Source organism: Leptodactylus fuscus, unplaced genomic scaffold (genome assembly GCF_031893055.1).
Source record: "Leptodactylus fuscus isolate aLepFus1 unplaced genomic scaffold, aLepFus1.hap2 HAP2_SCAFFOLD_90, whole genome shotgun sequence".
NCBI lineage: Eukaryota > Metazoa > Chordata > Amphibia > Anura > Leptodactylidae > Leptodactylus > Leptodactylus fuscus.
The window spans coordinates 15,047-159,225 of record NW_027440948.1 but is presented as its reverse complement, the minus strand read 5'-3'; positions in this window follow the sequence as shown (position 1 = coordinate 159,225).

Below are 144,179 nucleotides of genomic sequence, written 5' to 3'. Positions count from 1 at the left end.
ATTATACAGTGACCCCCCATATATTATATTATACAGTGACCCCCCTTATATTATATTATACAATGACCCGCCATATATTATATTATACAGTGACCCCCATATATTATATTATACAGTGACCCCCCATATATTATATTATATTATATTATATTATATTATACAGTGACCCCCCATATATTATATTATACAGTGACCCCCCATATATTATATTATACAATGACCCCCCCATATATTATATTATACAGTGACCCCCATATATTATATTATACAGCGACTCCCATATATTATATTATATTATACAGTGACCCCCCATATATTATATTATAGAGTGACCCCCCCCATATATTATATTATACAGTGACCCCCATATATTATATTAAACAGTGACTCCCATATATTATATTACACAGAGACCCCCATATATTATATTACATTATATTATACAGTGACCCCTCATATATTATATTATACAATGACCCCCCCCATATATAATATTATACATTGACCCCATATACTATATTAAACAGTTAATGCCATATATTATATTATACAGTGACCCCATATATTAAGCAGTGACCCCCATATATTACATTATACAGTGACCCCCATATATTATTTTATACAGACCCCCATATATTATATTATATTATATTATACAGTGACCCCCGCATATATTATATTAAACAGCGACCCCCATATATTATATTATATTATACAGTGACCCCCCATATATTATATTATACAGTGACCCCCCATATATTATATTATACAGTGAACCCCATATATTATATTAAACAGTGACCCCCATATATTATATTATTCAGTGACACCCATATATTATATTATACAGTGACCCCATATATTATATTATACAGTGACCCCCATATATTATACAGTGACCCCCCATATATTATATTATACAGTGACCCCATATATTATATTATACAGTGACCCCATATATTATATTATACAGTGACCCCCATATATTATATTATACAGTGACCCCATATATTATATTATACAGTGACCCCCATATATTATACAGTGACCCCCCATATATTATATTATACAGTGACCCCATATATTATATTATACAGTGACCCCCATATTTTATATTATACAGTGACCCCCATATATTATATTATACAGTGACCCCCATATTTTATATTATACAGTGACCCCCATATATTATATTATACAGTGACTCCCATGTATTATATTATACAGTGCCCCCCATATATATTATACAGTAGCCCCCATATATTATATTATACAGTGACCCCCATATATATTATACAGTGACCCCCCATATATTAGATTATACAGTGACCCCCATATATTATATTATGCAGTGACCCCCATATATTATATTATACAGTGACCCCCATATATTATACAGTGACCCCCCATATATTATATTATACAGTGACCCCGATATATATTATATTATACAGTGACCCCCATATATTATATTATACAGTTACCCCATATAATATATTATACAGTGCCCCCCCATATATTATACAGTGACCCCCATATATTATATTATACAGTGACCCCCCATATATTATATTATACAATGACCCCCCATATATTATATTATACAGTGACCCCCCATATATTATATTATACAGTGACCCCCATATATTATATTATACAGTGACCCCCAAATATTATATTATACAGTAGCCCCCATATATTAAATTATACAGTGACCCCCATATATAATATTATACAGTGACCCCATATATTATATTATACAGTGACACACACCCCCATATATTATATTATACAGTGACCCCATATATTATATTATACAGTGACCCCCATATATTATACAGTGACCCCCCATATATTATATTATACAGTGACCCCGATATATATTATATTATACAGTGACCCCCATATATTATATTATACAGTTACCCCATACATTATATTATACAGTGCCCCCCCATATATTATACAGTGACCCCCATATATTATATTATACAGTGACCCCCCATATATTATATTATACAGTGACCCCCCATATATTATATTATACAATGACCCCCCCATATATTATATTATACAGTGACGCCCCATATATTATATTATACAGTGACCCCCATATATTATATTATACAGTGACCCCCATATATTATATTATACAGTAACCCCCATATATTAAATTATACAGTGACCCCCATATATAATATTATACAGTGACCCCATATATTATATTATACAGTGACCCCCATATATTATATTATACAGTGACCCCCATATATTATATTATACAGTGACCCCCATATATTATATTATACAGTGACCCCCCATATATTATATTATACAATGACCTCCCATATATTATATTAAACAGTGACCCCCCCCATATATTATATTATACAGTGACCCCCATATATTATATTATACAGTGACCCCCATATATAATATTATACAGTGACCCCCATATATTATATTATACAGTGACCCTCATATATTATATTATACAGTGACCCCCATGTATTATATTATACAGTGATCCCCCATATATTATATTACATTATATTATACAGTAACCTCTCATATATTATATTATACAATGACCCCCCCATATATTATATTATACAGTGACCCCATATATTATATTAAACAGTGACCCCATATATTAAACAGTGACCCCCATATATTATACAGTGACCCACCATATATTATATTAAACAGTGATCACTGTATAATATAATATATGGGAGTCACTGTATAATATAATATATGGGGGTCACTGTATAATATAATATATGGGAGGGTCACTGTATAATATAATATATGGGGGGGGTCATTGCATAATATAATAAATGACCCCCCATATATTATATTAAACAGTGACCCCCCATATATTATATTATACAGTGACCCCCATATATTATATTATACAGTGACTCCCATATATTATATTATACAGTGACCCCCATATATTATATTATACAGTGACCCCCATATATTATATTATACAGTGCCCCCAATATATATTATACAGTGACCCCCATATATTATATTATACAGTGACCCCCATATATTATATTATTCAGTGACCCCCCATATATTATATTATACAGTGACCCCCATATATTATATTATGCAGTGACCCCCAAATATTATATTATACAGTTAGGCCATATATTATATTATACAGTGACCCCCATATAATATACAGTGACCCCCATATATTATACCGTGACCCCACATATATTATATTATACAGTGACCCCATATATTATATTATACAGTGACCCCCCATATATTATATTATACAGTGACCCCCCATATATTATATTATACAATGACCCCCCCATATATTATATTATACAATGACCCCCACATATATTATATTATACAGTGACCCCCCATATATTATATTATACAGTGACCCCCATATATTATACTATACAGTGACCCCCATTTATTATATTGTACAGTAACTCCCATATATTATATTATACAGTGACCCCCATATATTATATTATACAGTGCCCCCATATATATTATAAAGTGACCCCCATATATTATATTATACAGTGCCTCCCATATATTATACAGTGAACCCCATATATTATATTATACAGTGACCCCCATATATTATATTATACAGTGACCCCCATATATTATATTATACAGTGACCCCTGCATATATTATATTACACAGTGACCCCCATATATTATATTATACAGTGACCCCCATATATTATATTATACAGTGACCCCCATAAATTATATTATACTTTGACCCCCCATATATTATATTATACAGTGCCCCCCATATATATTATACGGTGACCCCCATATATTATATTATACAGTGACCCCATATATATTATACAGTGACCCCCCATATATTATATTATACAGTGACCCCCATATATTATATTATGCAGTGACCCCCATATATTATATTATACAGTGACGCCATATATTATATTATACAGTGACCCCCATATATTATACAGTGACCCCCATATATTATACAGTGACCCCCCATATATTATATTATACAGTGACCCCCCATATATTATATAATACAGTGACCCCCCATATATTATATTATACAATGACCCCCCCATATATTATATTATACAGTGACCCCCCATATATTATATTATACAGTGACCCCCATATATTATATTATACAGTGACCCCCATATATTAAATTATACAGTGACCCCCCCATATAATATATTATACAGTGACCCCCATATATTATATTATACAGTGACGCCATATATTATATTATACAGTGACCCCCATATATTATACAGTGACCCCCCATATATTACATTATACAGTGACCCCCCATATATTATATTATACAATGACCCCCACACATATTATATTATACAGTAACCCACCCATATATTATATTATACACTGACCCCCCATATATTATATTATACAATGACCCCCCCATATATTATATTATACAGTGACCCTCCATATATTATATTATACAGTGACCCCCCATATATTATATTATGCAGTGACCCCCATATATTATATTATACAGTGACGCCATATATTATATTATACAGTGACCCCCATATAATATACAGTGACCCCCATATATTATACAGTGACCCCCCATATATTATATTATACAATGACCCCCCCATATATTATATTATACAGTAACCCCCCGTATATTATATTATACACTGACGCCCCATATATTATATTATACAATGACCCCCCCATATATTATATTATACAGTGACCCCCATATATTATATTATACAGTGACCCCCATATATTATATTATACAGTGACCCCCATATTTTAAATTATACAGTGACCCCCATATTTAATATTATACCGTGACCACATATATTATATTATACAGTGACACCCCCCATATATTATATTATACAGTGACCCCCATATATTATATTATACAGTGACCCCCATATATTATATTATACAGTGACCCCCATATATTATATTATACAATGACCCCCCCATATATTATATTATACAGTGACCCCCATATATTATATTATAAAGTGACGCCCATATATTATATTATACAGTGCCTCCGATATATTATACAGTGAACCCCATATATTATATTATACAGTGACCCCCATATATTATATTATACAATGACCCCTGCATATATTATATTACACAGTGACCCCCATATATTATATTATACAGTGACCCCCATATATTATATTATACAGTGACCCCCATATATTATATTATACAGTGACCCCCATAAATTATATTATACAGTGACCCCCATATATTATATTATACAGTGACCCCCATATATTATATTATACAGTGACCCCCATATATTATATTATAAAGTGACCCCCATATATTATATTATACAGTGCCTCCCATATATTATACAGTGAACCCCATATATTATATTATACAGTGACCCCCATATATTATATTATACAGTGACCCCTGCATATATTATATTACACAGTGACCCCCATATATTATATTATACAGTGACCCCCATATATTATATTATACAGTGACCCCCATATATTATATTATACAGTGACCCCCATAAATTATATTATACAGTGACCCCCCATATATTATATTATACAATGACCCCCCCATATATTATATTATACAGTAACCCACCCATATATTATATTATACACTGACCCCCCATATATTATATTATACAATGACCCCCCCATATATTATATTATACAGTGACCCCCCATATATTATATTATACAGTGACCCCCCATATATTATATTATGCAGTGACCCCCATATATTATATTATACAGTGACGCCATATATTATATTATACAGTGACCCCTATATAATATACAGTGACCCCCATATATTATACAGTGACCCCCCATATATTATATTATACAATGACCCCCCCATATATTATATTATACAGTAACCCCCCATATATTATATTATACACTGACCCCCCATATATTATATTATACAATGACCCCCCCATATATTATATCATACAGTGACCCCCATATATTATATTATACAGTGACCCCCCATATATTATATTATACAATGACCCCCCCATATATTATATTATACAGTGACCCCCATATATTATATTATACAGTGACCCCCATATATTATATTATACAGTGACCCCCATATATTAAATTATACAGTGACCCCCATATTTAATATTATACCGTGACCACATATATTATTTTATACAGTGACACCCCCCATATATTATATTATACAGTGACCCCCATATATTATATTATACAGTGACCCCCATATATTATATTATACAGTGACCCCCATAAATTATATTATACAGTGACCCCCCATATATTATATTATACAGTGACCCCCATATATTATATTATATTATGACCCCCCCTATATATTATATTATATAGTGACCCCCGCATATATTATATTATACAGCGACCCCCCATATATTATATTATACAGTGACTCCCATATATTATATTATACAGTGAGCCCCATATATTATATTATACAGAGACCCCCATATATTATATTATATTTTACAGTGACCCCCCCATATATTATATTATACAGAGACCCCCATATATTATATTATTTTATACAGTGACCCCCCATATATTATATTATACAGTGACCCCCCATGTATTATATTATACAGTGACCCCCATATATTATATTATACAGCGACCCCCATATATTATATTATACAGTGACCCCCATATATTATATTATACAGTGACCCCCATATATTATATTATACAGTGCCCCACATATATATATTATACAGTGACCCCCCATATATTATATTATACAGTGACCCCCATATATTATATTATACAGCGACCCCCATATATTATATTATACAGTGACTCCCATATATTATATTATACAGTGACCCCCATGTATTATATTATACAGTGCCCCCATATATATTATACAGTAGCCCCCATATATTATATTATACAGTGACCCCCATATATATTATACAGTGACCCCCCATATATTAGATTATACAGTGACCCCCATATATTATATTATGCAGTGACCCCCATATATTATATTATACAGTGACCCCCATATATATTATATTATACAGTGACCCCCATATATTATATTATACAGTTACCCCATATAATATATTATACAGTGCCCCCCCATATATTATACAGTGACCCCCATATATTATATTATACAGTGACCCCCCATATATTATATTATACAGTGACCCCCCATATATTATATTATACAATGACCCCCCATATATTATATTATACAGTGACCTCCCATATATTATATTATACAGTGACCCCCATATATTATATTATACAGTGACCCCCAAATATTATATTATACTGTAACCCCCATATATTAAATTATACATTGACCCCCATATATAATATTATACAGTGACCCCATATAATATATTATACAGTGACACACACACCCATATATTATATTATACAGTGACCCCGATATATATTATATTATACAGTGACCCCCATATATTATATTATACAGTTACCCCATATATTATATTATACAGTGCCCCCCCATATATTATACAGTGACCCCCATATATTATATTGTACAGTAACTCCAATATATTATACTATACAGTGACCCCCATATATTATATTATACAGTGCCCCATATATATTATAAAGTGACCCCCATATATTATATTATACAGTGCCTCCCAAATATTATACAGTGAACCCCATATATTATATTATACAGTGACCCCCATATATTATATTATACAGTGACCCCTGCATATATTATATTACACAGTGACCCCCATATATTATATTATACAGTGACCCCCATATATTATATTATACAGTGACCCCCATATATTATATTATACAGTGACCCCCATAAATTATATTATACAGTGACCCCCCATATATTACATTATACAGTGCCCCCCATATATATTATACAGTGACCCCCATATATTATATTATACAGTGATCCCATATATATTATACAGTGACCCCCCATATATTATATTATACAGTGACCCCCATATATTATATTATGCAGTGACCCCCATATATTATATTATACAGTGACGCCATATATTATATTATACAGTGACCCCCATATATTATACAGTGACCCCCATATATTATACAGTGACCCCCCATATATTATATTATACAGCGACCCCCATATATTATATTATACAGTGACCCCCATATATTATATTATACAGTGACCCCCATATATTATATTATACAGTGCCCCACATATATATTATACAGTGACTCCCATACAGTATATAATACAATTACCCCCATATATATTATACAGTTACCCCATATATATTATATTATACAGTGACACCCATAAATTATATTATGCAGTGACCCCCATATATTATATTATACAGTGACCCCATGTATTATATTATACAGTGACCACCCATATATTATATTATACAGTGACCCCCATATAATATATTAAACAGTGACCCCCATATACTATATTATACAGTGATCCCCATATATTATATTATACAGTAACCCCATATATTATATTATACAGTGACCCCCCATATATTATACAGTGACCCCCATATATTATACAGTGACCCCCCATATATTATATTATACAGTGACCCCCATATATTATATTATACAGTGACCCCCCATATATTATATTATACAGTGACCCCAAATATATTATATTTTACAATGACCCCCCATATATTATATTATACTGTGACCCTCCATATATTATATTATACAGTGATCCCATATATTATATTATACAGTGACCCCCATATATTATATTACACAGTGACCCCCATATATTATATTATTCAGTGACCCCCATATATTATATTATATTATACAGTGACCCCATATATTATATTATACAGTGACCCCCATAAATTATATTATACAGTGACCCCCCATATATTATATTATACAGTGACCCCCATATATTATATTATTCAGTGACCCCCATATATTATATTATATTATACAGTGACCCCATATATTATATTATACAGTGACCCCCATAAATTATATTATACAGTGACCCCCCATATATTATATTATACAGTGCCCCCCATATATATTATACAGTGACCCCCATATATTATATTATACAGTGACCCCATATATATTATACAGTGACCCCCCATATATTATATTACACAGTGACCCCCATATATTATATTATGCAGTGACCCCCATATATTATATAATACAGTGACGCCATATATTATATTATACAGTGACCCCCCATATATTATATTATACAGTGACCCCCATATATTATATTATGCAGTGACCCCCATATATTATATAATACAGTGACGCCATATATTATATTATACAGCGACCCCCATATATTATATTATACAGTGCCCCAAATATATATTATACAGTGACTCCTATACAGTATATAATACAATGACCCACATATATATTATACAGTTACCCCATATATATTATATTATACAGTGACCCCCATATATTATATTATGCAGTGACCCCCATATATTATATTATACAGTGACCCCATATATTATATTATACAGTGACCCCCCATATATTATATTATACAGTGACCCCAAATATATTATATTATAAAATGACCCCCCATATATTTTATTATACAGTGACCCCCCATATATTATATTATACAGTGACCCCATATATTATATAATACAGTGACCCCCATATATTATATTACACAGTGACCCCCATATATTATATTATTCAGTGACCCCCATATATTATATTATACAGTGACCCCATATATTATATTATACAGTGACCCCCATATATTATATTATACAGTGACCCCCATAAATTATATTATACAGTGACCCCCCATATATTTAATTATACAGTGCCCCCCATATATATTATACAGTGACCCCCATATATTATATTATACAGTGACCCCATATATATTATACAGTGACCCCCCATATATTATATTATACAGTGACCCCCATATATTATATTATGCAGTGACCCCCATATATTATATAATACAGTGACGCCATATATTATATTATACAGTGACCCCCATATAGTATATTATACAGTGACCCCCATATATTATATTATACAGTAACCCCCCATATATTATATTATACAGTGACCCCCATATATTATATTATACAGTGACCCCCATATATTATATTATACAGTGACCCCCATATATAATATTATATTATGACCCCCCTATATATTATATTATACAGTGACCCCCGCATATATTATATTATACAGCGACCCCCCATATATTATATTATACAGTGACTCCCATATATTATATTATACAGTGACCCCCATATATTATATTATACAGAGACCCCCATATATTATATTATATTATACAGTGACCCCCCATATATTATATTATACAGAGACCCCCATATATTATATTATTTTATACAGTGACCCCCCATATATTATATTATACAGTGACCCCCCATATATTATATTATACAGTGACCCTCATATATTATATTATACAGCGACCCCCATATATTATAATATACAGTGACCCCCATATATTATATTATACAGTGACCCCCATATATTATATTATACAGTGACCACCATATATTATATTATACAGTGACCACCATATATTATATTATACAGTGCCCCACTTATATATTATACAGTGACTCCCATATAGTATATAATAGAATGACCCCCATATATATTATACAGTGACCCCCCATATATTATATTATACAGTGACCCCCATATATTATATTATGCAGTGACCCCCATATATTATATTATACAGTGACCCCATATATTACATTATACAGTGACCCCCCATATATCATATTATACAGTGACCCCCATATAATATATTAAACAGTGACCCCCATATATTATATTATACAGTGACCCCCATATATTATATTATACAGTGACCCAATATATTATATTATACAGTGACCCCCCATATATTATACAGTGACCCCCATATATTATACAGTGACCCCCCATATATTATATTATACAGTGACCCCCATATATTATATTATAAAGTGACCCCCCATATATTATATTATACAGTGACCCCAAATATATTATATTATACAATGACCCCCCATATATTATATTATACAGTGACCCCCCATATATTATATTATACAATGACCCCATATATTATATTATACAGTGACCCCCATATATTATATGACACAGTGACCCCCATATATTATATTATACAGTGACCCCTATATATTATATTATACAGTGACCCCCATATATTATATTATACAGTGACCCCCATAAATTATATTATACAGTGACCCCCCATATATTATATTATACAGTGCCCCCCATATATATTATACAGTGACCCCCATATATTATATTATACAGTGACCCCATATATATTATACAGTGACCCCTCATATATTATATTATACAGGGACCCCCATATAATATAATATGCAGTGACCCCCATATATTATATAATACAGTGACGCCATATATTATATTATACAGTGACCCCCATATATTATACAGTGACCCCCATATATTATACAGTGACCCCCATATATTATATTATACAGTGACCCCCATATATTATATTATACAGTGACCCCCCATATATTATATTATACAGTGACCCCCCATATATTATATTATACAATGACCCCCCCATATATTATATTATACAGTGACCCCCCATATGTTATATTATACAGTGACCCCCATATATTATTTTATACAGTGAACCCCCATATATTATATTGTACAGTAACTCCCATAAATTATATTATACAGTGACCGCCATATATTATATTATACAGTGCCCCCATATATATTATAAAGTGACCCCCATATATAATATTATACAGTGACTCCCATATATTATACAGTGAACCCCATATATTATATTATACAGTGACCCCCATATATTATATTATACAGTGACCCCTGCATATATTATATTACACAGTGATCCCCATATATTATATTATACAGTGACCCCCATATATTATATTATACAGTGACCCCCATAAATTATATTATACAGTGACCCCCATATATTATATTATACAGTGACCCCCATATATCATATTATATTATGACCCTCCTATATATTATATTATACAGGGACCCCCGCATATATTATTTTATACAGCGACCCCCCATATATTATATTATACAGTGACCCCATATATTATATTATACAGTGACCCCCCATATATTATATTATACAGTGACCCCAAATATATTATATTATTAAATGACCCCCCATATATTATATTATACAGTGACCCCCCATATATTATATTATACAGTGACCCCATATATTATATAATACAGTGACCCCCATATATTATATTACACAGTGACCCCCATATATTATATTATTCAGTGACCCCCATATATTATATTATACAGTGACCCCATATATTATATTATACAGTGACCCCCATATATTATATTATACAGTGACCCCCATAAATTATATTATACAGTGACCCCCCATATATTTAATTATACAGTGCCCCCCATATATATTATACAGTGACCCCCATATATTATATTATACAGTGACCCCATATATATTATACAGTGACCCCCCATATATTATATTATACAGTGACCCCCATATATTATATTATGCAGTGACCCCCATATATTATATAATACAGTGACGCCATATATTATATTATACAGTGACCCCCATATAGTATATTATACAGTGACCCCCATATATTATATTATACAGTAACCCCCCATATATTATATTATACAGTGACCCCCATATATTATATTATACAGTGACCCCCATATATTATATTATACAGTGACCCCCATATATCATATTATATTATGACCCCCCTATATATTATATTATACAGTGACCCCCGCATATATTATATTATACAGCGACCCCCCATATATTATATTATACAGTGACTCCCATATATTATATTATACAGTGACCCCCATATATTATATTATACAGAGACCCCCATATATTATATTATATTATACAGTGACCCCCCATATATTATATTATACAGAGACCCCCATATATTATATTATTTTATACAGTGACCCCCCATATATTATATTATACAGTGACCCCCCATATATTATATTATACAGTGACCCTCATATATTATATTATACAGCGACCCCCATATATTATAATATACAGTGACCCCCATATATTATATTATACAGTGACCCCCATATATTATATTATACAGTGACCACCATATATTATATTATACAGTGACCACCATATATTATATTATACAGTGCCCCACTTATATATTATACAGTGACTCCCATATAGTATATAATACAATGACCCCCATATATATTATACAGTGACCCCCCATATATTATATTATACAGTGACCCCCATATATTATATTATGCAGTGACCCCCATATATTATATTATACAGTGACCCCATATATTACATTATACAGTGACCCCCCATATATCATATTATACAGTGACCCCCATATAATATATTAAACAGTGACCCCCATATATTATATTATACAGTGACCCCCATATATTATATTATACAGTGACCCAATATATTACATTATACAGTGACCCCCCATATATTATACAGTGACCCCCATATATTATACAGTGACCCCCCATATATTATATTATACAGTGACCCCCATATATTATATTATAAAGTGACCCCCCATATATTATATTATACAGTGACCCCAAATATATTATATTATACAATGACCCCCCATATATTATATTATACAGTGACCCCCCATATATTATATTATACAATGACCCCATATATTATATTATACAGTGACCCCCATATATTATATGACACAGTGACCCCCATATATTATATTATACAGTGACCCCTATATATTATATTATACAGTGACCCCCATATATTATATTATACAGTGACCCCCATAAATTATATTATACAGTGACCCCCCATATATTATATTATACAGTGCCCCCCATATATATTATACAGTGACCCCCATATATTATATTATACAGTGACCCCATATATATTATACAGTGACCCCTCATATATTATATTATACAGGGACCCCCATATAATATAATATGCAGTGACCCCCATATATTATATAATACAGTGACGCCATATATTATATTATACAGTGACCCCCATATATTATACAGTGACCCCCATATATTATACAGTGACCCCCATATATTATATTATACAGTGACCCCCATATATTATATTATACAGTGACCCCCCATATATTATATTATACAGTGACCCCCCATATATTATATTATACAATGACCCCCCCATATATTATATTATACAGTGACCCCCCATATGTTATATTATACAGTGAACCCCCATATATTATATTGTACAGTAACTCCCATAAATTATATTATACAGTGACCGCCATATATTATATTATACAGTGCCCCCATATATATTATAAAGTGACCCCCATATATAATATTATACAGTGACTCCCATATATTATACAGTGAACCCCATATATTATATTATACAGTGACCCCCATATATTATATTATACAGTGACCCCTGCATATATTATATTACACAGTGATCCCCATATATTATATTATACAGTGACCCCCATATATTATATTATACAGTGACCCCCATAAATTATATTATACAGTGACCCCCATATATTATATTATACAGTGACCCCCATATATCATATTATATTATGACCCTCCTATATATTATATTATACAGGGACCCCCGCATATATTATTTTATACAGCGACCCCCCATATATTATATTATACAGTGACCCCATATATTATATTATACAGTGACCCCCCATATATTATATTATACAGTGACCCCAAATATATTATATTATAAAATGACCCCCCATATATTATATTATACAGTGACCCCCCATATATTATATTATACAGTGACCCCATATATTATATAATACAGTGACCCCCATATATTATATTACACAGTGACCCCCATATATTATATTATTCAGTGACCCCCATATATTATATTATACAGTGACCCCATATATTATATTATACAGTGACCCCCATATATTATATTATACAGTGACCCCCATAAATTATATTATACAGTGACCCCCCATATATTTAATTATACAGTGCCCCCCATATATATTATACAGTGACCCCCATATATTATATTATACAGTGACCCCATATATATTATACAGTGACCCCCCATATATTATATTATACAGTGACCCCCATATATTATATTATGCAGTGACCCCCATATATTATATAATACAGTGACGCCATATATTATATTATACAGTGACCCCCATATAGTATATTATACAGTGACCCCCATATATTATATTATACAGTAACCCCCCATATATTATATTATACAGTGACCCCCATATATTATATTATACAGTGACCCCCATATATTATATTATACAGTGACCCCCATATATCATATTATATTATGACCCCCCTATATATTATATTATACAGTGACCCCCGCATATATTATATTATACAGCGACCCCCCATATATTATATTATACAGTGACTCCCATATATTATATTATACAGTGACCCCCATATATTATATTATACAGAGACCCCCATATATTATATTATATTATACAGTGACCCCCCATATATTATATTATACAGAGACCCCCATATATTATATTATTTTATACAGTGACCCCCCATATATTATATTATACAGTGACCCCCCATATATTATATTATACAGTGACCCTCATATATTATATTATACAGCGACCCCCATATATTATAATATACAGTGACCCCCATATATTATATTATACAGTGACCCCCATATATTATATTATACAGTGACCACCATATATTATATTATACAGTGACCACCATATATTATATTATACAGTGCCCCACTTATATATTATACAGTGACTCCCATATAGTATATAATACAATGACCCCCATATATATTATACAGTGACCCCCCATATATTATATTATACAGTGACCCCCATATATTATATTATGCAGTGACCCCCATATATTATATTATACAGTGACCCCATATATTACATTATACAGTGACCCCCCATATATCATATTATACAGTGACCCCCATATAATATATTAAACAGTGACCCCCATATATTATATTATACAGTGACCCCCATATATTACATTATACAGTGACCCAATATATTACATTATACAGTGACCCCCCATATATTATACAGTGACCCCCATATATTATACAGTGACCCCCCATATATTATATTATACAGTGACCCCCATATATTATATTATAAAGTGACCCCCCATATATTATATTATACAGTGACCGCAAATATATTATATTATACAATGACCCCCCATATATTATATTATACAGTGACCCCCCATATATTATATTATACAATGACCCCATATATTATATTATACAGTGACCCCCATATATTATATGACACAGTGACCCCCATATATTATATTATACAGTGACCCCTATATATTATATTATACAGTGACCCCCATATATTATATTATACAGTGACCCCCATAAATTATATTATACAGTGACCCCCCATATATTATATTATACAGTGCCCCCCATATATATTATACAGTGACCCCCATATATTATATTATACAGTGACCCCATATATATTATACAGTGACCCCTCATATATTATATTATACAGGGACCCCCATATAATATAATATGCAGTGACCCCCATATATTATATAACATAGTGACGCCATATATTATATTATACAGTGACCCCCATATATTATACAGTGACCCCCATATATTATACAGTGACCCCCATATATTATATTATACAGTGACCCCCATATATTATATTATACAGTGACCCCCCATATATTATATTATACAGTGACCCCCCATATATTATATTATACAATGACCCCCCCATATATTATATTATACAGTGACCCCCCATATGTTATATTATACAGTGACCCCCATATATTATTTTATACAGTGAACCCCCATATATTATATTGTACAGTAACTCCCATAAATTATATTATACAGTGACCGCCATATATTATATTATACAGTGCCCCCCATATATATTATAAAGTGACCCCCATATATAATATTATACAGTGACTCCCATATATTATACAGTGAACCCCATATATTATATTATACAGTGACCCCCATATATTATATTATACAGTGACCCCCATAAATTATATTATACAGTGACCCCCATATATTATATTATACAGTGACCCCCATATATCATATTATATTATGACCCTCCTATATATTATATTATACAGGGACCCCCGCATATATTATTTTATACAGCGACCCCCCATATATTATATTATACAGTGACTCCCATATATTATATTATACAGTGACCCCAATATATTATATTATACAGCGACCCCCCATATATTATATTATGCAGTGACGCCCATTTATTATATTATACAGTGACCCCATATATTATATTATACAGTGACCCCCATATATAATACATTGACCCCCCCATATATTATATTAGACAGTGACCCCCATATATTATACAGTGACCTCCCATATATTATATTATACAGTGACCCCGATATATATTATATTATACAGTGACCCATATATTATATTATACACTGCCCCCCATATATTATACAGTGACCCCCATATATTATATTATACAGTGACCCCCCATATATTATATTATACAGTGACCCCCCATATATTATATTATACAGTGACCCCCATATATTATATTATACAGTGACCCCCATATATTATATTATACAGTGACCCCCATATATTAAATTATACACTGCCCCCCATATATTATACAGTGACCCCCATATATTATATTATACAGTGACCCCCCATATATTATATTATACAGTGACCCCCCATATATTATATTATGCAGTGACCCCCATATATTATATTATACAGTGACCCCCATATATTATATTATACAGTGACCCCCATATATTAAATTATACAGTGACCCCCATATATAATATTATACAGTGACCTCCATATATTATATTATACAGTGACCCCATATATTGTATTATACAGTGACCCCCATATATTATACAGTGACCCCCTATATATTATATTATACAGTGACCCCCATATATTATATTATAGTGACCCCCATATATTATATTATACAGTGACCCCATATATTATATTATACAGTGACCCCATATATTATATTATACAGTGACGCCCCATATATTATATTATACAATGACCCCCCCATATATTATATTATACAGTGACCCCCACCATATATTATATTATACAGTGACCCCCATATATTATATTATAGAGTGACTCCCATATATTATATTATACAGTGACCCCATATATTATATTATACAGTGCCCCCCATATATTATACAGTGACCCCCATATATTATATTATACAGTGACCCCCATATATTATATTATACAATGACCCCCATAAATTATATTATACAGTGACCCCCCATATATTATATTAGATAGAGACCCCCATATATCATATTATATTATGACCCCCTTATATATTATATTATACAGTCAGCCCCGCAAATAATATATTATACAGCGACCCCCATATATTATATTATACAGTGACTCCCATATATTATATTATACAGTGACCCCCATATATTATATTATACAGAGACCCCCATATATTATATTATATTATATTATATTATATTATATTATATTATATTATACAGTGACCCCCATATATTATATTATACAGAGACCCCCATATATTATATTATTTTATACAGTGACCCCCCATATATTATATTATACAGTGACCCCCCCATATATTATATTATACAGTGACCCCCATATATTATATTATACAGCGACCCCCATATATTATATTATACAGTGACCCCCATATATTATATTATACAGTGACTCCCATATATTATATTATACAGTGACCCCCATATATTATATTATACAGTGACCCCCATATATTATATTATACAGTGCCCCACATATATATTATACAGTGACCCCCATATAGTATATTATACAATGACCCCCATATATATTATACAGTGACCCCCCATATATTATATTATACAGTGACCCCCATATATTATATTATGCAGTGACCCCCATATATTATATTATACAGTGACCCCATATATTATACATTGACCCCCCATATATTATACTATACAGTGACCCCCATATAATATATTAAACAGTGACCCCCATATATTATATTATGCAGTGACCCCCATATATTATATTATACAGTGACCCCCCCATATATTATATTATTCAGTGACCCCCATATAATATATTATACAGTGACCCCCATATATTATAACAAAACAGTGACCCCCATATATTATATTATACAGTGACCCCCCATATATTATATTATACAGTGACCCCACATATATTATATTATACAATGACCCCCCCATATATTATATTATACAGTGACCCCCATAAATTATATTAAACAGCGACCTCCATATATTATATTATATTATACAGTGACCCCCCATATATTATATTATACAGTGACCCCCCCCATATATTATATTATACAGTGACCCACATATATTATATTATACAGTGACCTGCATATATTAAATTATGCAGTGAACCCCATATATTATATTATACAGGGACCCCATATATTATATTATACAGTGACCCCCATATATTATACAGTGACCCCCCCATATATTATATTATACAATGACCCCCATATATTATATTATACAGTGACCCCCATATATTATATTATACAGTGACCCCATATATTATATTATACAGTGACCCCATATATTATATTATACATTGACCCCCATATATTATATTATACAGTGACCCCCCATATATTATATTATACAATGACCCACCCATATATTATATTATACAGTGACCCCCCATATATTATATTATACAGTGACCCCCATATATTATATTATACAGTGACCCCCATATATTATATTATACAGTGACTCCCATATATTATACTATACAGTGACCCCCATATATTATATTATACAGTGACCACCATATATTATATTATACAGTGCCCCCATATATAATATTATACAGTGACCCCAATATATATTATATTATACAGTAGCCCCCATATATTATATTATACTGTGACCCCAATATATATTATACAGTGACCCCCCATATATTATACAGTGACCCCCATATATTATATTATACAGTGACCCCCATATATTATATTATACAGTGACCCCCCATTATTATATTATACAGTGACCCCCCATATATAATATTAAGCAGTGACCCCCATATATTATATTATACAGTGACCCCCATATATTATATTAAGCAGTTACCCCCATATATTATATTATACAGTGACCCCCCATATATTATATTATACAGTGACCCCCCATATATTGTATTATACGTGAACCCCATGTATTATACATTGACCCCCCATATATTATATTATACAGTGACCCCCCATATATTATATTATACAGTGACCCCCCATATATTATATTATATAATGACCCCCCCATATATTATATTATACAGTGACCCCCCATATAATATATTATACAGTGACCCCCATATATTATATTATACAGTGACCCCAATATATTATAGTATACAGTGATCCCCATATATTATATTATACAGTGACCCCCATATATTAAATTATACAGTGACCCCTATATATGATATTATACAGTGACCCTCATATTTTATATTATACAGTGACCCCCATGTATTATATTATACAGTGATCCCCCATATATATTATACAGAGACTCCCATATATTATATTACATTATATTATACAGTGACCTCTCATATATTATATTATACAATGACCCACCATATATTATATTAAGCAGTGACCCCCATATATTATATTATACAGTGACCCCCCATATATTATATTATACAGTGACCCCCATATATTATATTATACAGTGACCCCCATATATTATATTATACAGTGACCCCCCGTATACTATATTATACAGTGACCCCCATATATTATATTATACAGTGACTCCCATATATTATATTATACAGTGACCCCCATATATTATATTATAAAGTGACCCCATATATTATATTATACAGTGACCCCCATATATTATACAGTGACCCCCTATATATTATATTATACAGTGACCCACATATATTATATTATACAGTGACCCCATATATTATATTATACAGTGACCCCCATATATTATATTATACAGTGACCCCATATATTTTATTATACAGTGACCCCATATATTATATTATACAGTGACCCCCATATATTATATTATACAGTGACGCCCCCATATATTATATTACACAGTGACCCCCATATATTATATTATAGAGTGACTCCCATATATTATATTATACAGTGACCCCATATATTATATTATACAGTGACCCCCCATATATTATACAGTGACCCCCATATATTATATTATACAGTAACCCCCATATATTATATTATACAGTGACCCCCATAAATTATATTATACAGTGACCCCTCATATATTATATTATACAGTGACCCCCATATATCATTATATTATGACCCCCTTATATATTATATTATACAGTCAGCCCCGCATATATTATATTATACAGCGACCCCCCATATATTATATTATACAGTGACCCCCCATATATTATATTATACAGTGACCCCCATTTATTATATTATACAGCGACCCCCATATATTATATTATACAGTGACCCCCATATATTATATTATACAGTGACTCCCATATATTATATTATACAGTGACCCCCATATATTATATTATAAAGTGACTCCCATATATTATATTATACATTGACCCCCATATATTATATTATACACTGACCTCCCATATATTATACAGTGACCCCCATATATTATATTATACAGTGACCCCCATATATTATATTATACAGTGACCCCCATAAATTATATTATACAGTGACCCCCCATTAATTATATTATACAGTGACCCCCCCATATATTATATTATACAGTGACTCCCATATATTATACAGTGACCCCCTATATATTATATTATACAGTGACCCCCATATATTATATTATACAATGACCCCCATATATTATATTATACAGTGACCCATATATTATATTATACAGTGACCCCCATATATTATATTATACAGTGACCCTATATATTATAATATACAGTGACCCCATATATTATATTATACAGTGACCCCCATATATTATATTATACAGTGACGCCCCCATATATTATATTACACAGTGACCCCCATATATTATATTATAGAGTGACTCCCATATATTATATTATACAGTGACCCCATATATTATATTATACAGTGACCCCCCCCCATATATTATACAGTGACCCCCATACATTATATTATACAGTGACCCCCATATATTATATTATACAGTGAGCCCCATAAATTATATTATACAGTGACCCCACATATATTATATTATACAGTGACCCCCATATATCATATTATATTATGACCCCCTTATATATTATATTATACAGTCAGCCCCGCATATATTATATTATACAGCGACCCCCCATATATTATATTATACAGTGACTCCCATATATTATATTATACAGTGACCCCCATATATTATATTATACAGAGACCCCCATATATTATATTATATTATATTATACAGTGACCCCCCATATATTATATTATACAGAGACCCCCATATATTATATTATTTTATACAGTGACCCCCCATATATTATATTATACAGTGACTCCCATATATTATATTATACAGTGACCCCCATATATTATATTATACAGTACCCCACATATATATTATACAGTGACCCCCATATAGTATATTATACAATGACCCCCATATATATTATACAGTGACCCCCCATATATTATATTACACAGTGACCCCCATATATTATATTATGCAGTGACCCCCATATATTATATTATACAGTGACCCCATATATTATATTATACAGTGACCCTCCATATATTATACTATACAGTGACCCCCATATAATATAATAAACAGTGACCCCCATGTATTATATTATACAGTGACCCCCATATATTATATTATACAGTGACCCCATATATTATATTATACAGTGACCCCCCCCATATATTATATTATACAGTGACCCGAATATATTATATTATACTGTGACCCCCCATATATTATATTAAACAGTGACCCCCATGTATTATATTATACATTGACCCCTATATATTATATTATACAGTGACCCCATATATTATATTATACAGTGACCCCCCATATATTATATTATACAGTGACCCCCATATATTATATTATACAGTGACCCCCCTTATATTATATTATACAGTGACCCCACATATATTATATTATACAATGACCCCCCCATATATTATATTATACAGTGACCCCCATATATTATATTATACAGTGACCCCATATATTATATTATACAGTGACCCCCCCCATATATTATATTATACAGTGACCCGAATATATTATATTATACTGTGACCCCCACATATATTATATTATACAATGACCCCCCCATATATTATATTATACAGTGACCCCCATATATTATATTAAACAGCGACCCCCATATATTATATTATACAGTGACCCCCCATATATTATATTATACAGTGACCCCCCATTTATTACATTATACAGTGACCCCCATATATTATATAATACAGTGACCCGCATATATTATATTATGCAGTGAACCCCATATATTATATTATACAGTGACGCCCATATATTATACAGTGAACCCCCCATATATTATATTATACAGTGACCCCCATATATTATATTATACAGTGACCCCCATATATTATATTATACAGTGACCCGCATATATTATATTATGCAGTGAACCCCATATATTATATTATACAGTGACGCCCATATATTATACAGTGAACCCCCCATATATTATATTATACAGTGACCCCCATATATTATATTATACAGTGACCCCCATATATTATATTATACAGTGACCCCATATACTATATTATACAGTGACCCCATATATTATATTATACATTGACCCCCATATATTATATTATACAGTGACCCCCCATATATTATATTATACAATGACCCCCCATATATTATATTATACAGTGACCCCCCCAATATATTATATTATACAGTGACCCCCCATATAATATATTATACAGTGACCCCCATATATTATATTATACAGTGACTCCCATATATTATATTATTCAGTGACCCCCATATATTATATTATACAGTGACCCCCATATATTATATTATACAGTGCCCCCATATATATTATACAGTAGCCCCCATATATTATATTATACAGAGACCCCCATATATATTATACAATGACCCCCCATATATTATACAGTGACCCCCATATATTATATTATACAGTGACCCCCATATATTATATTATACAGTGGCCCCCCATATATTATATTATACAGTGACCCCCCATATATTATATTAAGCAGTGACCCCCATATATTATATTATACAGTGACCCCCATATATTATATTAAGCAGTGACCCCCATATATTATATTATACAGTGACTCCCATATATTATATTATACAGTGACCCCCATATATTATATTATACAGTGACCCCCATATAATTATACAGTGACCCCCATATATTATATTATACAGTGACCCCATATATATTATACAGTGACCCCCCATATATTATATTATACAGTGACCCCCATTTATTATATTATACAGTGATCCCCCAAATATATTATACAGCGACTCCCATATATTATATTACATTATATTATACAGTGACCTCTCATATATTATATTATACAATGACCCACCATATATTATATTAAGCAGTGATCCCCATATATTATACAGTGACCCCTCATATATTATATTATACAGTGACCCCCATATATTATATTATACAGTGACCCCCCATATATTATATTATACAGTGACCCCCATATATTATATTATACAGTGACCCCCCTTATATTATATTATACAGTGACCCCACATATATTATATTATACAATGACCCCCCCATATATTATATTATACAGTGACCCCCATATATTATATTAAACAGCGACCCCCATATATTATATTATACAGTGACCCCCCATATATTATATTATACAGTGACCCCCCCATTTATTACATTATACAGTGACCCCCATATATTATATAATACAGTGACCCGCATATATTATATTATGCAGTGAACCCCATATATTATATTATACAGTGACGCCCATATATTATACAGTGAACCCCCCATATATTATATTATACAGTGACCCCCATATATTATATTATACAGTGACCCCCATATATTATATTATACAGTGACCCCATATACTATATTATACAGTGACCCCATATATTATATTATACATTGACCCCCATATATTATATTATACAGTGACCCCCCATATATTATATTATACAATGACCCCCCCATATATTATATAATACAGTGACCCCCCCAATATATTATATTATACAGTGACCCCCATATATTATATTATACAGTGACTCCCATATATTATATTATACAGTGACCCCCATATATTATATTATACAGTGACCCCCATATATTATATTATACAGTGCCCCCATATATATTATACAGTAGCCCCCATATATTATATTATACAGAGACCCCCATATATATTATACAGTGACCCCCCATATATTATACAGTGACCCCCATATATTATATTATACAGTGACCCCTATATATTATATTATACAGTGACCCCCCATATATTATATTATACAGTGACCCCATATATTATATTATACAGTGACCCCCCATATATTATATTATACAGTGACCCCCATATATTATATTATACAGTGACCCCCCTTATATTATATTATACAGTGACCCCACATATATTATATTATACAATGACCCCCCCATATATTATATTATACAGTGACCCCCATATATTATATTAAACAGTGACCCCCATATATTATATTATACAGTGACCCCTCATATATTATATTATACAGTGACCCCCCATTTATTATATTATACAGTGACCCCCATATATTATATTATACAGTGACCCGCATATATTATATTATGCAGTGAACCCCATATATTATATTATACAGTGACGCCCATATATTATACAGTGAACCCCCCATATATTATATTATACAGTGACCCCCATACATTATATTATACAGTGACCCCCATATATTATATTATACAGTGACCCCATATACTATATTATACAGTGACCCCATATATTATATTATACATTGACCCCCATATATTATATTATACAGTGACCCCCCATATATTATATTATACAATGACCCCCCATATATTATATTATACAGTGACCCCCCCCAATATATTATATTATACAGTGACCCCCCATATAATATATTATACAGTGACCCCCATATATTATATTATACAGTGACTCCCATATATTATATTATACAGTGACCCCCATATATTATATTATACAGTGACCCCCATATATTATATTATACAGTGCCCCATATATATTATACAGTAGCCCCCATATATTATATTATACAGAGACCCCCATATATATTATACAATGACCCCCCATATATTATACAGTGACCCCCATATATTATATTATACAGTGACCCCCATATATTATATTATACAGTGACCCCCCATATATTATATTATACAGTGACCCCCCATATATTATATTAAGCAGTGACCCCCATATATTATATTATACAGTGACCCCCATATATTATATTAAGCAGTGACCCCCATATATTATATTATACAGTGACTCCCATATATTATATTATACAGTGACCCCCATATATTATATTATACAGTGACCCCCATATAATTATACAGTGACCCCCATATATTATATTATACAGTGACCCCATATATATTATACAGTGACCCCCCATATATTATATTATACAGTGACCCCCATTTATTATATTATACAGTGATCCCCCAAATATATTATACAGCGACTCCCATATATTATATTACATTATATTATACAGTGACCTCTCATATATTATATTATACAATGACCCACCATATATTATATTAAGCAGTGATCCCCATATATTATACAGTGACCCCTCATATATTATATTATACAGTGACCCCCATATATTATATTATACAGTGACCCCCATATCTTATATTATGCAGTGACCCGCATATATTATATTATGCAGTGAACCCCATATATTATATTATACAGTGACTCCCATATATTATATTATACATTGACCCCCATATATTATATTATAAAGTGACCCCATATATTATATTATACAGTGACCCCCATATATTATACAGTGACCCCCTATATATTATATTATACAGTGACCCACATATATTATATTATACAGTGACCCCATATATTATATTATACAGTGACCCCCATATATTATATTATACAGTGACCCCATATATTTTATTATACAGTGACCCCATATATTATATTATACAGTGACCCCCATATATTATATTATACAGTGACGCCCCCATATATTATATTACACAGTGACCCCCATATATTATATTATAGAGTGACTCCCATATATTATATTATACAGTGACCCCATATATTATATTATACAGTGACCCCCCATATATTATACAGTGACCCCCATATATTATATTATACAGTGACCCCCATATATTATATTATACAGTGACCCCCATAAATTATATTATACAGTGACCCCCCATATATTATATTATACAGTGACCCCCATATATCATTATATTATGACCCCCTTATATATTATATTATACAGTCAGCCCCGCATATATTATATTATACAGCGACCCCCCATATATTATATTATACAGTGACCCCCCCATATATTATATTATACAGTGACCCCCATTTATTATATTATACAGCGACCCCCATATATTATATTATACAGTGACCCCCATATATTATATTATACAGTGACTCCCATATATTATATTATACAGTGACCCCCATATATTATATTATAAAGTGACTCCCATATATTATATTATACATTGACCCCCATATATTATATTATACACTGACCTCCCATATATTATACAGTGACCCCCATATATTATATTATACAGTGACCCCCATATATTATATTATACAGTGACCCCCATAAATTATATTATACAGTGCCCCCCCATATATTATATTATACAGTGACCCCCCCATATATTATATTATACAGTGACTCCCATATATTATACAGTGACCCCCTATATATTATATTATACAGTGACCCCCATATATTATATTATACAATGACCCCCATATATTATATTATACAGTGACCCATATATTATATTATACAGTGACCCCCATATATTATATTATACAGTGACCCTATATATTATAATATACAGTGACCCCATATATTATATTATACAGTGACCCCCATATATTATATTATACAGTGACGCCCCCATATATTATATTACACAGTGACCCCCATATATTATATTATAGAGTTACTCCCATATATTATATTATACAGTGACCCCATATATTATATTATACAGTGACCCCCCCCATATATTATACAGTGACCCCCATACATTATATTATACAGTGACCCCCATATATTATATTATACAGTGAGCCCCATAAATTATATTATACAGTGACCCCACATATATTATATTATACAGTGACCCCCATATATCATATTATATTATGACCCCCTTATATATTATATTATACAGTCAGCCCCGCATATATTATATTATACAGCGACCCCCCATATATTATATTATACAGTGACTCCCATATATTATATTATACAGTGACCCCCATATATTATATTATACAGAGACCCCCATATATTATATTATATTATACAGTGACCCCCCATATATTATATTATACAGAGACCCCCATATATTATATTATTTTATACAGTGACCCCCCATATATTATATTATACAGTGACTCCCATATATTATATTATACAGTGACCCCCATATATTATATTATACAGTACCCCACATATATATTATACAGTGACCCCCATATAGTATATTATACAATGACCCCCATATATATTATACAGTGACCCCCCATATATTATATTATACAGTGACCCCCATATATTATATTATGCAGTGACCCCCATATATTATATTATACAGTGACCCCATATATTATATTATACAGTGACCCTCCATATATTATACTATACAGTGACCCCCATATAATATAATAAACAGTGACCCCCATGTATTATATTATACAGTGACCCCCATATATTATATTATACAGTGACCCCATATATTATATTATACAGTGACCCCCCCCATATATTATATTATACAGTGACCCGAATATATTATATTATACTGTGACCCCCCATATATTATATTAAACAGTGACCCCCATGTATTATATTATACATTGACCCCTATATATTATATTATACAGTGACCCCATATATTATATTATACAGTGACCCCCCATATATTATATTATACAGTGACCCCCATATATTATATTATACAGTGACCCCCCTTATATTATATTATACAGTGACCCCACATATATTATATTATACAATGACCCCCCCATATATTATATTATACAGTGACCCCCATATATTATATTATACAGTGACCCCATATATTATATTATACAGTGACCCCCCCCATATATTATATTATACAGTGACCCGAATATATTATATTATACTGTGACCCCCACATATATTATATTATACAATGACCCCCCCATATATTATATTATACAGTGACCCCCATATATTATATTAAACAGCGACCCCCATATATTATATTATACAGTGACCCCCCATATATTATATTATACAGTGACCCCCCATTTATTACATTATACAGTGACCCCCATATATTATATAATACAGTGACCCGCATATATTATATTATGCAGTGAACCCCATATATTATATTATACAGTGACGCCCATATATTATACAGTGAACCCCCCATATATTATATTATACAGTGACCCCCATATATTATATTATACAGTGACCCCCATATATTATATTATACAGTGACCCGCATATATTATATTATGCAGTGAACCCCATATATTATATTATACAGTGACGCCCATATATTATACAGTGAACCCCCCATATATTATATTATACAGTGACCCCCATATATTATATTATACAGTGACCCCCATATATTATATTATACAGTGACCCCATATACTATATTATACAGTGACCCCATATATTATATTATACATTGACCCCCATATATTATATTATACAGTGACCCCCCATATATTATATTATACAATGACCCCCCATATATTATATTATACAGTGACCCCCCAATATATTATATTATACAGTGACCCCCCATATAATATATTATACAGTGACCCCCATATATTATATTATACAGTGACTCCCATATATTATATTATTCAGTGACCCCCATATATTATATTATACAGTGACCCCCATATATTATATTATACAGTGCCCCCATATATATTATACAGTAGCCCCCATATATTATATTATACAGAGACCCCCATATATATTATACAATGACCCCCCATATATTATACAGTGACCCCCATATATTATATTATACAGTGACCCCCATATATTATATTATACAGTGACCCCCCATATATTATATTATACAGTGACCCCCCATATATTATATTAAGCAGTGACCCCCATATATTATATTATACAGTGACCCCCATATATTATATTAAGCAGTGACCCCCATATATTATATTATACAGTGACTCCCATATATTATATTATACTGTGACCCCCATATATTATATTATACAGTGACCCCCATATAATTATACAGTGACCCCCATATATTATATTATACAGTGACCCCATATATATTATACAGTGACCCCCCATATATTATATTATACAGTGACCCCCATTTATTATATTATACAGTGATCCCCCAAATATATTATACAGCGACTCCCATATATTATATTACATTATATTATACAGTGACCTCTCATATATTATATTATACAATGACCCACCATATATTATATTAAGCAGTGATCCCCATATATTATACAGTGACCCCTCATATATTATATTATACAGTGACCCCCATATATTATATTATACAGTGACCCCCCATATATTATATTATACAGTGACCCCCATATATTATATTATACAGTGACCCCCCTTATATTATATTATACAGTGACCCCACATATATTATATTATACAATGACCCCCCCATATATTATATTATACAGTGACCCCCATATATTATATTAAACAGCGACCCCCATATATTATATTATACAGTGACCCCCCATATATTATATTATACAGTGACCCCCCCATTTATTACATTATACAGTGACCCCCATATATTATATAATACAGTGACCCGCATATATTATATTATGCAGTGAACCCCATATATTATATTATACAGTGACGCCCATATATTATACAGTGAACCCCCCATATATTATATTATACAGTGACCCCCATATATTATATTATACAGTGACCCCCATATATTATATTATACAGTGACCCCATATACTATATTATACAGTGACCCCATATATTATATTATACATTGACCCCCATATATTATATTATACAATGACCCCCCCATATATTATATAATACAGTGACCCCCCCAATATATTATATTATACAGTGACCCCCATATATTATATTATACAGTGACTCCCATATATTATATTATACAGTGACCCCCATATATTATATTATACAGTGACCCCCATATATTATATTATACAGTGCCCCCATATATATTATACAGTAGCCCCCATATATTATATTATACAGAGACCCCCATATATATTATACAGTGACCCCCCATATATTATACAGTGACCCCCATATATTATATTATACAGTGACCCCTATATATTATATTATACAGTGACCCCCCATATATTATATTATACAGTGACCCCATATATTATATTATACAGTGACCCCCCATATATTATATTATACAGTGACCCCCATATATTATATTATACAGTGACCCCCCTTATATTATATTATACAGTGACCCCACATATATTATATTATACAATGACCCCCCCATATATTATATTATACAGTGACCCCCATATATTATATTAAACAGCGACCCCCATATATTATATTATACAGTGACCCCTCATATATTATATTATACAGTGACCCCCCATTTATTATATTATACAGTGACCCCTATATATTATATTATACAGTGACCCGCATATATTATATTATGCAGTGAACCCCATATATTATATTATACAGTGATGCCCATATATTATACAGTGAACCCCCCATATATTATATTATACAGTGACCCCCATACATTATATTATACAGTGACCCCCATATATTATATTATACAGTGACCCCATATACTATATTATACAGTGACCCCATATATTATATTATACATTGACCCCCATATATTATATTATACAGTGACCCCCCATATATTATATTATACAATGACCCCCCATATATTATATTATACAGTGACCCCCCCCAATATATTATATTATACAGTGACCCCCCATATAATATATTATACAGTGACCCCCATATATTATATTATACAGTGACTCCCATATATTATATTATACAGTGACCCCCATATATTATATTATACAGTGACCCCCATATATTATATTATACAGTGCCCCATATATATTATACAGTAGCCCCCATATATTATATTATACAGAGACCCCCATATATATTATACAATGACCCCCCATATATTATACAGTGACCCCCATATATTATATTATACAGTGACCCCCATATATTATATTATACAGTGACCCCCCATATATTATATTATACAGTGACCCCCCATATATTATATTAAGCAGTGACCCCCATATATTATATTATACAGTGACCCCCATATATTATATTAAGCAGTGACCCCCATATATTATATTATACAGTGACTCCCATATATTATATTATACAGTGACCCCCATATATTATATTATACAGTGACCCCCATATAATTATACAGTGACCCCCATATATTATATTATACAGTGACCCCATATATATTATACAGTGACCCCCCATATATTATATTATACAGTGACCCCCATTTATTATATTATACAGTGATCCCCCAAATATATTATACAGCGACTCCCATATATTATATTACATTATATTATACAGTGACCTCTCATATATTATATTATACAATGACCCACCATATATTATATTAAGCAGTGATCCCCATATATTATACAGTGACCCCTCATATATTATATTATACAGTGACCCCCATATATTATATTATACAGTGACCCCCATATCTTATATTATGCAGTGACCCCATATATTATATTATACAGTGACATCCCCCCATATATTATATTATACAGTGACCCCCATATATTATATTATACAGTGACCCCCATATATTATATTATACAGTGACCCCCCGTATATTATATTATACAGTGACCCCCATATATCATATTATACAGTGACCCCATATATATTATACAGTGACCCCCCATATATTATATTATACAGTGACCCCCATATATTATATTATGCAGTGACCCCATATATTATATTATACAGTGACCCCCATATATTATACAGTGACCCCCATATATTATACAGTGACCCTCCATATATTATATTATACAGTGACCCCAATATATTATATTATACAGTGACCCCCCATATATTATATTATACAGTGACCCTAAATATATTTTATTATACAATGACCCCCCATATATTATATTATATAGTGACCCCCCATATAATATATTATACAGTGACCCCATATCTTATATTATACAGTGACCCCCATATATTATATTGTACAGTAACTCCCATATATTATATTATACAGTGACCCCCATATATTATATTATACAGTGCCCCCCATATATATTATAAAGTGACGCCCATATATTATATTATACAGAGACCCCCATATATATTATACAGTGATCCCCCATATATTATATTATACAGTGAACCCCATATATCATATTATACAGTGACCCCCCATATATATTATACAGTGCCCCCCATATATATTATACAGTGACCCCATATATTATATTATACAGTGACTCCCATATATTATACAGTGACCCCCATATATTATATTATACAGTGACCCCCATATATTATATTATACAGTGACCCCCATATATTATATTATACAGTGACCCCCATATATTATATTATACAGTGACCCCCATATATTATATTATACAGTGACCCCCCATATATTATATTATACAGTGACCCCCATATATTATATTATACAGTGACCCCCGTATATTATATTATACAGTGACCCCCCATATATTATATTATACAGTGACCCCCCATATATTATATTATACAATGACCCCCCCATATATTATATTATACAGTGACCCACATATATTATATTATACAGCGACTCCCATATATTATATTATACAGTGACCCCCCTATATATTATATTATACAGTGACCCCCATATATTATAATATACAGTGACCCCCATATATTATATTATACAGTGACCCCCATATATTATATTAAACAGTGACTCCCATATATTATATTACACAGAGACCCCCATATATTATATTACATTATATTATACAGTGACCCCTAATATATTATATTATACAATGACCTCCCCATATATTATATTATACAGTGACCCCATATATTATATTATACAGTAACCCCCATATTTTATATTATACAGTGACCCCCCATATATTATATTATACAGTGACCCCAATATATTATATTATACAGTGACCCCCATATATTAAATTATACAGTGACCCCCCCCCATATATTATATTATACAGTGACCCCCCCATATATTATATTATACAGTGACCCCCATACATTTTATTATACAGTGACCCCCATATATTATATTATACAGTGACCCCCATATATTATATTATACAGTGACCCCTGTAAATTATATTATACAGTGCCCCCCCATATGTTATATTATACAGTGACCCCCATATATAATATATTATGCAGTGACCTCCATATATTATATTATTCAGTGACCCCCATATATTATACAGTGACCCCCCATATATTATATTATACAATGACCCCCCCCATATATTATATTATACAGTGACCCCCATATATTATATTGTACAGTGACCCCCCATATATTATATTATACAGTGACCCCCCATATATTATATTATACAGTGACCCCCCATATATTATATTTTACAATGACCCCCCATATATTATATTATACAGTGACTCACATATATTATATTATACAGCGACTCCCATATATTATATTATACAGTGACTCCCCCATATATTATATTATACAGTGACCCCCATATATTATATTATACAGTGACCCCCATATAGTATATTATAAAGTGACCCCCATATATTATATTATACAGTGACCACCATAAATTATATTATACAGTGACCCCCCATATTTTATATCATACAGTGACCCCCATATATCATATTATATTATGACCCTCCTATATATTATATTATACAGTGACCCCCGCATATATTATATTATACAGCGACCTTCCATATATTATATTATACAGTGACTCCCATATATTATATTATACAGAGACCCCCATATATTATATTAAATTATATTATATTATACAGTGACCCCCCATATATTATATTATACAGAAACCCTCCTATATTATATTATTTTATACAGTGACCCCCCATATATTACATTATACAGTGACCCCCATATATTATATTATACAGTGACCCCCCATATATTATATTATACAGTGACCCCCATATATTATATTATACAGTGACCCCCATATATTATATTATACAGTGACCCCCCATATATTATATTATACAGTGACCCCCCATATATTATATTATACAATGACCCCCCCATATATTATATTATACAGTGACCCACATATATTATATTATACAGCGACTCCCATATATTATATTATACAGTGACCCCCCTATATATTATATTATACAGTGACCCCCATATATTATAATATACAGTGACCCCCATATATTATATTATACAGTGACCCCCATATATTATATTAAACAGTGACTCCCATATATTATATTACACAGAGACCCCCATATATTATATTACATTATATTATACAGTGACCCCTAATATATTATATTATACAATGACCTCCCCATATATTATATTATACAGTGACCCCATATATTATATTATACAGTAACCCCCATATTTTATATTATACAGTGACCCCCCATATATTATATTATACAGTGACCCCAATATATTATATTATACAGTGACCCCCATATATTAAATTATACAGTGACCCCCCCCATATATTATATTATACAGTGACCCCCCCATATATTATATTATACAGTGACCCCCATACATTTTATTATACAGTGACCCCCATATATTATATGATACAGTGACCCCCATATATTATATTATACAGTGACCCCTGTAAATTATATTATACAGTGCCCCCCCATATGTTATATTATACAGTGACCCCCATACATTTTATTATACAGTGACCCCCATATATTATATGATACAGTGACCCCCATATATTATATTATACAGTGACCCCTGTAAATTATATTATACAGTGCCCCCCCATATATTATATCATACAGTGACCCCCATATATCATATTATATTATGACCCTCCTATATATTATATTATACAGTGACCCCCGCATATATTATATTATACAGCGACCTTCCATATATTATATTATACAGTGACTCCCATATATTATATTATACAGAGACCCCCATATATTATATTAAATTATATTATATTATACAGTGACCTTCCATATATTATATTATACAGTGACTCCCATATATTATATTATACAGAAACCCCCCTATATTATATTATTTTATACAGTGACCCCCCATATATTACATTATACAGTGACCCCCCATATATTATATTATACAGTGACCCCCGTATATTATATTATACAGCGACCCCCAAATATTATATTATACAGTGACCCCCATATATTATATTATACAGTGACTTCCATATATTATATTATACAGTGAGCCCCATATATTATATTATACACTGACCCCCATATATTATATTATACAGTGCCCCACATATATATTATACAGTTACTCCCATATAGTACATTATACAATGACCCCCATATATATTATACAGTGACCCCCCATATATTATATTATACAGTGACCCCCATATATTATATAATGCAGTGACCCCCATATATTATATTATACAGTGACCCCATATATTATATTATACAGTGACCCCCCATATATTATATTATACAGTGACCCCCATATAATATATTAAACAGTGACCCCATATATTATATTATACAGTGACTTCCATATATTATATTATACAGTGACCCCATATATTATATTATACAGTGACCCCCCCATATATTATATTATACAGTGACCCCCATATATTATAATATACAGTGACCCCCATATATTATATTATACAGTGACCCCCATATATTATATTAAACAGTGACTTCCATATATAATATTACACAGAGACCCCCATATATTATATTACATCATATTATACAGTGACCCCTCATATATTATATTATACAATGACCCCCCCATATATTATATTATACAGTGACCCCATATATTATATTATACAGTGACCCCCAAATATTATATTATATTATATTATACAGTGACCCCACAGATATTATATTAAACAGCGACCCCCATATATTATATTATATTATACAGTGACTCCCATATAGTATATTATACAGTGACCCCCATATATAATATACAGTGACCCCCTATATATTATATTATACAGTGACCCCCATATATTATATAATGCACTGACCCCCATATATTATATTATACAGTGACCCCATATATTATATTATACAGTGACCCCCCATATATTATATTATACAGTGACCCCCATATAATATATTAAACAGTGACCCCATATATTATATTATACAGTGACTTCCATATATTATATTATACAGTGACCCCATATATTATATTATACAGTGACCCCCCCATATATTATATTATACAGTGACCCCCATATATTATAATATACAGTGACCCCCATATATTATATTATACAGTGACCCCCATATATTATATTATACAATGACCCCCCCCCATATATTATATTATACAGTGACCCCATATATTATATTATACAGTCACCCCCATATATTATATTATACAGTGACCCCATATACTATATTAAACAGTTAACGCCATATATTATTTTATACAGAGACACAATATATTAAACAGTGACCCCCATATATTATATTATACAGTGACCCCCAAATATTATATTATACAGTGAATCCCATATATTATATTATACAGTGACCCCCATATATTATTTTATACAGAGACCCCCATATATTATATTATATTATACAGTGACCCCCATATATTATATTATACAGTGACCCCATATATTATATTATACAGTGACCCCATATATTATATTATACAGTGACCCCCATATATTATATTATACAGTGACCCCCCATATATTATATTATACAATGACCCCCCCATATATTATATTATATAGTGACCCCCCCATATATTATATTATACAGTGACCCCCATATATTATATTATACAGTGACTCCAATATATTATATTATACAATGACCCCCATATATTATATTATACAGTGACCCCCATATATTATATTATGCAGTGACCCCCATATATTATATTATACAGTGACCCCCATATATAATACAGTGACCCCCCCATATATTATATTATACAGTGACCCCCATATATTATACAGTGACCCCCCATATATTATATTATACAGTGACCCCCATTAATTATACAGTGACCACCATATATTATATTATACAGTGACCCCCATATATTATATTATACAGTGACCCCCCCATATATTATATTATACAGTGACCCCCATATATTATATTATACAGTGACCCCCATATATTATATTATACAGTGACCCCCATATATTACATTTTACAGTGACCCCCATATATAATATTTTACAGTGACCCCATATATTATATTATACAGTGACCCCCATATATTATATTATACAGTGACCCCCATATATTATATTATACAGTGACCCCCCATATATTATATAATACTGTGACCCCCATATATTATATTATACAGTGACCCCCATATATTATATTATGCAGTGACCCCCATATATTATATAATACTGTGACCCCCATATATTATATTATACAGTGACCCCCATATATTATATTATGCAGTGACCCCCATATATTATATTATACAGTGACCCCCATATATTATATTATACAGTGACCCCATATATTATATTATACAGTGACCCCATATATTATATTATACAGTTACCCCCATATATTATAATATACAGTGACCCCCATATATTATATTATACATTGACCCCCCATATATTATATTATACAATGACCCCCCATATATTATATTATACAGTGACCCCCCCATATATTATATTATACAGTGACCCCCCATATATTATATTATACAGAGACCCCCATATATTATATTATGTTACACAGTGACCCCCCATATATTATATTATACAGTGACCCCCCCATATATTATATTATACAGTTACCCCCATATATTATATTATACAGTGACCCCCATATATTATATTATACAGTTACCCCCATATATTATATTATACAGTGACCCCCATATATTATATTATACAGCGACCCCCATATATTTTATTATACAGTGACTTCCATATATTATATTATACAGTGGCCCCCATATATTATATTATACAGCGCCCCCCATATATATTATAAAGTGACCCCCATATAATTATATATTATACAATGACCCCATATATTATATTATACAGTGACCCCCCATATATTATATTATACAGTGACCCCCATATATTATAATATGCAGTGACCCCCATATATTATATTATACAGTGAACCCCATATATTATATTATACAGTGACCCCCCATATATTATATTGTACAGTGACCCCCATATATTATAACATGCAGTGACCCCCATATTTTATATTATACAGAGACCCCATATATTATATTATACAGTGACCCCCCATATATTATATTATACAGTGACCCCCATATATTATATTATACAGTGCCCCCCACATATTATACAGTGACCCCCATATATTATATTATACAGTGACCCCATATATTATATTATACAGTGACCCCATATATTATATTATACAGTTACCCCCATATATTATAATATACAGTGACCCCCATATATTATATTATACATTGACCCCCCATATATTATATTATACAATGACCCCCCATATATTATATTATACAGTGACCCCCCATATATTATATTATACAGTGACCCCCCATATATTATATTATACAGAGACCCCCATATATTATATTATGTTACACAGTGACCCCCCATATATTATATTATACAGTGACCCCCCATATATTATATTATACAGTTACCCCCATATATTATATTATACAGTGACCCCCATATATTATATTATACAGCGACCCCCATATATTTTATTATACAGTGACCCTCATATATTATATTATACAGTGACTCCCATATATTATATTATACAGTGGCCCCCATATATTATATTATACAGCGCCCCCCATATATATTATAAAGTGACCCCCATATAATTATATATTATACAATGACCCCATATATTATATTATACAGTGACCCCCCATATATTATATTATACAGTGACCCCCATATATTATAATATGCAGTGACCCCCATATATTATATTATACAGTGAACCCCATATATTATATTATACAGTGACCCCCCATATATTATATTGTACAGTGACCCCCATATATTATAACATGCAGTGACCCCCATATTTTATATTATACAGAGACCACATATATTATATTATACAGTGACCCCCCATATATTATATTATACAGTGACCCCCATATATTATATTATACAGTGCCCCCCACATATTATACAGTTACCCCCATATATTATATTATACAGTGACCCCCCATATATTATATTATACAGTGACCCTCCATATATTATATTATACAGTGACCCCCCATATATTATATTATACAATGACCCCCCCCATATATTATATTATACAGTGACCCCCATATATTATATTATATTATACAGTGACCCCCCATATATTATATTATACAGTGACCCCCATATATTATATTATATTATACAGTGACCCCCATATATTATATTATACAGTGACCCATATATATTATAATATACAGTGACCCCCATATATTATATTATACAGTGACCCCCATATATTATATTAAACAGTGACCACCATATATTATGTTATACAGTGACCCCAAATATTATATTAAACAGTGACCCCCATATATTATATTATACAGTGACCCCCCATATATTATATTATACAGTGAATTCCATATATTATATTATACAGTGACCCCCAAATATTATATTATATTATATTATATAGTGACCCCCGCAGATATTATATTAAATAGCGACCCCCATATATTATATTATATTATACAGTGACCCCCCATATATTATATTATACAGTGACCCCCATATATTATACAGTGACCCCCCATATATTATATTATACAGTGACCCCCATATATTATATTATACAGTGACCCCCATATATTATATTATACAGTGACCCCTTATATTATATTATACAGTGATCCCCCCTTATATTATATTATACAATGACCCCCCATATATGATATTATACAGTGACCCCCATATATTATATTATACAGTGACCCCCCATATATTATATTAAACAGTGACCCCCATATATTATATTATACAGTGACCCCTATATATTATATTATACAGTGACCCCATATATTATATTATGCAGTGACCCCATATATTATATTATACAGTGACCCCCATATATTATACAGTGACCCCCCATATATTGTATTATACAGTGACCCCATATATTATATTATACAGTGACCCCATATATTATATTATACAGTGACCCCCACATATTATATTATACAGTGACCCCCCATATATTAAATTATACAATGACCCCCCCATATATTATATTATACAGTGACCCCCCATATATTATATTATACAGTGACCCCCATATATTATATTATACAGTGACCCCATATATTATATTATACAGTGACCCCCATATATTATATTATACAGTGACCCCCCATATATTATATTATACAATGACCCCCCCATATATTATATTATACAGTGACCCCCCCATATATTATATTATACAGTGACCCCCATATATTATATTATACAGTGACCCCCATATATTATATTATACAGTGACACCCATATAATATATTATACAGTGACCCCCATATATTAAATTATACAGTGACCCCCATATATAATATTTTACAGTGACCCCATATATTATATTATACAATGACACCCCCCCATATATTATATTATACAGTGACCCCCATATATTATATTATACAGTGACCCCCATATATTATATTATACAGTGACCCCCCATATATTATATAATACAGTGACCCCCATATATTATATTATACAGTGACCCCCATGTATTATATTATGCAGTGACCCCCATATATTATATTATACAGTGACCCCCATATATTATATTATACAGTGACCCCATATATTATATTATACAGTGACACCCCCATATATTATATTATACAGTGACCCCCATATATTATATTATACAGTGACCCCCATATATTATATTATACATTGACCCCCCATATATTATATTATACAATGACCCCCCATATATTATATTATACAGTGACCCCCCCATATATTATATTATACAGTGACCCCCATATATTATATTATACAGTGACTCCCATATTTTATATTATACAGTGACCCCATATATTATATTATACAGTGCCCCCCCATATATTATACAGTGACCCCCATTTATTATATTATACAGTGACCCCCATATATTATATTATACAGTGACCCCCATAAATTATATTATACAGTGACCCCCCATATATTATATTATACAGTGACCCCCATATATCATATTATACAGTGACTCCCATATTTTATATTATACAGTGACCCCATATATTATATTATACAGTGCCCCCCCATATATTATACAGTGACCCCCATTTATTATATTATACAGTGACCCCCATATATTATATTATACAGTGACCCCCATAAATTATATTATACAGTGACCCCCCATATATTATATTATACAGTGACCCCCATATATCATATTATATTATGACCCCCCTATATATTATATTATACAGTGAGCCCCGCATATATTATATTATACAGCGACCCCCCATATATTATATTATACAGTGACTCCCATATATTATATTATACAGTGACCCCCATATAATATATTATACAGAGACCCCCATATATTATATTATATTATATTATATTATATTATACAGTGACCCTCCATATATTATATTATACAGAGACCCCCAAATATTATATTATTTTATACAGTGACCCCCCATATATTATATTATACAGTGACCCCCCATATATTATATTATACAGTGACCCCCATATATTATATTATACAGCGACCCCCATATATTATATTATACAGTGACCCCCCATATATTATATTATACAGTGACTCCCATATATTATATTATACAGTGACCCCCCATATATTATTTTATACAGTGACCCCCATATATTATATTATACAGTGCCCCACATATATATTATACAGTGACCCCCATATAGTATATTATACAATGACCCCCATATATATTATACAGTGACCCCCCATATATTATATTATACAGTGACCCCCATATATTATATTATGCAGTGACCCCCATATATTATATTATACAGTGACCCCATATATTATATTATACAGTGACCCCCCATATATTATACTATACAGTGACCCCCATATAAGATATTAAACAGTGACCCCCAAATATTATATTATACAGTCACCCCCATATATTATATTATACAGTGACCCCATATATTATATTATACAGTGACCCCCCCATATATTATATTATACAGTGACCCCCATATATTATATTATACAGTGACCTCCCCATATATTATATTAAACAGTGACCCCCATATATTATATTATACAGTGACCCCTATATATTATATTATACAGTGACCCCCCCATATATTATATTAAACAGTTTCCCCCATATATTATATTATACAGTGACCCCATATATTATATTATACAGTGACCCCCCCATATATTATATTATACAGTGACCCCCATATATTATAATATACAGTGACCCGATATATTATATTATACAGTGACCCCCATATATTATATTAAACAGTGACTCCCATATATTATATTATACAGAGACCCCCATATATTATATTACATTATATTATACAGTGACCCCTAATATATTATATTATACAATGACCCCCCCATGTATTATATTACACAGTGATGCCATATATTATATTATACAGTGACCCCCATACATTATATTATACAGTGACCCCCATATATTATATTAAACAGTGACCACCATATATTATATTATACAGCGACTTCAAATATTATATTAAACAGTGACCCCCATATATTATATTATACAGTGACCCCCCATATATTATATTATACAGTGACCCCCATATATTATATTATATTATATTATATTATATTATATTATATTATACAGTGACCCCCGCAGATATTATATTAAACAGCGACCCCCATATATTATATTATATTAGACAGTGACCCCCTTATATTATACAGTGACCGCCCATATATTATATTATACAGTGACCCCCATATATTATATTATACAGTGACCCCATATATTATATTATACAGTGACCCCATATATTATATTATACAGTGACCCCCCCATATATTATATTATACATTGACCCCCATATATTATATTATACAGTGACCCCCCATATATTATATTATACAATGACCCCCCCATATATTATATTATACAGTAACCCCCCCATATATTATATTATACAGTGACCCCCATATATTATATTATACAGTGACCCCCATATATTATATTATACAGTGACTCCCATATATTATGTTATACAGTGACACCCATATATTATATTATACAGTGACCCCCATATATTATATTATACAGTGCCCCCATATATATTATACAGCAGCCCCCATATATTATATTATACAGTGACCCCCATATATATTATACAGTGACCCCCCATATATTATACAGTGACCCCCATATATTATATTATACAGTGACCTCCCATATATTATAGTATACAGTGACCCCCATATATTATATTATACAGTGACCCCCATATATTAAATTATACAGTGACCCCTATATATGATATTATACAGTGACCCCCATATATTATATTATACAGTGACCCTCATATATTATATTATATAGTGACTCCCATGTATTATATTATACAGTGATCACCCATATATATTATACAGCGACTCCCATATATTATATTACATTATATTATACAGTGACCTCTCATATATTATATTATACAATGACCCACCATATATTATATTATACAGTGACCCTCCGTATATTATATTATACAGTGACCCCCATATATTATATTATACAGTGACCCCCGTATAATATATTATACAGTGACCCCCCATATATTATATTATACAGTGACCCCCATATATTATATTATACAGTGTCCCCCCGTATATTATATTATACAGTGACCCCCATATATTATATTATACAGTGACTCCCATATATTATATTATACATTGACCCCCATATATTATACAGTGACCCCCATATATTATATTATACAGTGACCCCTATATATTATATTATACAGTGACACCCCCATATATTACATTATACAGTGACCCCCATATATTATATTATACAGTGACCCCCCGTATATTATATTATACAGTGACCCCCCGTATATTATATTATACAGTGACCCCCATATATTATATTATACAGTGACCCCCATATATTATATTATACAGTGACTCCCATACATTATATTATACAGTGACCCCCATATATTATATTATACAGTGACCCCCATATATATTATACAGTGACATCCATATATTATATTATACAATGACCCCATATATATTATACAGTGACCCTCCATTTCTTATATTTTACAGTGACCCCCATGTATTATATTATACAGTGACCCCCATATATTATATTACATTATATTATACAGTGACCTCTCATATATTATATTATACAATGACCCACCATATATTATATTAAGCAGTGACCCCCATATATTATACAGTGACCCCCCATATATTATATTATACAGTGACCCCCATATATTATATTATACAGTGACCCCCATGTATTATATTATACAGTGACGCCCCGTACTTTATATTATACAGTGTCCCCCATATATTATATTATACAGTGACCCCATATATATTATACAGTGACCCCCCATATATTATATTATACAGTGACCCCCATATATTATATTATACAGTGACCCCATATATTATATTATACAGTGACCCCCATATATTATACAGTGACCCCCATATATTATACAGTGACCTCCCATATATTATATTATACAGTGACCCCATATATCATATTGTACAGTGACCCCCATATATTATATTTAACAGTGACCCCAAATATATTATACAATGACCCCCCATATATTATATTATACAGTGACCCCCCATATAATATATTATACAGTGACCCCATATATTATATTATACAGTGACCCCCATATATTATATTGTACAGTAACTCCCATATATTATATTATACAGTGACCCCCATATATATTATAAAGTGACCCCCATATATTATATTATACAGAGACCCCCATATATATTATACAGTGATCCCCCATATATTATATTATACAGTGAACCCCATATATCATATTATCCAGTGACCCCCCATATATATTATACAGTGCCCCCCATATATATTATACAGTGACCCCATATATTATATTATACAGTGACTCCCATATATTATACAGTGAACCCCATATATTATATTATACAGTGACCCCCATATATTATATTATACAGTGACCCCCGCATATATTATATTACACAGTGACCCCTATATATTATATTATACAGTGACCCCCATTTATTATATTATACAGTGACCCCCATATATTATATTATACAGTGACCCCCATAAATTATATTATACAGTGACCCCCCATATATTATATTATACAGTGACCCCCATATATTATATTATATTATGACCCCCCTATATATTATATTATACAGTGACCCCCGCATATATTATATTATACAGTGAACCCCATATATTATATTATACAGAGACCCCCATATATTATATTATATTATATTATACAGTGACCCCCCCATATATTATATTATACGGAGACCCCCATATATTATATTATGTTATACAGTGACCCCCCATATATTATATTATAAAGTGACCCCCCCATATATTATATTATACAGTTACCCCCATATTTTATATTATACAGTGACCCCCATATATTATATTATACAACGACCCCCATATATTATATTATACAGTGACCCCCATATATTATATTATACAGTGACTCCCATATATTATATTATACAGTGGCCCCCATATATTAAATTATACAGCGCCCCCCATATATATTATACAGTGACCCCCATATAGTATATTATACAATGACCTTATATATTATATTATACAGTGACCCCCCATATATTATATTATACAGTGACCCCCATATATTATAATATGCAGTGACCCCCATATTTTATATTATACAGTGACCCCCAATATATTATATTACACAGTGACCCTCCATATATTATATTATACAGTGACCCCCCATATATTATATTATACAATGACCCCCCCATATATTATATTATACAGTGACCCCCCATATATTATATTATATTATACAGTGACCCCCCATATATTATATTATACAGTGACCCCCCATATATTATATTATACAATGACCCCCCCATATATTATATTATATAGCGACTCCCATATATTATATTATACAGTGACCCCCCCATATATTATATTATACAGTGACCCCTATATATTATAATATACAGTGACCCCCATATATTATATTATACAGTGACCCCCATATATTTTATTAAACAGTGACTCCCATATATTATATTATACAGTGACCCCTAATATATTATATTATACAATGACCCCCCCCATGTATTATATTATACAGTGACGCCATATATTATATTATAGAGTGACCCCCATATATTATATTATACAGTGACCCCAAATATTATATTAAACAGTGACCCCCATATATTATATTATACAGTGACCCCTCCATATATTATATTATACAGTGAATCCTATATATTATATTATACAGTGACCCCCAAATATTATATTATATTATACAGTGACCCCCGCAGATATTATATTAAACAGCGACCACCATATATTATATTATATTATACAGTGACCCCCCATATATTATATTATACAGTGACCCCCCCATATATTATATTATACAGTGAACCCCATGTATTATATTATACAGTGAACCCCATATATTATATTATACAGTGACCCCCATATATTATATTATACAGTGACCCCCATATATTATACAGTGACGCCCCATATATTATATTATACAGTGACCCCCATATATTATATTATACAGTGACCCCCATATATTATATTATACAGTGACCCCTTATATTATATTATACAGTGATCCCCCCATATATTATATTATACAATGACCCCCCATATATTACATTATACAGTGACCTCCCATATATTATATTATACAGTGACCCCCATATATTATATTATACACTGACCCCCATATATTATGTTATACGGTGCCCCCCATATATATTATACAGTAGCCCCCATATATTATATTATACAGTGACCCCCATATATATTATACAGTGACCCCCCATATATTAGATTATACAATGACCCCCATATATTATATTATGCAGTGACCCCCATATATTATATTATACAGTGACCCCATATATTATATTATACAGTGACCCCCATATATTATAAAGTGACCCCCCATATATTATATTATACAGTGACCCCGATATATATTATATTATACAGTGACCCCCATATGTTATGTTATACAGTTACCCCATATATTATATTATTCAGTGCCCCCCATATATTATACAGTGACCCCCATATATTAAATTATACAGCGCCCCCCATATATATTATACAGTGACCCCCATATAGTATATTATACAATGACCCCATATATTATATTATACAGTGACCCCCCATATATTATATTATACAGTGACCCCCATATATTATAATATGCAGTGACCCCCATATTTTATATTATACAGTGACCCCCAATATATTATATTACACAGTGACCCTCCATATATTATATTATACAGTGACCCCCCATATATTATATTATACAATGACCCCCCCATATATTATATTATACAGTGACCCCCCCATATATTATATTATATTATACAGTGACCCCCCATATATTATATTATACAGTGACCCCCCATATATTATATTATACAATGACCCCCCCATATATTATATTATATAGCGACTCCCATATATTATATTATACAGTGACCCCCCCATATATTATATTATACAGTGACCCCTATATATTATAATATACAGTGACCCCCATATATTATATTATACAGTGACCCCCATATATTATATTAAACAGTGACTCCCATATATTATATTATACAGTGACCCCTAATATATTATATTATACAATGACCCCCCCCATGTATTATATTATACAGTGACGCCATATATTATATTATACAGTGACCCCCATATATTATATTATACAGTGACCCCAAATATTATATTAAACAGTGACCCCCATATATTATATTATACAGTGACCCCTCCATATATTATATTATACAGTGAATCCTATATATTATATTATACAGTGACCCCCAAATATTATATTATATTATACAGTGACCCCCGCAGATATTATATTAAACAGCGACCACCATATATTATATTATATTATACAGTGACCCCCCATATATTATATTATACAGTGACCCCCCCATATATTATATTATACAGTGAACCCCATATATTATATTATACAGTGAACCCCATATATTATATTATACAGTGACCCCCATATATTATATTATACAGTGACCCCCATATATTATACAGTGACGCCCCATATATTATATTATACAGTGACCCCCATATATTATATTATACAGTGACCCCCATATATTATATTATACAGTGACCCCTTATATTATATTATACAGTGATCCCCCCATATATTATATTATACAATGACCCCCCATATATTACATTATACAGTGACCTCCCATATATTATATTATACAGTGACCCCCATATATTATATTATACACTGACCCCCATATATTATATTATACGGTGCCCCCCATATTTATTATACAGTAGCCCCCATATATTATATTATACAGTGACCCCCATATATATTATACAGTGACCCCCCATATATTAGATTATACAATGACCCCCATATATTATATTATGCAGTGACCCCCATATATTATATTATACAGTGACCCCATATATTATATTATACAGTGACCCCCATATATTATAATGTGACCCCCCATATATTATATTATACAGTGACCCCGATATATATTATATTATACAGTAACCCCCATATATTATGTTATACAGTTACCCCATATATTATATTATTCAGTGCCCCCCATATATTATACAGTGACCCCCATATATTAAATTATACAGTGACCCCCCCATATATTATATTATACAGTGACTCCCCCATATATTATATTATACAGTGACCCCCATACATTTTATTACACAGTGACCCCCATATATTATATTATACAGTGACCCCCATATATTATATTATACAGTGACCCCTGTAAATTATATTATACAGTGCCCCCCATATATTATATTATACAGTGACCCCCACATATTATATTATGCAGTAACCCCCATATATTATATTATACAGTGACCCCCATATATTATATTATACAGTGACCCCTGTAAATTATATTATACAGTGCCCCCCCATATATTATATTATACAATGACCCCCCCATATATTATATTATACAGTGACCCCCATATATTATATTATACAGTGACCCCCCATATATTATATTATACAGTGACCCCCCATATATTATATTATACAATGACCCCCCCATATATTATACAGTGACCCCCATATATTATATTATACAGTGACCCCCCATATATTATATTATACAGTGACCCCCCATATATTATATTATACAGTGACCCCCCATATATTATATTATACAATGACCCCCCATATATTATATTATACAGTGACACCCCCATATATTATATTATACAGAGACCCCCCTATATTATATTATTTTATACAGTGACACCCCATATATTATATTATACAATGACCCCCCCATATATTATATTATACAGTGACCCCCATATATTATATTATACAGTGACCCCCCATATATTATATTATACAGTGACCCCCCATATATTATATTATACAATGACCCCCCCATATATTATATTATACAGTGACCCCCATATATTATATTATACAGTGACCCCCCATATATTATATTATACAGTGACCCCCCATATATTATATTATACAGTGACCCCCCATATATTATATTATACAATGACCCCCCATATAATATATTATACAGTGACACCCCCATATATTATATTATACAGAAACCCCCCTATATTATATTATTTTATACAGTGACACCCCATATATTATATTATACAGTGACCCCCCATATATTATATTATACAGTGTCCCCCATATATTATATTATACAGCGACCCCCAAATATTATATTATACAGTGACCCCCATATATTATATTATACAGTGACTCCCATATAATATATTATACAGTGAGCCCCATATATTATATTATACACTGACCCTCATATATTATATTATACAGTGCCCCACATATATATTATACAGTGACTCCCATATAGTATATTATACAATGACCCCCATATATATTATACAGTGACCCCCCATATATTATATTATACAGTGACCCCCATATATTATATAATGCAGTGACCCCCATATATTATATTATACAGTGACCCCATATATTATATTATACAGTGACCCCCATATATTATATTATACAGTGACCCCCATATATTATATTATACAGTGACCCCCATATATTATATTATACAGTGACCCCCATAAATTATATTATACAGTGACCCCCCATATATTATATTATACAGTGACCCCCCCATATATTATATTATACAGTGACTCCCATATATTATTTTATACAGTGACCCCCATATATTATATTATACAGTGACCCCATATATTATATTATACAGTGACCCCCATATATTATACAGTGACCCCCTATATATTATATTATACAGTGACCCCCATATATTATATTATACAGTGACCCCCATATACTATATTATACAGTGACCCATATATTATATTATACAGTGACCCCCATATATTATATTATACAGTGACCCTATATATTATATTATACAGTGACCCCATATATTATATTATACAGTGACCCCCATATATTATATTATACAGTGACGCCCCCATATATTATATTACACAGTGACCCCCATATATTATATTATAGAGTGACTCCCATATTTTATATTATACAGTGACCCCATATATTATATTATACAGTGAACCCCCCCATATATTATACAGTGACCCCCATATATTATATTATACAGTGACCCCCATAAATTATATTATACAGTGACCCCCCATATATTATATTATACAGTGACCCCCATATATCATATTATATAATGACCCCCTTATATATTATATTATACAGTCAGCCCCGCATATATTATATTATACAGCGACCTCCCATATATTATATTATACAGTGACTCCCATATATTATATTATACAGTGACCCCCATATATTATATTATACAGAGACCCCCATATATTATATTATATTATATTATACAGTGACCCCCCATATATTATATTATACAGAGACCCCCATATATTATATTATTTTATACAGTGACCCCCCATATATTATATTATACAGTGACTCCCATATATTATATTATACAGTGACCCCCATATTTTATATTATACAGTGACCCCCCATATATTATATTATACAGTACCCCACATATATATTATACAGTGACCCCCATATAGTATATTATACAATGACCCCCATATATATTATACAGTGACCCCCCATATATTATATTATACAGTGACCCCCATATATTATATTATACAGTGACCCCATATATTATATTATACAGTGACCCCCCATATATTATACTATACAGTGACCCCCATATAATATACTAAACAGTGACCCCCATGTATTATATTATACAGTGACCCCCATATATTATATTATACAGTGACCCCATATATTATATTATACAGTGACCCCCCCCCATATATTATATTATACAGTGACCCGAATATATTATATTATACTGTGACCCCCCATATATTATATTAAACAGTGACCCCCATGTATTATATTATACAGTGACCCCTATATATTATATTATACAGTGACCCCATATATTATATTATACAGTGACCCCCCATATATTATATTATACAGTGACCCCCATATATTATATTATACAGTGACCCCCCTTATATTATATTATACATTGACCCCACATATATTATATTATACAATGACCCCCCCATATATTATATTATACAGTGACCCCCATATATTATATTAAACAGCGACCCCCATATATTATATTATACAGTGACCCCCCATATATTATATTATACAGTGACCCCCCATTTATTATATTATACAGTGACCCCCATATATTATATTATACAGTGACCCGCATATATTATATTATGCAGTGAACCCCATATATTATATTATACAGTGACGCCCATATATTATACAGTGAACCCCCCATATATTATATTATACAGTGACCCCCATATATTATATTATACAGTGACCCCCATATATTATATTATACAGTGACCCCATATACTATATTATACAGTGACCCCATATATTATATTATACATTGACCCCCATATATTATATTATACAGTGACCCCCCATATATTATATTATACAATGACCCCCCCATATATTATATAATACAGTGACCCCCCCAATATATTATATTATACAGTGACCCCCATATAATATATTATACAGTGACCCCCATATATTATATTATACAGTGACTCCCATATATTATATTATACAGTGACCCCCATATATTATATTATACAGTGACCCCCATATATTATATTATACAGTGCCCCCATATATATTATACAGTAGCCCCCATATATTATATTATACAGAGACCCCCATATATATTATACAGTGACCCCCCATATATTATACAGTGACCCCCATATATTATATTACACAGTGACCCCCATATATTATATTATACAGTGACCCCCCATATATTATATTATACAGTGACCCCCATATATTATATTATACAGTGACCCCCCTTATATTATATTATACAGTGACCCCACATATATTATATTATACAATGACCCCCCCATATATTATATTATACAGTGACCCCCATATATTAAATTAAACAGCGACCCCCATATATTATATTATACAGTGACCCCCATATATTATATTATACAGTGACCCCCCATTTATTATATTATACAGTGACCCCCATATATTATATTATACAGTGACCCGCATATATTATATTATGCAGTGAACCCCATATATTATATTATACAGTGACGCCCATATATTATACAGTGACCCCCATATATCATATTATACAGTGACCCCCATATATTACATTATACAGTGACCCCCCGTATATTATATTATACAGTGACCCCCATATATTATATTATACAGTGACCCCATATATATTATACAGTGACCCCCCATATATTATATTATACAGTGACCCCCATATATTATATTATGCAGTGCCCCCATATATTATATTATACAGTGACCCCCATATATTATACAGTGACCCCCATATATTATACAGTGACCCCCCATATATTATATTATACAGTGACCCCCATATATTATATTATACAGTGACCCCCCATATATTATATTATACAGTGACCCCAAATATATTTTATTATACAATGACCCCCCATATATTATATTATATAGTGACCCCCCATATAATATATTATACAGTGACCCCATATCTTATATTATACAGTGACCCCCATATATTATATTGTACAGTAACTCCCATATATTATATTATACAGTGACCCCCATATATTATATTATACAGTGCCCCCCATATATATTATAAAGTGACGCCCATATATTATATTATACAGAGACCCCCATATATATTATACAGTGATCCCCCATATATTATATTATACAGTGAACCCCATATATCATATTATACAGTGACCCCCCATATATATTATACAGTGCCCCCCATATATATTATACAGTGACCCCATATATTATATTATACAGTGACTCCCATATATTATACAGTGACCCCCATATATTATATTATACAGTGACCCCCATATATTATATTATACAGTGACCCCCATATATTATATTATACAGTGACCCCCATATATTATATTATACAGTGACCCCCCATATATTATATTATACAGTGACCCCCATATATTATATTATACAGTGACCCCCATATATTATATTATACAGTGACCCCCATAAATTATATTATACAGTGACCCCCATATATCATATTATATTATGACCCCCCTATATATTATATTATACAGTTACTCCTATATATTATATTATACAGTGAGCCCCATATATTATATTATACAGAGACCCCCATATATTATATTATATTATACAGTGACCCCCCATATATTATACTATACAGTGACCCCATATATTATATTATACAGTGACCCCCCATATATTATACTATACAGTGACCCCCATATAATATATTCAACAGTGACCCCCATATATTATATTATACAGTGACCCCCATATATTATATTATACAGTGACCCCATATATTATATTATACAGTGACCCCCCATATATTATATTATACAGTGACCCCCATATATTATATTATACAGTGACCCCCCATATATTATATTAAACAGTGACCCCCATATATTATATTATACAGTGACCCCTATATATTATATTACACAGTGACCCCATATATTATATTATACAGTGACCCCCCCATATATTATATTATACAGTGACCCCCATATATTATATTATACAGTGACCCCCCATATATTATATTATTCAGTGACCCCACATATATTATATTATACAATGACCCCCCCATATATTATATTATACAGTGACCCCCATATATTATATTAATCAGCGACCCCCATATATTATATTATATTATACAGTGACCCCCCATATATTATATTATACAGTGACCCCCATATATTATATTATACAGTGACCCGCATATATTATATTATGCAGTGAAACCCATATATTATATTATACAGGGACCCCATATACTATATTATACAGTGACCCCCATATATCATATTATATTATGACCCCCCTATATATTATATTATACAGTGACCCCCGCATATATTATATTATACAGCGACCCCTCATATATTATATTATACAGTTACTCCTATATATTATATTATACAGTGAGCCCCATATATTATATTATACAGAGACCCCCATATATTATATTATATTATACAGTGACCCCCCATATATTATATTATACAGTGACCCCATATATTATATTATACAGTGACACCCCATATATTATACTATACAGTGACCCCCATATAATATATTAAACAGTGACCCCCATATATTATATTATACAGTGACCCCCATATATTATATTATACAGTGACCCCATATATTATATTATACAGTGACCCCCCATATATTATACAGTAACCCCCCATATATTATATTATACAGTGACGCCATATATTATATTATACAGTGACCCCCCATATATTATATTATACAGTGACCCCATATATTATATTATACAGTGACCCCCCATATATTATATTATACAGTGACCCCCATATATTATATTATACAGTGACCCCCCTTATATTATATTATATTATATTATACAGTGACCCCACATATATTATATTATACAATGACCCCCCCATATATTATATTATACAGTGACCCCCATATATTATATTAAACAGCGACCCCCATATATTATATTATACAGTGACCCCCCATATATTATATTATACAGTGACCCCCCATTTATTATATTATACAGTGACCCCCATATATTATATTATACAGTGACCCGCATATATTATATTATGCAGTGAACCCCATATATTATATTATACAGTGACACCCATATATTATACAGTGACCCCCATATATTATATTATACAGTGACCCCCATATATTATATTATACAGTGACCCCCCGTATATTATATTATACAGTGACCCCCATATATTATATTATACAGTGACCCCATATATATTATACAGTGACCCCCCATATATTATATTATACAGTGACCCCCATATATTATATTATGCAGTGACCCCATATATTATATTATACAGTGACCCCCATATATTATACAGTGACCCCCCATATATTATATTATACAGTGACCCCCATATATTATATTATACAGTGACCCCCCATATATTATATTATACAGTGACCCCCATATATTATATTGTACAGTAACTCCCATATATTATATTATACAGTGACCCCCATATATTATATTATACAGTGCCCCCCATATATATTATAAAGTGACGCCCATATATTATATTATACAGAGACCCCCATATATATTATACAGTGATCCCCCATATATTATATTATACAGTGAACCCCATATATCATATTATACAGTGACCCCCCATATATATTATACAGTGCCCCCCATATATATTATACAGTGACCCCATATATTATATTATACAGTGACTCCCATATATTATACAGTGACCCCCATATATTATATTATACAGTGACCCCCATATATTATATTATACAGTGACCCCCATATATTATATTATACAGTGACCCCCATATATTATATTATACAGTGACCCCCCATATATTATATTATACAGTGACCCCCATATATTATATTATACAGTGACCCCCATAAATTATATTATACAGTGACCCCCATATATCATATTATATTATGACCCCCCTATATATTATATTATACAGTTACTCCTATATATTATATTATACAGTGAGCCCCATATATTATATTATACAGAGACCCCCATATATTATATTATATTATACAGTGACCCCCCATATATTATACTATACAGTGACCCCCATATATTATATTATACAGTGACCCCCATATATAATATTATACAGTGACCCCCATAAATTATATTATACAGTGACCCCCCATATATTATATTATACAGTGACCCCCATATATCATATTATATAATGACCCCCCTATATATTATATTATACAGTGACCCCCGCATATATTATATTATACAATGACCCCCATATATTATATTATACAGAGACCCCCATATATTATATTATATTATATTATATTATATTATATTATACAGTGACCCCCCATATATTATATTATACAGAGACCCCCATATATTATATTATGTTATACAGTGACCCCCCATATATTATATTATACAGTGACCCCCCCATATATTATATTATACAGTTACCCCCATATATTATATTATACAGTGACCCCCATATATTATATTATACAGCGACCCCCATATATTATATTATACAGTGACCCTCATATATTATATTATACAGTGACTCCCATATATTATATTATACAGTGGCCCCCATATATTATATTATACAGCACCCCCCATATATTATATTATATTATACAGTGACCCCCCATATATTATACTATACAGTGACCCCATATATTATATTATACAGTGACCCCCCATATATTATACTATACAGTGACCCCCATATAATATATTCAACAGTGACCCCCATATATTATATTATACAGTGACCCCCATATATTATATTATACAGTGACCCCATATATTATATTATACAGTGACCCCCCATATATTATATTATACAGTGACCCCCATATATTATATTATACAGTGACCCCCCATATATTATATTATACAGTGACCCCCATATATTATATTATACAGTGACCCCCCATATATTATATTATTCAGTGACCCCACATATATTATATTATACAATGACCCCCCCATATATTATATTATACAGTGACCCCCATATATTATATTAATCAGCGACCCCCATATATTATATTATATTATACAGTGACCCCCCATATATTATATTATACAGTGACCCCCATATATTATATTATACAGTGACCCGCATATATTATATTATGCAGTGAAACCCATATATTATATTATACAGGGACCCCATATACTATATTATACAGTGACCCCCATATATCATATTATATTATGACCCCCCTATATATTATATTATACAGTGACCCCCGCATATATTATATTATACAGCGACCCCTCATATGATATATTATACAGTTACTCCTATATATTATATTATACAGTGAGCCCCATATATTATATTATACAGAGACCCCCATATATTATATTATATTATACAGTGACCCCCCATATATTATATTATACAGTGACCCCATATATTATATTATACAGTGACACCCCATATATTATACTATACAGTGACCCCCATATAATATATTAAACAGTGACCCCCATATATTATATTATACAGTGACCCCCATATATTATATTATACAGTGACCCCATATATTATATTATACAGTGACCCCCCATATATTATACAGTAACCCCCCATATATTATATTATACAGTGACCCCATATATTATATTATACAGTGACCCCCCATATATTATATTATACAGTGACCCCATATATTATATTATACAGTGACCCCATATATTATATTATACAGTGACCCCCCATATATTATATTATACAGTGACCCCCATATATTATATTATACAGTGACCCCATATATTATATTATACATTGACCCCCATATATTATACAGTGACCCCCATATATTATACAGTGACCCCCCATATATTATATTATACAGTGACCCCCATATATTATATTATACAGTGACCCCCATATATTATATTTAACAGTGATCCCAAATATATTATACAATGACCCCCCATATATTATATTATACAGTGACCCCCCATATAATATATTATACAGTGACCCCATATATTATATTATACAGTAACCCCCATATATTATATTGTACAGTAACTCCCATATATTATATTATACAGTGACCCCCATATATTATATTATATAGTGCCCCCCATATATATTATAAAGTTTCCCCCATATATTATATTATACAGAGACCCCCATATATATTATACAGTGATCCCCCATATATTATATTATACAGTGAACCTCATATATCATATTATCCAGTGACCCCCCCATATATATTATACAGTGCCCCCATATATATTATACAGTGACCCCATATATTATATTATACAGTGACTCCAATATATTATACAGTGAACCCCATATATTATATTATACAGTGACCTCCATATATTATATTATACAGTGACCCCCATATATTATATTATACAGTGACCCCCGCATATATTATATTACACAGTGACCCCCATATATTATATTATACAGTGACCCCCCATATATTATATTATACAGTGACCCCCATATATTATATTATACAGTGACCCCCATATATAATATTATACAGTGACCCCCATAAATTATATTATACAGTGACCCCCCATATATTATATTATACAGTGACCCCCATATATCATATTATATAATGACCCCCCTATATATTATATTATACAGTGACCCCCGCATATATTATATTATACAATGACCCCCATATATTATATTATACAGAGACCCCCATATATTATATTATATTATATTATATTATATTATATTATACAGTGACCCCCCATATATTATATTATACAGAGACCCCCATATATTATATTATGTTATACAGTGACCCCCCATATATTATATTATACAGTGACCCCCCCATATATTATATTATACAGTTACCCCCATATATTATATTATACAGTGACCCCCATATATTATATTATACAGCGACCCCCATATATTATATTATACAGTGACCCTCATATATTATATTATACAGTGACTCCCATATATTATATTATACAGTGGCCCCCATATATTATATTATACAGCGCCCCCCATATATATTATACAGTGACCCCCATATAATTATATATTATACAATGACCTCATATATTATATTATACAGTGACCCCCCATATATTATATTATACAGTGACCCCCATATATTATAATATGCAGTGACCCCCATATATTATATTATACAGTGAACCCCATATATTATATTATACAGTGACCCCCCATATATTATATTGTACAGTGACCCCCATATATTATAATATGCAGTGACCCCCATATTTTATATTATACAGAGACCCCATATATTATATTATACAGTGACCCCCCATATATTATATTATACAGTGACCCCCATATATTATATTATACAGTGCCTCCCACATATTATACAGTTACCCCCATATATTATATTATACAGTGACCCCCCCATATATTATATTATACAGTGACCCTCCATATATTATATTATACAGTGACCCCCCCCATATATTATATTATACAATGACCCCCCCATATATTATATTATACAGTGACCCCCATATATTATATTATATTATACAGTGACCCCCCATATATTATATTATACAGTGACCCCCATATATTATATTATATTATACAGTGACCCCCATATATTATATTATAAAGTGACCCCTATATATAATAATATACAGTGACCCCCATATATTATATTTTACAGTGACCCCCATATATTATATTAAACAGTGACCACCATATATTATATTATACAGTGACCCCAAATATTATATTAAACAGTGACCCCCATATATTATATTATACAGTGACCCCCCATATATTATATTATACAGTGAATCCCATATATTATATTATACAGTGACCCCCAAATATTATATTATATTATATAATACAGTGACCCCCGCAGATATTATATTAAACAGCGACCCCCATATATTATATTATATTATACAGTGACCCCCCATATATTATATTATACAGTGACCCCCATATATTATACAGTGACCCCCCATATATTATACGGTGCCCCCATATATTATATTATACAGTGACCCCCATATATTATATTATACAGTGACCCCTTATATTATATTATACAGTGATCCCCCCTTATATTATATTATACAATGACCCCCCATATATTATATAATACAGTGACCCCCCCATATATTATATTATACAGTGACCCCCATATATTATACACTGACCCCCATATATTATATTATACAGTGCCCCCCATATATATTATACAGTAGCCCCCATATATTATATTATACAGTGACCCCCATATATATTATACAGTGACCCCCCCATATATTAGATTATACAATGACCCCCATATATTATATTATGCAGTGACCCCCATATATTATATAGTGACCCCATATATTATATTATACAGTGACCCCCATATATTATACAGTGACCCCCCATATATTATATTATACAGTAACCCCCATATATTATAAAGTGAGCCCCCATATATTATATTATACAGTGACCCCGATATATATTATATTATACAGTGACCCCCATATATTATATTATACAGTGACCCCCCATATATTATATTATACAGTGACCCCCATATATTATATTATACAGTGACCCCAATATATTATTTTATACAGTGACCCCAATATATTATATTATACAGTGACCCCCATATATTATATAGTGACCCCATATATTATATTATACAGTGACCCCCATATATTATACAGTGACCCCCCATATATTATATTATACAGTAACCCCCATATATTATAAAGTGAGCCCCCATATATTATATTATACAGTGACCCCGATATATATTATATTATACAGTGACCCCCTATATATTATATTATACAGTGACCCCCCATATATTATATTATACAGTGACCCCCATATATTATATTATACAGTGACCCCAATATATTATTTTATACAGTGACCCCAATATATTATATTATACAGTGACCCCCCCACATATTATATTATACAGTGACCCCATATATTATATTATACAGTGACCCCATATATTATATTATACAGTAACCCCCATATTTTATATTATACAGTGACCCCCCATATATTATATTATACAGTGACCCCAATATATTATATTATACAGTGACCCCCATATATTAAATTATACAGTGACCCCCCCATATATTATATTATACAGTGACCCCCCCATATATTATATTATACAGTGACCCCCATACATTTTATTATACAGTGACCCCCATATATTATATTATACAGTGACCCCCATATATTATATTATACAGTGACCCCTGTAAATTATATTATACAGTGCCCCCCCATATGTTATATTATACATTGACCCCCATATATTATATTATGCAGTGACCCCCATATATTATATTATTCAGTGACCCCCATATATTATACAGTGACCCCCCATATATTATATTATACAATGACCCCCCCATATATTATATTATACAGTGACCCCCATATATTATATTATACAGTGACCCCCCATATATTATATTATACAGTGACCCCCCATATATTATATTATACAGTGACCCCCCCATATATTATATTATACAGTGACCCCCATATATTATACACTGACCCCCATATATTATATTATACAGTGCCCCCCATATATATTATACAGTAGCCCCCATATATTATATTATACAGTGACCCCCATATATATTATACAGTGACCCCCCCATATATTAGATTATACAATGACCCCCATATATTATATTATGCAGTGACCCCCATATATTATATTATACAGTGACCCCATATATTATATTATACAGTGACCCCCATATATTATACAGTGACCCCCCATATATTATATTATACAGTAACCCCCATATATTATAAAGTGAGCCCCCATATATTATATTATACAGTGACCCCGATATATATTATATTATACAGTGACCCCCATATATTATATTATACAGTTACCCCATATATTATATTATTCAGTGCCCCCCCATATATTATACAGTGACCCCCATAAATTATAATATACAGTGACCCCTTATATATTATATTATACAGTGACCCCCCATATATTATATTATACAGTGACCCCCATATATTATATTATACAGTGACCCCAATATATTATTTTATACAGTGACCCCAATATATTATATTATACAGTGACCCCCCCACATATTATATTATACAGTGACCCCATATATTATATTATACAGTGACCCCATATATTATATTATACAGTAACCCCCATATTTTATATTATACAGTAACCCCCCATATATTATATTATACAGTGACCCCAATATATTATATTATACAGTGACCCCCATATATTAAATTATACAGTGACCCCCCCATATATTATATTATACAGTGACCCCCCCATATATTATATTATACAGTGACCCCCATACATTTTATTATACAGTGACCCCCATATATTATATTATACAGTGACCCCCATATATTATATTATACAGTGACCCCTGTAAATTATATTATACAGTGCCCCCCCATATGTTATATTATACAGTGACCCCCATATATTATATTATGCAGTGACCCCCATATATTATATTATTCAGTGACCCCCATATATTATACAGTGACCCCCCATATATTATATTATACAATGACCCCCCCATATATTATATTATACAGTGACCCCCATATATTATATTATACAGTGACCCCCCATATATTATATTATACAGTGACCCCCCATATATTATATTATACAGTGACCCCATATATTATATTATACAGTGACCCCCATATATTATATTATACAATGACCCCCCCATATATTATATTATACAATGACCCACATATATTATATTATACAGCGACCCCCATATATTATATTATATTATACAGTGACCCCCCCATATATTATATTATACAGTGACCCCCATATATTATATTATACAGTGACCCCCATATAGTATATTATACAGTGACCCCCCATATATTATATTATACAATGACCCCCCCATATATTATATTATACAGTGACCCACATATATTATATTATACAGCGACTCCCATATATTATATTATACAGTGACCCCCCATATATTATATTATACAGTGACCCCCCATATATTATATTATACAGTGACCCCCCATATATTATATTATACAATGACCCCCCCATATATTATATTATACAGTGACCCACATATATTATATTATACAGCGACTCCCATATATTATATTATACAGTGACCCCCCCATATATTATATTATACAGTGACCCCCATATATTATATTATACAGTGACCCCCATATAGTATATTATACAGTGACCCCCATATATTATATTATACAGTGACCCCCCATATATTATATTATACAGTGACCCCCCATATATTATATTATACAGTGACCCCCCATATATTATATTATACAGTGACCCCCCATATATTATATTATACAATGACCCCCCCATATATTATATTATACAGTGACCCACATATATTATATTATACAGTGACCCCCCATATATTATATTATACAGTGACCCCCCATATATTATATTATACAGTGACCCCCATATAGTATATTATACAGTGACCCCCATATATTATATTATACAGTGACCCCCCATATATTATATTATACAGTGACCCCCCATATATTATATTATACAATGACCCCCCCATATATTATATTATACAGTGACCCACATATATTATATTATACAGCGACTCCCATATATTATATTATACAGTGACCCCCCCATATATTATATTATACAGTGACCCCCATATATTATATTATACATTGACCCCCATATAGTATATTATACAGTGACCCCCATATATTATATTATACAGTGACCACCATAAATTATATTATACAATGACCCCCCATATATTATATCATACAGTGACCCCCATATATCATATTATATTATGACCCTCCTATCTATTATATTATACAGTGACCCCCGCATATATTATATTATACAGCGACCTTCCATATATTATATTATACAGTGACTCCCATATATTATATTATACAGAGACCCCCATATATTATATTAAATTATATTATATTATACAGTGACCCCCCATATATTATATTATACAGAAACCCCCCTATATTATATTATTTTATACAGTGACCCCCCATATATTACATTATACAGTGACCCCCCATATATTATATTATACAGTGACCCCCGTATATTATATTATACAGCGACCCCCAAATATTATATTATACAGTGACCCCCATATATTATATTATACAGTGACTCCCATATATTATATTATACAGTGAGCCACATATATTATATTATACACTGACCCCCATATATTATATTATACAGTGCCCCACATATATATTATACAGTTACTCCCATATAGTATATTATACAATGACCCCCATATATATTATACAGTGACCCCCCATATATTATATTATACAGTGACCCCATATATTATATAATGCAGTGACCCCCATATATTATATTATACAGTGACCCCATATATTATATTATACAGTGACCCCCCATATATTATATTATACAGTGACCCCCATATAATATATTAAACAGTGACCCCACATATTATATTATACAGTGACTTCCGTATATTATATTATACTGTGACCCCATATATTATATTATACAGTGACCCCCCCATATATTATATTATACAGTGACCCCCATATATTATAATATACAGTGACCCCCATATATTATATTATACAGTGACCCCCATATATTATATTAAACAGTGACTTCCATATATTATATTACACAGAGACCCCCATATATTATATTACATTATATTATACAGTGACCCCTCATATATTATATTATACAATGACCCCCCCATGTATTATATTATACAGTGACCCCATATATTATATTATACAGTGACCTCCAAATATTATATTATATTATATTATACAGTGACCCCCGCAGATATTATATTAAACAGCGACCCCCATATATTATATTATATTATACAGTGACTCCCATATAGTATATTATACAGTGACCCCCATATATATTATACAGTGACCCCCCATATATTATATTATACAGTGACCCCCATATATTATATAATGCAGTGACCCCCATATATTATATTATACAGTGACCCCCATATATTATATTATACAGTGACCACCATAAATTATATTATACAATGACCCCCCATATATTATATCATACAGTGACCCCCATATATCATATTATATTATGACCCTCCTATCTATTATATTATACAGTGACCCCCGCATATATTATATTATACAGCGACCTTCCATATATTATATTATACAGTGACTCCCATATATTATATTATACAGAGACCCCCATATATTATATTAAATTATATTATATTATACAGTGACCCCCCATATATTATATTATACAGAAACCCCCCTATATTATATTATTTTATACAGTGACCCCCCATATATTACATTATACAGTGACCCCCCATATATTATATTATACAGTGACCCCCGTATATTATATTATACAGCGACCCCCAAATATTATATTATACAGTGACCCCCATATATTATATTATACAGTGACTCCCATATATTATATTATACAGTGAGCCACATATATTATATTATACACTGACCCCCATATATTATATTATACAGTGCCCCACATATATATTATACAGTTACTCCCATATAGTATATTATACAATGACCCCCATATATATTATACAGTGACCCCCCATATATTATATTATACAGTGACCCCATATATTATATAATGCAGTGACCCCCATATATTATATTATACAGTGACCCCATATATTATATTATACAGTGACCCCCCATATATTATATTATACAGTGACCCCCATATAATATATTAAACAGTGACCCCATATATTATATTATACAGTGACTTCCGTATATTATATTATGCAGTGACCCCATATATTATATTATACAGTGACCCCCCCATATATTATATTATACAGTGACCCCCATATATTATAATATACAGTGACCCCCATATATTATATTATACAGTGACCCCCATATATTATATTAAACAGTGACTTCCATATATTATATTACACAGAGACCCCCATATATTATATTACATTATATTATACAGTGACCCCTCATATATTATATTATACAATGACCCCCCCATGTATTATATTATACAGTGACCCCATATATTATATTATACAGTGACCTCCAAATATTATATTATATTATATTATACAGTGACCCCCGCAGATATTATATTAAACAGCGACCCCCATATATTATATTATATTATATTATACAGTGACTCCCATATAGTATATTATACAGTGACCCCCATATATATTATACAGTGACCCCCCATATATTATATTATACAGTGACCCCCATATATTATATAATGCAGTGACCCCCATATATTATATTATACAGTGACCCCATATATTATATTATACAGTGACCCCCCATATATTATATTATACAGTGACCCCCATATAATATATTAAACAGTGACCCCATATATTATATTATACAGTGACTTCCATATATTATATTATACAGTGACCCCATATATTATATTATACAGTGACCCCCCCATATATTATATTATACAGTGACCCCCATATATTATAATATACAGTGACCCCCATATATTATATTATACAGTGACCCCCATATATTATATTATACAATGACCCCCCCCATATATATTATATTATACAGTGACCCCATATATTATATTATACAGTCACCCCCATATATTATATTATACAGTGACCCCATATACTATATTAAACAGTTAACGCCATATATTATATTATACAGAGACCCCATATATTAAACAGTGACCCCCATATATTATATTATACAGTGACCCCCCAAATATTATATAATACAGTGAATCCCATATATTATATTATACAGTGACCCCCATATATTATTTTATACAGAGACCCCCATATATTATATTATACAGTGACCCCCATATATTATATTATACAGTGACCCCATATATTATATTATACAGTGACCCCATATATTATATTATACAGTGACCCCCATATATTATATTATACAGTGACCCCCCATATATTATATTATACAATGACCCCCCCATATATTATATTATATAGTGACCCCCCCATATATTATATTATACAGTGACCCCCATACATTATATTATACAGTGACTCCAATATATTATATTATACAATGACCCCCATATATTATATTATACAGTGACCCTTATATATTATATTATACAATGCCTCCCATATATATTATACAGTAGCCCCCATATATTAGATTATACAGTGACCCCCATATATTATATTATGCAGTGACCCCCATATATTATATTATACAGTGACCCTATATATTATATTATACAGTGACCCCCATATATAATACAGTGACCCCCCCATATATTATATTATACAGTGACCCCCATATATTATACAGTGACCCCCCATATATTATATTATACAGTGACCCCGATATATATTATATTATACAGTGACACCCATATATTATATTATACAGTTACCCATATATTATATTATACAGTGCCCCCCATTATTTATACAGTGACCACCATATATTATATTATACAGTGACCCCCATATATTATATTATACAGTGACCCCCCATATATTATATTATACTGTGACCCCCATATATTATATTATACAGTGACCCCCATATATTATATTATACAGTGACCCCCATATATTAAATTTTACAGAGACCCCCATATATAATATTTTACAGTGACCCCATATATTATATTATACAGTGACCCCCATATATTATATTATACAGTGACCCCCATATATTATATTATACAGTGACCCCCCATATATTATATAATACTGTGACCCCCATATATTATATTATACAGTGACCCCCATATATTATATTATGCAGTGACCCCCATATATTATATTATACAGTGACACCCATATATTATATTATACAGTGACCCCATATATTATATTATACAGTGACCCCATATATTATATTATACAGTTACCCCCATATATTATATTATACAGTGACCCCCATATATTATATTATACATTGACCCCCCATATATTATATTATACAATGACCCCCCATATATTATATTATACAGTGACCCCCCCATATATTATATTATACAGTGACCCCCATATATTATATTATACAGTGACTCCCATATATTATATTATACAGTGACCCCATATATTATATTATACAGTGACCCCCATATATTATACAGTGACCCCCATATATTATATTATACAGTGACCCCAATATATTATATTATACCATCACCCCCATAAATTATATTATACAGTGACCCCCCATATATTATATTATACAGTGACCCCCATATATCATATTATATTATGACCCCCCTATATATTATATTATACAATGAGCCCCGCATATATTATATTATACAGCGACCCCCCATATATTATATTATACAGTGACTCCCATATATTATATTATACAGTGACCCCCATATATTATATTATACAGAGACCCCCATATATTATATTATACAGTGACCCTCCATATATTATATTATACAGAGACCCCCATATATTATATTATTTTATACAGTGACCCCCATATATTATATTATACAGTGACCCCCCATATATTATATTATACAGTGACCCCCATATATTATATTATACAGTGACCCCCCATATATTATATTATACAGTGACCCCCATATAGTATATTATACAGCGATCCCCATATATTATATTATACAGTGACCCCCATATATTATATTATACAGTGACCCCCATATATTATATTGTACAGTAACTCCCATATATTATATTATACAGTGACCCCCATATATTATATTATACAGAGACCCCCATATATATTATACAGTGATCCCCCATATACTATATTATACAGTGAACCTCATATATCATATTATCCAGTGACCCCCCCATATATATTATACAGTGCCCCCATATATATTATACAGTGACCCCATATATTATATTATACAGTGACTCCCATATATTATACAGTGAACCCCATATATTATATTATACAATGACCTCCATATATTATATTATACAGTGACCCCCATATATTATATTATACAGAGACCCCCGCATATATTATATTACACAGTGACCCCCATATATTATATTATACAGTGACCCCCCATATATTATATTATACAGTGACCCCCATATATTATATTATACAGTGACCCCCATATATAATATTATACAGTGACCCCCATAAATTATATTATACAGTGACCCCCCATATATTATATTATACAGTGACCCCCATATATCATATTATATAATGACCCCCCTATATATTATATTATACAGTGACCCCCGCATATATTATATTATACAATGACCCCCATATATTATATTATACAGAGACCCCCATATATTATATTATATTATATTATATTATATTATATTATATTATACAGTGACACCCCATATATTATATTATACAGAGACCCCCATATATTATATTATGTTATACAGTGACCCCCCATATAATATATTATACAGTGACCCCCCCATATATTATATTATACAGTTACCCCCATATATTATATTATACAGTGACCCCCATATATTATATTATACAGCGACCCCCATATATTTTATTATACAGTGACCCTCATATATTATATTATACAGTGACTCCCATATATTATATTATACAGTGGCCCCCATATATTATATTATACAGCGCCCCCCATATATATTATACAGTGACCCCCATATAATTATATATTATACAATGACCCCATATATTATATTATACAGTGACCCCCCATATATTATATTATACAGTGACCCCCATATATTATAATATGCAGTGACCCCCATATATTATATTATACAGTGAACCCCATATATTATATTATACAGTGACCCCCCATATATTATATTGTACAGTGACCCCCATATATTATAATATGCAGTGACCCCCATATTTTATATTATACAGAGACCCCATATATTATATTATACAGTGACCCCCCATATATTATATTATACAGTGACCCCCATATATTATATTATACAGTGCCCCCCACATATTATACAGTTACCCCCATATATTATATTATACAGTGACCCCCCATATATTATATTATACAGTGACCCTCCATATATTATATTATACAGTGACCCCCCATATATTATATTATACAATGACCCCCCCATATATTATATTATACAGTGACCCCCATATATTATATTATATTATACAGTGACCCCCCATATATTATATTATACAGTGACCCCCATATATTATATTATATTATACAGTGACCCCCATATATTATATTATACAGTGACCCCTATATATTATAATATACAGTGACCCCCATATATTATATTATACAGTGACCCCCATATATTATATTAAACAGTGACCACCATATATTATATTATACAGTGACCCCAAATATTATATTAAACAGTGACCCCCATATATTATATTATACAGTGACCCCCCATATATTATATTATACAGTGAAACCCATATATTATATTATACAGTGACCCCCAAATATTATATTATATTATATTATACAGTGACCCCCGCAGATATTATATTAAACAGCGACCCCCATACATTATATTATATTATACAGTGACCCCCCTTATATTATATTATACAGTGACCCCCATATATTATACAGTGACCCCCCATATATTATATTATACAGTGACCCCCATATATTATATTATACAGTGACCCCCATATATTATATTATACAGTGACCCCTTATATTATATTATACAGTGATCCCCTCTTATATTATATTATACAATGACCCCCCCATATATGATATTATATAGTGACCCCCATATATTATATTATACAGTGACCCCCCATATATTATATTAAACAGTGACCCCCATATATTATATTATACAGTGACCCCTATATATTATATTATACAGTGACCCCATATATTATATTATGCAGTGACCCCATATATTATATTATACAGTGACCCCCATATTTTATACAGTGACCCCCCATATATTATATTATAGTGACCCCCATATATTATATTATACAGTGACCCCATATATTATATTATACAGTGACCCCATATATTATATTATACAGTGACCCCCATATATTATATTATACAGTGACCCCCCATATATTATATTATACAATGACCCCCCATATATTATATTATACAGTGACCCCCCCATATATTATATTATACAGTGACCTCCATATATTATATTATACAGTGACTCCCATATATTATATTATACAGTGACCCCATATATTATATTATACAGTGACCCCCATATATTATATTATACAGTGACCCCCCATATATTATATCATACAATGACCCCCCCATATATTATATTATACAGTGACCCCCCCATATATTATATTATACAGTGACCCCCATATATTATATTATACAGTGACTCCCATATATTATATTATACAGTGACCCCCATATATATTATACAGTAGCCCCCATATATTAGATTACACAGTGACCCCCATATATTATATTATGCAGTGACCCCCATATATTATATTATACAGTGACCCCATATATTATATTATACAGTGACCCCCATATATTATATTATACAGTGACACCCATATAATATATTATACAGTGACCCCCATATATTAAATTATACAGTGACCCCCATATATAATATTTTACAGTGACCCCATATATTATATTATACAGTGACACCCCCCCATATATTATATTATACAGTGACCCCCATATATTATATTATACAGTGACCCCCATATATTATATTATACAGTGACCCCCCATATATTATATAATACAGTGACCCCCATATATTATATTATACAGTGACCCCCATGTATTATATTATGCAGTGACCCCCATATATTATATTATACAGTGACCCCCATATATTATATTATACAGTGACCCCATATATTATATTATACAGTGACCCCCATATATTATATTATACAGTGACCCCCATATATTATATTATACAGTGACCCCCATATATTATATTATACATTGACCCCCCATATATTATATTTTACAATGACCCCCCATATATTATATTATACAGTGACCCCCCCATATATTATATTATACAGTGACCCCCATATATTATATTATACAGTGACTCCCATATTTTATATTATACAGTGACCCCATATATTATATTATACAGTGCCCCCCCATATATTATACAGTGACCCCCATTTATTATATTATACAGTGACCCCCATATATTATATTATACAGTGACCCCCATAAATTATATTATACAGTGACCCCCCATATATTATATTATACAGTGACCCCCATATATCATATTATATTATGACCCCCCTATATATTATATTATACAGTGAGCCCCGCATATATTATATTATACAGCGACCCCCCATATATTATATTATACAGTGACTCCCATATATTATATTATACAGTGACACCCATATATTATATTATACATTGCCCCACATATATATTATACAGTGACCCCCATATATATTATACAGTGACCCCCCATATATTATATTATACAGTGACCCCCATATATTATATTATGCAGTGACCCCCATATATTATATTATACAGTGACCCCATATATTATATTATACAGTGACCCCCCATATATTATACTATACAGTGACCCCCATATAATATATTAAACAGTGACCCCCAAATATTATATTATACAGTCACCCCCATATATTATATTATACAGTGACCCCATATATTATATTATACAGTGACCCCCCCATATATTATATTATACAGTGACCCCCATATATTATATTATACAGTGACCTCCCCATATATTATATTAAACAGTGACCCCCATATATTATATTATACAGTGACCCCTATATATTATATTATACAGTGACCCCCCCCATATATTATATTAAACAGTGACCCCCATATATTATATTATACAGTGACCCCATATATTATATTATACAGTGACCCCCATATATTATACAGTGACCCCCCCATATATTATATTATACAGTGACCCCCATATATTATATTATACAGTGACCCCATATATTATATTAAACAGTGACTCCCATATATTATATTACACAGAGACCCCCATATATTATATTACATTATATTATACAGTGACCCCTAATATATTATATTATACAATGACCCCCCCATGTATTATATTACACAGTGACGCCATATATTATATTATACAGTGACCCCCATACATTATATTATACAATGACCCCCATATATTATATTAAACAGTGACCACCATATATTATATTATACAGCGACTTCAAATATTATATTAAACAGTGACCCCCATATATTATATTATACAGTGACCCCCCATATATTATATTATACAGTGAATCCCATATATTATATTATACAGTGACCCCCATATATTATATTATATTATATTATACAGTGACCCCCGCAGATATTATATTAAACAGCGACCCCCATATATTATATTATATTAGACAGTGACCCCCTTATATTATACAGTGACCGCCCATATATTATATTATACAGTGACCCCCATATATTATATTATACAGTGACCCCCATATATTATATTATACAGTGACCCCATATATTATATTATACAGTGACCCCCCCATATATTATATTATACATTGACCCCCATATATTATATTATACAGTGACCCCCCCATATATTATATTATACAATGACCCCCCCATATATTATATTATACAGTAACCCCCCCATATATTATATTATACAGTGACCCCCATATATTATATTATACAGTGACCCCCATATATTATATTATACAGTGACTCCCATATATTATGTTATACAGTGACACCCATATATTATATTATACAGTGACCCCCATATATTATATTATACAGTGCCCCCATATATATTATACAGCAGTCCCCATATATTATATTATACAGTGACCCCCATATATATTATACAGTGACCCCCCATATATTATACAGTGACCCCCATATATTATATTATACAGTGACCCCCCATATATTATATTATACAGTGACCCCCCATATATTGTATTATACAGTGACCCCCATATATTATACATTGACCCCCCATATATTATATTATACAGTGACCCCCATATATTATAGTATACAGTGACCCCCATATATTATATTATACAGTGACCCCCATATATTAAATTATACAGTGACCCCTATATATGATATTATACAGTGACCCCCATATATTATATTATACAGTGACCCTCATATATTATACTATATAGTGACCCCCATGTATTATATTATACAGTGATCACCCATATATATTATACAGCGACTCCCATATATTATATTACATTATATTATACAGTGACCTCTCATATATTATATTATATAATGACCCACCATATATTATATTATACAGTAACCCTCCGTATATTATATTATACAGTGACCCCCATATATTATATTATACAGTGACCCCCGTATAATATATTATACAGTGACCCCCCATATATTATATTATACAGTGACCCCCATATATTATATTATACAGTGTCCCCCCGTATATTATATTATACAGTGACCCCCATATATTATATTATACAGTGACTCCCATATATTATATTATACATTGACCCCCATATATTATACAGTGACCCCCATATATTATATTATACAGTGACCCCTATATATTATATTATACAGTGACACCCCCATATATTACATTATACAGTGACCCCCATATATTATATTATACAGTGACCCCCCGTATATTATATTATACAGTGACCCCCCGTATATTATATTATACAGTGACCCCCATATATTATATTATACAGTGACCCCCATATATTATATTATACAGTGACTCCCATACATTATATTATACAGTGACCCCCATATATTATATTATACAGTGACCCCCATATATATTATACAGTGACATCCATATATTATATTATACAATGACCCCATATATATTATACAGTGACCCTCCATTTATTATATTATACAGTGAACCCCCAAATATATTATACAGCGACTCCCATATATTATATTACATTATATTATACAGTGACCTCTCATATATTATATTATACAATGACCCACCATATATTATATTAAGCAGTGACCCCCATATATTATACAGTGACCCCCCATATATTATATTATACAGTGACCCCCATATATTATATTATACAGTGACCCCCATGTATTATATTATACAGTGACGCCCCGTATTTTATATTATACAGTGTCCCCCATATATTATATTATACAGTGACCCCATATATATTATACAGTGATCCCCCATATATTATATTATACAGTGACCCCCATATATTATATTATACAGTGACCCCATATATTATATTATACAGTGACCCCCATATATTATACAGTGACCCCCATATATTATACAGTGACCCCCCATATATTATATTATACAGTGACCCCATATATCATATTATACAGTGACCCCCATATATTATATTTAACAGTGACCCCAAATATATTATACAATGACCCCCCATATATTATATTATACAGTGACCCCCCCATATAATATATTATACACTGACCCCATATATTATATTATACAGTGACCCCCATATATTATATTGTACAGTAACTCCCATATATTATATTATACAGTGACCCCATATATTATATTATACAGTGCCCCCCATATATATTATAAAGTGACCCCCATATATTATATTATACAGAGACCCCCATATATATTATACAGTGATCCCCATATATTATATTATACAGTGAACCCCATATATCATATTATCCAGTGACCCCCCATATATATTATACAGTGCCCTCCATATATATTATACAGTGACCCCATATATTATATTATACAGTGACTCCCATATATTATACAGTGAACCCCATATATTATATTATACAGTGACCCCCATATATTATATTATACAGTGACCCCCATATATTATATTATACAGTGACCCCCGCATATATTATATTACACAGTGACCCCCATATATTATATTATACAGTGACCCCCATTTATTATATTATACAGTGACCCCCATATATTATATTATACAGTGACCCCCATAAATTATATTATACAGTGACCCCCCCATATATTATATTAAACAGTGACCCCCATATATTATATTATACAGTGACCCCATATATTATATTATACAGTGACCCCCATATATTATACAGTGACCCCCCCATATATTATATTATACAGTGACCCCCATATATTATATTATACAGTGACCCCATATATTATATTAAACAGTGACTCCCATATATTATATTACACAGAGACCCCCATATATTATATTACATTATATTATACAGTGACCCCTAATATATTATATTATACAATGACCCCCCCATGTATTATATTACACAGTGACGCCATATATTATATTATACAGTGACCCCCATACATTATATTATACAATGACCCCCATATATTATATTAAACAGTGACCACCATATATTATATTATACAGCGACTTCAAATATTATATTAAACAGTGACCCCCATATATTATATTATACAGTGACCCCCCATATATTATATTATACAGTGAATCCCATATATTATATTATACAGTGACCCCCATATATTATATTATATTATATTATACAGTGACCCCCGCAGATATTATATTAAACAGCGACCCCCATATATTATATTATATTAGACAGTGACCCCCTTATATTATACAGTGACCGCCCATATATTATATTATACAGTGACCCCCATATATTATATTATACAGTGACCCCCATATATTATATTATACAGTGACCCCATATATTATATTATACAGTGACCCCCCCATATATTATATTATACATTGACCCCCATATATTATATTATACAGTGACCCCCCCATATATTATATTATACAATGACCCCCCCATATATTATATTATACAGTAACCCCCCCATATATTATATTATACAGTGACCCCCATATATTATATTATACAGTGACCCCCATATATTATATTATACAGTGACTCCCATATATTATGTTATACAGTGACACCCATATATTATATTATACAGTGACCCCCATATATTATATTATACAGTGCCCCCATATATATTATACAGCAGTCCCCATATATTATATTATACAGTGACCCCCATATATATTATACAGTGACCCCCCATATATTATACAGTGACCCCCATATATTATATTATACAGTGACCCCCCATATATTATATTATACAGTGACCCCCCATATATTGTATTATACAGTGACCCCCATATATTATACATTGACCCCCCATATATTATATTATACAGTGACCCCCATATATTATAGTATACAGTGACCCCCATATATTATATTATACAGTGACCCCCATATATTAAATTATACAGTGACCCCTATATATGATATTATACAGTGACCCCCATATATTATATTATACAGTGACCCTCATATATTATATTATATAGTGACCCCCATGTATTATATTATACAGTGATCACCCATATATATTATACAGCGACTCCCATATATTATATTACATTATATTATACAGTGACCTCTCATATATTATATTATACAATGACCCACCATATATTATATTATACAGTGACCCTCCGTATATTATATTATACAGTGACCCCCATATATTATATTATACAGTGACCCCCGTATAATATATTATACAGTGACCCCCCATATATTATATTATACAGTGACCCCCATATATTATATTATACAGTGTCCCCCCGTATATTATATTATACAGTGACCCCCATATATTATATTATACAGTGACTCCCATATATTATATTATACATTGACCCCCATATATTATACAGTGACCCCCATATATTATATTATACAGTGACCCCTATATATTATATTATACAGTGACACCCCCATATATTACATTATACAGTGACCCCCATATATTATATTATACAGTGACCCCCCGTATATTATATTATACAGTGACCCCCCGTATATTATATTATACAGTGACCCCCATATATTATATTATACAGTGACCCCCATATATTATATTATACAGTGACTCCCATACATTATATTATACAGTGACCCCCATATATTATATTATACAGTGACCCCCATATATATTATACAGTGACATCCATATATTATATTATACAATGACCCCATATATATTATACAGTGACCCTCCATTTATTATATTTTACAGTGACCCCCATGTATTATATTATACAGTGAACCCCCAAATATATTATACAGCGACTCCCATATATTATATTACATTATATTATACAGTGACCTCTCATATATTATATTATACAATGACCCACCATATATTATATTAAGCAGTGACCCCCATATATTATACAGTGACTAGAGATGAGCGAACACTAAAATGTTCGAGGTTCGAAATTCGATTCGAACAGCCGCTCAATGTTCGTGTGTTCGAACGGGTTTCGAACCCCATTATAGTCTATGGGGAACAGATACTCGTTAAGGGGGAAACCCAAATCCGTGTCTGGAGGGTCACCAAGTCCACTATGACACCCCAGGAAATGATGCCAACACCTCTGGAATGACACTGGGACAGCAGGGGAAGCATGTCTGGGGGCATCTAACACACCAAAGACCCTCTATTACCCCAACATCACAGCCTAACAACTACACACTTTACACACTCAATACCACCTCTCTGACAGTAGGAAAACACCTTGAAACATGTGTATTTGGCACTTGCAGTGAGGAGAGCTTGTCACCAGCAGTGAATTTGGCCCTTGTAGTAAGTTGAGGTTGGCACCAACATTTGTTTTGAAAATCAGGGTGGATTGAGCCTCTAACCAGCAGAGTTTGGGCAAATTCATGGTGGAGGGAGCCTCTAAACACCCCAGTTTGGGCAAATTCATGGTGGAGGGAGCCTCTAAAAACCCCAGTTTGGACCAATTCATGGTGGAGGGAGCCTCTAACCAGCCCAGTTTGGGCAAATTCATGGTGGAGGGAGCCTCTAAAAAACCCAGTTTGGACCAATTCATGGTGGAGGGAGCCTCTAACCAGCCCAGTTTGGGCAAATTCATGGTGGAGGGAGCCTCTAACCAGCCCAGTTTGGACCAATTAATGGTGGAGGGAGCCTCTAACCAGCCCAGTTTGGACCAATTAATGGTGGAGGGAGCCTCTAACCAGCCCAGTTTGAACCAATTCATGGTGGAGGGAGCCTCTAAACAGCCCAGTTTGGGCAAATTCATGGTGGAGGGAGCCTCTAAAAAACCCAGTTTGGACCAATTCATGGTGGAGGGAGCCTCTAACCAGCCCAGTTTGGACCAATTAATGGTGGAGGGAGCCTCTAACCAGCCCAGTTTGGACCAATTCATGGTGGAGGGAGCCTCTAAACAGCCAAGTTTTGGGAAATTCATGGTGGAGGGAGCCTCTAACCAGCCCAGTTTGGACCAATTCATGGTGGAGGGAGCCTCTAAACAGCCAAGTTTTGGGAAATTCATGGTGGAGGGAGCCTCTAACCAGCCCAGTTTGGACCAATTCATGGTGGAGGGAGCCTCTAAAAAACCCAGTTTGGACCAATTCATGGTGGAGGGAGCCTCTAAACAGCCCAGTTTGGGCAAATTCATGGTGGAGGGAGCCTCTAACCAGCCCAGTTTGGACCAATTAATGGTGGAGGGAGCCTCTAAACAGCCCAGTTTGGGCAAATTCATGGTGGAGGGAGCCTCTAACCAGCCCAGTTTGGACCAATTCATGGTGGAGGGAGCCTCTAACCAGCCCAGTTTGGGCAAATTCATGGTGGAGGGAGCCTCTAAAAAACCCAGTTTGGACCAATTCATGGTGGAGGGAGCCTCTAACCAGCCCAGTTTGGGCAAATTCATGGTGGAGGGAGCCTCTAACCAGCCCAGTTTGGACCAATTAATGGTGGAGGGAGCCTCTAACCAGCCCAGTTTGGACCAATTCATGGTGGAGGGAGCCTCTAACCAGCCCAGTTTGGACCAATTAATGGTGGAGGGAGCCTCTAAACAGCCAAGTTTTGGGAAATTCATGGTGGAGGGAGCCTCTAACCAGCCCAGTTTGGACCAATTCATGGTGGAGGGAGCCTCTAAACAGCCCAGTTTGGGCAAATTCATGGTGGAGGGAGCCTCTAAAAAACCCAGTTTGGACCAATTCATGGTGGAGGGAGCCTCTAATTAGCCCAGTTTGGACCAATTAATTGTGGAGGGAGCCTCTAACCAGCCCAGTTTGGACCAATTAATGGTGGAGGGAGCCTCTAAACAGCCCAGTTTGGGCAAATTCATGGTGGAGGGAGCCTCTAACCAGCCCAGTTTGGACCAATTAATGGTGGAGGGAGCCTCTAACCAGCCCAGTTTGGACCAATTAATGGTGGAGGGAGCCTCTAACCACCCCAGTTTGGACCAATTCATGGTGGAGGGAGCCTCTAACCAGCCCAGTTTGGACCAATTCATGGTGGAGGGAGCCTCTAAAAAACCCAGTTTGGACCAATTCATGGTGGAGGGAGCCTCTAAACAGCCCAGTTTGGGCAAATTCATGGTGGAGGGAGCCTCTAAAAAACCCAGTTTGGACCAATTCATGGTGGAGGGAGCCTCTAACCAGCCCAGTTTGGACCAATTAATGGTGGAGGGAGCCTCTAAACAGCCAAGTTTGGACCAATTCATGGTGGAGGGAGCCTCTAAAAACCCCAGTTTGGACCAATTCATGGTGGAGGGAGCCTCTAACCAGCCCAGTTTGGACCAATTAATGGTGGAGGGAGCCTCTAACCAGCCCAGTTTGGACCAATTAATGGTGGAGGGAGCCTCTAACCACCCCAGTTTGGACCAATTCATGGTGGAGGGAGCCTCTAAACAGCCAAGTTTGGACCAATTCATGGTGAAGGGAGCCTCTAAAAACCCGTTTGGACCAATTCATGGTGGAGGGAGCCTCTAACCAGCCCAGTTTGGGCAAATTCATGGTGGAGGGAGCCTCTAAACAGCCCAGTTTGGGCAAATTCATGGTGGAGGGAGCCTCTAACCAGCCCAGTTTGGACCAATTAATGGTGGAGGGAGCCTCTAACCAGCCCAGTTTGGACCAATTAATGGTGGAGGGAGCCTCTAACCACCCCAGTTTGGACCAATTCATGGTGGAGGGAGCCTCTAAACAGCCAAGTTTGGACCAATTCATGGTGGAGGGAGCCTCTAAAAACCCCAGTTTGGACCAATTCATGGTGGAGGGAGCCTCTAACCAGCCCAGTTTGGACCAATTAATGGTGGAGGGAGCCTCTAAACAGCCAAGTTTTGGGAAATTCATGGTGGAGGGAGCCTCTAACCAGCCCAGTTTGGACCAATTCATGGTGGAGGGAGCCTCTAAAAAACCCAGTTTGGACCAATTCATGGTGGAGGGAGCCTCTAAACAGCCCAGTTTGGGCAAATTCATGGTGGAGGGAGCCTCTAACCAGCCCAGTTTGGACCAATTAATGGTGGAGGGAGCCTCTAAACAGCCCAGTTTGGGCAAATTCATGGTGGAGGGAGCCTCTAACCAGCCCAGTTTGGACCAATTCATGGTGGAGGGAGCCTCTAACCAGCCCAGTTTGGGCAAATTCATGGTGGAGGGAGCCTCTAAAAAACCCAGTTTGGACCAATTCATGGTGGAGGGAGCCTCTAACCAGCCCAGTTTGGGCAAATTCATGGTGGAGGGAGCCTCTAACCAGCCCAGTTTGGACCAATTAATGGTGGAGGGAGCCTCTAACCAGCCCAGTTTGGACCAATTCATGGTGGAGGGAGCCTCTAACCAGCCCAGTTTGGACCAATTAATGGTGGAGGGAGCCTCTAAACAGCCAAGTTTTGGGAAATTCATGGTGGAGGGAGCCTCTAACCAGCCCAGTTTGGACCAATTCATGGTGGAGGGAGCCTCTAAACAGCCCAGTTTGGGCAAATTCATGGTGGAGGGAGCCTCTAAAAAACCCAGTTTGGACCAATTCATGGTGGAGGGAGCCTCTAATTAGCCCAGTTTGGACCAATTAATTGTGGAGGGAGCCTCTAACCAGCCCAGTTTGGACCAATTAATGGTGGAGGGAGCCTCTAAACAGCCCAGTTTGGGCAAATTCATGGTGGAGGGAGCCTCTAACCAGCCCAGTTTGGACCAATTAATGGTGGAGGGAGCCTCTAACCAGCCCAGTTTGGACCAATTAATGGTGGAGGGAGCCTCTAACCACCCCAGTTTGGACCAATTCATGGTGGAGGGAGCCTCTAACCAGCCCAGTTTGGACCAATTCATGGTGGAGGGAGCCTCTAAAAAACCCAGTTTGGACCAATTCATGGTGGAGGGAGCCTCTAAACAGCCCAGTTTGGGCAAATTCATGGTGGAGGGAGCCTCTAAAAAACCCAGTTTGGACCAATTCATGGTGGAGGGAGCCTCTAACCAGCCCAGTTTGGACCAATTAATGGTGGAGGGAGCCTCTAAACAGCCAAGTTTGGACCAATTCATGGTGGAGGGAGCCTCTAAAAACCCCAGTTTGGACCAATTCATGGTGGAGGGAGCCTCTAACCAGCCCAGTTTGGACCAATTAATGGTGGAGGGAGCCTCTAACCAGCCCAGTTTGGACCAATTAATGGTGGAGGGAGCCTCTAACCACCCCAGTTTGGACCAATTCATGGTGGAGGGAGCCTCTAAACAGCCAAGTTTGGACCAATTCATGGTGAAGGGAGCCTCTAAAAACCCGTTTGGACCAATTCATGGTGGAGGGAGCCTCTAACCAGCCCAGTTTGGGCAAATTCATGGTGGAGGGAGCCTCTAAACAGCCCAGTTTGGGCAAATTCATGGTGGAGGGAGCCTCTAACCAGCCCAGTTTGGACCAATTAATGGTGGAGGGAGCCTCTAACCAGCCCAGTTTGGACCAATTAATGGTGGAGGGAGCCTCTAACCACCCCAGTTTGGACCAATTCATGGTGGAGGGAGCCTCTAAACAGCCAAGTTTGGACCAATTCATGGTGGAGGGAGCCTCTAAAAACCCCAGTTTGGACCAATTCATGGTGGAGGGAGCCTCTAACCAGCCCAGTTTGGACCAATTAATGGTGGAGGGAGCCTCTAAACAGCCAAGTTTTGGGAAATTCATGGTGGAGGGAGCCTCTAACCAGCCCAGTTTGGACCAATTCATGGTGGAGGGAGCCTCTAAACAGCCCAGTTTGGGCAAATTCATGGTGGAGGGAGCCTCTAAAAAACCCAGTTTGGACCAATTCATGGTGGAGGGAGCCTCTAATTAGCCCAGTTTGGACCAATTAATTGTGGAGGGAGCCTCTAACCAGCCCAGTTTGGACCAATTAATGGTGGAGGGAGCCTCTAAACAGCCCAGTTTGGGCAAATTCATGGTGGAGGGAGCCTCTAACCAGCCCAGTTTGGACCAATTAATGGTGGAGGGAGCCTCTAACCAGCCCAGTTTGGACCAATTAATGGTGGAGGGATCCTCTAACCACCCCAGTTTGGACCAATTCATGGTGGAGGGAGCCTCTAACCAGCCCAGTTTGGACCAATTCATGGTGGAGGGAGCCTCTAACCAGCCCAGTTTGGACCAATTAATGGTGGAGGGAGCCTCTAACCACCCCAGTTTGGACCAATTCATGGTGGAGGGAGCCTCTAAAAAACCCAGTTTGGACCAATTCATGGTGGAGGGAGCCTCTAAACAGCCCAGTTTGGGCAAATTCATGGTGGAGGGAGCCTCTAAACAGCCCAGTTTGGGCAAATTCATGGTGGAGGGAGCCTCTAACCAGCCCAGTTTGGACCAATTAATGGTGGAGGGAGCCTCTAACCAGCCCAGTTTGGACCAATTCATGGTGGAGGGAGCCTCTAAACAGCCCAGTTTGGGCAAATTCATGGTGGAAGGAGCCTCTAACCAGCAGAGTTGTGGGAAAGCAGGGTGGAGGGAGCCTCTAACCAGCAGAGTTGGGGGAAATCATGTTGGAGGGAGCCTAGTATTAGCAGAATTGTGCAACGCTTATGGTGGATGAGTATGAGGATGCGGAGGAATTGGAGAGGTTGAGTACAGACATGGAGTTTCATGTTGGGGTGCTTTACACAGGTGGGCACAAAAATGAAGGCTCTATCCAGTGGTGGTTCATTTTTATCAAAGTGAGCCGGTCGGCACTCTCAGCTGACAGACGGGTGCGCTTGTCAGTGATGATGCCACCGGCTGCACTGAACACCCTCTCAGATAGGACGCTGGCGGCAGGACAGGACAGCACCTCCAAGGCATATAGGGCAAGTTCAAGCCACAGGTCCAACTTCGACACCCAATACGTGTAGGGCGCAGAGGGGTCGGAGAGGACAGGGCTGTGGTCGGAAAGGTATTCCCGCAACATGCGCCTATACTTCTCACGCCTGGTGACACTAGGACCCTCCGTGGCGGCACTTTGGCGAGGGGGTGCCATCAAGGTGTCCCAGACCTTAGACAGTGTGCCCCTCGTTTGTGTGGACCGGTGAGAACTTGGTTGCCTACTGGAGGAACTGCCCTCCCTGCCGCCACTGTCACATGCTGGAAACATCTCCATCATATTCTGCACCAATTGCCTGTGGCAAGCATTGATGCGATTGGCCCTCCCCTCTACCGGAATAAAAGACGAGATGTTGTTTTTATACCGGGGGTCAAGGATAGCAAAGATCCAGTACTGGTTGTCCTCCATGATTTTGACAATACGCTTGTCGGTTGTAAAGCACCCCAACATGAACTCAGCCATGTCTGCCACAGTGTTAGTTGGCATGACTCCTCTGGCCCCACCGGAAAGTTCAATCTCCATTTCCTCCTCATCCTCCATGTCTACCCATCCGCGCTGCAACAATGGGACGATTCGAAGTTGCCCGGAAGCCTCCTGTATCACCATCACATCATCGGACAACTCTTCTTCCTCCTCCTCCTCCTCCTCCTCCTCCTCCATTAAACGCAGTGAAGCGGACAGATGTGTGGACCTACTCTCCAGCTGTGACGGATCGGATGCTATCCCTAACTCCTCTGTGTGATCTGAGTTATCCCTGATGTCAATCAGGGATTCTCTCAGAACACACAAGAGCGGGATTGTAAGGCTCACCATCGCATCCTCAGAGCTCACCCTCCTTGTGGACTCCTCAAAGACCCGTAGGATGTCACAAAGGTCTCTCATCCATGGCCACTCATGGATGTGAAACTGAGGCAGCTGACTTTGTGGCACCCTAGGGTTTTGTAGCTGGTATTCCATCAAAGGTCTCTGCTGCTCAACCACTCTATTCAACATCTGAAACGTTGAGTTCCAGCGTGTGGGGACGTCGCACAAAAGCCGGTGTTGTGGCACATGCAGGCGTTGCTGGAGAGATTTTAAGCTAGCAGCGGCTACTGTCGACTTGCGAAAGTGGGCGCACATGCGCCGCACTTTCACCAGTAGCTCTGGAACATTGGGGTAGCTCTTTAGGAAACGTTGCACCACTAGGTTGAAGACGTGGGCCAGGCATGGAACATGTTGGAGTCCGGCAAGCTCCAGAGCTTCTACCAGGTTCCGGCCGTTATCACAAACGACCATGCCTGGGCCCAGGTGCAGCGGCTCAAACCATATTGCCGTCTCATCGAGGAGGGCATCCCTCACCTCGGAGGCAGTGTGCTGTCTGTCCCCCAAGCTGATCAGCTTCAGCACAGCCTGCTGACGTCTACCAACGCCAGTGCTGCAACGTTTCCAACTCGTAGCTGGGGTCAATCTAACAGCGGAGGAGGAGGCGGTGGCGGAGGAGGAGGCGGAGGAGGAGGCGGTAGAGGAGGAGGAGGAGGGGGGTGTTCTTCTCGTGTCCCTGCCAGGAATGTTAGGCGGGGAGACGAGGTACACCGGGCCAGTTTGGGAAGCAGTCCCAGCCTCAACTACATTTACCCAGTGTGCCGTCAGTGAAATGTAGCGTCCCTGTCCGCATGCACTTGTCCACGCGTCGGTGGTCAAGTGGACCTTTGTGCAAAGCGCGGAACTAAGGGCCCGCCTGATGTTGAGTGACACGTGCTGGTGCAAGGCGGGGACGGCACACCGGGAGAAGTAGTGACGGCTAGGGACGGCATAGCGAGGTGCCGCAGTTGCCATCAGGTCCAGGAAGGCGGGAGTTTCAACAAGCCGGAACGCCAACATCTCCTGGGCCAGCAGTTTAGCGATGTTGGCGTTCAAGGCTTGCGCGTGTGGGTGGTTAGCAGTGTATTTCTGCCGCCGCTCCAATGTCTGAGAGATGGTGGGTTGTTGTAAAGAAACGCCTGATGGTGCCTTTGATGGTGCAGGAGAAGGAGATAAGACAGGACCAGGGGAGGATGAGGTAGAAGTCAACAAAGTGGCGGAGGCAGATGAAGTGGTGTCCTGGCTCGTCCTCTGGAGTGCATCGCCAGCACAGTCAGCAGTGGCAGTGGCAGAGGCAGAGGCAGAGGCAGTGGCAGTGGCGTGAACGGCAGGCGGCCTTTGTCCTGCCGTTGCTGCCTGCCACTGATTCCAGTGCTTGGATTCCAAATGACGGCGCATTGAAGTGGTGGACAGGTTGCTCTTCTCAGAGCCCCTAATCAATTTCGAGAGGCAAATTGTGCAGACAACACTATATCTGTCCTCGGCGCATTCCTTGAAAAAACTCCACACCTTCGAGAAACGTGCCCTCGAGGTGGGAGTTTTTCGGGGCTGGGTACGAACTGGAACATCTTGGGAGATTCCGGGTGTGGCCTGGCTTCGCCTAAGCTGCTGACCTCTGCCTCTGCCTCTAGCTACCCTTTTTGGTGCTGCACCTGCCTCAACATCCACACTACTTTCCCCGCTTGACATCCCCCCTGTCCAGGTCGGGTCAGTGTCCTCATCATCCACCACTTCCTCTTCCAACTCCTGTCTCATCTCCTCCTCCCGCACAATGCGCCAGTCAACTGGATGCCCTGACGGCAACTGCGTCACATCATCGTCGATGAGGGTGGGTTGCTGGTCATCCACCACCAAATCGAACGGAGATGGAGGAGACTCTAGTGTTTGAGCATCTGGACACAGATGCTCCTCTGTTAGGTTCGTGGAATCGTGACGTGGAGAGGCAGGTTGAGGGACAATGAAAGGAGCGGAGAACAGCTCTGGGGAGCAGGGACAGTTTGGGTTATTGTTCTGTAAAGCTTCGGAATTTTGGGAGGAAGGAAGACAAGACTGTTGGGTAATAGGAGGAGAGGAGGCAGAGTCTGACTGGCTGCTGGACAATGTGCTGTAAGCGTTCTCTGACAGCCATTGCAAGACCTGTTCCTGGTTCTCGGGCCTACTAAGGTTTGTACCCTGCAGTTTAGTTAATGTGGCAAGCAACCCTGGCACTGTGGAGTGGCGCAATGCTTGCTGCCCCACAGGAGTAGGCACGGGACGCCCTGTGGCTTCACTGCTACCTTGCTCCCCAGAACCATTCCCCCGACCTCGCCCACGGCCTCGTCCACGTCCCTTTCCGGGAGCCTTGCGCATTTTGAATTCCTAGTTAGAAATTGGCACTGTATACCAGTAGTAAAAATTGTGGGTGCACGTAACCCCAATATATTCTTTGAATTCCCAGTCAGACACTGGCACTATATGGCAGTAGCAAGAAATGAGGGTATTTGTATTCCCAATATACTCTTTGAATTCCCAGTCAGACAATGGCACTGTATACCAGTAGTAAAAATTGTGGGTGCACGTAACCCCAATATATTCTTTGAATTCCCAGTCAGACACTGGCACTATATGGCAGTAGCAAGAAATGAGGGTATTTGTATTCCCAATATACTCTTTGAATTCCCAGTCAGACAATGGCACTGTATACCAGTAGTAAAAATTGTGGGTGCACGTAACCCCAATATATTCTTTGAATTCCCAGTCAGAAACTGGCACTATATGGCAGTAGCAAGAAATGAGGGTATTTGTATTCCCAATATACTCTTTGAATTCCCAGTCAGACAATGGCACTGTATACCAGTAGTAAAAATTGTGGGTGCACGTAACCCCAATATATTCTTTGAATTACCAGTCAGAAACTGGCACTATATGGCAGTAGCAAGAAATGAGGGTATTTATAACCCCAATATATTCTTTGAATTCCCAGTCAGACAATGGCACTGTATACCAGTAGTAAAAATTGTGGGTGCACGTAACCCCAATATATTCTTTGAATTACCAGTCAGAAACTGGCACTATATGGCAGTAGCAAGAAATGAGGGTATTTGTATTCCCAATATACTCTTTGAATTCCCAGTCAGACAATGGCACTGTATACCAGTAGTAAAAATTGTGGGTGCACGTAACCCCAATATATTCTTTGAATTACCAGTCAGAAACTGGCACTATATGGCAGTAGCAAGAAATGAGGGTATTTATAACCCCAATATATTCTTTGAATTCCCAGTCAGACAATGGCACTGTATACCAGTAGTAAAAATTGTGGGTGCACGTAACCCCAATATATTCTTTGAATTCCCAGTCAGAAACTGGCACTATATGGCAGTAGCAAGAAATGAGGGTATTTGTATTCCCAATATATTCTTTGAATTCCCAGTCAGACAATGGCACTGTATACCAGTAGTAAAAATTGTGGGTGCACGTAACCCCAATATATTCTTTGAATTACCAGTCAGAAACTGGCACTATATGGCAGTAGCAAGAAATGAGGGTATTTATAACCCCAATATATTCTTTGAATTCCCAGTCAGACAATGGCACTGTATACCAGTAGTAAAAATTGTGGGTGCACGTAACCCCAATATATTCTTTGAATTCCCAGTCAGACACTGGCACTATATGGCAGTAGCAAGAAATGAGGGTATTTGTATTCCCAATATACTCTTTGAATTCCCAGTCAGACAATGGCACTGTATACCAGTAGTAAAAATTGTGGGTGCACGTAACCCCAATATATTCTTTGAATTACCAGTCAGAAACTGGCACTATATGGCAGTAGCAAGAAATGAGGGTATTTATAACCCCAATATATTCTTTGAATTCCCAGTCAGACAATGGCACTGTATACCAGTAGTAAAAATTGTGGGTGCACGTAACCCCAATATATTCTTTGAATTACCAGTCAGAAACTGGCACTATATGGCAGTAGCAAGAAATGAGGGTATTTGTATTCCCAATATACTCTTTGAATTCCCAGTCAGACAATGGCACTGTATACCAGTAGTAAAAATTGTGGGTGCACGTAACCCCAATATATTCTTTGAATTACCAGTCAGAAACTGGCACTATATGGCAGTAGCAAGAAATGAGGGTATTTATAACCCCAATATATTCTTTGAATTCCCAGTCAGACAATGGCACTGTATACCAGTAGTAAAAATTGTGGGTGCACGTAACCCCAATATATTCTTTGAATTCCCAGTCAGAAACTGGCACTATATGGCAGTAGCAAGAAATGAGGGTATTTGTATTCCCAATATACTCTTTGAATTCCCAGTCAGACAATGGCACTGTATACCAGTAGTAAAAATTGTGGGTGCACGTAACCCCAATATATTCTTTGAATTACCAGTCAGAAACTGGCACTATATGGCAGTAGCAAGAAATGAGGGTATTTGTATTCCCAATATATTCTTTGAATTCCCAGTCAGACAATGGCACTGTATACCAGTAGTAAAAATTGTGGGTGTATATAGCCCCAATTCTATTGCTAGGGGACTTGCAGGGTATTTCTGGGGTGAAGGTGGGGGGGCACACCGTTGGAACGGGTATCGGGGTATATATCGGGTATACGGGAATACACTGACAGTGTATTCCATTCAGGATCCTGGGAAAGCTGGGTTGCGGCGATTGAGCCCGTCAGTGCCACGTTACACTGACAAGCTTCTCCCTGGAATTTAGCTCTTACAAGAGCTGTTGGTTGTCTTCTCCTTCCTATCCTAGCCTGTCCCTGCCTACCCAGAATCTAAGCCCTAGCTAGCTGGACGGAAACCTCCGTCCTCGGTGAATTGCAAGCTCAGAATGACGCGAAGCTGGGCGGCGCTGTTCTTTTAAATTAGAGGTCACATGTTTTCGGCAGCCAATGGGTTTTGCCTACTTTTTTCAACGTCACCGGTGTCGTAGTTCCTGTCCCACCTACCCTGCGCTGTTATTGGAGCAAAAAAGGCGCCAGGGAAGGTGGGAGGGGAATCGAGTAATGGCGCACTTTACCACGCGGTGTTCGATTCGATTCGAACATGCCGAACAGCCTAATATCCGATCGAACATGAGTTCGATAGAACACTGTTCGCTCATCTCTAACAGTGACCCCCCATATATTATATTATACAGTGACCCCCATATATTATATTATACAGTGACCCCCATGTATTATATTATACAGTGACGCCCCGTATTTTATATTATACAGTGTCCCCCATATATTATATTATACAGTGACCCCATATATATTATACAGTGATCCCCCATATATTATATTATACAGTGACCCCCATATATTATATTATACAGTGACCCCATATATTATATTATACAGTGACCCCCATATATTATACAGTGACCCCCATATATTATACAGTGACCCCCCATATATTATATTATACAGTGACCCCCCATATATTATATTATACAGTGACCCCATATATCATATTATACAGTGACCCCCATATATTATATTTAACAGTGACCCCAAATATATTATACAATGACCCCCCATATATTATATTATACAGTGACCCCCCCATATAATATATTATACACTGACCCCATATATTATATTATACAGTGACCCCCATATATTATATTGTACAGTAACTCCCATATATTATATTATACAGTGACCCCATATATTATATTATACAGTGCCCCCCATATATATTATAAAGTGACCCCCATATATTATATTATACAGAGACCCCCATATATATTATACAGTGATCCCCATATATTATATTATACAGTGAACCCCATATATCATATTATCCAGTGACCCCCCATATATATTATACAGTGCCCTCCATATATATTATACAGTGACCCCATATATTATATTATACAGTGACTCCCATATATTATACAGTGAACCCCATATATTATATTATACAGTGACCCCCATATATTATATTATACAGTGACCCCCATATATTATATTATACAGTGACCCCCGCATATATTATATTACACAGTGACCCCCATATATTATATTATACAGTGACCCCCATTTATTATATTATACAGTGACCCCCATATATTATATTATACAGTGACCCCCATAAATTATATTATACAGTGACCCCCCATATATTATATTATACAGTGACCCCCATATATCATATTATATTATGACCCCCCTATATATTATATTATACAGTGACCCCCGCATATATTATATTATACAGTGACCCCCATATATTATATTATACAACGACCCCCATATATTATATTATACAGTGACCCCCATATATTATATTATACAGTGACTCCCATATATTATATTATACAGTGGCCCCCATATACTAAATTATACAGCGCCCCCCATATATATTATACAGTGACTCCCATATAGTATATTATACAATGACCCCATATATTATATTATACAGTGACCCCCCATATATTATATTATACAGTGACCCCCATATATTATAATATGCAGTGACCCCCATATATTATATTATACAGTGAACCCCATATATTATATTATACAGTGACCCCCCATATATTATATTGTACAGTGACCCCCATATATTATAATATGCAGTGACCCCCATATATTATATTATACAGTGAACCCCATATATTATATTATACAGTGACCCCCCATATATTATATTATACAGTGACCCCCATATATTATATTATACAGTGCCCCCCACATATTATACAGTGACCCCCATATATTATATTATACAGTGACCCCCAATATATTATATTACACAGTGACCCTCCATATATTATATTATACAGTGACCCCCCATATATTATATTATACAATGACCCCCCCATATATTATATTATACAGTGACCCCCCATATATTATATTATATTATACAGTGACCCCCCATATATTATATTATACAGTGACCCCCCATATATTATATTATACAATGACCCCCCCATATATTATATTATACAGTGACCCACATATATTATATTATATAGCGACTCCCATATATTATATTATACAGTGACCCCCCTATATATTATATTATACAGTGACCCCTATATATTATAATATACAGTGACCCCCATATATTATATTATACAGTGACCCCCATATATTATATTAAACAGTGACTCCCATATATTATATTATACAGTGACCCCTAATATATTATATTATACAATGACCCCCCCATGTATTATATTATACAGTGACGCCATATATTATATTATACAGTGACCCTCATATATTATATTATACAGTGACCCCAAATATTATATTAAACAGTGACCCCCATATATTATATTATACAGTGACCCCCCCATATATTATATTATACAGTGAATCCCATATATTATATTATACAGTGACACCCAAATATTATATTATATTATATTATACAGTGACCCCCGCAGATATTATATTAAACAGCGACCACCATATATTATATTATATTATACAGTGACCCCCCATATATTATATTATACAGTGACCCCCCATATATTATATTATACAGTGAACCCCATATATTATATTATACAGTGACCCCCATATATTTTATTATGCAGTGACCCCCATATATTATATTATACAGTGACCCCCATATATTATACAGTGACGCCCCATATATTATATTATACAGTGACCCCCATATATTATATTATACAGTGACCCCTTATATTATATTATACAGTGATCCCCCCATATATTATATTATACAATGACCCCCCCCATATATTATATTATACAGTGACCCCCCATATATTATATTATACAGTGACCCCCATATATTATATTATACACTGACCCCCATATATTATATTATACAGTGCCCCCCATATATATTATACAGTAGCCCCCATATATTATATTATACAGTGACCCCCATATATATTATACAGTGACCCCCCATATATTAGATTATACAATGACCCCCATATATTATATTATGCAGTGACCCCCATATATTATATTATACAGTGACCCCATATATTATATTATACAGTGACCCCCATATATTATAAAGTGACCCCCCATATATTATATTATACAGTGATCCCGATATATATTATATTATACAGTGACCCCCATATATTATATTATACAGTTACCCCATATATTATATTATTCAGTGCCCCCCCATATATTATACAGTGACCCCCATAAATTATATTATACAGTGACCCCCTATATAGAATATTATACAGTGACCCCCCATATATTATATTATACAATGACCCCCCCATATATTATATTATACAGTGACCCCCCATATATTATATTATACATTGACCCCCATATATTATATTATACAGTGACCCCAATATATTATATTATACAGTGACCCTCCCATATATTATATTATACAGTGACCCCATATATTATATTATACAGTGACCCCATATATTATATTATACAGTGACCCCATATATTATATTATACAGTGACCCCATATATTATATTATACAGTAACCCCCATATTTTATATTATACAGTGACCCCTCATATATTATATTATACAGTGACCCCCATACATTTTATTACACAGTGACCCCCCATATATTATATTATACAGTGACCCCCATATATTATATTATACAGTGACCCCCCATATATTATATTATACAGTGACCCCCATATATTATATTATACAGTGACCCCCCATATATTATATTATACAGTGACCCCCATATATTATATTATACAGTGACCCCTGTAAATTATATTATACAGTGCCCCCCCATATATTATATTATACAGTGACCCCCATATATTATATTATGCAGTGACCCCCATATATTATAATATGCAGTGACCCCCATATATTATATTATACAGTGAACCCCATATATTATATTATACAGTGACCCCCCATATATTATATTGTACAGTGACCCCCATATATTATAATATGCAGTGACCCCCATATTTTATATTATACAGAGACCCCATATATTATATTATAAAGTGAACCCCCCATATATTATATTATACAGTTACCCCCATATATTATATTATACAGTGACCCCCATATATTATGTTATACAACGACCCCCATATATTATATTATACAGTGACCCCCATATATTATATTATACAGTGACTCCCATATATTATATTATACAGTGGCCCCCATATATTAAATTATACAGCGCCCCCACATATATATTATACAGTGACCCCCACATATTATACAGTGACCCCCATATATTATATTATACAGTGCCCCCCACATATTATACAGTGACCCCATATATTATATTATACAGTGACCCCCGCAGATATTATATTAAACAGCGACCACCATATATTATATTATATTATACAGTGACCCCCCATATATTATATTATACAGTGACCCCCCCCATATATTATATTATACAGTGAACCCCATATATTATATTATACAGTGACCCCCATATATTATATTATGCAGTGACCCCCATATATTATATTATACAGTGAACCCCATATATTATATTAAACAGTGACCCCCATATATTATATTATACAGTGACCCCCATATATTATACAGTGACGCCCCATATATTATATTATACAGTGACCCCCATATATTATATTATACAGTGACCCCCATATATTATATTATACAGTGACCCCATATATTATATTATACAGTGACCCCTTATATTATATTATACAATGACCCCCCCATATATTATATTATACAGTGACCTCCCATATATTATATTATACAGTGACCCCCATATATTATATTATACACTGACCCCCATATATTATATTATACGGTGCCCCCCATATATATTATACAGTAGCCCCCATATATTATATTATACAGTGACCCCCATATATATTATACAGTGACCCCCCATATATTAGATTATACAATGACCCCCATATATTATATTATGCAGTGACCCCCATATATTATATTATACAGTGACCCCATATATTATATTATACAGTGACCCCCATATATTATAAAGTGACCCCCCATATATTATATTATACAGTGACCCCGATATATATTATATTATACAGTGACCCCCATATATTATATTATACAGTTACCCCATATATTATATTATTCAGTGCCCCCCCATATATTATACAGTGACCCCCATAAATTATATTATACAGTGACCCCCTATATAGAATATTATACAGTGACCCCCCATATATTATATTATACAGTGACCCCCCCATATATTATATTATACAGTGACCCCCATATATTATATTATACATTGACCCCCATATATTATATTATACAGTGACCCCAATATATTATATTATACAGTGACCCCCCATATATTATATTATACAGTGACCCCATATATTATATTATACAGTGACCCCATATATTATATTATACAGTAACCCCCATATTTTATATTATACAGTGACCCCCCATATATTATATTATACAGTGACCCTAATATATTATATTATACAGTGACCCCCATATATTAAATTATACAGTGACCCCCCCATATATTATATTATACAGTGACTCCCCCATATATTATATTATACAGTGACCCCCATACATTTTATTACACAGTGACCCCCATATATTATATTATACAGTGACCCCCATATATTATATTATACAGTGACCCCTGTAAAATATATTATACAGTGCCCCCCCATATATTATATTATACAATGACCCCCATATATTATATTATGCAGTGACCCCCATATATTATATTATACAGTGACCCCCATATATTATACAGTGACCCCCCATATATTATATTATACAATGACCCCCCCATATATTATATTATACAGTGACCCCCATATATTATATTATACAGTGACCCCCCATATATTATATTATACAGTGACCCCCCATATATTATATTATACAGTGACCCCCCATATATTATATTATACAATGACCCCCCATAGATTATATTATACAGTGACCCCCATATATTATATTATACAGTGACCCCCCATATATTATATTATACAGTGACCCCCCATATATTATATTATACAGTGACCCCCCATATATTATATTATACAATGACCCCCCATATATTATATTATACAGTGACCCCCCCATATATTATATTATACAGAAACCCCCCTATATTATATTATTTTATACAGTGACACCCCATATATTATATTATACAGTGACCCCCCATATATTATATTATACAGTGACCCCCATATATTATATTATACAGCGACCCCCAAATATTATATTATACAGTGACCCCCATATATTATATTATACAGTGACTCCCATATATTATATTATACAGTGAGCCCCATATATTATATTATACACTAACCCCCATATATTATATTATACAGTGCCCCACATATATATTATACTGTGACTCCCATATATTATATTATACAGTGACCCCCATATAATATATTAAACAGTGACCCCATATATTATATTATACAGTGACTTCCATATATTATATTATACAGTGACCCCATATATTATATTATACAGTGACCCCCCCATATATTATATTATACAGTGACCCCCATATATTATAATATACAGTGACCCCCATATATTATATTATACAGTGACCCCCATATATTATATTAAACAGTGACTCCCATATATTATATTACACAGAGACCCCCATATATTATATTACATTATATTATACAGTGACCCCTCATATATTATATTATACAATGACCCCCCCCATATATTATATTATACAGTGACCCCATATATTATATTATACAGTCACCCCCATATATTATATTATACAGTGACCCCATATACTATATTAAACAGTTAACGCCATATATTATATTATACAGAGACCCCATATATTCAACAGTGACCCCCATATATTATATTATACAGTGACCCCCCAAATATTACATTATACAGTGAATCCCATATATTATATTATACAGTGACCCCCATATATTATTTTATACAGAGACCCTCATATATTATATTATATTATACAGTGACCCCCATATATTATATTATACAGTGACCCCATATATTATATTATGCAGTGACCCCATATATTATATTATACAGTGACCCCCATATATTATATTATACAGTGACCCCCCATATATTATATTATACAGTGACCCCCCCATATAATATATTATATAGTGACCCCCCCATATATTATATTATACAGTGACCCCCATATATTATATTATACAGTGACTCCCATATATTATATTATACAGTTACCCCCATATATTATATTATACAGTGACCCCCATATATTAGATTATACAGTGCCTCCTATATATATTATACAGTAGCCCCCATATATTAGATTATACAGTGACCCCCATATATTATATTATGCAGTGACCCCCATATATTATATTATACAGTGACCCCATTTATTATATTATACAGTGACCCCCATATATAATACAGTGACCCCCCCATATATTATATTATACAGTGACCCCCATATATTATATTATACAGTTACCCATATATTATATTATACAGTGCCCCCCATTAATTATACAGTGACCACCATATATTATATTATACAGTGACCCCCATATATTATATTATACTGTGACCCCCCATATATTATATTATACAGTGACCCCCATATATTATATTATACAGTGATCCCCATATATTATATTATACAGTGACCCTCATATATTAAATTTTACAGTGACCCCCATATATAATATTTTACATTGACCCCATATATTATATTATACAGTGACCCCCATATATTATATTATACAGTGACCCCCATATATTATATTATACAGTGACCCCCATATATTATATTATAAAGTGACCCCCCATATATTATATAATACAGTGACCCCAATATATTATATTATACAGTGACCCCCATATATTAAATTATACAGTGACCCCCCCATATATTATATTATACAGTGACTCCCCCATATATTATATTATACAGTGACCCCCTTACATTTTATTACACAGTGACCCCCATATATTATATTATACAGTGACCCCCATATATTATATTATACAGTGACCCCTGTAAATTATATTATGCAGTGACCCCCATATATTATATTATACAGTGACCACCATATATTATATTATACAGTGACCCCCATATATTATATTATACAGTGACCCCCCATATATTATATTATACAATGACCCCCCCATATATTATATTATACAGTGACCCCCATATATTATATTATACAGTGACCCCCCATATATTATATTATACAGTGACCCCCGCATATATTATATCATACAGCGACCTTCCATATATTATATTATACAGTGACTCCCATATATTATATTATACAGAGACCCCCCTATATTATATTATTTTATACAGTGACCCCCCATATATTATATTATACAGTGACCCCCCATATATTATATTATACAGTGACCCCCATATGTTATATTATACAGCGACCCCCAAATATTATATTATACAGTGACCCCCATATATTATATTATACAGTGACTCCCATATATTATATTATACAGTGAGCCCCATATATTATATTATACACTGACCCCCATATATCATATTATACAGTGCCCCACATATATATTATACAGTGACTCCCATATAGTATATTATACAATGACCCCCATATATATTATACAGTGACCCCCCATATATTATATTATACAGTGACCCCCATATATTATATAATGCAGTGACCCCCATATATTATATTATACAGTGACCCCATATATTATATTATACAGTGACCCCCCATATATTATATTATACAGTGACCCCCATATAATATATTAAACAGTGACCCCATATATTATATTATACAGTGACTTCCATATATTATATTATACAGTGACCCCATATATTATATTATACAGTGACCCCCCCATATATTATATTATACAGTGACCCCTATATATTATAATATACAGTGACCTCCATATATTATATTATACAGTGACCCCCATATATTATATTAAACAGTGACTCCCATATATTATATTACACAGAGACCCCCATATATTATATTACATTATATTATACAGTGACCCCTCATATATTATATTATACAATGACCCCCCCCATATATTATATTATACAGTGACCCCATATATTATATTATACAGTCACCCCCATATATTATATTATACAGTGACCCCATATACTATATTAAACAGTTAACGCCATATATTATATTATACAGAGACCCCATATATTCAACAGTGACCCCCATATATTATATTATACAGTGACCCCCCAAATATTACATTATACAGTGAATCCCATATATTATATTATACAGTGACCCCCATATATTATTTTATACAGAGACCCTCATATATTATATTATATTATACAGTGACCCCCATATATTATATTATACAGTGACCCCATATATTATATTATGCAGTGACCCCATATATTATATTATACAGTGACCCCCATATATTATATTATACAGTGACCCCCCATATATTATATTATACAGTGACCCCCCCATATATTATATTATATAGTGACCCCCCCATATATTATACTATACAGTGACCCCCATATATTATATTATACAGTGACTCCCATATATTATATTATACAGTTACCCCCATATATTATATTATACAGTGACCCCCATATATTAGATTATACAGTGCCTCCTATATATATTATACAGTAGCCCCCATATATTAGATTATACAGTGACCCCCATATATTATATTATGCAGTGACCCCCATATATTATATTATACAGTGACCCCATTTATTATATTATACAGTGACCCCCATATATAATACAGTGACCCCCCCATATATTATATTATACAGTGACCCCCATATATTATACAGTGACCCCACATATATTATATTATACATTGACCCCGATATATATTATATTATACAGTGACACCCATATATTATATTATACAGTTACCTTTATATTATATTATACAGTGCCCCCCATTAATTATACAGTGACCACCATATATTATATTATACAGTGACCACCATATATTATATTATACTGTGACCCCCCATATATTATATTATACAGTGACCCCCATATATTATATTATACAGTGATCCCCATATATTATATTATACAGTGACCCTCATATATTAAATTTTACAGTGACCCCCATATATAATATTTTACATTGACCCCATATATTATATTATACAGTGACCCCCATATATTATATTATACAGTGACCCCCATATATTATATTATACAGTGACCCCCATATATTATATTATACAGTGACCCCCCCATATATTATATAATACAGTGACCCCAATATATTATATTATACAGTGACCCCCATATATTAAATTATACAGTGACCCCCCCATATATTATATTATACAGTGACTCCCCCATATATTATATTATACAGTGACCCCCATACATTTTATTACACAGTGACCCCCATATATTATATTATACAGTGACCCCCATATATTATATTATACAGTGACCCCTGTAAATTATATTATGCAGTGACCCCCATATATTATATTATACAGTGACCACCATATATTATATTATACAGTGACCCCCATATATTATATTATACAGTGACCCCCCATATATTATATTATACAATGACCCCCCCATATATTATATTATACAGTGACCCCCATATATTATATTATACAGTGACCCCCCATATATTATATTATACATTGACCCCCGCATATATTATATCATACAGCGACCTTCCATATATTATATTATACAGTGACTCCCATATATTATATTATACAGAGACCCCCCTATATTATATTATTTTATACAGTGACCCCCCATATATTATTTTATACAGTGACCCCCCATATATTATATTATACAGTGACCCCCATATATTATATTATACAGCGACCCCCAAATATTATATTATACAGTGACCCCCATATATTATATTATACAGTGACTCCTATATATTATATTATACAGTGAGCCCCATATATTATATTATACACTGACCCCCATATATTATATTATACAGTGCCCCACATATATATTATACAGTGACTCCCATATAGTATATTATACAATGACCCCCATATATATTATACAGTGACCCCCCATATATTATATTATACAGTGACCCCCATATATTATATAATGCAGTGACCCCCATATATTATATTATACAGTGACCCCATATATTATATTATACAGTGACCCCCCATATATTATATTATACAGTGACCCCCATATAATATATTAAACAGTGACCCCATATATTATATTATACAGTGACTTCCATATATTATATTATACAGTGACCCCATATATTATATTATACAGTGACCCCCCCATATATTATATTATACAGTGACCCCTATATATTATAATATACAGTGACCCCCATATATTATATTATACAGTGACCCCCATATATTATATTAAACAGTGACTCCCATATATTATATTACACAGAGACCCCTATATATTATATTACATTATATTATACAGTGACCCCTCATATATTATATTATACAATGACCCCCCCCCCCATATATTATATTATACAGTGACCCCATATATTATATTATACAGTCACCCCCATATATTATATTATACAGTGACCCCATATACTATATTAAACAGTTAACGCCATATATTATATTATACAGAGACCCCATATATTCAACAGTGACCCCCATATATTATATTATACAGTGACCCCCCAAATATTACATTATACAGTGAATCCCATATATTATATTATACAGTGACCCCCATATATTATTTTATACAGAGACCCTCATATATTATATTATATTATACAGTGACCCCCATATATTATATTATACAGTGACCCCATATATTATATTATGCAGTGACCCCATATATTATATTATACAGTGACCCCCATATATTATATTATACAGTGACCCCCCATATATTATATTATACAGTGACCCCCCATATATTATATTATATAGTGACCCCCCCCATATATTATATTATACAGTGACCCCCATATATTATATTATACAGTGACTCCCATATATTATATTATACAGTTACCCCCATATATTAGATTATACAGTGACCCCCATATATTAGATTATACAGTGCCTCCTATATATATTATACAGTAGCCCCCATATATTAGATTATACAGTGACCCCCATATATTATATTATGCAGTGACCCCCATATATTATATTATACAGTGACCCCATTTATTATATTATACAGTGACTCCCATATATAATACAGTGACCCCCCCATATATTATATTATACAGTGACCCCCATATATTATACAGTGACCCCCCATATATTATATTATACAGTGACCCCGATATATATTATATTATACAGTGACACCCATATATTATATTATACAGTTACCTATATATTATATTATACAGTGCCCCCCATTAATTATACAGTGACCACCATATATTATATTATACAGTGACCCCCATATATTATATTATACTGTGACCCCCCATATATTATATTATACAGTGACCCCCATATATTATATTATACAGTGATCCCCATATATTATATTATACAGTGACCCTCATATATTAAATTTTACAGTGACCCCCATATATAATATTTTACATTGACCCCATATATTATATTATACAGTGACCCCCATATATTATATTATACAGTGACCCCCATATATTATATTATACAGTGACCCCCATATATTATATTATACAGTGACCCCCCATATATTATATAATACAGTGACCCCAATATATTATATTATACAGTGACCCCCATATATTAAATTATACAGTGACCCCCCCATATATTATATTATACAGTGACTCCCCCATATATTATATTATACAGTGACCCCCATACATTTTATTACACAGTGACCCCCATATATTATATTATACAGTGACCCCCATATATTATATTATACAGTGACCCCTGTAAATTATATTATGCAGTGACCCCCATATATTATATTATACAGTGACCACCATATATTATATTATACAGTGACCCCCATATATTATATTATACAGTGACCCCCCATATATTATATTATACAATGACCCCCCCATATATTATATTATACAGTGACCCCCATATATTATATTATACAGTGACCCCCCATATATTATATTATACAGTGACCCCCGCATATATTATATCATACAGCGACCTTCCATATATTATATTATACAGTGACTCCCATAAATTATATTATACAGAGACCCCCCTATATTATATTATTTTATACAGTGACCCCCCATATATTATATTATACAGTGACCCCCCATATATTATATTATACAGTGACCCCCATATATTATATTATACAGCGACCCCCAAATATTATATTATACAGTGACCCCCATATATTATATTATACAGTGACTCCCATATATTATATTATACAGTGAGCCCCATATATTATATTATACACTGACCCCCATATATTATATTATACAGTGCCCCACATATATATTATACAGTGACTCCCATATAGTATATTATACAATGACCCCCATATATATTATACAGTGACCCCCCATATATTATATTATACAGTGACCCCCATATATTATATAATGCAGTGACCCCCATATATTATATTATACAGTGACCCCATATATTATATTATACAGTGACCCCCCATATATTATATTATACAGTGACCCCCATATAATATATTAAACAGTGACCCCATATATTATATTATACAGTGACTTCCATATATTATATTATACAGTGACCCCATATATTATATTATACAGTGACCCCCCCATATATTATATTATACAGTGACCCCTATATATTATAATATACAGTGACCCCCATATATTATATTATACAGTGACCCCCATATATTATATTAAACAGTGACTCCCATATATTATATTATATTACACAGAGACCCCCATATATTATATTACATTATATTATACAGTGACCCCTCATATATTATATTATACAATGACCCCCCCCCATATATTATATTATACAGTGACCCCATATATTATATTATACAGTGACTCCCCCATATATTATATTATACAGTGACCCCCTTACATTTTATTACACAGTGACCCCCATATATTATATTATACAGTGACCCCCATATATTATATTATACAGTGACCCCTGTAAATTATATTATGCAGTGACCCCCATATATTATATTATACAGTGACCACCATATATTATATTATACAGTGACCCCCATATATTATATTATACAGTGACCCCCCATATATTATATTATACAATGACCCCCCCATATATTATATTATACAGTGACCCCCATATATTATATTATACAGTGACCCCCCATATATTATATTATACAGTGACCCCCGCATATATTATATCATACAGCGACCTTCCATATATTATATTATACAGTGACTCCCATATATTATATTATACAGAGACCCCCCTATATTATATTATTTTATACAGTGACCCCCCATATATTATATTATACAGTGACCCCCCATATATTATATTATACAGTGACCCCCATATATTATATTATACAGCGACCCCCAAATATTATATTATACAGTGACTCCCATATAGTATATTATACAATGACCCCCATATATATTATACAGTGACCCCCCATATATTATATTATACAGTGACCCCCATATATTATATAATGCAGTGACCCCCATATATTATATTATACAGTGACCCCATATATTATATTATACAGTGACCCCCCATATATTATATTATACAGTGACCCCCATATAATATATTAAACAGTGACCCCATATATTATATTATACAGTGACTTCCATATATTATATTATACAGTGACCCCATATATTATATTATACAGTGACCCCCCCATATATTATATTATACAGTGACCCCTATATATTATAATATACAGTGACCCCCATATATTATATTATACAGTGACCCCCATATATTATATTAAACAGTGACTCCCATATATTATATTATATTACACAGAGACCCCCATATATTATATTACATTATATTATACAGTGACCCCTCATATATTATATTATACAATGACCCCCCCCCCATATATTATATTATACAGTGACCCCATATATTATATTATACAGTCACCCCCATATATTATATTATACAGTGACCCCATATACTATATTAAACAGTTAACGCCATATATTATATTATACAGAGACCCCCATATATTATATTATACAGTGACCCCCCAAATATTATATTATACAGTGAATCCCATATATTATATTATACAGTGACCCCCATATATTATTTTATACAGAGACCCCCATATATTATATTATATTATGCAGTGACTCCATATATTATTAGAGATGAGCGAACAGTGTTCTATGGAACTCATGTTCGATCGGATATTAGGCTGTTCGGCATGTTCGAATCGAATCGAACACCGCGTGGTAAAGTGCGCCATTACTCGATTCCCCTCCCACCTTCCCTGGCGCCTTTTTTGCTCCAATAACAGCGCAGGGTAGGTGGGACAGGAACTACGACACCGGTGACGTTGAGAAAAGTAGGCAAAACCCATTGGCTGCCGAAAACATGTGACCTCTAATTTAAAAGAACAGCGCCGCCCAGGTTCGCGTCATTCTGAGCTTGCAATTCACCGGGGACGGAGGTTTCCGTCCAGCTAGCTAGGGCTTAGATTCTGGATAGGCAGGGACAGGCTAGGATAGGAAGGAGAAGACAACCAACAGCTCTTATAAGAGCTAAATTCCAGGGAGAAGCTTGTCAGTGTAACGTGGCACTGACGGGCTCAATCGCCGCAACCCAGCTTTCCCAGGATCCTGAATGGAATACACTGTCAGTGTATTCCCGTATACCCGATATATACCCCCGATACCCGTTCCAACGGTGTGCCCCCCCACCTTCACCCCAGAAATACCCTGCAAGTCCCCTAGCAATAGAATTGGGGCTATATACACCCACTATTTTTGCTACTGGTATACAGTGCCATTGTCTGACTGGGAATTCAAAGAATATATTGGGGTTACGTGCACCCACAATTTTTACTACTGGTATACAGTGCCATTGTCTGACTGGGAATTCAAAGAATATATTGGGGTTACGTGCACCCACAATTTTTGCTACTGCCATATAGTGCCAATTTCTAACTGGGAATTCAAAATGCACAAGGCTCCCGGAAAGGGACGTGGACGAGGCCGTGGGCGAGGTCGGGGGAATGGTTCTGGGGAGCAAGGTAGCAGTGAAGCCACAGGGCGTCCCGTGCCTACTCCTGTGGGGCAGCAAGCATTGCGCCACTCCACAGTGCCAGGGTTGCTTGCCACATTAACTAAACTGCAGGGTACAAACCTTAGTAGGCCCGAGAACCAGGAACAGGTCTTGCAATGGCTGTCAGAGAACGCTTACAGCACATTGTCCAGCAGCCAGTCAGACTCTGCCTCCTCTCCTCCTATTACCCAACAGTCTTGTCTTCCTTCCTCCCAAAATTCCGAAGCTTCACAGAACAATAACCCCAACTGTCCCTGCTCCCCAGAGCTGTTCTCCGCTCCTTTCATTGTCCCTCAACCTGCCTCTCCACGTCACGATTCCACGAACCTAACAGAGGAGCATCTGTGTCCAGATGCTCAAACACTAGAGTCTCCTCCATCTCCGTTCGATTTGGTGGTGGATGACCAGCAACCCACCCTCATCGACGATGATGTGACGCAGTTGCCGTCAGGGCATCCAGTTGACCGGCGCATTGTGCGGGAGGAGGAGATGAGACAGGAGTTGGAAGAGGAAGTGGTGGATGATGAGGACACTGACCCGACCTGGACAGGGGGGATGTCAAGCGGGGAAAGTAGTGTGGATGTTGAGGCAGGTGCAGCACCAAAAAGGGTAGCTAGAGGCAGAGGCAGAGGTCAGCAGCTTAGGCGAAGCCAGGCCACACCCGGAATCTCCCAAGATGTTCCAGTTCGTACCCAGCCCCGAAAAACTCCCACCTCGAGGGCACGTTTCTCGAAGGTGTGGAGTTTTTTCAAGGAATGCGCCGAGGACAGATATAGTGTTGTCTGCACAATTTGCCTCTCAAAATTGATTAGGGGCTCTGAGAAGAGCAACCTGTCCACCACTTCAATGCGCCGTCATTTGGAATCCAAGCACTGGAATCAGTGGCAGGCAGCAACGGCAGGACAAAGGCCGCCTGCCGTTCACGCTACTGCCACTGCCTCTGCCACTGCCTCTGCCTCTGCCACTGCCACTGCTGACTGTGCTGGCGATGCACTCCAGAGGACGAGCCAGGACACCACTTCATCTGCCTCCGCCACTTTGTTGACTTCTACCTCATCCTCCCCTGGTCCTGTCTTATCTCCTTCTCCTGCACCATCAAAGGCACCATCAGGCGCTTCTTTACAACAACCCACCATCTCTCAGACATTGGAGCGGCGGCAGAAATACACTGCTAAGCACCCACACGCGCAAGCCTTGAACGCCAACATCGCTAAACTGCTGGCCCAGGAGATGTTGGCGTTCCGGCTTGTTGAAACTCCCGCCTTCCTGGACCTGATGGCAACTGCGGCACCTCGCTATGCCGTCCCTAGCCGTCACTACTTCTCCCGGTGTGCCGTCCCCGCCTTGCACCAGCACGTGTCACTCAACATCAGGCGGGCCCTTAGTTCCGCGCTTTGCACAAAGGTCCACTTGACCACCGACGCGTGGACAAGTGCATGCGGACAGGGACGCTACATTTCACTGACGGCACACTGGGTGAATGTAGTTGAGGCTGGGACTGCTTCCCAAACTGGCCCGGTGTACCTCGTCTCCCCGCCTAACATTCCTGGCAGGGACACGAGAAGAACACCCCCCTCCTCCTCCTCCTCTACCGCCTCCTCCTCCGCCACCGCCTCCTCCTCCGCCTCCTCCTCCGCTGTTAGATTGACCCCAGCTACGAGTTGGAAACGTTGCAGCACTGGCGTTGGTAGACGTCAGCAGGCTGTGCTGAAGCTGATCAGCTTGGGGGACAGACAGCACACTGCCTCCGAGGTGAGGGATGCCCTCCTCGATGAGACGGCAATATGGTTTGAGCCGCTGCACCTGGGCCCAGGCATGGTCGTTTGTGATAACGGCCGGAACCTGGTAGCAGCTCTGGAGCTTGCCGGACTCCAACATGTTCCATGCCTGGCCCACGTCTTCAACCTAGTGGTGCAACGTTTCCTAAAGAGCTACCCCAATGTTCCAGAGCTACTGGTGAAAGTGTGGCGCATGTGCGCCCACTTTCGCAAGTCGACAGTAGCCGCTGCTAGCTTAAAATCTCTCCAGCAACGCCTGCATGTGCCACAACACCGGCTTTTGTGCGACGTCCCCACACGCTGGAACTCAACGTTTCAGATGTTGAATAGAGTGGTTGAGCAGCAGAGACCTTTGATGGAATACCAGCTACAAAACCCTAGGGTGCCACAAAGTCAGCTGCCTCAGTTTCACATCCATGAGTGGCCATGGATGAGAGACCTTTGTGACATCCTACGGGTCTTTGAGGAGTCCACAAGGAGGGTGAGCTCTGAGGATGCGATGGTGAGCCTTACAATCCCGCTCTTGTGTGTTCTGAGAGAATCCCTGATTGACATCAGGGATAACTCAGATCACACAGAGGAGTTAGGGATAGCATCCGATCCGTCACAGCTGGAGAGTAGGTCCACACATCTGTCCGCTTCACTGCGTTTAATGGAGGAGGAGGAGGAGGAGGAAGAAGAGTTGTCCGATGATGTGATGGTGATACAGGAGGCTTCCGGGCAACTTCGAATCGTCCCATTGTTGCAGCGCGGATGGGTAGACATGGAGGATGAGGAGGAAATGGAGATTGAACTTTCCGGTGGGGCCAGAGGAGTCATGCCAACTAACACTGTGGCAGACATGGCTGAGTTCATGTTGGGGTGCTTTACAACCGACAAGCGTATTGTCAAAATCATGGAGGACAACCAGTACTGGATCTTTGCTATCCTTGACCCCCGGTATAAAAACAACATCTCGTCTTTTATTCCGGTAGAGGGGAGGGCCAATCGCATCAATGCTTGCCACAGGCAATTGGTGCAGAATATGATGGAGATGTTTCCAGCATGTGACGTTGGCGGCAGGGAGGACAGTTCCTCCAGTAGGCAACCAAGTTCTCACCGGTCCACACAAACGAGGGGCACACTGTCTAAGGTCTGGGACACCTTGATGGCACCCCCTCGCCAAATACCGCCACTGAGGGCCCTAGTGTCACCAGGCGTGAGAAGTATAGACGCATGTTGCGGGAATACCTTTCCGACCACAGCCCTGTCCTCTCCGACCCCTCTGCGCCCTACACGTATTGGGTGTCGAAGTTGGACCTGTGGCTTGAACTTGCCCTATATGCCTTGGAGGTGCTGTCCTGTCCTGCCGCCAGCGTCCTATCTGAGAGGGTGTTCAGTGCAGCCGGTGGCATCATCACTGACAAGCGCACCCGTCTGTCAGCTGAGAGTGCCGACCGGCTCACTTTGATAAAAATGAACCACCACTGGGTAGAGCCGTCATTTTTGTGCCCACCTGTGTAAAGCACCCCAACATGAAACTCCATGTCTGTGCTCAACCTCTCCAATTCCTCCGCATCCTCATACTCATCCACCATAAGCGTTGCACAATTCTGCTAATACTAGGCTCCTTCCAACATGATTTCCCCCAACTCTGCTGGTTAGAGGCTCCCTCCACCATGAATTGGTCCAAACTGGGGTTTTTAGAGGCTCCCTCCACCATGAATTGGTCCAAACTGGGGTTTTTAGAGGCTCCCTCCACCATGAATTTGCCCAAACTGGGCTGTTTAGAGGCTCCCTCCACCATGAATTTGCCCAAACTGAGCTGTTTAGAGGCTCCCTCCACCATGAATTGGTCCAAACTGGGGTTTTTAGAGGCTCCCTCCACCATGAATTGGTCCAAACTGGGGGTTTTTAGAGGCTCCCTCCACCATGAATTTGCCCAAACTGGGCTGTTTAGAGGCTCCCTCCATCATGAATTGGTCCAAACTGGGGTTTTTAGAGGCTCCCTCCACCATGAATTGGTCCAAACTGGGGCTTTTAGAGGCTCCCTCCACCATGAATTGGTCCAAACTGAGGGTTTTTAGAGGCTCCCTCCACCATGAATTTGCCCATACTGGGCTGTTTAGAGGCTCCCTCCACCATGAATTTGCCCAAACTGGGCTGTTTAGAAGCTCCCTCCACCATGAATTGGTCCAAACTGGGCTGGTTAGAGGCTCCCTCCACCATGAATTGGTCCAAACTGGGGGTTTTTAGAGGCTCCCTCCACCATGAATTTGCCCAAACTGGGCTGTTTAGAGGCTCCCTCCACCATGCATTTGCCCAAACTGGGCTGTTTAGAGGCTCCCTCCACCATGAATTGGTCCAAACTGGGGCTTTTAGAGGCTTCCTCCACCATGAATTGGTCCAAACTGGGGTTTTTAGAGGCTCCCTCCACCATGAATTGGTCCAAACTGGGGGTTTTTAGAGGCTCCCTCCACCATGAATTTGCCCAAACTGGGCTGTTTAGAGGCTCCCTCCACCATGAATTGGTCCAAACTGGGGTTTTTAGAGGCTCCCTCCACCATGAATTGGTCCAAACTGGGGGTTTTTAGAGGCTCCCTCCACCATGAATTTGCCCAAACTGGGCTGTTTAGAGGCTCCCTCCACCATGAATTGGTCCAAACTGGGGTTTTTAGAGGCTCCCTCCACCATGAATTTGCCCAAACTGGGCTGTTTAGAGGCTCCCTCCACCATGAATTTGCCCAAACTGGGCTGTTTAGAGGCTCCCTCCACCATGAATTGGTCCAAACTGGGGGTTTTTAGAGGCTCCCTCCACCATGAATTTGCCCAAACTGGGCTGTTTAGAGGCTCCTTCCACCATGAATTGGTCCAAACTGGGCTGTTTAGAGGCTCCCTCCACCATGAATTGGTCCAAACTGGGCTGTTTAGAGGCTCCCTCCACCATGAATTGGTCCAAACTGGGGTTTTTAGAGGCTCCCTCCACCATGAATTTGCCCAAACTGGGCTGTTTAGAGGCTCCCTCCACCATGAATTTGCCCAAACTGAGCTGTTTAGAGGCTCCGTCCACCATGAATTGGTCCAAACTGGGGTTTTTAGAGGCTCCCTCCACCATGAATTGGTCCAAACTGGGGGTTTTTAGAGGCTCCCTCCACCATGAATTTGCCCAAACTGGGCTGTTTAGAGGCTCCCTCCACCATGAATTGGTCCAAACTGGGCTGGTTAGAGGCTCCCTCCACCATGAATTGGTCCAAACTGGGGCTTTTAGAGGCTCCCTCCACCATGAATTGGTCCAAACTGAGGGTTTTTAGAGGCTCCCTCCACCATGAATTTGCCCAAACTGGGCTGTTTAGAGGCTCCCTCCACCATGAATTGGTCCAAACTGGGGGTTTTTAGAGGCTCCCTCCACCATGAATTTGCCCAAACTGGGCTGTTTAGAGGCTCCCTCCATCATGAATTGGTCCAAACTGGGGTTTTTAGAGGCTCCCTCCACCATGAATTGGTCCAAACTGGGGTTTTTAGAGGCTCCCTCCATCATGAATTGGTCCAAACTGGGGTTTTTAGAGGCTCCCTCCACCATGAATTGGTCCAAACTGGGGTTTTTAGAGGCTCCCTCCATCATGAATTGGTCCAAACTGGGGTTTTTAGAGGCTCCCTCCACCATGAATTGGTCCAAACTGGGGTTTTTAGAGGCTCCCTCCACCATGAATTTGCCCAAACTGGGCTGTTTAGAGGCTCCCTCCACCATGAATTGGTCCAAACTGGGCTGGTTAGAGGCTCCCTCCACCATGAATTGGTCCAAACTGGGCTGGTTAGAGGCTCCCTCCACCATGAATTGGTCCAAACTGGGGTTTTTAGAGGCTCCCTCCACCATGAATTGGTCCAAACTGGGGTTTTTAGAGGCTCCCTCCACCATGAATTGGTCCAAACTGGGGTTTTTAGAGGCTCCCTCCACCATGAATTTGCCCAAACTCTGCTGGTTAGAGGCTCAATCCACCCTGATTTTCAAAACAAATGTTGGTGCCAACCTCAACTTACTACAAGGGCCAAATTCACTGCTGGTGACAAGCTCTCCTCACTGCAAGTGCCAAATACACATGTTTCAAGGTGTTTTCCTACTGTCAGAGAGGTGGTATTGAGTGTGTAAAGTGTGTAGTTGTTAGGCTGTGATGTTGGGGTAATAGAGGGTCTTTGGTGTGTTAGATGCCCCCAGACATGCTTCCCCTGCTGTCCCAGTCATTCCAGAGGTGTTGGCATCATTTCCTGGGGTGTCATAGTGGACTTGGTGACCCTCCAGACACGGATTTGGATTTCCCCCTTAACGAGTATCTGTTCCCCATAGACTATAATGGGGTTCGAAACCCGTTCGAACACACGAACAGTGAGCGGCTGTTCGAATCGAATTTCGAACCTCAAACATTTTAGTGTTCGCTCATCTCTAGTCACCTGCATCAGGATGTCTGCTTATAATATTACACCGATCCCCCATATGTGTCACCCACTGATCCCCCTAAAGAAGGAAGTCACCCCCAGATGTCCCCATAACAATGTGTCACCCCCAGATGTCCCCATAACAGTGTGTCACCCCCAGATGTCCCCATAACAGTGTGTCACCACCAGATGTCCCCATAACAGTGTGTCACCTCCAGATGTCCCCATAACAGTGTGTCACCTCCAGATGTCCCCATAACAGTGTGTCACACCCAGATGTCCTCATAACAGTGTGTCACCCCCCAGCTGTCCCCATAACAATGTGTCACCCCCAGATGTCCCCATAACAGTGTGTCACCTCCAGATGTCCCCATAACAGTGTGTCACCTCCAGATGTCCCCATAACAGTGTGTCACACCCAGATGTCCCCGTAACAGTGTGTCAGCTACTGAGACCCCATAACAGTGTGTCACCCCCAGATGTCCCCATAACAGTGTGTCACCCCCAGATGTCCCCATAACAGTGTGTCACCTCCAGATGTCCCCATAACAGTGTGTCACCCCCAGATGTCCCCATAACAGTGTGTGACCCCCAGATGTCCCCATAACAGTGTGTCACCCCCAGATGTCCCCGTAACAGTGTGTCAGCTACTGAGACCCCATAACAGTGTGTCACCCCCAGATGTCCCCATAACAGTGTGTCACCCCCAGATGTCCCCATAACAGTGTGTGACCCCCAGATGTCCCCATAACAGTGTGTGACCCCCAGATGTCCCCATAACAGTGTGTCACCCCCAGATGTCCCCATAACAGTGTGTGACCCCCAGATGTCCCCATAACAGTGTGTGACCCCCAGATGTCCCCATAACAGTGTGTCACCCCCAGATGTCCCCATAACAGTTTCACCCCCAGATGTCCCCATAACAGTGTGTGACCCCCAGATGTCCCCATAACAGTGTGTGACCCCCAGATGTCCCCATAACAGTGTGTGACCCCCAAATGTCCCCATAACAGTGTATCACCCCCAGATGTCCCCATAACAGTGTCACCCCCAGATGTCCCCATAACAGTGTGTGACCCCCAGATGTCCCCATAACAGTGTGTCACCCCCAAATGTCCCCATAACAGTGTATCACCCCCAGATGACCCCATAACAGTGTGTCACCCCCAGATGTCCCTGTAACAGTGTGTCACCCCCAGATGTCCCCATAACAGTGTGTCACCCCCAGATGTCCCCATAACAGTGTGTCACCCCCAGATGTCCCCATAACAGTGTGTCACCCCCAGATGTCCCCATAACAGTGTGTCACCCCCAGATGTCCCCATAACAGTGTGTCACCCCCAGATGTCCCCATAACAGTGTCACCCCCAGATGTCCCCATAACAGTGTGTCACCCCCAGATGTCCCCATAACACTGTGTCACCCCCAGATGTCCCCATAACAGTGTGTCACCTCCAGATGTCCCCATAACAGTGTGTCACCCCCAGATGTCCCCATAACAGTGTGTCACCCCCAGATGTCCCCATAACAGTGTGTCACCCCCAGATGTCCCCGTAACATTGTGTCACCCCCAGATGTCCCCATAACAGTGTGTCACCCCCAGATGTCCCCGTAACATTGTGTCACCCCCAGATGTCCCCATAACAGTGTGTCACCTCCAGATGTCCCCATAACAGTGTGTCACCCCCAGATGTCCCCATAACAGTGTGTCACCTCCAGATGTCCCTATAACAGTGTGTCACCCCCAGATGTCCCCATAACAGTGTGTCACCCCCAGATGTCCCCATAACAGTGTGTCACCCCCAGATGTCCCCATAACAGTGTGTCACCTCCAGATGTCCCCATAACAGTGTGTCACCCCCAGATGTCCCCATAACAGTGTGTGACCCCCAGATGACCCCATAACAGTGTGTCACCCCCAGATGTCCCCATAACAGTGTGTCACCCCCAGATGTCCCCATAACAGTGTGTCACCCCCAGATGTCCCCATTACAGTGTGTCACCTCCAGATGTCCCCATAACAGTGTGTCACCTCCAGATGTCCCCATAACAGTGTGTTACCCCCAGATGTCCTCATAACAGTGTGTCACCCCCAGATGTCCCCATAACAGTGTGTCACCCCCAGATGTCCCCATAACAGTGTGTCACCCCCAGATGTCCCCATAACAGTGTGTCACCCCCAGATGTCCTCATAACAGTGTGTCACCCCCAGATGTCCCCATAACAGTGTGTCACCCCCAGATGTCCTCATAACAGTGTGTCACCCCCAGATGTCCCCATAACAGTGTGTCACCCCCAGATGTCCCCATAACAGTGTGTCACCTCCAGATGTCCCCATAACAGTGTGTCACCATCAGATGTCCCCATAACAGTGTGTCACCCCCAGATGTCTCCATAACAGTGTGTCACCCCCAGATGTCTCCATAACAGTGTGTCACCCCCAGATGTCCCATAACAGTGTGTGACCCCCAGATGTCCCATAATAGTGTGTCACTCCCAGATGTCCCCATAACAGTGTGTGACCTCCAGATGTCCCCATAACAGTGTGTCACTCCCAGATGTCCCCATAACAGTGTGTCACCCCCAGATGTCCCCATAACAGTGTGTGACCCCCAGATGTCCCCATAACAGTGTGTCACCCCCAGATGTCCCCATAACAGTGTGTCACCCCCAGATGTCCCCATAACAGTGTGTGACCTCCAGATGTCCCCATAACAGTGTGTCACCCCCAGATGACCCCATAACAGTGTGTCACCCCCAGATGTCCCCGTAACATTGTGTCACCCCCAGATGTCCCCATAACAGTGTGTCACCTCCAGATGTCCCCATAACAGTGTGTCACCCCCAGATGTCCCCATAACAGTGTGTCACCTCCAGATGTCCCCATAACAGTGTGTCACCCCCAGATGACCCCATAACAGTGTGTCACCCCCAGATGTCCCCGTAACATTGTGTCACCCCCAGATGTCCCCATAACAGTGTGTGACCCCCAGATGTCCCCATAACAGTGTGTCACCCCCAGATGTCCCCATAACAGTGTGTCACCCCCAGATGTCCCTATAACAGTGTGTCACCCCCAGATGTCCCCATAACAGTGTGTCACCCCCAGATGTCCCCATAACAGTGTGTCACCCCCCAGCTGTCCCCATAACAGTGTGTCACCTCCAGATGTCCCCATAACAGTGTGTCACTCCCAGATGTCCCCATAACAGTGTGTCACACCCAGATGTCCCCGTAACAGTGTGTCAGCTACTGAGACCCCATAACAGTGTGTCACCCCCAGATGTCCCCATAACAGTGTGTCACCCCCAGATGTCCCCATAACAGTGTGTCACCTCCAGATGTCCCCATAACAGTGTGTCACCCCCAGATGTCCCCATAACAGTGTGTCACCCCCAGATGTCCCCATAACAGTGTGTCACCTCCAGATGTCCCCATAACAGTGTGTCACCCCCAGATGTCCTCATAACAGTGTGTCACCCCCAGATGTCCCCATAACAGTGTGTCACCCCTAGATGTCCCCATAACAGTGTGTCACCTCAGGATGTCCCCATAACAGTGTGTCACCTCAGGATGTCCCCATAACAGTGTGTCACCCCCAGATGTCCTCATAACAGTGTGTCACCCCCAGATGTCCCCATAACAGTGTGTCACCCCTAGATGTCCCCATAACAGTGTGTCACCTCAGGATGTCCCCATAACAGTGTGTGACCCCCAGATGTCCCCATAACAGTGTGTCACCTCCAGATGTCCCCATAACAGTGTGTGACCCCCAGATGTCCCCATAACAGTGTGTCACCCCCAGATGTCCCCATAACAGTGTGTCACCTCCAGATGTCCCCATAACAGTGTGTCACCTCCAGATGTCCCCATAGCAGTGTGTCACCTCCAGATGTCCCCATAACAGAGTGTCACCCCCAGATGTCCTCATAACAGTGTGTCACCCCCAGATGTCCCCATAACAGTGTGTCACCCCTAGATGTCCCCATAACAGTGTGTCACCTCCAGATGTCCCCATAACAGTGTGTCACCTCCAGATGTCCCCATAACAGTGTGTCACCCCTAGATGTCCCCATAACAGTGTGTCACCCCTAGATGTCCCCATAACAGTGTGTCACCTCAGGATGTCCCCATAACAGTGTGTCACCCCCAGATGTCCCCATAACAGTGTGTCACCTCCAGATGTCCCCATAACAGTGTGTGACCCCCAGATGTCCCATAACAGTGTGTGACCCCCAGATGTCCCATAACAGTGTGTCACCCCCAGATGTCCCCATAACAGTGTGTCACCCCAGATGTCCCCATAACAGTGTGTCACCTCAGGATGTCCCCATAACAGTGTGTCACCTCCAGATGTTCCCATAACAGTGTGTCACCCCCAGATGTCCCCATAACAGTGTGTCACCCCAGATGTCCCCATATCAGTGTGTCACCCCCAGATGTCCCCATAACAGTATGTCACCCCCAGATGTCCCCATAACAGTGTGTCACCCCAGATGTCTCCATAACAGTGTGTCACCCCCAGATGTCCCCATAACAGTGTGTCACCCCAGATGTCTCCATAACAGTATGTCACCCCCAGATGTCCCCATAACAGTGTGTCACCCCCAGATGTCCCCATAACAGTGTGTCACCCCCAGATGTCCCCATAACAGTGTGTCACCTCCAGATGTCCCCATAACAGTGTGTCACCCCCAGATGTCCCCATAACAGTGTGTCAGCTACTGAGACCCCATAACAGTGTGTCACCCCCAGATGTCCCCATAACAGTGTGTCACCCCCAGATGTCCCCATAACAATGTGTCACCCCCAGATGTCCCCATAACAGTGTGTCACCCCCAGATGTCCCCATAGCAGTGTGTCACCCCCAGATGTCCCCATAACAGTATGTCACCCCCAGATGTCCCCATAACAGTGTGTCACCTCCAGATGTCCCCATAACAGTGTGTCACCCCCAGATGTCCCCATAACAGTGTGTCAGCTACTGAGACCCCATAACAGTGTGTCACCCCCAGATGTCCCCATAACAGTGTGTCACCCCCAAATGTCCCCATAACAATGTGTCACCCCCAGATGTCTCCATAACAGTGTGTCACCACCAGATGTCCCCATAACAGTGTGTCACCTCCAGATGTCCCCATAACAGTGTGTCACCCCCAGATGTCCCCATAACACTGTGTTACCCCCAGATGTCCCATAACAATGTGTCACCCCCAGATGTCCCCATAACAGTGTGTCACCCCCAGATGTCCCCATAACAGTGTGTCACCCCCAGATGTCCCCGTAACATTGTGTCACCCCCAGATGTCCCCATAACAGTGTGTGACCCCCAGATGTCTCCATAACAGTGTGTCACCCCCAGATGTCCCCATAACAGTGTGTCACCCCCAGATGTCCCAATAACAGTGTGTCACCCCCAGATGTCCCCATAACAGTGTGTCACCCCCAGATGTCCCCATAACAGTGTGTCACCCCCAGATGTCCCAATAACAGTGTGTCACCCCCAGATGTCCCCGTAACATTGTGTCACCCCCAGATGTCCCCATAACAGTGTGTGACCCCCATATGACCCCATAACAGTGTGTCACCCCCAGATGTCCCCGTAACATTGTGTCACCCCCAGATGTCCCCATAACAGTGTGTCACCCCCAGATGTCCCCATAACAGTGTGTCACCCCCAGATGTCCCCATAACAGTGTGTCACCTCCAGATGTCCCCATAACAGTGTGTCACCCCTAGATGTCCCCATAACAGTGTGTCACCCCCAGATGTCCCCATAACAGTGTGTCACCCCTAGATGTCCCCATCTATAGACCTGGTTTTGAATGGTTTCTTCCCTTCTTCCTCGGCTAGGACAAAGGGTTGGATCTTAGATCACCACACAGCTGTCTTCTGACTTGTGCTCTATTGTATGTGAAGGTGATCTGCATTTGGGCTCTGGAGATGGGAAAGACCAAGACTTTGCCAAGTTGAAGACCAGAGGATCCAGTTGACTCATTTCTAGAAACCTCTGGACTTGATAAAGTGGCCAAGCAATGGTTTAAGGAATGAGCTTTATGAAGTCCAGTAACAATTTCTGGGGTCTATTGCTTGGTCCTTCCATGGTAAGTGGCATCTAATGGACAATCTAACATGGAATGGTCTATGGGGCCTTCACCAATGGGAAGAGGTTTGACTTCTGCACATCATTCCTGGATACGCTATGATGACACTCGTCAGGTACAACATCTGGAAGGTCAGATGATACCAATGACACAGAACAATCTTCTAGTAGATAGCATCTCTGGTGATTGGATGAAGCTTCAGTCTTTGGAGCACACAAGGCCGGACGCTTACATGGACTGGACTTGTATTCTCCAGCTCAACACAGATGCTCAGCCTGGAAATTTTGGTGACCAATATCGTCAGCTTTTATTCAGGTTCTTCAGACAATTTCTGAACATATTAGGGTGGCAGGGACATCATCTTACTGAAAGAGACCATCTCAATTGGCCTTACTGCTGCCATGAAGGACTATACTTGGTCTGTACAATAGTCACATATAGGTGGTAAGTGCCACATAAATGCCAGAACCCAAGATGTCCCAGCAGAACATTGGCCATTGCATCATACAAGATGTTATCTGACCCTTCCTATCAGAGACAACAGTGACGTTCTCAGCAACTTGTGCTCCACTAGGATCTTCTGTGAGTTGGGACCAGATGGGAAAGTCTTCTCTCCTACTTACAGCAATGAGTCTAATGCTCGGTTCACAGAAACTGGGCGGAAACACAGCAGTCCCTATTATAGTCTATGGAGTCCACAGGTTTCCGCAGGTCCATGCAGACCCAGAGAACGAAAACAGAGGGAAGGGATGGAGGGAGGAGGAGAACAAGTGGTTGGAAAGAAGGACCATCCAGATTGGGAGAGCGGATCAAGTTAGAGTCACCATAACTGAAGACTATCCAATGTGTCACATGTCTGGCCCTGTAGGCGGCCATCTTATAACCGGTCTGTCTCTGCTGAATTGTTCATTGTTTCGTGAAGAAGAACAGTCCCCACCTGTAAGAAGGACAATATTTGGTCTGGCTGATCTTCAGGAAGTCTAGACAGTCACCGCGCCAGCAGACGCTCATAAAGTACAGCAAATAGATGGCGCGCCAATCCTACAGCTGTCACTATGTAACCTCAGAGGTCACAGCACAATATGTCACCTGCATCAGGATGTCTGCTTATAGTATTACACCGATCCCCCATATGTGTCACCCACTGATCCCCCTAAAGAAGGGCGTCACCCCCAGATGTCCCCATAACAGTGTGTCACCCCCAGATGTCCCCATAACAGTATCACCCCCAGATGTCCCCATAACAGTGTGTCACCCCCAGATGTCCCCATAAAAGTGTGTCACCCCCCAGATGTCCCCATAACAGTGTGTCACCCCCAGATGTCCCCATAACAGTGTGTCACCCCCAGATGTCCCCATAACAGTGTGTCACCCCCAGATGTCCCCATAACAGTGTGTCACCCCCCAGCTGTCCGCATAACAGTGTGTCACCCCCAGATGTCCCCATAACAGTGTGTCACCCCAGATGTCTCCATAACAGTGTGTCACCCCCAGATGTCCCCATAACAGTGTGTCACCCCCAGATGTCCCCATAACAGTGTGTCACCCCAGATGTCTCCATAACAGTGTGTCACCCCCAGATGTCCCCATAACAGTGTGTCACCTCCAGATGTCCCCATAACAGTGTGTCACCCCAGATGTCTCCATAACAGTGTGTCACCCCCAGATGTCCCCATAACAGTGTGTCACCTCCAGATGTCCCCATAACAGTGTGTCACCCCAGATGTCTCCATAACAGTGTGTCACCCCCAGATGTCCCCATAACAGTGTGTCACCCCCAGATGTCCCCATAACAGTGTGTCACCCCCAGATGTCCCCATAACAGTGTGTGACCCCCAGATGTCCCATAAAAATGTGTCACCTCCAGATGTCCCCATAACAGTGTGTGACCCCCAGATGTCCCCATAACAGTGTGTCACCCCCAGATGTCCCCATAACATTGTGTCACCCCCAGATGTCCCCATAACAGTGTGTCACCCCCAGATGTCCCCATAACAGTGTGTCACCCCCAGATGTCCCCATAACAGTATGTCACCCCCAGATGTCCCCATAACAGTGTGTCACCCCCAGATGTCCCCATAACAGTGTGTCACCCCCAGATGCCCCCATAACAGTGTGTGACCCCCAGATGTCCCATAAAAATGTGTCACCCCCAGATGTCCCCATAACAGTGTGTCACCCCCAGATGTCCCCATAACAGTGTGTCACCCCCAGATGTCCCCATAACAGTGTGTCACCCCCAGATGTCCCCATAACAGTGTGTCACCCCCAGATGTCCCCACAACATTGTGTCACCCCCAGATGTCCCCATAACAGTGTGTCACCCCCAGATGTCCCCATAACAGTGTGTCACCCCCAGATGTCCCCATAACAGTGTGTCACCCCCAGATGTCCCCATAACAGTATGTCACCCCCAGATGTCCCCATAACAGTGTGTCACCCCCAGATGTCCCCATAACAGTGTGTCACCCCCAGATGCCCCCATAACAGTGTGTCACCTCCAGATGTCCCCATAACAGTGTGTCACCCCCAGATGTCCCATAAAAATGTGTCACGCCCAGATGTCCCCATAACAGTGTGTCACCCCCAGATGTCCCCATAACAGTGTGTCACCCCCAGATGTCCCCATAACAGTGTGTGACCCCCAGATGTCCCATAAAAATGTGTCACCTCCAGATGTCCCCGTAACATTGTGTCAGCTACTGAGACCCCATAACAGTGTGTCACCCCCAGATGTCCCCATAACAGTGTGTCACCCCCAGATGTCCCCGTAACATTGTGTCACCCCCAGATGTCCCCATAACAATGTGTCACCCCCAGATGTCCCCATAAAAGTGTGTGACCCCCAGATGACCCCATAACAGTGTGTCACCCCCAGATGTCCCCATAAAAGTGTGTGACCCCCAGATGACCCCATAACAGTGTGTCACCCCCAGATGTCCCCATAACAGTGTGTCACCTCCAGATGTCCCCGTAACAGTGTGTCAGCTACTGAGACCCCATAACAGTGTGTCACCCCCAGATGTCCCCATAACAGTGTGTCACCCCCAGATGTCCCCATAACAGTGTGTGACCCCCAGATGTCCCCATAACAGTGTGTGACCCCCAGATGTCCCCATAACAGTGTGTCACCCCCAGATGTCCCCATAACAGTGTGTGACCCCCAGATGTCCCCATAACAGTGTGTGACCCCCAGATGTCCCCATAACAGTGTGTCACCCCCAGATGTCCCCATAACAGTGTCACCCCCAGATGTCCCCATAACAGTGTGTGACCCCCAGATGTCCCCATAACAGTGTGTGACCCCCAGATGTCCCCATAACAGTGTGTGACCCCCAAATGTCCCCATAACAGTGTATCACCCCCAGATGTCCCCATAACAGTGTCACCCCCAGATGTCCCCATAACAGTGTGTGACCCCCAGATGTCCCCATAACAGTGTGTCACCCCCAAATGTCCCCATAACAGTGTATCACCCCCAGATGACCCCATAACAGTGTGTCACCCCCAGATGTCCCTGTAACAGTGTGTCACCCCCAGATGTCCCCATAACAGTGTGTCACCCCCAGATGTCCCCATAACAGTGTGTCACCCCCAGATGTCCCCATAACAGTGTGTCACCCCCAGATGTCCCCATAACAGTGTGTCACCCCCAGATGTCCCCATAACAGTGTGTCACCCCCAGATGTCCCCATAACAGTGTCACCCCCAGATGTCCCCATAACAGTGTGTCACCCCCAGATGTCCCCATAACACTGTGTCACCCCCAGATGTCCCCATAACAGTGTGTCACCTCCAGATGTCCCCATAACAGTGTGTCACCCCCAGATGTCCCCATAACAGTGTGTCACCCCCAGATGTCCCCATAACAGTGTGTCACCCCCAGATGTCCCCGTAACATTGTGTCACCCCCAGATGTCCCCATAACAGTGTGTCACCCCCAGATGTCCCCGTAACATTGTGTCACCCCCAGATGTCCCCATAACAGTGTGTCACCTCCAGATGTCCCCATAACAGTGTGTCACCCCCAGATGTCCCCATAACAGTGTGTCACCTCCAGATGTCCCTATAACAGTGTGTCACCCCCAGATGTCCCCATAACAGTGTGTCACCCCCAGATGTCCCCATAACAGTGTGTCACCCCCAGATGTCCCCATAACAGTGTGTCACCTCCAGATGTCCCCATAACAGTGTGTCACCCCCAGATGTCCCCATAACAGTGTGTTACCCCCAGATGACCCCATAACAGTGTGTCACCCCCAGATGTCCCCATAACAGTGTGTCACCCCCAGATGTCCCCATAACAGTGTGTCACCCCCAGATGTCCCCATTACAGTGTGTCACCTCCAGATGTCCCCATAACAGTGTGTCACCTCCAGATGTCCCCATAACAGTGTGTTACCCCCAGATGTCCTCATAACAGTGTGTCACCCCCAGATGTCCCCATAACAGTGTGTCACCCCCAGATGTCCCCATAACAGTGTGTCACCCCCAGATGTCCCCATAACAGTGTGTCACCCCCAGATGTCCTCATAACAGTGTGTCACCCCCAGATGTCCCCATAACAGTGTGTCACCCCCAGATGTCCTCATAACAGTGTGTCACCCCCAGATGTCCCCATAACAGTGTGTCACCCCCAGATGTCCCCATAACAGTGTGTCACCTCCAGATGTCCCCATAACAGTGTGTCACCATCAGATGTCCCCATAACAGTGTGTCACCCCCAGATGTCTCCATAACAGTGTGTCACCCCCAGATGTCTCCATAACAGTGTGTCACCCCCAGATGTCCCATAACAGTGTGTGACCCCCAGATGTCCCATAATAGTGTGTCACTCCCAGATGTCCCCATAACAGTGTGTGACCTCCAGATGTCCCCATAACAGTGTGTCACTCCCAGATGTCCCCATAACAGTGTGTCACCCCCAGATGTCCCCATAACAGTGTGTGACCCCCAGATGTCCCCATAACAGTGTGTCACCCCCAGATGTCCCCATAACAGTGTGTCACCCCCAGATGTCCCCATAACAGTGTGTGACCTCCAGATGTCCCCATAACAGTGTGTCACCCCCAGATGACCCCATAACAGTGTGTCACCCCCAGATGTCCCCGTAACATTGTGTCACCCCCAGATGTCCCCATAACAGTGTGTCACCTCCAGATGTCCCCATAACAGTGTGTCACCCCCAGATGTCCCCATAACAGTGTGTCACCTCCAGATGTCCCCATAACAGTGTGTCACCCCCAGATGACCCCATAACAGTGTGTCACCCCCAGATGTCCCCGTAACATTGTGTCACCCCCAGATGTCCCCATAACAGTGTGTGACCCCCAGATGTCCCCATAACAGTGTGTCACCCCCAGATGTCCCCATAACAGTGTGTCACCCCCAGATGTCCCTATAACAGTGTGTCACCCCCAGATGTCCCCATAACAGTGTGTCACCCCCAGATGTCCCCATAACAGTGTGTCACCCCCCAGCTGTCCCCATAACAGTGTGTCACCTCCAGATGTCCCCATAACAGTGTGTCACTCCCAGATGTCCCCATAACAGTGTGTCACACCCAGATGTCCCCGTAACAGTGTGTCAGCTACTGAGACCCCATAACAGTGTGTCACCCCCAGATGTCCCCATAACAGTGTGTCACCCCCAGATGTCCCCATAACAGTGTGTCACCTCCAGATGTCCCCATAACAGTGTGTCACCCCCAGATGTCCCCATAACAGTGTGTCACCCCCAGATGTCCCCATAACAGTGTGTCACCTCCAGATGTCCCCATAACAGTGTGTCACCCCCAGATGTCCTCATAACAGTGTGTCACCCCCAGATGTCCCCATAACAGTGTGTCACCCCTAGATGTCCCCATAACAGTGTGTCACCTCAGGATGTCCCCATAACAGTGTGTCACCTCAGGATGTCCCCATAACAGTGTGTCACCCCCAGATGTCCTCATAACAGTGTGTCACCCCCAGATGTCCCCATAACAGTGTGTCACCCCTAGATGTCCCCATAACAGTGTGTCACCTCAGGATGTCCCCATAACAGTGTGTGACCCCCAGATGTCCCCATAACAGTGTGTCACCTCCAGATGTCCCCATAACAGTGTGTGACCCCCAGATGTCCCCATAACAGTGTGTCACCCCCAGATGTCCCCATAACAGTGTGTCACCTCCAGATGTCCCCATAACAGTGTGTCACCTCCAGATGTCCCCATAGCAGTGTGTCACCTCCAGATGTCCCCATAACAGAGTGTCACCCCCAGATGTCCTCATAACAGTGTGTCACCCCCAGATGTCCCCATAACAGTGTGTCACCCCTAGATGTCCCCATAACAGTGTGTCACCTCCAGATGTCCCCATAACAGTGTGTCACCTCCAGATGTCCCCATAACAGTGTGTCACCCCTAGATGTCCCCATAACAGTGTGTCACCCCTAGATGTCCCCATAACAGTGTGTCACCTCAGGATGTCCCCATAACAGTGTGTCACCCCCAGATGTCCCCATAACAGTGTGTCACCTCCAGATGTCCCCATAACAGTGTGTGACCCCCAGATGTCCCATAACAGTGTGTGACCCCCAGATGTCCCATAACAGTGTGTCACCCCCAGATGTCCCCATAACAGTGTGTCACCCCAGATGTCCCCATAACAGTGTGTCACCTCAGGATGTCCCCATAACAGTGTGTCACCTCCAGATGTTCCCATAACAGTGTGTCACCCCCAGATGTCCCCATAACAGTGTGTCACCCCAGATGTCCCCATATCAGTGTGTCACCCCCAGATGTCCCCATAACAGTATGTCACCCCCAGATGTCCCCATAACAGTGTGTCACCCCAGATGTCTCCATAACAGTGTGTCACCCCCAGATGTCCCCATAACAGTGTGTCACCCCAGATGTCTCCATAACAGTATGTCACCCCCAGATGTCCCCATAACAGTGTGTCACCCCCAGATGTCCCCATAACAGTGTGTCACCCCCAGATGTCCCCATAACAGTGTGTCACCTCCAGATGTCCCCATAACAGTGTGTCACCCCCAGATGTCCCCATAACAGTGTGTCAGCTACTGAGACCCCATAACAGTGTGTCACCCCCAGATGTCCCCATAACAGTGTGTCACCCCCAGATGTCCCCATAACAATGTGTCACCCCCAGATGTCCCCATAACAGTGTGTCACCCCCAGATGTCCCCATAGCAGTGTGTCACCCCCAGATGTCCCCATAACAGTATGTCACCCCCAGATGTCCCCATAACAGTGTGTCACCTCCAGATGTCCCCATAACAGTGTGTCACCCCCAGATGTCCCCATAACAGTGTGTCAGCTACTGAGACCCCATAACAGTGTGTCACCCCCAGATGTCCCCATAACAGTGTGTCACCCCCAGATGTCCCCATAACAATGTGTCACCCCCAGATGTCTCCATAACAGTGTGTCACCACCAGATGTCCCCATAACAGTGTGTCACCTCCAGATGTCCCCATAACAGTGTGTCACCCCCAGATGTCCCCATAACACTGTGTTACCCCCAGATGTCCCATAACAATGTGTCACCCCCAGATGTCCCCATAACAGTGTGTCACCCCCAGATGTCCCCATAACAGTGTGTCACCCCCAGATGTCCCCGTAACATTGTGTCACCCCCAGATGTCCCCATAACAGTGTGTGACCCCCAGATGTCTCCATAACAGTGTGTCACCCCCAGATGTCCCCATAACAGTGTGTCACCCCCAGATGTCCCAATAACAGTGTGTCACCCCCAGATGTCCCCATAACAGTGTGTCACCCCCAGATGTCCCCATAACAGTGTGTCACCCCCAGATGTCCCAATAACAGTGTGTCACCCCCAGATGTCCCCGTAACATTGTGTCACCCCCAGATGTCCCCATAACAGTGTGTGACCCCCATATGACCCCATAACAGTGTGTCACCCCCAGATGTCCCCGTAACATTGTGTCACCCCCAGATGTCCCCATAACAGTGTGTCACCCCCAGATGTCCCCATAACAGTGTGTCACCCCCAGATGTCCCCATAACAGTGTGTCACCTCCAGATGTCCCCATAACAGTGTGTCACCCCTAGATGTCCCCATAACAGTGTGTCACCCCCAGATGTCCCCATAACAGTGTGTCACCCCTAGATGTCCCCATCTATAGACCTGGTTTTGAATGGTTTCTTCCCTTCTTCCTCGGCTAGGACAAAGGGTTGGATCTTAGATCACCACACAGCTGTCTTCTGACTTGTGCTCTATTGTATGTGAAGGTGATCTGCATTTGGGGTCTGGAGATGGGAAAGACCAAGACTTTGCCAAGTTGAAGACCAGAGGATCCAGTTGACTCATTTCTAGAAACCTCTGGACTTGATAAAGTGGCCAAGCAATGGTTTAAGGAATGAGCTTTATGAAGTCCAGTAACAATTTCTGGGGTCTATTGCTTGGTCCTTCCATGGTAAGTGGCATCTAATGGACAATCTAACATGGAATGGTCTATGGGGCCTTCACCAATGGGAAGAGGTTTGACTTCTGCACATCATTCCTGGATACGCTATGATGACACTCGTCAGGTACAACATCTGGAAGGTCAGATGATACCAATGACACAGAACAATCTTCTAGTAGATAGCATCTCTGGTGATTGGATGAAGCTTCAGTCTTTGGAGCACACAAGGCCGGACGCTTACATGGACTGGACTTGTATTCTCCAGCTCAACACAGATGCTCAGCCTGGAAATTTTGGTGACCAATATCGTCAGCTTTTATTCAGGTTCTTCAGACAATTTCTGAACATATTAGGGTGGCAGGGACATCATCTTACTGAAAGAGACCATCTCAATAGGCCTTACTGCTGCCATGAAGGACTATACTTGGTCTGTACAATAGTCACATATAGGTGGTAAGTGCCACATAAATGCCAGAACCCAAGATGTCCCAGCAGAACATTGGCCATTGCATCATACAAGATGTTATCTGACCCTTCCTATCAGAGACAACAGTGACGTTCTCAGCAACTTGTGCTCCACTAGGATCTTCTGTGAGTTGGGACCAGATGGGAAAGTCTTCTCTCCTACTTACAGCAATGAGTCTAATGCTCGGTTCACAGAAACTGGGCGGAAACACAGCAGTCCCTATTATAGTCTATGGAGTCCACAGGTTTCCGCAGGTCCATGCAGACCCAGAGAACGAAAACAGAGGGAAGGGATGGAGGGAGGAGGAGAACAAGTGGTTGGAAAGAAGGACCATCCAGATTGGGAGAGCGGATCAAGTTAGAGTCACCATAACTGAAGACTATCCAATGTGTCACATGTCTGGCCCTGTAGGCGGCCATCTTATAACCGGTCTGTCTCTGCTGAATTGTTCATTGTTTCGTGAAGAAGAACAGTCCCCACCTGTAAGAAGGACAATATTTGGTCTGGCTGATCTTCAGGAAGTCTAGACAGTCACCGCGCCAGCAGACGCTCATAAAGTACAGCAAATAGATGGCGCGCCAATCCTACAGCTGTCACTATGTAACCTCAGAGGTCACAGCACAATATGTCACCTGCATCAGGATGTCTGCTTATAGTATTACACCGATCCCCCATATGTGTCACCCACTGATCCCCCTAAAGAAGGGCGTCACCCCCAGATGTCCCCATAACAGTGTGTCACCCCCAGATGTCCCCATAACAGTATCACCCCCAGATGTCCCCATAACAGTGTGTCACCCCCAGATGTCCCCATAAAAGTGTGTCACCCCCCAGATGTCCCCATAACAGTGTGTCACCCCCAGATGTCCCCATAACAGTGTGTCACCCCCAGATGTCCCCATAACAGTGTGTCACCCCCAGATGTCCCCATAACAGTGTGTCACCCCCCAGCTGTCCGCATAACAGTGTGTCACCCCCAGATGTCCCCATAACAGTGTGTCACCCCAGATGTCTCCATAACAGTGTGTCACCCCCAGATGTCCCCATAACAGTGTGTCACCCCCAGATGTCCCCATAACAGTGTGTCACCCCAGATGTCTCCATAACAGTGTGTCACCCCCAGATGTCCCCATAACAGTGTGTCACCTCCAGATGTCCCCATAACAGTGTGTCACCCCAGATGTCTCCATAACAGTGTGTCACCCCCAGATGTCCCCATAACAGTGTGTCACCTCCAGATGTCCCCATAACAGTGTGTCACCCCAGATGTCTCCATAACAGTGTGTCACCCCCAGATGTCCCCATAACAGTGTGTCACCCCCAGATGTCCCCATAACAGTGTGTCACCCCCAGATGTCCCCATAACAGTGTGTGACCCCCAGATGTCCCATAAAAATGTGTCACCTCCAGATGTCCCCATAACAGTGTGTGACCCCCAGATGTCCCCATAACAGTGTGTCACCCCCAGATGTCCCCATAACATTGTGTCACCCCCAGATGTCCCCATAACAGTGTGTCACCCCCAGATGTCCCCATAACAGTGTGTCACCCCCAGATGTCCCCATAACAGTATGTCACCCCCAGATGTCCCCATAACAGTGTGTCACCCCCAGATGTCCCCATAACAGTGTGTCACCCCCAGATGCCCCCATAACAGTGTGTGACCCCCAGATGTCCCATAAAAATGTGTCACCCCCAGATGTCCCCATAACAGTGTGTCACCCCCAGATGTCCCCATAACAGTGTGTCACCCCCAGATGTCCCCATAACAGTGTGTCACCCCCAGATGTCCCCATAACAGTGTGTCACCCCCAGATGTCCCCACAACATTGTGTCACCCCCAGATGTCCCCATAACAGTGTGTCACCCCCAGATGTCCCCATAACAGTGTGTCACCCCCAGATGTCCCCATAACAGTGTGTCACCCCCAGATGTCCCCATAACAGTATGTCACCCCCAGATGTCCCCATAACAGTGTGTCACCCCCAGATGTCCCCATAACAGTGTGTCACCCCCAGATGCCCCCATAACAGTGTGTCACCTCCAGATGTCCCCATAACAGTGTGTCACCCCCAGATGTCCCATAAAAATGTGTCACGCCCAGATGTCCCCATAACAGTGTGTCACCCCCAGATGTCCCCATAACAGTGTGTCACCCCCAGATGTCCCCATAACAGTGTGTGACCCCCAGATGTCCCATAAAAATGTGTCACCTCCAGATGTCCCCGTAACATTGTGTCAGCTACTGAGACCCCATAACAGTGTGTCACCCCCAGATGTCCCCATAACAGTGTGTCACCCCCAGATGTCCCCGTAACATTGTGTCACCCCCAGATGTCCCCATAACAATGTGTCACCCCCAGATGTCCCCATAAAAGTGTGTGACCCCCAGATGACCCCATAACAGTGTGTCACCCCCAGATGTCCCCATAAAAGTGTGTGACCCCCAGATGACCCCATAACAGTGTGTCACCCCCAGATGTCCCCATAACAGTGTGTCACCTCCAGATGTCCCAATAACAGTGTGTCACCCCCAGATGTCCCCATAACAGTGTGTCACCTCCAGATGTCCCCATAACAGTGTGTCACCCCCAGATGTCCCCATAACAGTGTGTCACCTCCAGATGTCCCCATAACAGTGTGTCACCCCCAGATGTCCCCATAACAGTGTGTCACCCCCAGATGTCCCATAAAAATGTGTCACCTCCAGATGTCCCCGTAACATTGTGTCAGCTACTGAGACCCCATAACAGTGTGTCACCCCCAGATGTCCCCATAACAGTGTGTCACCCCCAGATGTCCCCATAACAGTGTGTCACCCCCAGATGCCCCCATAACAGTGTGTCACCTCCAGATGTCCCCATAACAGTGTGTCACCCCCAGATGTCCCATAAAAATGTGTCACGCCCAGATGTCCCCATAACAGTGTGTCACCCCCAGATGTCCCCATAACAGTGTGTCACCCCCAGATGTCCCCATAACAGTGTGTGACCCCCAGATGTCCCATAAAAATGTGTCACCTCCAGATGTCCCCGTAACATTGTGTCAGCTACTGAGACCCCATAACAGTGTGTCACCCCCAGATGTCCCCATAACAGTGTGTCACCCCCAGATGTCCCCGTAACATTGTGTCACCCCCAGATGTCCCCATAACAATGTGTCACCCCCAGATGTCCCCATAAAAGTGTGTGACCCCCAGATGACCCCATAACAGTGTGTCACCCCCAGATGTCCCCATAAAAGTGTGTGACCCCCAGATGACCCCATAACAGTGTGTCACCCCCAGATGTCCCCATAACAGTGTGTCACCTCCAGATGTCCCAATAACAGTGTGTCACCCCCAGATGTCCCCATAACAGTGTGTCACCTCCAGATGTCCCCATAACAGTGTGTCACCCCCAGATGTCCCCATAACAGTGTGTCACCTCCAGATGTCCCCATAACAGTGTGTCACCCCCAGATGTCCCCATAACAGTGTGTCACCCCCAGATGTCCCCATAACAGTGTGTCACCCCCGGATGGCCCCATAATAGTGTGTCACCTCCAGATGTCCCCATAACAGTGTGTCACCCCCAGATGTCCCCATAAAAGTGTGTCACCCCCCAGATGTCCCCATAACAGTGTGTCACCCCCCAGATGTCCCCATAACAGTGTGTCACCTCCAGATGTCCCCATAACAGTGTGTCAGCTCCAGATGTCCCCATAACAGTGTGTCACCCCCAGATGTCCCCATAACAGTGTGTCACCCCCAGATGTCCCCATAACAGTGTGTCACCTCCAGATGTCCCCATAACAGTGTGTCACCTCCAGATGTCCCCATAACAGTGTGTCAGCTCCAGATGTCCCCATAACAGTGTGTCACCCCCAGATGTCCCCATAACAGTGTGTCACCTCCAGATGTCCCCATAACAGTGTGTCACCCCCCAGATGTCCCCTTAACAGTGTGTCACCACCAGATGTCCCCATAACAGTGTTTCACCTCCAAATGTCCCCATAACAGTGTGTCACCTCCAGATGTCCCCATAACAGTGTGTCACCCCCCAGATGTCCCCTTAACAGTGTGTCACCTCCAGATGTCCCCATAACAGTGTGTCACCCCCCAGATGTCCCCATAACAGTATGTCACCCCCCAGATGTCCCCATAACAGTGTGTCACCTCCAGATGTCCCCATAACAGTGTGTCACCCCCAGATGTCCCCATAACAGTGTGTCACCCCCAGATGTCCCCATCTTTAGACTTGGTTAGGAATGGTTCCTTCCCTTCTTCCTCGGCTAGGACAAAGGGTTGGATCTTAGATCACCATACAGCTTTCCTCTGACTTGTGCTCTATTGTATGTGAAGGTGATCTGCATTTGGGGTCTGGAGATGGGAAAGACCAAGACTTTGCCAAGTTGAAGACCAGAGGATCCAGTTGACTCATTTCTAGAAACCTCTGGACTTGATAAAGTGGCCAAGCAATGGTTTAAGGAATGAGCTTTATGAAGTCCAGTAACAATTTCTGGGGTCTATTGCTTGGTCCTTCCATGGTAAGTGGCATCTAATGGACAATCTAACATGGAATGGTCTATGGGGCCTTCACCAATGGGAAGAGGTTTGACTTCTGCACATCATTCCTGGATACGCTATGATGACACTCGTCAGGTACAACATCTGGAAGGTCAGATGATACCAATGACACAGAACAATCTTCTAGTAGATAGCATCTCTGGTGATTGGATGAAGCTTCAGTCTTTGGAGCACACACGGCCGGACACTTACATTGTTAGTTATTTCTCAGGTTCTTCAGACCACTCCTGAACATATTAAGGTGGCAGGGACATCATCTTACTGAAAGAGACCATCTCAATAGGCCTTACTGCTGCCATGAAGGACTATACTTGGTCTGTACAATAGTCACATATAGGTGGTAAGTGCCACATAAATGCCAGAACCCAAGATGTCCCAGCAGAACATTGGTCATTGCATCATACAAGATGTTATCTGACCCTTCCTATCAGAGACAACAGTGACGTTCTCAGCAACTTGTGCTCCAGTAGGATCTTCTGTGAGTTGGGACCAGATGGGAAAGTCTTCTCTCCTACTTACAGCAATGAGTCTAATGCTCGGTTCACAGAAACTGGGCGGAAACCGGGCAGTCCCTATTATAGTCTATGGAGTCCACAGGTTTCCGCAGGTCCATGCAGACCCAAAGGACAGAAACAGAGGGAAGGGATGGAGGGAGGAGGAGACCAAGTGGTTGGAAAGAAGGACCGTCCAGATTGGGAGAGCGGATCAAGTTAGAGTCACCATAACTGAAGACTCTCCAATGTGTCACATGTCTGGTCCTGTAGGCGGCCATCTTATAACCGGTTCTGTCTCTGCTGAATTGTTCATTGTTTCGTGAAGAAGAACAGTCCCCACCTGTAAGAAGGACAATATTTGGTCTGGCTGATCTTCAGGAAGTCTAGACAGTCACCGCGCCAGCAGACGCTCATAAAGTACAGCAAATACATGGCACGCCAATCCTACAGCTGTCACTATGTAACCTCAGAGGTCACAGCACAATATGTCACCTGCATCAGGATGTCTGCTTATAGTATTACACCGATCCCCCATATGTGTCACCCACTGATCCCCCTAAAGAAGGAAGTCACCCCCAGATGTCCCCATAACAGTGTGTCACCCCCAGATGTCCCCATAACAGTGTGTCACCCCCAGATGTCCCCATAACAGTGCGTCACCCCCAGATGTCCCAATAACAGTGTGTCACCCCGAGATGTCCCCATAACAGTGTGTCACCCCCCAGCTGTCCGCATAACAGTGTGTCACCCCCAGATGTCCCCATAACAGTGTGTCACCCCCAGATGTCCCAATAACAGTGTGTCACCCCCAGATGTCCCCATAACAGTGTGTCACCCCCAGATGTTCCCATAACAGTGTCACCCCCAGATGTCCCCATAACAGTGTGTCACCCCCAGATGTCCCAATAACAGTGTGTCACCCCCAGATGTCCCCATAACAGTGTGTCACCCCCAGATGTCCCCATAACAGTGTGTCACCTCAGATGTCCCCATAACAGTGTGTCACCCCCAGATGTCCCCATAAAAGTGTGTCACCCCCCAGATGTCCCCATAAAAGTGTGTCACCCCCCAGATGTCCCCATAACAGTGTGTCACCTCCAGATGTCCCCATAACAGTGTGTCACCCCTAGATGTCCCCATAACAGTGTGTCACCCCCAGATGTCCCCATAACAGTGTGTCACCCCTAGATGTCCCCATAACAGTGTGTCACCTCCAGATGTCCCCATAACAGTGTGTCACCCCCAGATGTCCTCATAACAGTGTGTCACCTCCAGATGTCCCCATAAGTGTCAACCCCAGATGTCCCCATAACAGTGTCACCCCCAGATGTCCCCATAACAGTGTGACCCCCAGATGTCCTCATAACAGTGTGTCAGCTACTGAGATCCCCTAGGATCTGGAATCTGTGCGGAGGAGGTGACCACTGTGCGGGGGAGGTGACCACTGTGCGGGGGAGGTGACCACTGTGCGGCGGAGGTGACCACTTTGCGGGGGAGGTGACCAATGTGCGGAGGAGGTGACCACTATGCGGGGGAGGTGACCAATGTGCGGAGGAGGTGACCACTATGCGGGGGAGGTGACCAATGTGCGGAGGAGGTGACCACTATGCGGGGGAGGTGACCACTATGCGGGAGAGGTTACTACTGTGAGGAGGAGGTGACCACTGTGCGGGGGAGGTGACCACTGTGTGGAGGAGGTGACCACTATGCGGGGGAGGTGACCAATGTGTGGAGGAGGTGACCACTGTGCAGAGGAGGTGACCACTGTGTGGAGGAGGTGACCACTGTGTGGAGGAGGTGACCACTGTGCGGAGGAGGTGACCACTGTGTGGAGGAGGTGACCACTGTGCGGAGGAGGTGACCAATGTGCGGAGGAGGTGACCACTGTGCGGAGGAGGTGACCACTGTGCGGGGGAGGTGACCAATGTGCGGAGGAGGTGATTACTATGCGGGGGAGGTGACCACTATGCGGGGGAGGTGACCACTGTGAGGAGGAGGTGACCACTGTGCGGGGGAGGTGACCACTGTGTGGAGGAGGTGACCACTGTGTGGAGGAGGTAACCACTGTGCGGGGGAGGTGACCAATGTGCGGAGGAGGTGACCACTATGCGGGGGAGGTGACCACTGTGAGGAGGAGGTGACCACTGTGAGGAGGAGGTGACCACTGTGCGGGGGAGGTGACCACTGTGCGGAGGCGGTGACCACTGTGCGGAGGAGGTGACCAATGTGCGGAGGAGTTGACCACTGTGCGGAGGAGGTGACCACTGTGCGGGGGAGGTGACCAATGTGCGGAGGAGGTGATTACTATGCGGGGGAGGTGACCACTATGCGGGGGAGGTGACTACTGTGAGGAGGAGGTGACCACTGTGCGGGGGAGGTGACCACTGTGCGGGGGAGTTGACCACTGTGCGGAGGAGGTGACCACTGTGCGGAGGTGACCACTGTGCGGGGGAGGTGACCACTGTGCGGAGGAGGTGACCACTATGCGGGCGAGGTGACCACTATGCGGGGGAGGTGACTACTGTGAGGAGGAGGTGACCACTGTGCGGGGCAGGTGACCACTGTGTGGAGGAGGTGACCACTGTGCGGAGGAGGTGACCACTGTGTGGAGGAGGTGACCACTGTGTGGAGGAGGTGACCACTGTGCGGAGGAGGTGACCACTGTGTGGAGGAGGTGACCACTGTGCGGAGGAGGTGACCACTGTGCGGGGGAGGTGACCACTGTGTGGAGGAGGTGACCACTGTGCGGAGGAGGTGACCACTATGCGGGGGAGGTGACCAATGTGTGGAGGAGGTGACCACTGTGCGGGGGAGGTGACCAATGTGCGGGGGAGGTGACCACTGTGCGGGGGAGGTGACCACTGTGTGGAGGAGGTAACCACTGTGCGGGGGAGGTGACCAATGTGCGGAGGAGGTGACCACTGTGCGGGGGAGGTGACCACTGTGCGGGGGAGGTGACCAATGTGTGGAGGAGACGACCACTGTGCGGGGGAGGTGACCACTGTGCGGGGGAGGTGACCAATGTGTGGAGGAGGTGACCACTGTGTGGAGGAGGTAACCACTGTGCGGGGGAGGTGACCAATGTGCGGAGGAGGTGACCACTATGCGGGGGAGGTGACCACTATGCGGGGGAGGTTACCACTGTGAGGAGGAGGTGACCACTGTGCGGGGGAGGTGACCACTGTGTGGAGGAGGTGACCACTGTGTGGAGGAGGTAACCACTGTGCGGGGGAGGTGACCAATGTGCGGAGGAGGTGACCACTATGCGGGGGAGGTGACCACTATGCGGGGGAGGTGACCACTGTGAGGAGGAGGTGACCACTGTGCGGGGGAGGTGACCACTGTGCGGAGGCGGTGACCACTGTGCGGAGGAGGTGACCACTGTGTGGAGGAGGTGACCACTGTGCGGAGGAGGTGACCACTGTGCGGAGGAGGTGACCACTGTGCGGGGGAGGTGACCAATGTGCGGAGGAGGTGATTACTATGCGGGGGAGGTGACCACTATGCGGGGGAGGTGACTACTGTGAGGAGGAGGTGACCACTGTGCGGGGGAGGTGACCACTGTGCGGGGGAGTTGACCACTGTGCGGAGGAGGTGACCACTGTGCGGAGGAGGTGACCACTGTGCGGGGGAGGTGACCACTGTGCGGAGGAGGTGACCACTATGCGGGCGAGGTGACCACTATGCGGGGGAGGTGACTACTGTGAGGAGGAGGTGACCACTGTGCGGGGCAGGTGACCACTGTGTGGAGGAGGTGACCACTGTGCGGAGGAGGTGACCACTATGCGGGGGAGGTGACCACTGTGTGGAGGAGGTGACCACTATGCAGGCGAGGTGACCACTATGCAGGGGACGTGACTACTGTGAGGAGGAGGTGACCACTATGTGGGGGAGGTGACTACTGTGTGGAGGAGGTGACCACTGTGCGGGGGAGGTGACCACTATGTGGGGGAGGTGACCACTGTGCGGGGGAGGTGACTGATTGTAAGAATGGTGTATAGTGGGGTTCTGTACTACATATGAGATTGGACGTCACATCGTAAGAGTTGGGCGACAAACCTCCCGGATACAAACCATGAGAAGGGTCTACAGAACATTGGATGATGGAGCAGACGTCCGGCTACAGGGGCTCCACTGACCTGAGACCTCCAGCATAAGCTCCCATATTATGGTCTCCAGGTGAATAGTTTGTTCTGGCTGATGGCAGTATAGATCTGCTCTATAGGTCACATATAGGTAGAATTATTATCCACAGCATTCGCAGAACTAGAACTAAAACAAACATCCCATGAAGACTATTGTCCCCAGACAGTAAATGTCCTCAGGGTTTGACATTTAGAAGTTCCGTTCTTGGCATCTTCTAGTGTCTGGTGAGTGCCAAACAGGTGCAGAAGACGTCAGCGAGCGCGGTGCCCTAGTATTATATATAGTGCGGCGTCTCCCGGTGCAGGTATCTACACCTGAGCTGAGATTAGTCAGGGTTAGACCTCACTCCAGTCATTCCCACCATGAAGGCGGCCACTCTTCTCCTCCTTGTGCTCCTCGGCCTCTTTGGTAAGTGCAGACGTTATTGGTAGAACATTGGCTGTCACCCAGCTTTTCCATGCTCCAGAATGGCCTGGCTGTATAGTCATGTGTGTCTGCCCTATAGCTGGGTCTTTAGGTAGATCTGCCAATCTGGATCATGAGAAAGTTGGATTGTTACTTCAAGGGAGACGTCATAAAGCCGTATTAGTGGTCACCCAGCTTTTCCAGAAACAGATATAAGTGTAAACTTCCGATCCGTTGTGAATATGAGGTTGTGATATTTCTGGTGGTTTTTCTCCTTATCCTGCAGTTGCTGCTCGAGGTGATGAAGGAACCAATAGCAGTGGTGGCGGTGATCAGCAAGGACAAGGCGGCAAGGGTAGTAAGCCAGATGGTGAAAGTGATACAGGAATTAAGAAGGAAGCTGAAGGTGAACATGGTGCCAATAGTCAAAGTGGTCCAGCAGCAAAAAAAGAGAAAGATAAGGCAGTAACTAAGAAGGAAAAAGAGATAAAAATTATAGTAACAAAGAAGGAAGGAGAAGAAACTAATAAAAAACATGAGAGTAAAAATGAGGAAGAATCAAATGAAAATGAACACAAGCCCGGCCAAGATGAAAATCAAGGGAAAAATAAGAAAGGTGGTGATGGAAAAGGGATTAAAAACAAGTACGGCTCTAAATACGGCTCTGGCTCTTCCTATGTAAGTATTCACACTGTCCTATTATTACACATGATGGCAGGGAGGACGGATAATACTAGTAGGGCTCAGTGCACACTGTACACATATATATGCAGTTATTACCCCTAGTAGTGGACAACATGTCATCACAGAATGATTACCATTGTATGTAATGGGGAGAAACACAATGTCCCCCCTCCCCCTGTACAGATATACAGTGTAGTATATAGTATATAGTGTAGTATATAGCATATAGTGTAGTATATAGTGTAGTATATAGCATATAGTGTAGTATATAGTGTAGTATATAGTGTAGTGTATAGTATATAGTGTAGTATATAGTGTAGTATATAGCATATAGTGTAGTATATAGTGTAGTATATAGTGTAGTGTATAGTGTAGTATATAGTGTAGTGTATAGTATATAGTGTAGCATATAGCATATAGTGTAGTATATAGTGTAGTATATAGCATATAGTGTAGTATATAGTGTAGTATATAGTGTAGTATATAGTGTAGTATATAGTGTAGTGTATAGTATATAGTGTAGCATATAGCATATAGTGTAGTATATAGTGTAGTATATAGCATATAGTGTAGTATATAGTGTAGGATATAGTGTAGTATATAGCATATAGTGTAGTGTGTAGTATATAACATATAGTGTAGTATATAGTGTAGTATATAGTGTAGTGTATAGTATATAGTGTAGCATATATCATATAGTGTAGTATATAGTGTAGTATATAGTATATAGTGTAGTATATAGCATATAGTGTAGTATATAGTATAGTATATAGTGTAGTATATAGTGTAGTGTATAGTATATAGTGTAGCATATATCATATAGTGTAGTATATAGTGTAGTATATAGTATATAGTGTAGTATATAGTGTAGTATATAGTATATAGTGTAGTATATAGTATATAGTGTAGTATATAGTGTAGTATATAGTATATAGTGTATTCCTCCATAGGACATCCCATCCCCATTCCCGGCCCTAGGGTCACCCTGTTGTCCAGCTCTCCCTCCTATCCTGGGATGGGGGTAGCGGGGGCTTCTGGACCTGGTGCTGTATACCGCAGTAGTCATAGTAGTCAGACATTGGGGGGTCACAGTCACTTGTGTCAGATGACAAACTCAGCTCTGCTATGTGACTACAACTCCTGTGTGTATAGTGCGGTGTCCATGATGGGAGGCTGATACTGGATATGGTTTGTGTATATACAGGGGAATAAGTATGGAGGTGGAAGCTCATCACCTAAACCATCACCTGAACCATCACCTAAACCATCACCTGAACCATCACCTAAACCATCACCTGAACCATCACCTAAACCATCACCTGAACCATCACCTAAACCATCACCTGAACCATCAACTGAACCATCACCTAAACCATCACCTGAACCATCACCTAAACCATCACCTAAACCATCACCTGAACCATCACCTAAACCATCAACTGAACCATCACCTAAACCATCAACTGAACCATCACCTGAACCATCAACTGAACCAAAAAAGGACACTCCTTGTACATTGTGTTGAGATAGAAGTGGTCCCTAACTCCCTGCACATTCCAGGTAAGATCCGAAGATTTCTTTGCAGTTTTGTTCTTACAAATGTTGGAGATGAATAGAAGTGAAATGTTGTAGAATATAAAGGATCAGTAACGGCAGCGCCAGCACAACATCTACCGGGAGTCTACAAGATCTCATAGGATGGAATAATCCAGAACATATATCCCCCTATATCATATATCTCCCTCTATATCATATATTTCCCCCTATATCATATATCTCCCTCTATATCATATATCTCCCCCATATCATATATCTCCCCTATATCATATATCTCCCCCTATATCATATATCGCCCCTATATCATATATCTCCCCTATATCATATATCTCCCCCTATATCATATATCTCCCCCTATATCATATATCTCCCCTATATCATATATCTCCCCCTATATCATATATCCCCCCTATATCATATATCCCCCCTATATCATATATCCCCCCTATATCATATATCTCCCCCTATATCATATATCTCCCCCTATATCATATATCTCCCCTATATCATATATCTCCCCTATATCATATATCTCCCCTATATCATATATCTCCCCTATTACCTTTATACCATTTTACCTGCTCCCTCGGGGGTCTGACCCCTCCATCTTATGACAGTTATATTCCTATTGTATTCACCATACACAATGAGTGGTCTCTGATCATGGGCAGTAGCGCCGGGTCTCCGCTGTACATTACTCCGCAGCAGAGCGGCCGCCATCTTTATGAAGATATGGGGAAGGGGTTCAGGGAGTCTCCTCTGAGGTCTTATTAGTTTAGGGATCTGGGATCTATATTTGTTTCAGGGTCTGTATTAGTTTAGGGGGTCTGGTCTGGGAGGTGCAGACATTTAGGGGGTCTGGTCTGGAAGGTGCAGACATTTAGGGGGTCTGGTCTGGAAGGTGCAGACATTTAGGGGGCCTGGTCTGGGAGGTGCAGACATTTAGGGGGTCTGGTCTGGGAGGTGCAGACATTTAGGGGGTCTGGTCTGGAAGGTGCAGACATTTAAGGGGTCTGGTCTGGAAGGTGCAGACATTTAGGGGGTCTGGTCTGGAAGGTGCAGACATTTAGGGGGTCTGGTCTGGAAGGTGCAGACATTTAGGGGGTCTGGTCTGGAAGGTGCAGACATTTAGGGGGTCTGGTCTGGAAGGTGAAGACATTTAGGGGGTCTGGTCTGGAAGGTGCAGACATTAGGGGGTCTGGTTTGGAAGGTGCAGACATTTAGGGGGTCTGGTCTGGAAGGTGCAGACAGTTAGGGGGTCTGGTCTGGGAGGTGCAGACAGTTAGGGGGTCTGGACTGGGAGGTGCAGACATTTAGGGGGTCTGGTCTGGGAGGTGCAGACATTTAGGGGGTTTGGTCTGGAAGGTGCAGACATTTAGGGGGTCTGGTCTGGGAGGTGCAGACATTTAGGGGGTCTGGTCTGGAAGGTGCAGACATTTAGGGGGTCTGGTCTGGAAGGTGCAGACATTTAGGGGGTCTGGTATGGAAGGTGCAGACATTTAGGGGGTCTGGTTTGGAAGGTGCAGACATTTAGGGGGTTTGGTCTGGAAGGTGCAGACATTTAAGGGGTCTGGTCTGGAAGGTGCAGACATTTAGGGGGTCTGGTTTGGAAGGTGCAGACATTTAGGGGGTTTGGTCTGGAAGGTGCAGACATTTAAGGGGTCTGGTCTGGAAGGTGCAGACATTTAGGGGGTCTGGTCTGGAAGGTGCAGACATTTAGGGGTCTGGTCTGGAAGGTGCAGACATTTAGGGGGTCTGGTCTGGAAGGTGCAGACATTTAGGGGGTCTGGTCTGGGAGGTGCAGACATTTAGGGGGTCTGGTCTGGAAGGTGGAGACATTTAGGGGGTCTGGTCTGGAAGGTGCAGACATTTAGGGGGTTTGGTCTGGAAGGTGCAGACATTTAGGGGGTCTGGTTTGGAAGGTGCAGACATTTAGGCGGTCTGGTCTGGGAGGTGCAGACATTTAGGGGGTCTGGTCTGGGAGGTGCAGACATTTAGGGGGTCTGGTCTGGGAGGTGCAGACATTTAGGGGGTCTGGTCTGGGAGGTGCAGACATTTAGGGGGTCTGGTCTGGGAGGTGCAGACATTTAGGGGGTCTGGTCTGGGAGGTGCAGACATTTAGGGGGTCTGGTCTGGAAGGTGCAGACATTTAGGGGGTCTGGTCCGGGAGGTGCAGACAGTTAGGGGGTCTGGACTGGGAGGTGCAGACATTTAGGGGGTCTGGACTGGGAGGTGCAGACATTTAGGGGGTCTGGTCTGGGAGGTGCAGACATTTAGGGGGTCTGGTCTGGGAGGTGCAGACATTTAGGGGGTCTGGTCTGGGAGGTGCAGACATTTAGGGGGTCTGGTCTGGGAGGTGCAGACATTTAGGGGGTCTGGTCTGGGAGGTGCAGACATTTAGGGGGTCTGGTCTGGAAGGTGCAGACATTTAGGGGTCTGCTGTAAGGTCTCTATACATATAAGGAGCCTTCTGTGGGGTCCATATTTATTCTGTATACAGGGTCCGGGGTCTGTATTTGGCTGAGTTACCTGAAGTTTGCAGGCTATGCCCCATGTATACAGACAGTGCTGACCATAGAAGGCTCCAT